General features: G+C 43.3%; 3 protein-coding genes across 6 annotated transcripts; 2 read left to right on the forward strand and 1 right to left on the reverse strand.

Moving 5' to 3' along the window:
* Positions 1-11,725: 11,725 nt before the first annotated feature.
* MTMR2 (myotubularin related protein 2) lies at positions 11,726-70,746 on the forward strand. Of its 3 annotated transcripts, XM_035328393.1 has the most exons (15): positions 11,726-11,897; positions 31,575-31,680; positions 48,124-48,199; positions 50,852-50,946; positions 51,150-51,260; positions 53,210-53,311; positions 54,132-54,215; positions 61,907-62,056; positions 62,848-63,036; positions 63,992-64,177; positions 65,057-65,263; positions 66,632-66,724; positions 67,481-67,594; positions 68,794-68,970; positions 69,835-70,746. In XM_035328393.1, the coding sequence occupies exons 1-15, from the start codon at positions 11,812-11,814 to the stop codon at positions 69,994-69,996; spliced, it is 1,938 nt and encodes a 645-aa protein (XP_035184284.1). In that variant the 5' UTR covers positions 11,726-11,811; the 3' UTR covers positions 69,997-70,746. The 3 variants fall into 3 exon arrangements, with proteins under 3 accessions (XP_035184284.1, XP_035184290.1, XP_035184301.1); XM_035328399.1 differs by lacking the exons at positions 11,726-11,897; positions 31,575-31,680 and adding an exon at positions 38,506-38,898; XM_035328410.1 differs by lacking the exons at positions 11,726-11,897; positions 31,575-31,680 and adding an exon at positions 39,825-39,991.
* A 2,125-nt stretch (positions 70,747-72,871) lies between these two features.
* Positions 72,872-89,057, reverse strand: CEP57 (centrosomal protein 57). Its single transcript, XM_035328427.1, has 11 exons — positions 88,930-89,057; positions 86,385-86,541; positions 83,253-83,432; positions 82,842-82,963; positions 81,863-81,976; positions 78,298-78,375; positions 77,159-77,263; positions 76,923-77,003; positions 76,362-76,606; positions 75,555-75,699; positions 72,872-74,110 (listed from the first exon to the last, which is right to left on the reverse strand). The coding sequence occupies exons 1-11, from the start codon at positions 89,026-89,028 to the stop codon at positions 73,874-73,876; spliced, it is 1,563 nt and encodes a 520-aa protein (XP_035184318.1). The 5' UTR covers positions 89,029-89,057; the 3' UTR covers positions 72,872-73,873.
* A 174-nt stretch (positions 89,058-89,231) lies between these two features.
* On the forward strand, positions 89,232-101,391 carry FAM76B (family with sequence similarity 76 member B). Of its 2 annotated transcripts, none has more exons than XM_035328436.1 (10): positions 89,232-89,400; positions 89,880-89,944; positions 90,057-90,111; positions 91,650-91,805; positions 92,741-92,937; positions 94,885-94,932; positions 95,132-95,212; positions 95,866-96,001; positions 98,060-98,161; positions 98,783-101,391. In XM_035328436.1, the coding sequence occupies exons 1-10, from the start codon at positions 89,296-89,298 to the stop codon at positions 98,870-98,872; spliced, it is 1,035 nt and encodes a 344-aa protein (XP_035184327.1). In that variant the 5' UTR covers positions 89,232-89,295; the 3' UTR covers positions 98,873-101,391. The 2 variants fall into 2 exon arrangements, with proteins under 2 accessions (XP_035184327.1, XP_035184334.1); XM_035328443.1 differs by having other exon boundaries at positions 95,869-96,001.
* Positions 101,392-132,474: the final 31,083 nt, after the last annotated feature.

Below are 132,474 nucleotides of genomic sequence, written 5' to 3' on the forward strand. Positions count from 1 at the left end.
ATGAACATCACGTAAGGGCAGTTATGTTGGGGTGACATGGTGAAAATAAAACAAAAATAATCAATTCAAATTGCCTTTTGTGCTGACCTGGTCTCTAAGTACAACAGGAAAATTCAACTCCAAATGTAAAACTACTCCAACAGCTAACCTTCTGCTAAATTAGTGTCCGAAGCACCCTAAGCTGAGGGTATGAGTTGACTGAGAAATCCTTATCAGGAATTATTAATTTATTGTTTGAGGATCTGGTTTGGAAAGCTCCTTCTCACAGGCATAGCCCATAGGGTTCGTTCCACGTGCTGATCTCATGACAAACGACTGGGCACACAAGGGAGTCAGGTCAATATATGAATGTAATTCATGTATGAATGTAATTTCCATCAACAAAAAGCATTTTTCTCTGGGGAAGGCATATTTGAGCAAGTTGGCTGCATCTCTTTAACTTTATTTTAGAAGGAATTCGATAAATTTTCCAATAGTGTAGTTTTTAAGAAGAGAAATGTGTCCAAATGCACCTGGCATATTATTCTGATTCATCAGACTCACCAGTAAATTTAAGGTAAATAGTGGGGAATGTCTAAGAACATGGCATTGGCCAAAACATGCCTTTATGAATCTGCATGTGAACCTTGCCAATGATGGTCTATTGCTTTTTTGAGTTCCGTTCGCTCAAAAGGACAATGATTTTTTTTTCCATGTTTTACAGTATAATTTGCTAGCTTCTTATATACAGATACCAACAGATCATCAGCCTTCTTGCAGAAAACGACTGGAGTGTTTCAAGAGGGTTACAAGGAGAAACTTTTAAATTCTGGAAAAGAAGCAAATAGTTAAAAAAAAAAAAAGTGGGGGGGGGGGGGGGAAGCGATCCTGGAGAACATTTCATTACTTTCTCAACATTGAATACAGTCTTTCTGCAAGTGACTAAAGCACACAAAACAGTACAAAAACCCAGAAATCCCCTTTTGTTATAGCACTTTTAAAAGCCTCAACACTGGCCTATTTTGGTTTTGGTTTTCATTTTTCTTTTCATTATTTTTTTTTTAATGAAACGGTGTCCTTTTAATACACTTTGCCATGCCCCTAAACCTCTTGCTATTAGATCAGACCTAGCTTGCAGTAAGTGAGAGCAAACAATAAAGGAAAAAACTCCTGACAGCCACCAACACCACGACACAGCATAGCCATGCACTTGGATGGAAGATTAGCTCCAGAAATGCTACTTTATATTAAGCTAGCCAAGCTTTCATCAGGTAATGCCTAAAGATCCGGACTAAATGTCTTCCTGGGTCCTCAGAGGAAGGCAGTAAAACCATGGAAAACAAGCAGGAAGTTTTCATGTTGAGGAAGAAGCAGAAAAGAATTAGTAAAGGTAGTTTTGTGGGGTTGAAGTCAATGAAGTCAATGAAGTCACAAATTCACATAAACATCATGCTCCAATCCTGTAGCACAGTTATTTGAACCCCTCTCTGCTCCCATATCATAAAAACACCGTAGGAGGCCTGAAAGACATTTGTCCCGATGGTCTTGCCTGCTCCATCAGTCTTTTTCTTGGGGGATGAAGTTAAGGAAATCTTCCATTTGAGCCCCTTTCCTGTGGAGAAGGGTTTTTATTCTCTGCTTGCCCTTTTGTGCTAAAGTTACCAAGGCATGCTGGCTAATCTCTGGAATGATCAGAAGGTCATCGAGATACCCCAAATCCAACCCTGAGCATGTCTAAGTTGACGTCTTTGTTCGCTTCACGAGACCAAACCGGAGGAGTTTGTGTGCGGATTAGATATCTGCAATTCAATCCAGATGATCGCTTTCTTATGGAAAACCATCCCTCTCCATACCACCCAGAAAGACAGCCACCATGGGACGAAGCATCACGGGCCTCTGTTCCGCCCCAGCAGAGGCTGCAGGCTTTAAGGGCAGAGCTAGAAGACGTACGGCTGCGAAAGGGGGCAGGCTTACAAACGTGTGAACGCCATGTGCTTGTAAGGGCATTTAAAGGATTAGGGGAGAATTAAATGTTTGTCTGCCTTTGTTGTTCAGCACGGCTTCAAGGCTGGAAGATGGTACTAAAGGAGATATTTCCCCTTTTACAATACGGGAAGGGGACTCACAAAATAATATGGAAAATGCAGGCACGATCTAACAGATTTATACACAAATACGCTGGATGATTCTGATCAGATGGGGGAAGAACACACTATTCAGCAGTATAAAATGGTGATATAAGTTAATAATTTAAAAACCAGTGAATAAGTGACACTTATTCACAAAGTGACACTTGCCGTGGGCAATCCTAGGAGCAGTTCTCTTGGGTAGGATGGGGTGGGCAGCTGGCAGTGGTCACCAGCTCAGCTGCTGCTGATAAACCTGCCTCCTATCTGGAATCAGAGCTCTTAAATCCCAACACAGTGATCAGGCACCACCACTGCTTCCTCTGCAACCTTGTAGGAAAAGAAAAGAAAAAAGTAGATATGTTTCTCAGACAGAAACGTAGGTGGTGAGGCTTGCAGGTCAGCACCTGCTGTTAAAGATTCAAGTAAATTCAGTGCCTCAGCTTGCAAAGGGAGGGATGGAGAGTGTCTAAAGGAAAACAGACATCTTTCTCAGATAGGCTATGACATCAAATCAGATTTTTACTGAACTGAGAAACTCGCAGCTCTGGGAAAAGGGCCAAAGTGGTATTAAGATACTGTGGCATGTTCCCGATCCTGAGCTATTCTGCATAGATTAGGCTGCTTTGGGGACCTGGGATAAATCGTGGCATGCAGCCATCAGGAGCTGCCCTCTGGACACCATGGCTCTGCCTGGGACAGCCCCGTGCTGCGGCTGCTCCTTGCGCTGGGCCTTTGTCTCCTCCATCATCTTCTCAAAATACCAGGGCCAGTGCTGCTGAAAACACCTCCAAAAGGCAGACTGACAGCTGAGAGAACATGAGAGAACATCTGCATGAGAGAACATCTCTTCCAGCTGAATTTGGGGCTTTTGTGGATTCTTTTTCACTGCTCTTATTCTTTTATTCATTACAGAAGGAGTGGAGCAAAGGTGGAAAGCTCGCTCATTATATCTTTCCCCTCTCCTGCTCCAGCCTATCTGTCTGAAAGGTGTTATCACTGAAATGGTTATTTTGAACTAGTAGCAATTGATAATATCCTTGGGGAATAAAGGAAAATTCTCTGCAACAGCAAATATTCATTCTGAGCAAAGGCAGGCCAGATTCCCTGAGCTGCCCATCACCTGGCATAGCTGCGTTACTTGCGGCTTCACAGGCCCAACAGTGAAGAAAATACCTTTTTTCATCTTCACTGCAGTCACAGGATAAGTTAAAAATGTGTTAGGTTTTGTGTTTGGTTTAATCAGCGTGGGAATGTGTTCTATAGAATATTACCCAAGCAACAGGCACTGAACTAGTGGAAATCCAGGTGATTGAGCAGGATATTGACACAGCCAAAGGCTTTACATCTTGGCCATGAAGAAGTGTCTGAGTGGAACAAGGGCATTTCTCTCTTCCTTCTTTTTCTTTCCGAACCTGAATGAAGCTCTCTTACAGGGGACACTGGTTCACCCTACATTGAGGTAAGTCAATGCTTTCCTTTTCAAAGGATTCTCACAAGCTTTTCTCCAGGAAGGGATCACACCTCCATCTGTTGGAAGCAGCTATTTGATATCTGGTGTGGGCAATGCCCTCAGGGCAAAGGAGTATCTTCACCCTGGGAAGTTCCCCTCGGCTTCAGCTGAGACATTTAATGCTAAACCTCTGTTCTTCCACTTTTCTCAATTTCCTCATGCTGGAAAAAATAAAATAAAAAAAAAAAAAATCTGGCAAAAATCAAGCAACTGAAGCATCTGAGGGAGCTGTGAGGCACGCTGGCAGTTCATGCTCAGGCTCATTCTGGATTCCTGCTGGTTTTGGGCACTGCCAACCCCACAAGCACCTCTGCTCTCTGCCGTTGCTTTCGTAGCAGTGCTGGCCAAAGCAAATGTGTCCCAGCCAAAGCATCAGACTCTGAGCTGTCTCAGCTCACAAACCATCAGAGCTCGTCTATCAGCACGCTGAGGATGGGCTCCATCTGTTGGCAGAGCAGCAACAGACACTGCCAAGCCACAGGAGCAACCAGAGCTGGCAGCCGGAGAGCTGTGCTTCATGTCACAGCCCAGCCACGGCACCCCGAGACCCCATGGATGGACCGAAGGGAACAGTGCAGAGACTGGAATTGCTAAGAAACATTGCCTTAGGCTTCTTTCTTCTCCCTCCCCAGTGGTGTCACCAGATCCAGCACTAAAACTGACTTCTCATCCTTCCCCTTCCCCATTGGGGGGCAGAAACTGCCCAGCTCCCAGGGCTGAGAAGTGAGGGCCACGTCTTCCCCTCATCAGCTCCCCAACAGCAGCACACATCCCTCCCAGCCTCCCAGGCAAAGTGCAGGGACACAAGGCCCTGGTCTTTCCAGGGCAGCAAAGAGGACACTGGATTGTAATCCTCCTCCTCATCCTCTGAACCAAACAGACACAGTGATCATTTTCAAACACCCCGGGCCCCAAACCCACAGACATACACAAAGAAATGAGGTGTCAGGACCATCAGTCTGTGAGCTACAGTGCTGCATGTTTGGGGCCACTCGCTGCAGAGGATACTAAGGTGACTTATTACTCCCATGTAAATAATTGATGCTTAGTTTTGGCCTTCAGAAATTACAGGAGCTTGTGTGTCAGCACTGCATTAGCATCTTGCTCTTCAGGGCACAAGCAGTTGACATCCCAATGCTGGAATACGGCCAGAAATGGCATATTTGGAGTTGCCTGTGAGACCTGAGTTCAGCCGATGCTTATGCACAGCCATTACAATGAATTTTAGTTACACAGCCTCGTCGTGCTTTTCTTCCTTTTGAATCTTCACTAAATCCAGATGGGATGTCTGCATGGCACCCATTCAGGTTATATGGGGAAATTAAAGCCAAGCGCTTCCTAACTTTTGGTACACGTGGCATCGTAGCCTAAATGTTTCTTTCATGCTTTCATTTGTTGAATGCAACACAGATTTGACTACAAAACAAGTGGCAAGATAGGCACAAGCTGGCTGCTACCCAGCTCAGCCTTGTCTTTAGCAAATGAAACAACACACGACAAGGACAAGTGAGAACACCCTACACTGGTCAGCATTTCCTGTGCTAATAGGAACAGTCTGAGACTGCTTGTAGGCTACCGCAGCACACTCATTTCTATTTTGGGGGATGCTCCAGACAAGCTGCTATAAAGGGTGACCCACCAGGCAGGTATTTTCATGGCAGGAATGGATGGATATGTCATGCACATCTGGAGGCACTGGGGTGTCTGACAAGGCACAGCTCAGCAGCACTGTGCCAGAGGCTGGGTAGGGTGCAGGGACCTGGTGCAGACCCATCCCTGGCTCACCCAGTGGTGATTCTGAAGGGACAACGTCTTTGTTGTGAAGCAGCAGGTTGAAGCAGTCTCTCCACCCCAGTCACTAAGCTCACAGTTAAGCAGTGTGATTAAACCAGGCTCCAGCACTTCAGTTTGCTCCTCGTGCTTCTTATTTGTTGGTATTGAGAGCACTGTGATCTGCCATCTCCAAATGCTGTACCACTGGAAATGGAAATAAGCCGTTCCCTTGCTGCATCCAGTGGCATAGCGTGCCCTCACTACCTTCCTGAAGGTTTTCCACAGCTCACTCAGTGCAGAGAGGTTAGCAACACAGAGCAGATATTCAAACACCTCTCAAATACTTCACTTTTATTGCGCTCGCTGTTAAGCCTGCAGCTTGCCAGCCCTTTCATCACCAGAGCTGCACACCCTATTGCTTCTAAAAGAAAGCCAGGGAACTGTACGAGCCTTCTATGTGGAAATCTGAGTCATCAAGGTAAATAAAAGGAATTAATTCCTACTTAATTTTATATTCTAGATGTGTCCTTCTTGCTTTTAGTATCATTTCCAGATCTTGCCATCATCATTTCACTGTTTTATTAAAACAGTAACACAAATGCACATTTTCCTTAATAGGAAGAGAAACGTGAATGAGATAAAATCAAGAATTCTTAACCATTTCCCTAATTGTAGCTACTAAATACACCAGTTGTAGATTAAGATCTCACTCTGAGAAATCTATGCACACATACACAACCTAGAGGCAGTACTATTTCAGATAATGCAGACATAAAATTACCAGTACTTAAAATGACTGCTTGAAAAGTGGTGTATCAGGATTATCAAATAGAGTAAAGATTTGTGATTCAATAGGTACAGAGACTCTTGCCCTGCATATAAACACCTATTACTGTTAATCTTAATGAGAATGCTGTGCAGATGCTGTGATCTCAGAAAATCACTCTCCTAATGGTTGATAATGTTAAAAAAAAATGTTGCCTAAACGTCCTTCTGTCCTGCCTGATCACCCTACAAGTTCTGGAAATACACTTATTTCCAGCAGTGGTGGTTTAACAAGTGCCAGAACTTTCAAATTTAACTCCTGTGAGTTATTCTTACTTAGCCTTTGCCAGACTGGAGACCATTACACAGATGGCAAGGAGCTGCTGAAGTGTTGCAGCCCAAACCTGTAGACAGCCAGACAGCTGCTGTGATGTATTTAGTCCTCCAGGAAGAAAGCTACAATACCACTTTATTCAAAGTGACATTAAAAATTGATCTCCTAAAACGACGCTGTGTTTCGCAGCGTGTAATGGAGGTCCCATCCCGAGAGCCCCCGGAAAGCAGCACGCAGCTGGTGAGACAGCCTCCTGCTCTCCAGAACGGGGTGTCTGCACCTCCAGGCTCCAGTCTGCGACAGCACTGAAGCACCTCCCTCGCCAGCCTCGCACTGGACCGCTGTTGCTTAGCCATAAGCAAACGCACGCTGCACTATGCAGCAATAAATCAGTGTCTGCAGATGCCATTAAAAATTAAAAGCATAAGGCAGTTAAAAGGCGGGTGAAGTGCCTGACTCCAGGCAGCGGTCCGTATGCACCGAGCACACGTTGGAATGGGTCCTGACACAGTCATTAGCCCGTCTGATATGTGATGTCTCGCTGCTCCCTGCGAGCTGCTGGTGGGAGCGAGGGCGAGAAACCGCTCCCCAGGCAGAGCAGCAAGGGGGATAAATACTCAGCCTGTCAGCGGTGTGCTGTAAACAGGTAGCAAGATACTGCGTGCAGGAGTAGGCTCCTGCACAGATCTCCACATCTGTGGCACCCTGTATATGTGCACAACTACATAAAGAAGGCATCAAGTGACAAAATAATAATAATAATGTGTCAGAGGCCCAGTGATCATTAGCTTCTGCATCTATCAGGCGTGTGGGCCGCAAGGCAAAAGCACACTCTGGGTGTCATCGCAGCCAGTAAAGAACCACACCATGGGTGAAGCAGGGTAACCACTCGGTTCAGGATAACCTCAAGAACAGTAATCCCGGAGACTTGGTGACAATTGAAGTGTGGCCATAAGTCCCTCTCTGGGTTTTGACGAGATTCCAGCTTTGACGGCACAGGCATTGTGCATCAGCAGGACCGAATCTGTGCATGTGCCCCATGACCATCTTGTAACAGATGTTCTTGCAACCACAAGCAGCTCTAACTCCAAATCACAGCCACAGCATGTTGTTCTTCATCAGCCTCTCTGTGTGTGCCAAAGCTCTCGCTGTTTCTGACCTCATACTCTATCAGCTGATGGAGCTCGACAAAAGGAACACATGCCACCTCCAACGTGCTCTGGTGACCATACATCACAGTGGGATCCAGCCAGTGACAATCTGCCCTTCCCAAGGCACTGAGAATCTTTTATCAGCTGCCCACTGCCCTTAAGCTGTACATCAAGGAGACAAGGAAACGTAATAAATCTGAGAGCCAATTTAATGAATCAAAGGGAGAGACGAGGGTGTCTCTGGTTGTGTGGTTTTCAGAACAACTATGGGATTGAGTCATGCTCCAGATCTGTTGGACCCACGGATGTGGACGACTAGAGAAGAAGGCACAGTGTGTGAAGCTGCTATTGCCATGAATTATTTAGTGTTGGTTAACAGGGCACAGGCAGGGGTACAGGAATGCATGAGTAGCATGGGGAAGATATGGGAGATTCACAGAGCTCCTTCAAGGAGAGCGAGTTTTAGATTGGATATGATTGTAATGTTGGGGTTGTAGTGAAGGAGACAAGGGCACCATTTTCAAAAGGGATTAGGGCACCCATCCCTTATTTACAGGCCTTTCAGACAACTGTGTTGGATTGTGTGACGGGGAGGAGGGGGGGGAGAAGGGAATGCCTGATGAGCTGTACCGTGCAAGGGCGGGTTATGACAAAGATTGCAGTGGGAAATGCTTTCTTAGAATTGACTCAGCACATGGTCCTGCCTCACGATGCACCCTTTGACCAGTGTAGAAGCATGACTCCTCTGCTCCGGCACCCGATGCCCCAGCTACATTCAGTCAAGGAGTCACAGACCTTGACCAAACATTCCCACAAGACCCCCACGAGCAGGGACAGACCAGGCTGTGGCAGGATACTGGGCAGCGTGACCGACCCTAGCTTTGGGGAGCGCTGTGCTCACAGTGTGAGACACGGGGCCTGTGTGTGAGACATGAGAGCCTGTGTGCTGCGCAGCAGCAAAGCCAGGGAGTTCCAGGCATGGGATGTTTGTAACATCTGGCACATTCATCTATCTTATACCAGATGTACGTGCTACACACAGAGAGAGAGCTAGAAAGGCCCATACTTAACAGACATGCAGTTTAAATACAATGGATGCAAACACTATCTCCCTTTCACACTTGAAGGACTGAGCCAAAAATTTTACTTCCTCTCACTTAATCATGTTTTACATGGTACATAAAATTATCCCCTTTCCTCTCTATTCACTAGAGCTTTGACAGCCTCTAAACACCTAAGAAAGAGGGGCTATATATTTTACACTTTTTTTTGTGTTATAATCCGAAGTTAGAACTAAGTACGATTTCAAAACGTACTGGAGGATGCCTGCTCCTCTTTTCTTGGAAAGTGTCTTTCACACCTTTGCTTCAAGAAACTTTATTGTCAGTCTTTAAGGATATTATTTACTTCAGCTGTGTCAGTGGCATGTCTTTAAAGATGAATACAGATAACTTTATTATTTAACCTTCATGTTAATTTTCCTCTACTGTTTCCCATGCTCAAATCACAAAATGATGGTGCATAAAAAAACAGCTGATGATGCTTGTAAAATAACACTAATAAAAGGGATGTGGCAAGCAAAAGTAGGCTAACATACTGAAATGTGCTTATTTTGTATCAGTTATAAAACAGTCTTGTGAATTGCCCTTAATTGGTTTTGGTTATGTCAGGGCCTTTAGTTAATTCTCCATCCCTTTTAAGAGCCTTGAGGTAACTCATTTCACAGACAGAAAATTCTGACTGACTTTGAAAACGTGGTATTGTTGAGCAAAAAGACTCGCTGAGCAGACTGGTAGTTTCTTTCAGCAGCAGGAGAGATCCAGGAGGTGATTAGCTTTGTTCTCATTTACAAAGCACCAGTGGGAATTTCTAAAGGGCTTCACAGGCCCTGGGGATAAGGCCAAGAACAAAACAGGGCAGTGAAAAGCAAATAGAGCACTTCATCAATAAACTACTTAGAGATGCCACATCAATGGCAAATTAGGAAGAAAAGAAGGCACTCTAATACTTCCACATAGCAAGGGGGGGTTATATATTGTTTTTACTCCTACTTGACTTTTTTAAACAACTGCACCACTATCAAACTACGTCGGGCAGTGGGAGTAGAGGTAATAGCAACTCGCCATAAGGCTATCAGTCTGATAAGACTTGAAAGGGAGCCCTGCACAGCTCCACACAACTTCTACAACACCGACCTCTCCAAAGGGTTACCACCTTCAGGAGCTCAGTCCTGAAAGAGGCTGGGGAGAGACTGCAGCAGTGGCAAAAGGTTTCCAGGAGCGGTGCGACTGCTTCCCACAGATGCAGATGTACCGCGGCTACAGCACCCCCTGCCAGCTCCTCGCCAGCAACACGCAGCGGCAGCTCTGAGGACACAGCCTGCTGGCCCAAACGCAGGTGGGGACGGAGAGCTGAAGCCAGAAGGAGTGGGGGGAGACAGTTTGGACACACTGGTGGACACACAGTAACGGACGCATTTCCCATTAACGAATGACAATTCTAAAAAGGTTTCTTTGCCTCAAACTAGGGGGAAAAAAAAATCAACATTTCAATATTTTTTGCAGCGAGAACAAAATCAACACAGGTCTATTAATCATTTCATTTTGATAATGCCAAAGCATTTTGTTTTGACTTTAACCCCGCAATAAAACACTTGTAATTACTTTTAAAAACAAAATTCTCACTTCTAAACAGAGAACAGTTTGCATTTTAGAAAAGTTTACAAAAACTCTGTTTTTTACGCCAAAAAGAAAGGCTAGACAAACTCATTTGCCAATTTATAAGCTTTTTTTTTTACAACTCTCAGTAAAAAAAAAAGAAGTGAAAAATTGCTTCAACAAAACTGTGCTTTCAAGTTTAAACCAGCTTGAAAACCATCCCACATCAAGCTTGCTCAACAGCAGCCGAAAGACACTGCAGGAAAAGCGAGGGAGGAAATTTCACAGCAGCTTAATGCTGTCTCAGGCGGGGCTGCTTCAACATCCTGCTCGTCTTCCCCGGCGTGCCAGTGACTCAAAGTGCTCTGGAGTTATACCCCAGTGACAGGAACAGAACGGGAATCAGGCAGAGATATATCATCTAACTCGCTCTTTGGAGAGAAAAGTGATGTTTGAGCAACCATGTTACAGCCACAGAGCGTTCGGGCTGTTTGGGTTTCAAGTGGGGACGTTCATTTGGGGTGATGTTTGGGACATTGGGTGTTCGCTTTACCAACAGGCAGCACAGACGGGCGGGGTTTAGCGGAAACCCACCTGCCTACTAACAGGTCTCCAGCGTTTTGGTTTCTTGTCTGCCCCGTAGGATTTCTGTCAAAACAGCTGTGTGTTCAGCTGGCAGCCTCGCTGTGCGCGAGGGGAGCGTCAGCTGCAATTCCCTCGTCTTTGTAAATAACGCTAAGAGCTCTTCTCTCGCTCGCCAGATTGCTTCAAGGAACTGAACGCTGCCCTTCCTGCAGAACTACCTGCATTTCGATAGCGATCTTTGACGGTAGAGCAATGGGCACGAACCATGCTATCTGTACACAAGCTGTCAGCCCAATTACTTCTCCCTCCACGTGTGCACAGCGGATCCGCTCCGGCACCTTGTGGAGCTGTGTAATTTGGGCCTGCTGTAGTGCACAGCACCGACCCCATCATCTTCAGACGGGATCCTTGAGCAGATGGGGGCGATTAAGGATTTTGGGAGCACAATTATCTTTTAGTATGTGAACAGAACTTGGCATAACGGGGGGTCTGTGCCTCCTGCAGGCTAGTGTAACAGAAATAATGCCACAGACAGAGCCTCTGAGCCTCTAGGAATGACTTTGGTGTCCAGATGCACAGGGGGAACGCACAGGGGAGAGGAAGGGGGAATGGTGACTGGATTTGGCCAGGCTACCGAGGGCGGCTCCTCGCCCATTCTGACCCACCCAGCCGACACCTCACCGCTCCCTCCCTCCTCTCCCCACCCTTCTTCCCCTGCTGCCACGCCACCCCAAACAACCGCAGACCCCTCGGCACCCCTAGCCACAAGCGGATCCCCGGGGGGGAGGCTGCGGCTGCTGGGGGCCGAGCCGAGGCGAGCCGCCCCGCCTCAGCCCGCCCTTCCCCGCGCAGCACGCCGGGCCGACATGGCCGCTTCCTGCGCCCTGGGCTGACAGCCGCCCGCCCCGGGGCCGCCCCGCCGCCCGGCATGGAGGAGAGCTCCAGCTGCGAGAGCCTCGGCGCCGGGCGGCCGGCGGCCGTGGTGAGGCCGCCCAGCGGCGATTCCCTCTCCAGGTAACGGGCAGGAGCTCCCCCCAGACCCGCCCGGGGCCGTAGCGGGGCGTGGGATGGGGGGAGAGGGTGCTCGGCGGGATGCAGGGCGCGGCGTTGGGGCGGCCGCTGGGCAGCCGAGGTGGGGTTTTTAAGGCGTTTTGGTAGGGATGGAGGTGCCCCCGCCATCAGCGGTTAGGGAAATGCTCTCTAATTAAAGATAGGTTTCTTCGGTGGGTTTGGGGAATAAGCCGTAAAGGTGGGGGGTTGCTGGGAAGGCAGAAGGGGTGCCAGGAGCCCCCCGGGGTGCTGGACACCGAGGTGTGCTCGCTGCGTGCCAGACTGCCGGAGCTGGGCCTTGTTCTGTATCAAAGTAACAAATCTGCTGGGATATGCCCAACGCTTTTAGTTTTGTCCCTTCCCAGCTTTAATTTTCAGTCTTAATGGCCTTTTAAATCTCTGTGGGTAATTTCCGAGGTCCTTAAGTCACAGAAACTGGAAAGAGGCGTCCCGTGCCTCGCACAGGTTATCAGGGAGGAAATGAGAAGTATGAAAAATAGTCATCTAATACAGCATCCATGTACTGTATTTATACCCATAAAAATCAGTTTTATCTGTTGGCATTACATGAATTTGGGATTGAATACGCAAGAATTAAATTGGTTTAAGATCAAGACTTGTGGAAATGCTTTATAATTACATTTCAGGTGGAATTCATTGTAGAAGTTGAGGGGAGACCTCATCGATGTGTATAAATATCTGAGGGGAGGGTGTCAAGAAGATGGAGCCGGTCTCTTTTCAGTTGTGCCCAGTGGCAGGATGAGAAGCAAGGAGCACAAACTGAAGCACAGGAGGTTCCAGCTCAAGATGAAGGGGCACTTCTTTTCTGTGAGGGTGACAGAGCACTGGGACAGGCTGCCCAGAAGTTGTGGTCTCCTGCTCTGGAGACATCCCAAACCCGCCTGGATGCCGTCCTGCGCTACGTGCTCTAGGTGATCCTGCTTGGCAGGGGGTTGGACTGGGGGATCTCCAGAGGTCCCTTCCCACCTCGGCCATTTTTTGACTCTGTGACACAAAAGCACGTCTTGCTGTAGGGTGTAGGAGCACGAGGCAGGGGAGGGATGGGACCTCGGAGTGCCTCAACCCTCTGTCCTAGCAGGGACAGTGCTGGGGGCAGGTCAGGCTTTTTTCCAGCCTGGTCTTGGAAACTTGTGAGGACAGAGACCATACAACCTCTCTGGGCAGTGCATCTCCTGAATACCTTCCATGTAGGAACTGGGAGTGCTCGTGGGTTCCTCCAAAGTCCCCTCTGCTCCAGCCTGGACAAGCCCAGCTCCCCCAGCTTCTTCTCAAAGGGCATGTACTCCAGCCCCCAATCCCAGTGGCCTCTCCTGAGCTCCGTCTGATTCATCGGTGTATTTTCTGTACTGGGGGAATAAAAGCAGTATGCCCAGAAGCACTACAGCGAGTGTTGAGTAGAGGGTATGATCCTATCCCTGGACCTCCAGGCTCTGCCCCTGTTCCTACAGCCTGTGGTGGGGTTGGAATATCTACCAGGTCACCCCACAGGCCCACACTTAGCTTTGTTGCCTTCCAGGAAGACACAACCCAGTTTGCATCTGGGGATCTTCCATCTTGAGCCCTTTGTGACTCCTCATCCTCATTTTTCCCTCTTTCATCAGATTGTTCTGTTCTCCCTAACAGTTTCTTTGTGCAGTTTACTTGTGCCTTGCCAGATGCCTAGCTGCCTCTTTTCACCTTTTCTTCACATCCACAGTATACACGCTTCTTTTTTCCCCTGCATCAGCTTGGACCCATCTGAAGGTCAGTCACCATAAGAGACGCTAGGGCCTGAGGCCATGGAAGGAAAGCTTAGCTTGGAAGAGCCTCTCTCAGCAGCATGCCCTGCACAGATGGAGTTGCTGGGAAATTGAGATGATAAATCTGTCTCTACTGAGCATGCACAAGACACTTCTCCAGGTCTTGAAAGGGCCTACACTGGAACAGATTTATTGGGGTATTAAAAAAGCTTATCCAAAAACTTTCAGAATTTCAAGTCTCTGCTCCAATGTCTAACTTGTAGGAGAAAGCTAGCCAAGTTTTTTGATGTGTTCCAAACAACATTTCTTTTTCTCTAGCTGGGTATCAGAAATACATCTTTTTAATTTGCTGTTATTAATTGAAAAGAGCTCATCTTGAGTATCCTGTGGTTAGCTGGAATGGTTAAGATCAAAGCAAAACTATATGGGAGTAAAATGAAGTTCTTGTAATGAGAGATGTCTGGTGATCATCAGAATGTTTATTATCAGCTACCCCTGCAAATCTGGTGATACAAGTACACAAATAATCAATTTTCATATGAACTGGACTATGATCCCTTGCTCATTTTTTTTTTTTTAGATTTTTCATTAAGTCTGCAGTGCAATCTGATTTTGCGCACCAAAACAATCTCTGAGGCTAATACATTGAAACATTTGTACGCACATACTTATTTTCATCTGTTATTGTGTTTATTTATTTATTTATTTATTTATTTATTTATTTATTTATTTTTAAAGTTCATTTTAGGGTTGATGTGAGAAACACAATGAATTGCGAGGGTGTTGTCACCAGTTTTTGTAATCTCTTTTAAATAAAAGGAACCACAACAACAAATGAGTAGAAAGGCACTCATCCCAGATTCACACTTACCTGGAAACGTGAAGAGTGAGAGTTTTGTTTTACTGAACTGTTTTATGCAAGACTCTTAATACTCAGAAAGGTGCTAGTATCAAATATATCCAGCAATACATTCTTCGGATTCTTTCAGCTCCAGCTCAGAAGCTAAGTGAGTTTCATATTTCTAGAGATATTTACGATCTAACACCTCAGCAAGGCACGTCTGATAGAGTTTACTCACACGTAAAGTTGCTCGCATAAATAACTGCCTTAAAAAACATATTAGTATGTTCATTTCTATTTCAATAGTGAAAATGAGATATTGTAACAATGGTATTTGACAGCAAAAGTTGCTTTGACGTTTTAAGAGACCCAAGTAATGTGCAATACCAGTGCTCGAGTAAGATATGAGAATAACCAAATCAATGTTATTTACTTTGCGTCCCAACTATAGATATTTAAAGTGTGTGAGGCTTACAGCATAGCTGTTTGAGTATTGTAGAAAACCCCCAGCTCCATGTGGAAATACTGAATTGGTTTCCAATGAGCAGGTCACAGCTAATTAACCCAACAGCCCTCATAATAGTGCTGATACAGCTATTCTGCTTCTCAAGCCTGAGCTGTCTAACCTCGTGCTAGCTTTGGGTGGCAAGGCACTGGGTTCTGTAGCTCCCCATGGTTTCCAAAGGACAATATTTAGGATGGGCGTTCCCCCAGGATCCTGTTCTTGTGGAAGACAGGTGAGCATGAGCCAGCTGCTTCTAAAGAGCTGCCGCAGTAGGGAACTAGCAGCTTGCAAGGAGAGCTTGCATGTGCCAAGTCAGGCCAGGAAAAACCCATGGGACAGAAAGGAGCAAGGTAAAACACTGATCCTGATGTTGTCTTTGAACTACAGCATGGCTACATGCAGAAGAGCAAGCTTTATTCAGAGGTTTGGACTTCTTGTATGTCTTTAAAATGGCCTGGGGATGCTGGCTGAGTGAGAAATACCTTTCACCTGTGGTAGGTAACCAGACTTCTTTGGAAAGACCTCTCTTGAAATGAATTTTTAGGTGGAGCTGTGGTTTTGCTTTTTAATTTGAAGCTGCACATGGGCCCTCTGACCTTTGGAATTCAAAGTAACAGCCAGCAAGATTCTGCCATGACCTTTCCTTTTGTGAAGGAAAAGCCAGATATAGCCGTGTATGACTTTAACAATGTACATGACTTTAAGGAAAAGGTGACATCAAACTTCAGATACCTAATTTACTTTTCATTAAAGGGGATTAGGTGTTTTGTTTGTGCAGCATGTGACTATGTGCCTTAGTCTCTGAATGAACATATCTCCCTGTGTTTCTATAAAGTGTTCTCTGAAAAGCATGTTACAGCCCAGTCTGAACAACGGTCAAAGAAAACAGCTGAGAGTCTTTCTTTTAGATCCACTGAAGGTAAATTTGTACTGCCTGTGCAAACGTGTGGAGGTGGTTGTACTGGAAGGAAACTGCTGCAGGAGATGTCAGTGATATTTCAACCTCGGTATGAAATGAGAGAAAGAGATAAGGCAGTGGGCAGATGTTTCCTGCCAGCATGAGTGTAGCAGTGTTTGATGTTACCACTTTCTGGTTGCTTGTTGCCACCTCTCTGCTGGTGATTATCATCCGCTGAGGTCTGCAGATAGAGTGGGTCCTGTGCTCTGCACTTCTGCTGAAGCATATGAAAATAATCACGCTCCTTGTCCTTATGTTTGCAGGGATAACGCTGAAAACATAAGCTCTGTGTAAATCAGTGCAGCAAGGCCTGCTGAAGCAATAGCTCCATTAGGTATGAACTCCCCCGTTCATCTCAAATAAGGTCCTGTCAATACCTGGTCTGATTTAAGGCTGTGTTGAAGGAATTCTTTCCCCGCAGATGAGAGTGATGCTGGAAGGAGCTGGGTCTGTAAGCTGTTGGCTGAGGAGGGCTCGCTAACACCGCATTGCTACCAGATGTGTGAGATTTGCTGATTGAGTTGTTTTGTGATGAGTCATTGAAGTTAGAGTTTGAAAAGGGAAATTTTTTGCCAGTTCTGGTGTTTGGTGAAATGTGAGTAGCTGTCTTTTTCTTCCTGGAGTTTGAGAGCATTTCTTGCATTTGATTTCTTATATGTACAAAGCAGGATTTCTGGAGAGTTATTGCCATTGAAGACAAGTACATTGCTGGCTGAGTGTTGATAATGAGCTGATTTTCTGTATCTGAGAAACTTAACACTATGCCTAGAACCAATTAGCAGCTCCAGGCAGGCTCATTATCATTAATTTTAATAAGTGAGTGATAATTTATAACACTTACTTGCAACTAGGGTCTGTTCTGAGATAGGTTTTTCACGTACTGTATATTGTGAAGATAAAGAACACTCTTGCCTGTGTGAGTTTTAAAATCAGAGAATGGTTTGGGTTGGAAGGACCTTAAAGCCCACCCAGCTCCACCCTCCTGCCATTGGCAGGGACACCTCCCACCAGACCAGGTTGCCCAAAGCCCCATCCAGCCTGGCCTTGAACACCTCCAGGGATGGGGCATCCAAAACTTAAATGGGAATCTGTTGTTAGAATCTGTGGCTTTGGGGCAGAAAATCATGAAAATAAGGATCTAATACCTGTTTGAATGGCTATTTTTTTTTGCAACGCACTTGAGAAGAGAAATTAGTACCTCTGAAGAACATGGGATTTTTTTTTTTGTAGCAGTTTTTGGCACCTGTGTTTCAGCTCCTGCCTCTCTTGGCATGTGTGACCTTCAGCCTTAGTTTTCCTGTTGGGCACATGCAAATTCCTTTGTCCAGGCTCTAAACGCTCAGTAGAAGTGCACACGTTTGTTTTTTAAGCACGTTTCCATTTGAGAGTACAAAATACAATTGACATTCACCTGTTTCTTGTATCACAATTAATGTTATATTGCTGTTTAGAGGCCTCACAGGAATTTGGGGTGTCATAGCTCTAGCTGCTGTATAAATAGAGGAAAAAAAAGCCATTTCTTTGTTGAAAAGCCAGGGACCAGCTATTGAAATATGCTGAAGCCAGCACTACTCTATTTTTACTAATGCCTGGCGGGTAACTTCACTAAGCTGTTGGACGTGCAGCAGAGTGCTGAGGTTCCTTGCTGAGATACTGGGCAAAGAGCGAGAAAGTCTGAGGATGAGATGGAAAAACTGCTGTGGAGAGATGAGGCAAGAGCTAACAGCTGGTGAGGAGTAAAGCTAGGCTCAGAACACGGCTCTCTTGGGTCCTGTCAGGCGCTGCCTTTTCTGAAGAGAGATGGTGCTGTTATGTTGACTAACGGCCTGTTTGCTAGACAGTTTTAAGTCTTACGCATGGTTCCTTAACCACGGGCTATTTACAGCAGAGACACCATCGCAGAACCCAAATGTTAAGACTTCAGCTGACCTGGTGATGCCAAATTACGCAACTCCTATTCGTTATGCGACTGTGCTCCTGCTATAACTAAAGTGACAGGTTAACACTGATCTTACTGTTTCAATATCTATTTCTGATATTTTAATGGTCACTTTTCCTTTCCTAATTATTTTATCGCTCCTGTACAAAGACAAGAACTGCATTTAAGGTCACAACACCTCTTGAACGGCTCAGCAGAGTCAGTAGTCTTCACCTTCTTTTTCATGAATGTTTTCCTGATGACCCAATTTGCTGTTACTGTTTTTTTCATGCTGAAGGTATCAGGTGATGTAAAAAGAGACCCGATCCATACCCCAAACAGCTTGTGTTACCAGAAGGGGGAGGAAGAAACCAGCAAGCATACGTTAGAAATGTGTCAGAAGTCTTCCAGAGGTCACACTGATAAGGTGCTGTATACAAGGTGTAGCTGTAAAAGGGGACGTGAGAAAAGTGATCTTGTCATTTGTCCACGGGAAGCCCATTCCAGCGTAACGAAGAGGGTGACGGGAAGGTAATGAAGTGCTGTGTTTGTAGAAGTGATCGGGATAGCCCAGTGATGGGAGAGTGCAGAAGAGATGTTTTCACAGTAATTACCCCAAGTCTTAGTTTTTAACTAAAAAACATCTGGCTGTTTTATAGCCCCAGTAACTGGGAGCTAACTGAAGAAAAAATCCGTGAAAGACAACAACAGAAATTCAGGGGAACTTTTCAAAAACAAACACTGTTTTTCCTTTTCCTACCATCTGTGGTTTCTTTTGCCAGACAATGTTCTCACTCAGTTATTTTCCAGTGATTTCAAGGTAGTTCTGTTCCTTGCTTTGCTTTTGCCTGTCTGCTCCATAAATCCTTTTCCATTGTTTTCTAAGCCCTGATGCATTTGATGAAGGGAAAGCGTTAGCAGTTTTCTCGTCCGTAACCCCTACAAAGAGATATTCTAGTCAGTTTGCTCCCCCTTGATGGATCCAGTCTTTCTGTAGTGTTCTGGCTGTGGCTCCAGTATCACTAATGTTAGATCACCTGAAGATTTGCATTTGATTTGGATCAGGTGTGGGTGTGTGATAATGTTTCTGCTGTTAGTTAGAGAATACAAGTTTATGGTGTATTTTTCTTTATTCTGGGAAGACAGGCGACACCTGGTTAGAATAAAACAACAGTTTTATCTGGATTAATTTACTGTAATATAAAGAGCCTATGCGCCAGCACGAAGTCTTGCACTCCAAGTCTTGTTCATGGACAAAAAGGCAGCTTTATATAGCAAGAATTTATTGTTAGGGCAACTGAAATCCTGAAAGTCAAATCAGTATTTGTCCAGATTAAATTGTTACAGGAAAAGAATAATAATGCAGTTAAAACTGTCGTACATACAGTTGTTAGTTTCTGTTTTCCTGGAGTTAGGCTCACCGTTCTCCTGCTCCTTTGGTTTTCAAGGCTGAGGGTTTTATTCTGGTGGTGGTGGCTCTTACGGAGAGTTGTCAGCATCCTTTGCTATGAGGAGTGAGGTTCTTGGTGGTGGTTTCTTCTTTCTTCACTGCAGGACCCACCTGGGATCATTTCAATATATTTAATAATACAACTTTACACCTTTCTTTATTGGTCTGCAGTTCCATGTTGCATCTGTTTTTTACTATATCTGGTTGTTTTTACAGATACTAGATATTCTTTCTTCTCTGTTACCCCTAAAACCAATGTTGTCTAGCTCCAGGTCAGCATTTCTTCAACTGACCATTGGTGGGTTGTTTATAGCCATGAGGTCTCCATGCCAAGCCCTTATTATCCTTTGCCTGTGCTCCCCTGTGCCACGTCCTGCATTTTCACATCTCCAAGCCTCTGCTGTCACGCTGGGCTATTATTATATTTCTCTATACAACATCATTGTGTTGTAAATATTTCACTTAGCATAACTGCTTATTACTGCTATCAATACTTAGCTGTGGTTAGACCATACATAGATAACAAAAATAAAACAAATTAGATATAAACACCCAGCCAAAGAGAGAAATTGCTGTCACAACTAAACCACGTACAACAAAGCTGCAGGCAGGGCAAGCCTAGCAAGGCGCAGCCCTGAGCCCTTGAAAGCTCACTGCAAAGCTTACAGCCTGCTACAAGGGATGGCAATACTTTATTACAGGGCTAAATGCTTAAAATGTTAACCCAACTGTATTTCTGTCTTTGTAACTTTCCTGGCACAAAAGACACTGATACCTGAATTACTGAACTCCTGAACCACAGCCTCATTCGTACCTCCTGCCTCTCCTGAGAGTGAAGCATTCCTGTTATTGTTACTGCTCTGTTAAGAAATCCCGTTGTTGGTTTTGGTTGGTACCACTGCTGTGAGATGGTGGCAGGGAAGATTGTGCAGGTAGGTGGCAGGACCAACCTCATCAGCTGTTTCAGCTGACTGCACTGAGCTGGGTGCATGTGTGACTGGAGGGGCTGTCCCGCTGCTGTGGAGAGCAGATGCTGGAGGGACTGGGGAGTGACTGCAACCTGTGCTACAGGAGAGGCACCGCTGAAAGGTGACTGTTGAAATCCATCATCAGAGCAGAACTTGGTTTAACAAGTGGCTGGGATACCTCTAATGAGGAAAAAATGATCAGCATCTCATTTGTAAGCGGAACACCTCTGGCAAAGAGATGGAAAATGGGGGATCTTCTTGCTTCCATTTTACCCAGGTTGGCTTTCAGAGCAGGCTTCTCTTGAAAATCCGGGCTAAATCCTTCAGTCTAGGAATGATCATCCCATTTCTACACTGAAAATGACCCCTTACACCTCTTGGGAGACTTTTTCCCAAACGTTTTTTCTCAAATGTTAAGGATGCTACCAGGATGGTCACTGAATGCAAGGGTGAGAGGAAGAATGGGAAGGGGCTGTTTGTGGATGTGCTCAGGGCTTGTGCCCTTCACTTGCAGACACTGCTGGGGTACCGCTCCTGGTGGCCACTGCTGCTTCTAGCACCACGGGGCTGGTAAGTCTCCTTTTTTTTTCATTTCTTCTAATAACTTCTAATTAGTTAATAACTTCCTTCTAATGACTTCTAATTCTGGACTCCACCATGTGCTTCCACCTTGCATAAAGAACAATACAGGCATGCTGGATGAGATTTGCCTGCAGACCTCTCCGATGCACATCTCTGCTAGTCTCTGGGTTTCTTTTTGTAGACAATGGGGAGGACTGAGTCATCTCAGTTTCTCCCCAGTGAATGTACGAGCCTACAGCGACGACTTCAGATGCAAACACCTCCACCCCCTCCTCATCTTGCGTCAGGGACAAAAAGTGTATTGAGTTTGGCTTGGTCTCCGCTCCAAAAAAGGAAGGAGCTATTTCTTAACTCATGTTATTCCTCTTTTTCACATGGTAGCTAAATCCCTTGGCAACTGAGAAGAGAGCAGAGATTTGTAGCCTGGTTTCCTAAGCCATGTTTCTTCATGTACGGGTGTACATCTGTCTACTTTGACCATCAATAGATTTTGTAACCTTTGAACAACTTTAACCATGCTTGACAGAGGAGTAAAAGTAATAACTTAGGACAAGTTTTGCATTTAAACAGATGGAGATGTGAAGGGTGTCCACGTCAGCTTTTCCATTAAGGAAAATGCTTGTTCCCTTTTCAACATAAGAGAATATCTAGATGAGAAAGATGTCATGAACGTGTGCAGATTCTCTTGGACAAGACTTCTTTTGAGCTGGAGAAGTATGTAATCTGTCTCTCATTTTTGCTTTTTCTTCTTTTCTTGTGCCTTCTCTGGAGTCCACAAAAGGCTGTGCTCAATTGAAAACAAAAGCAAATACAAACTTCTCTGCCACATGGCACTCATCTTGTGGAAAGCAGGGTGGGACCCAGCTCAGACTGCCGTATCTCCATGTGAGGCAGGTATCTAAAACCTCCCTACCCTCAGCAGCGTCAATACACTCCCCAGGTAATTTTGCTGAGCAAGGATGGATATCCACACCGACAGAGCAGAATTATGGTCTCAACTCCACTGGCATGATTTCCATCGACTGGGAGCATGGAAACTGCTGGTATGTGCCAGGAGGAGCTGAGCCTGTCCAGTCCTCATTCTTCCTACTCCTTATTGAGTTACGTAGATCTCAGCATGCACTGATTTCTTCTTGAGGCAAGCAGAAGTGTTGGGAGGAAGTGGCTGTGGCTAGCGGGTGATGGTGGGAGATAGGCTCACGTTCAAATGCAGGGGAACTGGTATGTACAGAAAATCTTCAGCTGAGCTCGTAAAATTTGTATGTCTCATGTCAACGTAAGGTGTAAGACCTTTGTTTTCAGCGTGTACCCAACGTACAACTGGCCAGTGAGGTGAGTGCGCAGAGCCCTTTGGCAAATTTGGGCCATAACAGGAGGAGTTGATGGCTGCTGAGCACTTTGGAAACTGGGCTTTGTATTTAGGTAATAAATGGGATTATGTTCTTGGAAAACCTGGACCCAGGTGTGAGTGGTGAACCTGGGGACGTTGAAGGACCTCAGTCTTCAGAGTTGTTGAGCAACCGATATCTTCCATCAGCTTAAGGAGAACCCAGCGTTTATGAAAACCTCCTGTGTTGTCTTGGTTTGAACTTCTGGAAATAAACCCAACAAGTTATCAAACTCTTGATAGCATTTTAGCTTTGTAACTCCTCTGGGGACCACCTCTGTGGAGGGACTGTGCTGCCAACAGAGCGTTGTTGTTCCAAATCCTTTTTTGAGCTGACTGTGGAAGAGCACACAGCTGCATGGTGCCTGTGAAAGCATATCAAGGTCCTTTTGCTAGGTGATACGTGACTCTGCAGACTGGCTGTATTTATATATTCTTTCCTCCTTCAACTGATTATTGCCAGTATGGAGCAGCTCCTGTCTTTGATGAGTAAATTGCTGGTATTTTTAATTCCTGTGGGTGTTTGGTTTATTGGGGTGAGGGGGTTGTGTGGTATGTCTGAAAGAAAAGCAGAACATCCATCTAACAATACGTGTTACTTTTTTACTCAGGTGTTTTTTAAACAGGGAAATAGAAAAGAATCTAAGGAAAAACTGAAAGAGCACAGGGACTGGGGGAAGTACACATACATTTGGATAAACCATACGTAACTGGGTCTTAGCATGTAACTAGAAACAAGAATTACCAGAATACAAGTAGTAAAAGAGAAGTTGTTATACCTGCCTATTTATCCATTTTCCTTCCTGTCCTAAGATAAGTACCTCCCAGGATAGGTAGTATTTTGATTTATTTTCTTGATCAAATTAATAGGTATCTTTAAAACAAAACAACAAGGATTTTAAAACAAGCAAACAAAGTACTTATTTTTGTTTATAGTGCTTTGTCATGAGATCGTATGTTGCTCTCCGTTCTATTTCTCCTTGCTTTGAGAGCTCTAGAGTTACTGCGACTCAGCATGGGACTGTCAAATTTGCATCAAAAACCTGATCATTTTTTTTCTTGCACGTTTTACTCTGGCTCCATATACTTTAAAGGAAGGAGGTGGAACCTTGTATAGTAAATACTTCAAGCAGCAAAGGTGGTTTTGAACAGCGTTTATGATTTCCATAATGACTTTTGCCTGTATTCAAAATACCCAAGGAGGAAGCTGGATGTTGCCAGCCCTCTGTCTCCTGGCAGGGGTAGCCAAGGTGGTAAACCTGAGGCTGTTCTGCTAGAGGAGATGACAACACCACCCAGGTCTCCTACTTCTCTGCACGAAATGTCTTGAGCCCAGGAAATGGCCTCTTGCCCAGGCAGAGCTAAGAGACACGGATGGTCTCGTAACACCAGCAAATGCTTGGGTTTGGATTCCCAAAGGTCTGTCCTGGAGATTGGAAACCCCAAAGTTTTTAAGTACAGCCCCAGACGTGCAGAAACACCTGCAGAAAGCGTGTCAAACCTCTCTAACACGAGCGGTAGGGCAGAGCCATAGCAGCTGACCTGGCTTTCCACCTCATCTCACCTAGAGATGGGTTGCTGGCCTTGCCCACTCATCCATTAGGAACTGGAATCAGACAAAAGTGTTGGATTATCAAGAGATAGTAACTAATGTTGGACTCCGAGAAGCTGGTGAAACAGAGGTAAAATGTCAGTTCCAGCAGAAGTCAAAGAACTCCTTGAAAAAATACATTTTTTGGCCTTCTGTTTCCTTCCTCGTAGCTGTGTATCATCCCACACCAGCCCCTAACGCCCCTTTTGTTCCTCTTGTGAATACAGATCGTTTCGTAATTATCTTCCACGTGCTGATCAGGATATATTGGTTCAGACTTATCATCGCTGCTGTTCTTCCTGTTTTTTTTTACCTTCTGGGTCGTTTGACTCATGAAAGCATGATCCTTGGGGCTGCTTGCTGGTATTAATTACGTGCCCCGCATTGGTTTGTCTTTGGGTGTTGGCTTTCTATTCTTGGAATCCTGCAAATATTTTAGACAATCGGCCTATTGTTTAGCAAGTGCCCTGCACACACTGTAGGCCTTTTGTGAATTTCTGGTAAGAAAAAAAAAATAATAAAAGAATGAGTAATGGGGCATGAACGGTGCTTGTGACACTGTAGCCCATTGTGTAACTGTTGAGAGCAGCATTTGCATTCCTAGAAAAGCGTGTTCACGGTCAAAATATAGGACGCTCCCTCTGTGGCTCATGGGAAAACATGCACTCTAAATTCAGCTCAGGATGCTGCTTAAAAGGACCAACTTTTACAAAATGACATTTTCTTCCCCTGGAACGTGAAGTCAGGCTGAGACCCGGGTTTGCTTGGCAACAGAAGCGAATCCTTTTCATTCAGGCAAGTGGCACGGGGGCTATTTTAGATCCGTCACGCACACACGCGACGGTTTGTTTGCTGAAACGGCTCCTTTTTATGTTGCGAGCTCTGCCATCGGCAGCCCTGGTGAATGGCGAGGGCACGTTATTTTAGTATATAAACTGGATGCCAGAGAGAGCCTGGCACTCGGCTCTCTTCCCTTCAAGAGCATGTTTGTGTGTGGCTTTCTGCCGCCTCTGAGCTTGTGGCAAGTCGAGCAGGAGTTGGAGAGGGATATTGAAATGTTCCTAAAAATTGTGAGTCCTTAAATTTAGTAGTGGTGTGTCCTGCATGGGGGGCAAGTGAGGGGCCTGTGTGGCTGGGGAGCGTAACGGTGTATTTTGTAGGTGCTGCAGGTGGTTTCTGTTGGTACCGAAGTGCCATAAGCCTGTTTCCATTTGATATTCCTCTGTGAAGAATTAAGATCTGGTCCCTGCTCGCCGGCCATGCTGCTCCTTCGTAAGCTCCTCAGGAGAGGGGCTGCCAGGTGTGGGCACGTACAGTGCCAGGCACAGCAGGATTCCCGTCCCGGGACAGGCGGGGGTGTGAGGGCTCTAAAACTGAAGTGATCCAGCTGCAGGGCTCGGAACGGCCCCGTGGCAGATGCCCACCCAGAACACCCGGCTCCTGCTGCGAGGCCTTGCTTCAGACAGACACCCGCCGAGCTGTGAGTGATTTCCTGGGGGAGGGCACGTGTGGGGGGGACTTCCCTTAGGAACATAGGCACCTAGAGGGACTGTGGGGTCCCCCTCACCTTGCTCAGCCCCACAGGGAGCTGCTGGAAGCGGGAGAGCCTGACCTCTCAGCAGCTGGGTTTCCCAGGCAGCTCCAGCTAGGACAAAGTGATATTCACGGGGAACAAGCGCTGCTTTGTCTCCTGCTGCTCTGATAGGACCCAAAAAGTTTTTTTGGTATTTCGCTTCCCTTCTGTGAAAGAAACGGGAGCCCTGAAAGTATTGAAGAGGGAGAGCTGTCGGCTTGAATATGGGAAGCGAGCAGGGAGTGCTCAGTACCTCTGCGCAATTACGCTCTTAAGAAAAGAGCCCAAGTGCTGCAGGTGCTGCTGTTCCTGGCCCTGCTGTCAATTTGAACCTGCTGGATCCTGTTCTCTTGGCATCCGAAGCTTCCAAATGAAATTGTATTTGCCACCAGTCAACATTAATTTGCTGTTTCCACCTTGATTAATTTTTAGGAATGCGCATAATGAGAAACGTTAACAAAAACAGGAAGAAAGGAAATGGCAATTTGCACTCTGCAGTGCTTTTCTCATTTATGACCTTTGCAACTCCGACTGTATCACACAGTGGTGCGTTTTATCACCTGTTTTCCATGCCGTTCCTGTGACTATTGAAACAAAACATACAGGTTGATAGAGAAGTGGTGTGAGCAGCTGATGCCAATTAGCATCTGAGTAATTGGCACACCTTTGCAGGCAAAGAAGCAGCTGCTTGTAGTTGGCAAGGAAGGAGTATTCTTAAAGAAGGCATTGGAGAGATGACTTTATCATCTGCGGCTGCATTTGGGTTGTGTTACTTATCAGAGGGACCCAGGTTAGTATTTTCAAATATCAGTTGACATAAAAACACACAAAAGATTGTCCTAAAGCCCTGTGCATATGCTGTAAATAACAATGGCTGATTTTCCAGAGGTGTGTTCCCCTCCTGCCTCAGCAGGTTTTCTGAGAGTTCAGGGTGTTAAACTCACATATACTTTCAGAGTCTGAAAAAATAAAAAGTGAGTAGTTTTACAGAGAGTTGGTACCCAGTCCCTTTCTGCACAGGACTTTACTTATCTCTAGGAAGGTGTATATTTATATATATGTATGTATGTATGTATGTATAATCTTTTTGCTGAACAGAAAGAGGCAAGCCTCCTAAGATGCTTTCTTGGAAATGGTGATTCTCAGCATTTGCAGGGAGGGGTGCTTCACCTGCATCATCTCTCACAGCAATGCCGTGACTTTTGTCTCATTTTTGGCCAGAATTTGCTGTGAAGTTTTATGTTGTAGGTGAAATCGGTCGCGTGATACGAGAAGAAAGCCATGACAACCGAAGAGAAGAGGCTGTAGAGCGTGCTTTGTGCTTTGGCCTGGCTTTCACCAAAAGCTCTTCCTGGAGATCTCCTAGGACCTGAATTCACGGGGTTGCTCCTGGAGCCTCATGCGGCCAAACTGCCACCTTCAGAAGTTGTTTGTGCTTTCTTCTTCCGTGGAAGACTGTTGCTCATATACTCTAGGAAAGCAGTAATTTCATACTCAGACTCGTTAAATAACAGTAAGCAAAGCAAACAACAGCAAGTTTATGTTCTGTGTCCTTTGCCTTTTTATACGCCCCATTATTTGAATTGAAACAAGGTTCAGAGGGCGGAGGTTGCCTCGGATGGCTCTGGCAGATGTTGTTTGATGGCAGTTTTTGAAGCGACCAAAGACTTTTCCGCTGCTTTCCCCTGCACCTTCACAGCATAACAGGATAAGTTTGCGTGCCTCGGACACTTGTTTGCAGTTTCTTTACGTCGTTGTTGACAGTTCAAGCTAAGCGTGCTGGCATTCCTGCAGTTCTGCCGCAGTCAGTAATACCTTTTGGTTGCCTGAACAAGAAGCACCAGAGGGCATCTGTCGGGGTTTGAGTTATGTTTGAAAACCACCTGGCTCGTTGTGGGATAGTCCTTAATAACAACAATGAGCACTTTATCAAGAGTTGAGTCATTATGCTTGGTTCCGTTGTACTTCTCGTATTAATTGTGTATGTATACTCCGTATAGCCCGGGGGTTAATGCTGCATGCAGGGACTGTTTGAGACTGGCAGATCTCATCTGGGCTCATTTATCATTCAAAACCCGGCCATAAAAACACATTTAAATAATAATAATAATTACTGAGATGAAAGACCTATATCAGTGTTAATGGCATCCTAAACCCGTTTTCTGCTTCTGCTTGGGGAGAGAGGAAGGAGAAAAGGGAACAGCAGTAACAGCAGCAAGGTACTTTCCCTGAACTGTTGCAGGGGTCTCTTGGCACCTCCCAGAGACATCAGGACGGATGCTGTGGAGCTGCCTGGGCGTGCAGCATGGGAAGAGCAGTGCTCCTGGAGGTCCTCAGTCTTCACAGCTCTGTTCTGGAGCATCTGCACTCTGTTTCTTCCCTGTACGAAGAGCCAAAAGTACTTGGTGAGCCTGAATAAATGCTGTGTCCTAAAACCTTGACGAGGTTCCGAGACACTGGTTATTTACGCGCTTCCCGAGCTGTATTGAACCAGACTTGCAGCCAGCAGTGGCTTGCACAGCTCCAGGGATCCTTAACCCTTTCTGAAGGCTGGCCACACATACCTGTGCTCTGAAATGTTTGTTACTGAACCCAGCAGTTACATCTGGCCGTCATGCTCCTGCTGCCACGCCGGTTTGCCCCATGTTGCCTTATTTGTGAGTCAGGTATTTGGGGTATTTCTCTGCGAAGATACAGCTTCCTCGGTGGGGCCCTCGGCATTTTAGACCAACATCAGAATTACCCCCAATGCTGCCAAAACCTCTGTAGGAGTCAGCCTTAACTTTGTGGTGGAAAAAGCTGGGTTAATGTGGAGAAACTGTGGCAGAAGCAGGATTTGCCCAGGTCTCCTCGCCCTGGGTTTGCGTGTCAGCCCCAGCACCCGTCCCGAAGACGTGTTAAGCTGCGTGGCTGGAGGATCTTTCTTCTTGTATTGGCAGCAGGGAAAAATTCCGGATTGACTAAACCACTGAAGCTAATCAACTTCTTGTGTGCCATCAGGTTAATTAGTTCTCCAAGCAGTGGATCTGAAGCCGTACAGCTGCCTGAACGTGGCAGGAGGTAGGGAGTCATGAGGCAGCGGCGGCTGGGTTCTCCGATTCATCCTGTGAGTACCTGAGGAGGACAGACACGAGCAGCACCTGCACGACATACACGGGGCTGTGCAAGTGGGATTGTTCGTGTGCACGCAGGCACTGCTTTCCAAAAGCTGTCCCTGATGCCACTGGTGGCTTCTGCAGGAGCACGGGGATGCTGGTGGATGCTGGTGCTGGGAGCCTCGGAAAAATCCCTTCTAAAATGCAAATGCTTTCCTTCATTAAAACCCACTTGAAGCCAGGCGTGATCAACAAACACAAAACACTTTCACAGCTCAGAAACGCTGTGGATTGTGGTTCTCTTTTCTTTCCTTTTTTTTTTCCCTGCACAAAGCAGTTTGCCCCTCAGCCTGCCGAAGTAAAATTAACCAAGAATTTCATTAAAAAATCTTTGGTTTATTATGATTAGATAATCACTGCTTGCATAGTAGGTAAAGGCTGGGATTGTACAGGGGCAGACAAGCTGTGTAAGCAGAAAAACTGGCGATTTTTAAATCCTTTTGTTAGTGCTTTCCCCTGGGAGCACTTAGGAGCAGGCTAGACAGAAAGCGGCAATTGCTTGGGTGTAGCTTGTCCTAGCTTGGGGGCAGAGGGAGAGACTGATACTCTCGGTGAAAGGTCTTTCCAGCTTCTTTTTCTAGGACTAAAGGATGTAAAATTCATGATGCAAATCTTTTTATTAAGAAGTTACTGCTCGGTGACTTGGCGGTGGTCACTTGGCGAGGGTGCAAACGAAAGCCAGGCACGTGGGTTAGCTGCTGGTACGTCCCTTACTTAGTTATTTCCACCTGTGCTGAACGTCTTGAAAACGCTGAGTGTTGTCGCTCACCTTAAGCATGCATTTCAGTGCGCACAAGCCTGGGCTGGTGGAGGCTCCTGCTGAAGCTCTGGCTCCCCCGGCTGGAGCTGCCAGAGGAGAAGGCACAGTGGGGACCGAGGGAGAGAGGTCAGAGCCCGCGGCACCTGCAGCATCTGCTGGGTCTTAGGGGAGAGCTCTAAGTGCCGTCTCCGTAGGGGCTGCTGTGCAGTAAGTTAGTGCTGCTTTGAGGAATGAGTAAATTGTGATTATTATTATTTTTTTTTTCCTTAACGTGCCTTAAAAAATCAAATTAATTAATTTGCGAACACCAGGGTGAGCGCTTGGAAGATGAGGTCTGAATGTGAGGAAACCGGGCTGAAATGAGTTTCGAGGGAACACATCCAAGGGGTCTGAGCTGGTTCAAGTAACGCAACGTAACAATGTGGTTTAGGGCTAAGCCCAATTTAGCATGCCTGCGGGCTGCTGCGAGCAGAAGTGCTCTCAGCCTTCCTCATCATCTCCAGATACGGATTCCCTCCTCCTCCTGTGCGCTGCCTCTGATTTATGCAGCCACGCAGTGAGTCCAACCAGCCTTGTTATCCAGCAGAAGACTTTCTTTATGTTTAGCAAGCATTTGCTGCCCCGGCAGATGAGCAAGTGGAACTGCGTGTCCCCACGATGCTTGCCCAGGTCGAGGAGAGGAGAAAGAGGTCAGCTGGGTTGTCACATGAAACCACGCACTAATTCTGTGTACACAGGAGGCCCTTGGGTCAGTGAGAACAGCAGGCTTTGCTGATTTGTTTGCCGTTACATTGGTGTGTGATTATTTTCTGTCTGGGCCAGATACGGCGGCGTTGTGTGCTCGGTGATGCTGTCCGTGGCTGGTAAACTCAAGAGTTAAGTGAGTTGGAAAGCTGAGCGATTAGCTGGTGAGCTGTGCACAATAAATGCATTCAGTGGAATCGTGCTATTCAATTGGCACAACAGTATCGTTTATTTTCATTTTTTTTGAGTGTTCCCAAAACTTCCATTTCTAAGTTTCTGTTTCATAGGATTAAAAAGTTGCCAGTACTCTTTAATCCTTGGAGGGAAAGGAGTGACTCCCAGCAAGAGCCCAATTTTAGCATAGTACCTCCTGTTTCTAACACTGCCCGTGTAATACTTTGCCAAACTTCGAAGAATAGAAATAAAACCAGAACATTTTGGCCTTTCAGTGGCTGTTTACCAGCAGTTAAGCAGCAAAACAATTTTCAGACAATTAACAGATCTCCAGGCCCTTTGGAAGCTCAGATAAAGCTGTTTGATGGTTGTCAAATGTCTAATTAATACAGCTACTAATGGTAATACTCCTGGGAATATCTTGCCTTTGCCAGGGCTCTGTTTGCAGCTCCTTAAGGCTGTCTTTACACCCAGGTAAAACCTTTCTAAGGTCACTAAGGGCGTGGGAATGAATTGCTCCAGGTATCATTTGCTGCCTTGCTGTGGCTTTGGGGGTGGGACGACACACGTTGTTCCACAGAGGGTCTTTCTTTACAGTCAAGCAGGGTTTTAAAAGCATTATTATCAAATGCTAATTTCAAGCAATTACGGTTCTACGAGAGCTTGCAGCACAAAAATGCCATAAAATAAGCTTATTTTAATTGCTTACAGCTGTCCTAGAAAAAAAGGTGATTACTGTTTTGCTTTGTTTTTTAGCAAGTCGCGCTTTGTATCGCTGCAGAGGTATGCTGGTATGCTGCAAGAGTCTTCCTAATTCTCCCCGGGGTTGTACTTATACCTGAAAGAGGAAAGCTACGTGTGATGGAAAGAGTTTTAATTCTGAATTTATTCCATGGCTGTAAAGCTGCGGTTGGAGTTGTGCTGGCGTGCGTTCAGGATCCTGTCTGTTTTCATCCAGTTGCAGCGCACTAATTTCTCCCATCTGAAGGCCTGAAATTGAGGCCCTTAGTTTCGGTGATTTAGGATTTGATCAAGTTTGCAATCGTGATAGTGTTGGCTTGCTCTGAGCTGGGATTTCGTAATGAATCGTGTGTGCTTCAGTAATCCATAGCTATGGAAGGTTAAAACAGGTTCTCCAAAACCACTGCTGGGGACAGAATGGGAAAGCTGGAAACTAGGGAAAATTGCCTGATTCCACTGCAAGTGAGTGGCCGTATCTGTAAGCTTTCGAGCAGGGGTGAGCACAGTTTGATTCTGCGGTGTTTGTCTTTACAGTGCTTCCACTTCTCACTCGGACCATTCTGTCCCTACCAAGTCTGCTTCTGCTGTCTCATCGGACTCGGTCTCTACCTCAGCAGACAACTTTTCCCCAGATTTAAGGGTAAGTATGCTCTGTCTTAACAAAGAAAAAGAAAATACGCGTGTCTCTGTGTGTATATAAATATATGCAGTGGCCTCCTTCACTGGCCGTGTCTTGCTCCTCTGAGTTTGGATACGGTGAAATGATTTCAGCTTTCAGGTTAATGCCAAATTTTATGTAGCCAAGGCATGAAAGGTCCCAAAGTCAAACAAGTGAAATAGAAATTGAACTTTAATGTCTACCATATTATTTCCCTCTTTATAAAGTTGTTTAATCTTCAAAAAGCTGTCTCTGCAACCCACATTTGGAGATGAATTTTCAAAGGAATTCCATTTTCTTTTAAGTGCCTTAAGAAAGTGAAGATCCTCAACTAGCCAGTTACATATCCTTTTCTTTCCTTTTTTGTATGTGTGTATATCTATGAGATGTTCTTTTTGAAAACTCCTGCTTGTTTGTAAACACTGAGTCCTTGGAAGTATCTTCTTTCAGAGAAAGATTGTTATCTTCAAGCTGATAAAGTAGTCTTCTGTTACAATAAACTGCTCTTGCATAAAACGTTCCCAGCAAGTCTCTTCTAGGTCTGTTACTGATTTGTTAATGTCACATCCAAAGCTTTAGTTTAGTGTCAGAAAAGTTTTGAAAACTATCTGTACGTTCCTCTTAGGAAACCGAAGGGTTTGCTGATTTTCCTTAGCTTTGCAAAAAGGTCCCCTGAGTATAGAGCTGGTGGTATCGGTGCATTCTAGTAACGACTTTTTAGCATTTCTCAACTGCAGTTGAGCAGCTCTGTACAATCTAAATACAATTGCATAAAAACTCTAAATGCAAAACTAATTCCTTCCTCTGACAACCATCCTTTTTTTTTTTTGTGAGTTGTCTCAGTAGTTCATAATTAACAGAAAGTCCTCCTGATCATAACTGATAAGAAAGCAGATGTTTCTTTCTAGAGGACTCTTATTAGCCAGTATTAAGCTGTGATTTGAAAATGAATCAGTAGTTTGTGTAAACATTATTTTGCACCTTTTACCTATGGATACCAAAAAAATAGTTTTCAGCCCGTATCTGGATAAAGTTCTATGTGATAGGTCTGATGTTTTTCCCCCGTGAAGCTGAAGTGTTCAGTTTCCCCAACATACAGAAAACAGAATCTAGGTTAAGTGATTCATTGATATAAATAAGGTTGCAAGCACTGCTATAGCTGTAACTGTGTATATAGTGTCATCAATTTTACACTGACTTCTTTTACACTTAATTTTGCGCAAGCAGGTGCACAACTTGACTGCTCTTTTGCAATTTTTGTTACATGTGGGGATTACCTTTACAGATAGAGAACCAAGCAATGTTCTTCTCGATTCAAGGCTTTCTTTGCTTCTTGGTGGTTGAGGTGGCTCAACACGTTTTCCTTGTAACTCTGGATGTGTCTTGTGTCTCCTTCCCTCCTTTTGTCACCTTGTCTGCATGACATGTGAGCCCTTTGGAGCAGAGCCTCCTTATGCCATGTATTTGCCTGGTTCCCCCTCCAGCAGGGCCCCCATAATCACTGGTAATCAAAAATGATGTTTGCAGAGGAATGTTCACTTAGCTACTTAGCTGCATGATACATTTTTCAGGCTGAAGATGCGTACGTATTGTTTGCTGGAGGTCATTAAAAACCACTGCTTCCTTGCTGTGCCACAGTTGCTGTAATTTGCAGAATGATTTCTTCACAGCCTGCCTCTTTATTTTTTAATTTTAATTATTAAACAACCTAAATTTCTGCCATGGCTGGAATAAATGCCGCTCCCCTTTCATTTTACAATAGCATTTAAGGAGAGATGGTGAAAGCTGAGAATTATTTATCTGCAACAGAGGCGCTTCAAGCCAAGCATGAGCACGTGCCTCTGCTGGCAGAATGCTTCCTGCTGTTAACGTGCATCAGCTCTGTTGGGCCCGAATTCAGCATCTCTTGCTCTGCTCCACCTCAAGCCTGCTCCCGCAGAGGTGGTGTGGGTGGCTGCAGTGCTGTCATGCGTAAGCACAACGCTGGTTCTTGTGTTTGTGCTGGAGAGAGAGCTTGTCGATGCTGGCTGCAGAAAACTGATTCCCGTGGTCCTACATGTAGTGGGGTATGGTGAGGAAAGCACAGTTTCTGTTAGGACAGGTTGCCTTTCTCTCTCCTCCAGGAATTCCAGCGATAACCAGGTCTTCATGGCTGAGAGTAGTTGGTGCTGGCAAACAAGCCTGGGAGGGTGCAATGGAGATCCGTCCCTGTCTCATGGACAGCCTCTTGTGCTGGTATCACCAGTGTGACTGCAGTCCCACAGCCTCTCCTCAAAGCAATTACTGCCAGCGCTCGTGTATTTGTGTGTTCTGGGGTTGTTCTTGCAGTGCTAGCTTCTCAGTGAGATGGCTTGGGAATGGAAGGTTTGTTCTGTGTGCTGATCAGCTAAAACTGTTTTCTTTCAGCTCTCAGAGCAAGCAGAACAGATGTAATCACACAGAATCATCTAGGTTGGAAGAGACCTCCAAGATCACCGAGTCCAACCTCTGACCTAACACTAACAAGCCCTCCACTAAACCATATCCCTAAGCTCTACATCTAAACATCTTTTAAAGACCTCCAGGGATGGTGACTCAACCACTTCCGTGGGCAGCCTATTCCAATGCCTAACAGTCCTTTCCATAAAGAAGTTCTTCCTAACATCCAACCTAAACCTTCCCTGGCACAACTTTAGCCCATTCCCCCACTCTGGGCTCCTCATTCTTCACCCAATTTTCTCTCAGTTAACATCTCTGCCATGTGACACTTCGTTTTTTTTTTAAGCCAGTTCACTGAGTTCTTCGAGGTCCTGATTGTTCTTTCTATTTTCTTTGACTTTTCTGAGATGTGGCTTTGCCTTTGAAATTACAGATAAGTTCACAGCATTAACTGCAACAGCAGCACGAGTGTGCTGGGCTGTTCCTTGCACACCTGAGCGTCTTGTGTGCACATCTTGTGCACAAAAGGCAGTGAGAACTCCCAGGTCTTAATACCTACTGAGGTTTGAGCTAAGCACCTTATTTATTCTAAGAACTAGAAGTTTGTTCCACATTGCTCCTGAAAAAATGTAAGAGAATAAGCACTGAAGTGGGAACTAACACATTTCATGGTTCCTCTGTGATACGGGAGACAAGTGCCTGGGCTCCACGACGTTCTCGCAGGAAGGGGTTGCATCAGTGAGCTTTAAGAGGCTGAAAATAAGCATTTCAAGATTTGGAAGTGGATCTGCCAGTTGTGGGGTTTATGCTCCTGATGTGTATTTAAATTTTCCCCGCTAGAATGAATTGCTGCATAGATCCATCGTCACTCCTACCTCTGCTTGATCTCTGCCTCTGTGTGTGCATCGACTCAAATTTAGGAACTAAATTTCTGTGGTGATGGAAAAACACTTTGTGATAGCTACAATTAGCACTCTTTCTTTTTTCTGTGGGGAATTTTTAGCAGGATAGTAGGCGTCCGTCACGGGGAGGGAACGAGGGGAAGGACCCACATCATTTCTTGCGGTCTGTGCCTGCGGATTTCTTTTGGAGTGCAATTAACACTCAGTGTGTGTGCATGCGTGTGTGTAATGAGGTAAATGAGACAACCACTGGGGATTCCTACTGAATGCGTGTGCAGTATTTTTCCTAAATCTTTCTCCAAAGTAGTTCATAATAGCTTTCATGATTTTTTAAAGTGTTTTGAGCATTTCAGTATCTGGAGCTAAGATTAAATTTATACGACACTACAATTTATAGAATTTTCACTTGATAAACTAACTCTAAATAACTTTTGGCTGCTTTAGTTGGCTGTATTTTTAAATAAAACAAATTAAAATGCCACCCCTCGCCCCCTTCAAAAGCCCAAAGCACTATTGGGTTCTAGTCCCCTACTGCCCCATCCCCGTCTGATCTCAAATCTGAAGCAGCCTAGGACTGATTGAGGGAATGTGCTTTTTGAGGGAATTTTTAGCAAATACACTGCCATGTGTTTTAGCATAAGTTACTGATCAAGCAAGAACAGAATTGAGTAATTAAAAGTGAAAACGAGCTGGAAATTCATAAGTAAGTTGTAATTTGGGATGGGAGTTTAAAAACACCTTGGAGCCAACGTTGCCAAAGGCGTTGCCAAAGGCGCAGAAGCATCTCTTACAGATTTGGGAACTTGGTGATTATTAAAGTACAAGATTCTGGCTCCGAAGTCCTAAAGGTGGTATCTTCTCTTATGCATTTGGGCAGACAAGGCTGTGCAGTTTATATAGCACTTCTCTTAAGCTTTGTTGCTAATGCTCTAGCTTATCAGCTGGGGCTTTCATTTTGGCTTTCAACAGTTGGCTGTTGATTTACAGGATAATGCCTGAAGTTTGCTACGCTGAAAGCTTTGGAGTAGCTCTCGGAGAAGGGCTGGATCCCTTCCATCTGCAGTTGGGAAGCAGTGCATGCAGCCAGCAGGGTTTGCAGCCACTTTCCTTAAGAACAGTACCTTTGCCTGAAAGTTAAAGGTTGGTTGTATTTAGTTTGGGGTTGTATGCAGCAACAGACTGAACCAGAGCTTGGAAATTCATAATGTTGGCTTTATGTTGCTTCTTGCTGCTGTTCTGTGGACAGAGGAAAATCTGTTAGCAAGTCTCCAGCACGGCAGACCCATATGTCACCTGCTTGGTTGTGCAGCCAAGCACTTTTTTAGGAAAAAAGTGGTCCTAATCTTTGTTTTTGCCATTGTTGTTTGTGACCACTTTGTGTCCTCCCCTTTGAGGACAACACTAAGATCCACAGTTCCTGTTACTCCTTTGAGGTCCAGCAAAATATTGTACGAGCACGTGTCCCATTCTCCATGATGGTTTGCTCCATCCTCGGTAACACTTTTTTCCTTTAATATAAGAGGAATCAGTGGATTTGTAACGGACTTATATAAAAGATACAGGAACACTTTCATGGCGTTCCCAGGACTCAAAGGTTAGGAAAGGGAGGAAACACACAGTTGGTTGCATAACCTTCGTTATCCATTGCGTGTATTGCTGAAGACTTTAGACAAGCCCATGTGGTTTGTTTTGTAAGATACCTTCTGTCATGAGTGAGTTATGTATATGAAGTAGTTTTTTCCTTCCAAGACAGTAAATGGATGCCATCCCCATCTTCGGTAGGTTTCCAGAATGAAATTCTTTTGAGCAAGTCTGCAATCAAGCTAGCCAACCACAAGTTCTCTGTAGTCAATGGAAAGAAAGACGTCATTTACAACGTGATTTATCGTGGCTTTAAGGAAATGCCACGCTAGGTGACAACATGATGTAGCTGAGCCATGGAAGCCCTTTGCAGGACGTTGTGAACGATGTTTGAGGGGCAGCAACTGGTTGTTCAGAGTGGAGCTCACCTTCAACTGTGCTACAGTAAAAATGTAGTTTTGTCTTACTGGAAAACTCTCTCTGTTTCTCTTCCAGTTATGAAGAGAGTTCAGAATAACTTGTCCAGATGTAGACCTCTAAAACTGAAGTAAATCCTGTCCCCCAGGCCGTGTTGGGTAGGATTAACCAAAATGCCAGTCACTGACTTTGCCACCTTTGTGTTACTTTACTCTAGCTGTAGTGCAGAGTGGCTTAGACTAGCTTTATGTAGAACATGTATATTGTTAGTAGGAAAACATATTGAAGAAAGATGTGATTTTTTTTCCCCCTATCCTTTGCTGTAAATCACTAAAACTAGCCTCAGTGAGCTTTTCCATAGCTATCTCTCTGCCAACGCAGGAAGTGTGTCAGGCTTTGGTTATGTGTAACACATGTTCAACGAGAGCTGGGTTGTAGAGAGAGGCATAACTTTTTAAGCTTTAAGCACTCATTTAAGCTATGTTTTTTACTTTTGCTTTTAAGGCACTTCTTGTTTAGTGAACAATGCTAGCTTAGAAGCACTAAATCATGGGGAAAACGTCTGCCTGAGCACCTCCAGCGTAGTTCAGGGCACTGTCCTGCTGCTCGGTTCCACCCCTTGCTTGGCGGAGCTCTCCTGTTTCAGCCTGGCCCGTCACTCTTCGCGTGGGGTTGCCTGCAAGAAGACTGGCTCGTAGCATATGCAGAGATTTTCTCTTGTGATGGGAGCCCTCCTTCCCAGCTCACCGGCCTGTGACTAGAGCCCATGTTGTGTAAGCCACCAGATGGGGAAGATGATTGACCTGTGGTCACAGAAGGCTTGGCGAGATGCGAACCAGTGATGCTGCAGTGGATGCAAACAAACAGTCCATCTTTTTACTGTCATCTATGAAGACCTGACTGTATGTGTTGCTCTGTGTCACCACTTTGGGCTCCGTGGTAGCCTCACACAGAGGCACACTTCACGTTTCTGCGGGTGTACTGAAGTAGAAGCTTCCAGGGCAGAAAATCCAAAGTGGCTGAACTCAGTGCCAAATCCAAGAAGGGCAGAAATTTCACACTATCACAGGGATCAAGTAGGGGGACTTAGGGTGTCAGAGGAGTAGGAAAATCTTAGGGAGATCAATTCTGACCATGCTGAAATTCTGATTTTTGGCTATGCTAGTTGCATATGTGTGTCTGTGGGAAATGGGCTTCCTTTCTCTTCTGGAGCTGACGATGAACAAAGGCACAAAAGGCTGGTTCTGGAGGATGAATGATGCTCTTGTCCATAAGCGTGGTCATTCCAGGACAGCCCAGCGAGAGACTGGAATTCAGCCCCCGCCGTTAACTTGTTTTTCTAAGACTCCGGTTTCCAGGACTGTAAATGCTGTATATTTCATGAGAATTACAAGCTTTTTAATCTGTTTTAAGAGATGGAAAATCTTGGTCCCCTCCCTCCAGGCTCTAGCCACTAAGTCCCTTTCTGTACCTCCCCCGTCAAGGAAACAGAAACACTGAGTAGCCAAACTCTGGGTTGCAAAATATTGATTTCATGCAAATTAGATGGGGGGGAAAAAGCCAGATGCAGTCGGTTTTCTGTCTCCTTTACACGGAAATAATACTCCCTAAGTGCTTCTCTAGTTAGAAGAGAGCAAAGACAGCAATTGTAGCTAATTTTTGTTATATAGAGGTACCTGAACGTTTGAATATGAAGTAATGTGAAGTGAAGGAAATCTCTGGAAGTGTTTATGATTACCATCTACTAGGAATGGAAAATTGAGGAGAAAAAGAAAATGGCCTTCAGATGTTTCTCAATAATATTTTCAGCTCCTCCTGATCAACTGCTGTGTTTCTCCTAGCTACAAAGTGCAAGAGTTCTCCTTTGGCTGATTAAAACTGGGTAAGAGGTGGTTATTTATTTTTCCTATAGTTTTAGTTTTGTAGATCGAAGCACGAGTCAGGCAGGAATGAACAAGCATGGTATTTAAAAGGAGCAGTCAGATTTGTGACTGCATGTAGTACCTGCCAAGATCGGATTTTTCCATAGATGTTTTTGCATCAAATGAAACATCTTCTTCTCCCTGTGCATGATTGTTTATTGGTTGTTACTATATAATTATTTATGTCTTGATTCCTTTTCATACATACCACTCATCTCCTGACTGAAGTTCCTGGTAACAGAGACACTTTTCTGTGGCTTATTTTGGTTGGCAGAATTTATAACTCTCGCTGGTCAGAGCCTTTTTCTGTTATTTTTTCAGACTGATGGTATGAACTTCACTGAATGAGTTTAAGGTTTTTCTTGAAAATTTTAATCTATTTTCCCTTATCTGTTTGCTAAACAAAGCACAGTAAAACCAAAAAGAGGAGAGAGTGAGGCTAGAGTGCTGTCCAAAGTTTTTGAGCAGCCAATGGAGAACAGAACTGTTGTCTTTCAAGAACCCTTGGCTCCGAGGAAGGTTCTGTATTAAAAATTGTTGGACTTGTTCAAATAGATAATATCAGCAATCTTCTGTGCCAGGGACTGTTGCTGTGTTGAGTCAATGACGACTTTCTGCTGGAGCCTAATAAGAGAATTGTCTTGAGGCACCAAGCCATGCAAACTTGAAGAGACAAGCCAGCCGTGGTTGGACGAGTGGCCCTCAACAACGTGTTCCTTTGAGCTTCTAAGCTTTGCCTTGTATTTGTGCAGCAAGGGCCCACAGGACTCACCAGAGTGGGTGAGAAGAGACTGTTCTTCACCACCAGAAGCTTGGGTCTGAGTGGAGAAGGCTCATTGTGGAAAAACAAAGCAGAAAAACAACAACAAGGAAATACTGCAAGGTGGTTACTTCTTCCTCCAGAGGAGTTCCTTTACCATCCAGCTATCTATATTACTGGTTTTTATTTGTAACACAGTAGTCTTCTGCTTCTTTTTAAAGTTTTTTTCAAGGCAGTGGGAAGGAAGCAAGTGGATTTCTCAAGCCTTTTTATACTTTCTCAAAGCATACACGGTAGGTAGAGATCACAATTTGTGATTTGTTTTTTGGACTAGGAAAGCATAACTGAAAGGCAGTTGCAGTGTGTGTTGTATGTGATTATTGTCTTCTAGAGTAGTGTAATAATCTGTTGTCAGAACATTTTATTGGTAACTTAAATGCCTCTTATGATGCCTTTTTGACCAAGCTGGGTTTTTGGTTGTGTGCTTGCTTAGGAGCTGAATAAGTGTGATGTGGTCTTGAACAGTATGTTTGATCCTCTGTGTACTGTTCTGAAATGATCCATGTGCCCATGGTGTTCTTTTTCCCCTATTCAACTTCTAATATCCCAAAAAGAATAAGACACAAAACATTTCCCTGCGATTAATATCTTGCTGGTCTGAATGTCTAACAGTTTTCCAAAGCATCTGGTCATAATCCTCAGAAAAATCCCCGTGCCTCAGACATGCAGAGATGCTGCTGTTCTTTCTGCTGTGGTATTCGTAATGGTTCAAAAATAATCAACAAAGCCCATTTACTTGCTCAATTTATGTTTTATTACATTTCCAGTAGGATGCATAGTACATAAATCTTCTCAGAGTACACTTGAAATAGCCACAAGTGGCAGCTGAAAATCTCTCCGAAGTAGCACAGCGTTTGCAGTCTAGAGGAGGATTTATCAAGTAAGCACAGCCACTGTTTTACGGCTCTCCTAATTGAGCATTAGGAAGGCAGAAGCATCTTGGCAGCAAAACGCTAGAAAAAATGTGCCCTCAAAATTTGCCCCTTCTCTGCTGTCATGAATGTTTCATTTAGAGAGGAAATCAGTGTACCAATGAAAAATTATCCAAAATAAGCATGCGGATCTTGATTCTGCACATATTAGTGTCAATTCTGCAGCTTTTGTTAACACAGGCTGGACAGAATTAGGCCTCCATGTGTTTTCTAAGGCGAATGGAGAAAGAGCTTCTGTATCTCTTTTATTTCAGAGGTTTTCACACCATCACTGGTGTAATGATGTGTCCCGATACCCCTCCGTGGCGGCACTGTCCTTTGTTGATTGACGTACATGGCAACAGATGTGAAAGAGGAAAGGGTTGTAGGGTGGCAATTCAGGGGAAGCAGCCGGTGAACATGGTCTGAGACAACCAAAAGGCAGTTAGAAGGAGAAAGGCATTGGTTACTGTGATTTACAAAGAAGGTTAAAAAATAAAAAATCAAGTATGCAAAAATAATCCTATGGTGATGTGATCTTCTGAGACAAGAGAAAGGAGCCAGCTCTAACCCTAAAGCTGTCGCTGGTAACTCAGCTAACAAGCCCTGTGCTTTGAGATTGTGCCTGTTTTAATGAAGTTGATGCAATTTTTGGATCTGAGTGTGTTTGTCTTTTGCTGCCTCTCTGCACACAGTAAGTTTGGAGCTCTCTAGAAAAGTACAGGCCGACTTCTCTGTGGGATGTCCAGGAGACTGGGCACAGTGAGACAGGAGCTGGGCTTCACCCTGCCAGGTACAGGTACCTGCATCAGAGTGAGTTACCCTAGTTCTCAGTCATCCTAAAGGTGCATCTTCCAGGTCTCCTTCTTTCCACTGGCTGTACAGAGAGCCTGTGGTGACTAGCTCGGACGTAGTCTGTGGTTTTAGGTGAGATAGATATTCCTGCAGTGTGCTGGCTGCCCTGCCTGCAGAGTGACACGAGTGCTGATTCAGGAGGGCACTTAGTCATCTGCCAGTCCTTGAGAGAAGGGCCAAAAAAAAAAAGGAAGGCTTAGATTTGATAACTACAAGCAGATTCCCAGATTGTCCATTACAATTTGAAGTATCAGACAAATGTTTTCCTGTAAGAGATAAAACGTTTCCTTGGCTATCAAGTTTCAAATCCACAGCATCTCACCCATAATTTGAAAACAACTTATTTTTACACAAAGGGAAGTAGCAGATCTTATTCTTACATACACACATACACAAATTCTTGTGTCCCCAGCACGTATCCTGCCTGCTGCTGCTGACCAGCACATGATCACGAGACAGACGTGCCAAACCTGTGAGTTCAGGGGCTGCAGATGCAAAGGCTTTTTTTGTGCGTGTGCATATAATGTTTGTCTGTATGCACAGGTTAAATATGTTTACGTCAGGGGACCAGTTAAGAGACCAGTTTCCTGCTGTAGGAAACAGAACAGGGTTGTGTATTGCTGGAACAGAAGCAGATCCAAGCCTGGAGAGGTTGGCTTTTGAATAGACAGAGCAGACGTGGTTTTGGGGGAAGGAATAATGCAGGAGCAAGGTGGTCAGTGTAGGCTTGGACGTGTCGCACCAGCGCCGTAGCTTTATACATAATTAATCTATTCACAATGTGCAAAATCATTTGGAGTGTGTAGGAGGTTAGTAAAGAGAGATTAACTCAGAAGGGGGGGGAAATTACAATAACTTTTAATTGTCGTGCATTTTAATTTTGTCTAAAACAGAAACGACTCATTGTGTTCATTCTGGTTGTGGTTCAGAATGAAGAAATCTATGTGGAACTGGAGGGAGACTGTTACACAGCGATTTGTTAACACACACCTGCAGTCTCCCCTTGAAAAAAAATGCACAAAGACAAAAAAAAAATAAGTCTGTGTTTGGGTTTCAGGACTCAAGTATTCAGGAGAAAGTAGAAGAGAATAATTAGAAAATGACTAGGAGAGGCCCCAGGTGCTCCCTTAGCTCACCTCTTTGTCCTGAGGCTGCTGGTTTGAGCTGTGAGTGTTGGTGTCAGGGCCAAAGGTACTGTCCCAGTTCATAGAATGGTTTGGGTTGGAAGGGATCTTAAAGATCATCTAACTCCATGGGCAGGGATGTCACCTACTAGATTAGGTTGGCCAAGCCTGGCCTTGAACACCTCCAGGGATGGGGCATCCACAGCTTCTCTGGACAACCTGTGCCAGGGCCTCACCAGCTTGAGTGAAGATTTTTTTCCTTGTATCTAATCTAAATCTACCCCTTCTTAGCACCTCTCCTGTGAAAACAGGCTGAGGGAGTTGGGGTTGTTCAGCCTGGAGAAGAGGAGGCTCTGGGGAGACCTTACAGCAGCCTGCCAGTGCCTAAAGGGGGCTACAGGAAAGCTGGGGAGGGACTCGTTGTCAGGGGGTGCAGTGATAGGACATGGACGGATGGCTTTAAAGTAAAAGAGGGGAGATTTAGATTGGATATAAGGAAGAAATTCTTCACTCAGAGGGTGGTGAGGCCCTGGCACAGGCTGCCCAGAGAAGCTGTGGATGCCCCATTCCTGGAGGTGTTCAAGGCCAGGCTGGATGGGGCTTTGGGCAACCTGGTGTGGTGGGAGGTGTCCCTGCCTATGGCAGGGGGCTGGAGTTAGATGATCTTAAAGGTCCTTTCCAACCTAAACCATGCTGTGATTCTATGATCTGAAAAAAAAACAACATTAACTTAGCCCAGGCATCTTGTCTGAACCAGATATGGGAACAATTACGTGAGCCGCTCTGCTGGCAGGTTTGACAAGAGGCGGTAATCCTGGCTCAGCCTCAGCCAGAGCAGGATGTGTGCTGTCATCCTGGCCGTGCAGCACAGCTGGTAGGTAAAGGCCCACAGGAAATACAGAGGAAAACATCAGTTGTTCTGTTCGCAGGCACAGGGAAACTCTGGATCCAGAGTTTCAGGCACCCTCTCATGGACCATGCCCCAGAACAGCGTCCAGAGATGCTCAGAGCTCTGAGACCTGCACGTGGGTTTCTGGAACAAGGCTCGCTCTGCACCCCCCCGAGCTGGCTGCGGCCACGCAGGATTAGCTGCCTGCATGAGTCGTGCAGGAACATGAATCGGGAGAGGGATTTTCTGGCTGCTCTCTTAGGAAGCAGTGCAAACACACGGCTGGAGAGGCTTGGCAGAACTGCACCGCCCTGAATCACAACACAAAGGTGTGAGGGATGAGGCAAGGAGCAATCTCACCCCCTTAGTAGGACCTGCAGCTCCTTGCCTGACCTCATCCACGTGAGCAAAGGAAGCGATCGCTTTGGTGCAGAGATCTGGAGGTTGTGCCCGCAACAAAGGGTTTTCCTGCCTTTGGCACCATAAGTGGGAGGGTAGGAGAGAGCTCTGCTTCCTCGGCTGGGGGTGGGTGGGATGGAGCTGACACAGGCTGGGATCCTGGAGTATGAGGAGCAGCTGTGAAATGTCGCGAGTGTGGGTTTGTTCTGCCAAGTTGCTGCTTGAGAGGAGGACAAAGGTAGGTGGTGGCATGAAGTCCTCGCACCCTCCCCGAGCTGAGGCAAGGCTGGGTTAGGTGCTGAGGTGCCCGCTCTCTGGTGCGGAGCTGATGGGTGCAATGGGTAGCTGATGTTACGTGGTAAAAGAAGGCAAATAAAGGTTACTCTGGTGTGTAACCTCATCATTCTCCTGGAGACTCAGTTACCAAGCATAATATTTTTCTGAGGAAAAAGATACTGAAGACCTCATTTAGCTTAGAGGCAAGGCTAAGTAGTCTACAGGTTTTTGGTGCTTGTGTTTGTTCATTACAGAAATCAGTGATGTCTGTGACAGACACAGCCAGTGAGTGGCTCTACATCAAAGGGGTCCCGTCCCTAAGTAACACGGTTCTGCCCAGCTCTGGCCCCAATCTTCACTGCAGATCTCAGAGCACTGTTTTTTTTTTTTTTTTTTTTTTTTTTTTTTTCCACTGAAAATTTGAAAACCTGAAGCTCAAAGAGGTGCAGCGTTTCACTTACAGATGTATAAGATTGCACCAATGATGCTGAGGCATCAGTAGCCAGCCTACCTCTCAAGGCTGCTGGACTGGTGTCCCTGAGCTCACCTACCTGCTTCCTTGCCTCTCTGTAGCCCTTCATTTTGTTTTGCAAGATGTGCAGAGAGCTAAATTTACATTCTCTTTAGGGTCCAAGAGTGTAATTTTTAGAGCCTTGAAAATAGGCTAAAGTACATAAAAAGGATTTTTCTGACAGCTGATGAACCATTATGGGGCGGGGGACACACACAGTGAGATGGGGAGGCTTTCACATCATTTCCTTGCTCATCCAAGGGACAGAGGGTCCCTCCAGGGAGCTAGTATTCTCCCAAAGCTGCACAAGGCTACTTCATCATCCCCTCCCTTTCTCTCCCCTTGATCTGTTTCCAAAAATGTTCTGTTCTTGTCCACCCATTTCTCTTCCCTCCCGTAGCAGCCTGTACTCTAGTGCTGCCCCAGATGTCTTCTCCTGTGCCCGCTGCCTGCATTGTCAGCTGCACACAGATTGCATTTCCCCAGAATCGATTTGAAGGAGCCATCGGTGGAGGCGGATTTCAGCAAAATGCCTACTGCTCGTTTCTAGGTTTCTGCCAGGATGGATTTCAAGTATTCCTGTTCCAGCTCGGAGGCTCTTTCAAGGTCTAGAGCTAGGCAGACGCTGCAAAGACCGGCACACCAGAGAAGTTTTTGGGCTGGGCTTTCTGACCATGTCTGTCACAGGTTCTAGGGAGGGGTGAATGTTTTATCCTTGGGGGATGCGCGTGTGCTGGCTTTGCAACCATCAGGAAAGCAGCCTGTGCAGCCCTGAGGTGCGTCGTGTGCCTGAGGTCAGCTGGAGGATGGTAAAAATGATGATTCGGTCCTTAACTCTGCACAAAAGAACAAAATAAAGTGTGTGGGGGGAATAGAAGGCAAAAGCCTCGACCCTTAAGTGCTGTGCTTGTAGCAGATCATCTGTCTGCTGCCTTGCGTGGAAGCGAGCGCAGATTTGGATCGCTAACCCCTTCTTCTGACCCTGGGGACTCCGTGTTTCAAAGAGTGTGAGTGAGCAGCTGGATTTTATTAGGCTTAGAAGAGCCAGTTTTTAAACCAAAAAGGCTTTCAACTTTGACAGGATGGTGTGGACACAGATCTGTCTTCCCTCCTGCTTTCCTCTTTGTTCTTCCCTCCCCTGCTTTCAGTGCAGTGTAAAGCCCACCTGAGTGCTGCCCACCTGGTGACCACAGCAGCTCTTTGCCATTCTGAATGCTTTCTCTATATCTTACCCCATACTTCTTTTGGCTTAAGATAAAGCTCCATGCTCTGAATGTTTACTGCTGGACCTGCTCCCGCCGACATCTGCGGGGGGCAGTGAGTCCAGCTGGTGGCCTGGGCCATCCTGCAGCAGCTGCTGCCCGCTTGGGCATGGACCTTCGCAGAGGAGTCGTGCATCGTGTCCTGAACAAATGTGTTCACTCACGTCCTTCCAAGATAAAAGGCAGCAAAGACGCCCACCGCTTAAGGACTAATTAGCGAGAAGCCTCCGTCTCACTTGGCATAATCGGGAGAACATCTGGATTACACCAAGTTTCAAACCGGCTGATTTCAAGGCTGCTGTTCAAGTGCAGAAATTGACGCAGAGGAGTTGGGACTGGGGCTCCATCACAGGCTTTTGCTGGGGAGGCTGTCAGTCAGGGCTTTGATGGGGTGTGTGATCTTTGGCCAACACAGCTGTGCTGACGAGAAGTCCCCAGTACAGTTACACCAGCAAAGCCCTGTTTTCACCGGTGTATTGCTTTGGGGGGGAGAGGGAAGGAGAAGCTCTCCTGCGTGTTCAGTGCTGTCAGTGCGAGCAGTGTCAGTGCTGACCTCCCTCTGTCCATCCCCTGTACCCCAGCCCTGCTGTGCTGACAGCCGCCCAGGTAAGAGCCGCTGGAAGTGCGTGTGGTGCGTTCCTGTATTGCTCTTCCTGGTAGGAAGTCAGCACCGCGCTTGCTATTTTGTCTTTTTTTTTTTATCATTGTATTTTTTTTAAGTCACTTGAATGCTTTTTTTTTTTTTTTTGAACGTACATCTTGTTCTCAAGAAGGCTTTGATCTCGGTAATCTTTTCATCTATCCATCAGTCTGTTGTGTGAAAATGCTGGAGCGTGCTTTTATTGTGGCATGGGATTTCTTTGGGTTTTCTTTTCATTTCTTTGCATAGTTTAGAGAATTTTTCCTCCCCGAGGCTCTCCCTCTGGCTTGATCCTACATGAAACTTGACCGCAGATGTGTCAGGCTGTAAGTGCCACTTTAGGCCATGTCTTTGAATTTCCTTTGTAGGGATTTCCTGATATCAAATTAAACTAATTCTTTCTCCTTCCTCACACTAAGGTAAAGGAGGCATTTTGGCCAGGTCTGCACATTTTTGTGAGCAGCCATAACCACTCTCTGCCTATCTCCACCAGGAAAGATGAACGCCAACTTTAAATCCAAACTCTTGTGGTTGCTACAGGATGAGGCAGAGGCTGGACTAGCTTACCTGCTCTTCTCTGCCTGTGTTATTAGGTTGAGCAATGTGGTTGACTGTGGTTGTTTGGCTGTTTCAGGGTGTGGGCATTGATTCAGATCCATCTATGTTTGGCCGTGTAGACTTAGCCTTAACCATGGTCACTCACATGTGCTCTTCTTGCCTACTTTTTACATGATGTCCAAACCGATGGCTATGCTTCCATAGCTAGGGATGTGCTTTCTTAAAGTGTCCGCCTCCTTGTGCCCTGCTGTCCCAGTGAAAACTCTCGTTTAAGTGCAGTTATATCTGTGAGAAGTAATGCCCTGTGGTCAACTTCCACCCCAGAGAAGGTGGAGGAGGGGTTGTTTGGCAGACACCCCCTAACCCAGACACCCCAAACCTTATAACCTTTTCTTACAAGTTATGACTACTGAGCCAGATCAAGATCTTTGCAGTTGTTGGACCCTCATCGAGGACATCGACATGATAAGGTGTCTCTTGACACTCTCCGTAGCGTAAACTACAATTTTCTCTAAGTAATAGTCGATAGCATCATGGTACTGGCTGCTCACTTTAACCGATCCCTTTGGTTCTGTGTGTAGCTGCGTGACAGAGAGTTTAGCCTGTGGTGGTGTATAGGCTGAGGAGGAGAAGGCTGGGGAGTGGAAGCCCCCTGGTAAGCCTGCTGCCAGAGCACACAGCCCGCCCCAGCAGCTTCTCCATCTCAAGCATCCTCTCTTAAACACTTCTGCATGGCCCAGTGGCATGCTCCGAGGTTGCAGGACTGTGCCGAGGTCTCTCATGTGGTCTGTGTTGACCTTCACAGAGCATAAGACACTAGGCAGTACCTCAGGATCTTTGCATATTTGTTGTTCTTGACATTGTCGGCCTGTTGCAGGTAGGTGTAAGCTTCTCACTCTATGAAAAAGTAATACTTTTTTTTTCTACTTCTTTTGTGTAGGTCCTGAGGGAGACTAATAAATTAGCTGAAATGGAAGAGCCACCCTTGCTACCAGGAGAAACCATTAAAGACATGGGTAAGTGAAGAGTAAATTTCCTATTGTTTGCCCGACCAAATAGAATATCCATAGAGCAAAATGCCTTGGTGGTCGTTGACCAACAATAGCAATTCGCTGATGTTTTGTGACCCATGATCAAGTTGTTCCATTAATCATTGTGCATCACATGGGCCAGGGTAACTGCGTGTTTCCTCTTAGCGTGGAGCAAATACAACGTTATTCAGTCTTCCCTTCCCCTGAAAGTGATATTGAAGAACATAACTTCCGTCTTAAAAAAACAAACATACTACCTTGTCCAACCCTCCCAAAAAAAGCTAACCCCCCAAACCAGAACATCTAAATGCTCAGTCCTTTTCTCTGCTGCTTTCCTAAAGGCTCTGAACTCTTCCTCTAACCACGGACTGCAGACTGACATCTAACTCACTCCACAGGCACAGTTAGCCCTGACAGCAAGGTTGTGTTCTGTTCCTGGGAATGGTTTCCAGTATCTTTCTTGCACGTGGATTCTTAAATCTAACAAAAACTGAACTTCTTAGACTTCCCAGTGGTAGCAGCACTGGTACAACCTCTCTCTCATACTTGGCATCCCTTCCCTGCACGGTGAAGGAATTTAATATTTTTTTAGAACCTTGTTCATCAGATGGACGCTGCTGGGATCATACAACCATGGTAGGTTTAAAGTCAAATAGCCAGGCGTATGTATGCATGTGTGTTGGTATGTGCAGGGTAATTAGCTAAAATTGTTTCCTTAGGAAACCAAGCTAATAAAATGTAAACATGAAGCATGGTGTGGTTTATAAATTGATAAGACCAGCTTGAGATCCTGCCTAGGCTTCCTTACCTGGAAAACATTTTTCTAGATCCTTTTTCCCCTTTACTGAGAAGTCAGATGCATGTGTATATTTCTCTTAATGGATGATGACAATGATTATTATTATTATTACTACTACTGTTATTTTAGAACACTTGGAAACTGCATTTTCAATAAAGAGAACTGTAGTGGAAAAGCCAGGCAGGGTGCCCTCACCCTTATTATGTGTTTCATGAGTCTGCTTTCAAACCTCCGTCAATCTACTCTTTGAAAAAAGTGATTAATAATCAGCCAGTAATGAAGTATTGGTTTAATTAGAGCTGAAACATTTTGTGTTTAATAGCCCTTCCAACAGAGACATTTCAATTTAAGTAAATAATGAAGTCGCTAGCATATTTATTTATTTATATTTGAAACCAGAAATTCTGCGCTGCCTGTTTTGCTCTGAACTTGTCGCTCCCCGTCCCCTTTTTCCCCTGAACTTTCTAGCTGAGGCTCTGAAAGCAACCAGAGCTGGTTCAGGCTGACGTTACCGCTGCCCTGCAGACCCTGCCTGCCTGCCTGCTGTTGATTTTTCAGGATTCCTCGGGAGTCAGCGATGACTATGTAGAAGCAGAGCTGATGTGAGGATGAAACGAGTGCCCTAGAGCCAAGGCTGTTTGCCTCCCTCCCTCCAGGCTGAATGTCGTGGGATAAAGGTGCAGGAAATTTGGGGTGTCAGGATGAAGACCCAGCAGCTTCATGCCTCTTGTGCAGGCTGTCATCTGGCTGGGAGGCAAAGCTTTCTTTACCGATTTCACGCAGCCCTTGCAGAATGAATCCCCTAGGGCTCAGAGGCTTAAGGTTATTAAAATGGCCCGGGGATTTTTGTTTTCTTTTCCAAATTTCATGGAGCTGGCAGCTATAGTCGGTGGGTCTCCTTCTGAAAGCATGCCTGTGTGTTTGAGGAGTATTGCTACTTGTCAGTAACAGCATCAACCGTGGCCACAGCACAGCCAGCCAACTGTTCAGTGACAGAAGGTGTGACATGGTGCTGGGGGGAGGGAACAACTTGAATGTTGGTGTTTTTAATTGATGTAAACCAGAAAGGCAGTTAGGAGAGGTGTTTGCTGTGGAAAACCAGCAGCACCTCTCGCCTTTTGCTGGCGCAAGTGAGAAACGTTGGAGGCTCTTTTACGAAGGGGACTGCTTTGAGTCACCGTCACTCAGGTTCAGAAGTAATTGAATTGTTGCAGAGTAACTTGAGCACCGGCTTAAGGCTTAAAATCACTGGCAATTGGGTGCTATCCAGATTTTTGGCTGCTGGAAGTCACTGTAGCTCCACTGGTTTCAATCAGGGCCATTAACAGGGACTCAACATCCCAGGGCTGCCTCTGTGTAAGGGTGTACAGGAGGACCTCAGCATCCTAAAATCCATCTGTAAGAGAGCTGCTTTCTCTTGCTCTTGATGGCACAAAACAGATTGCTGGCAATCATTAGTTTTTTATGCAGATTGTCAGCTTCAAATACATGCGTTCAGGCAGGAATTGCATCCACTTCTCACACGTGGTGTTCTCAGCTAAGTGCATTGCTTGGTAAGTATTGCACCAAAGTTTGCACCGAATAGTGACACCCGTACTGGGGTAGTGGTTCTGCACAGATGTGGGATTCCAGGGGAGGCTGCTTGCCTGGAGCTTGACTGACACCCAAACTCTTCTCAACAAAACTAAAACTTCCATCTTAGCCCTCAGCTCCCACCCCTGATTGAGCTTTTCTTCATCTCATGGTCTGGAAGGTAGAACCCCCTGAGTGCTTTTGCAGTAATAATTTTTCTCCCATAAATTAAGCATGAAATTAACGCTTTTTTCTTTTTTTTTAAGCTAAGGATGTTACATACATCTGCCCCTTCACTGGAGCAATCAGAGGAACGCTCACTGTTACCAATTACAGACTGTATTTTAAAAGCATGGAACGGGTAAGCTTTTGTAACCATCTGCTTTTGTGGGTTGCTCAGTCTGTAGACATAGGTGTGTTGTTTTCTTTGCTTTTTATTTTTATTTTTTGTGTAGCTTTGTGTGAATCACAGCTGTATGGTTGGGCGTAGAGGCATAAGGGAACAGGAGCTGGGTTTTTCACCCCCCTCCCCTTTTTAAACTCACAAATTTCAACTGTCTACAGGACCCTCCTTTTGTCCTAGATGCATCTTTAGGTGTAATCAACAGAGTGGAGAAAATAGGAGGTGCTTCCAGTCGTGGTGAGAATTCATATGGGCTGGAGATTGTATGCAAGGTAAATTTTTATGTCTGTTTTACAGTGGGGGAAGGGGAAAACATATTTTATGAGGTTTTCTTTATAGTACTGTAAGAAGTTCTGGATGAGGTACAAGCCTTTTTTCAGGCTTTATGCTAGATAATGTCTTTCTTCGTAGTAGAAACCTAGGTCTGCATCCCTGTAATGCAATCCTCAAGGCTTCCGTGTTGCTCACTAGGATATCCCAGGAAGACTCGACTCGTGCTGCATGGGATGACTTTCAGGCACTTGTATTTCAAGTGCAAGAATGGGGTGCACATTTCTCTCTAAATCATTAGCATGTGTCCACCTGCTGCTGTGCTTTGTGGTGAGGGATGGGCAAGTAGCCTTCAGTTCTCCGTGAGGCTGTACTTCCCTTCCTTTCAAGGGAGTAGACATTTGAAGTATGCTTCTCAAGACCCCTTGTAGTCTTTCAAAATGTAAGCTTTAATAAAAATCATCAATTCACTTCCCACTGTCTATTTACTGTAGACCCAAAAGTAAAACCACCACCTCCAGACCTAAATCCGTACCTCCTACCCACCTAGGGCACAGCCGCTTTGCTTTCCTGGGCGGCAGTGTGGGAAGAGCTGGATTCTGAACCTTGTAGGTCACGGGCTGCTTAGAGCTCCAGTCAGACCCCCCTGAAGGCAGAAAGAATGCTACTTTCTGGATAAAAACAGATGGAGACATGAAAACGAGCCCCAAACAGCTCTGGTCACTGCTGTGATGTGGAGGCACCGGGAAGCGAAGCAGACTTTCAAGCTGCGGGCACGCTGAGTCACAAGCCTTGATATTATCTATACCAAATCATCCAGCTGCTCCCTCAGCCTACTGCAGTCATAATCCTCTGGCTACCATGGGGTGCCTGTGCTGCCAGGGCAGTTTGTTCCCTGTTTTGGATTTGTAGTCCTCTTCTCAGCCGTTTTGCCTAGATGCAAACGTGCACACAGTCAGGTTTGGAGAGAACTGCATTGTTTCCCTGGGTGGGAAACCCAGGCACAGAGTAAATGGTAGATACCTTGGACTTATACAGTGTATTTATATATATATATTTATATGCCAGCCCACCTGGCCCAGGCAACACAGAGAAGTTTACTGCTGGTAACAGAGTTACAGATACAGCTTCTACATCCTGAAATTTTCTGTCTGAGACCTGCCACCTCATCTCAGTCTTGTAAGACAGCTACGTCTTTAGCCATTTTTCTCACTCCCTGGCTTGCTGTACTGTCTTCATATGCTTGACCTTGATGGATCATTTCCTGCTGGTGGCTTTTAAACTGTTTACTACAAGTGTTTGAGTTGTAGGCTTGGCTGAAAAATCTTGGCACCTTAGAGATGCTTTATTTAGGTTCTGAATTTGATTTTGGAGATGAGTGCAGAAAGGAGGTCCTGGCTTACCACTTGTTGTGGAAACTGTGTTGCTATGCAAAGTGGAGGAGTTGTCAGCTTCACGCAGCCTTTTGAGTGCTCTGGGATGGAGGCTTTAAAGGGCTTTAGTTACTTTGCACTAAACAAGCTGGACTTGGGCTCCCTACGTGTAGTAGCTCTATGGAAATGCTTTGTGAGGCAGTCCCTTCCAGCAGTCTTCTGGCACAGCTCAGCTTGGGAGCCCAGTAAGAGCTGGGAGGTCTGCCTCACAAAGTCCTGTCGATCAGAGAGAGCCTGTCCCTGAGCCAGGTCTCTCCCCATGGCTTTCAGCAGGTAGAGAGCTTCGTTTAGAGGCAAGGCACTGCTGATCAGTGGCGCCTCTGCACTCCCTTTGCTCTGCTGCGGTTGTGGCAGGCTTTGTTAGAGGCTTTGAGCCAAGCTGAGTTGCAGTGCAATACTAAATTGGTACTAGAAAGAACATCATGACCTGAGCCTGTGTTGAATGCTGGGTTTTGGAGTTCCTTTGGCTGCTCAAGTGAGTTAGAAATCCTATAGTTTGACTTCCTTCTTTTTCCTAGGACATTAGAAACTTACGATTTGCTCATAAGCCTGAAGGGAGAACTAGACGATCCATATTTGAGAACTTGATGAAGTATGCTTTCCCAGTTTCAAATAATCTGGTAAGTGTTTGGAGTTTTTCTACCCCCCACCCCATTACCAAGAGATGCAGAGTGGCTGTAAGCTGTTTTGTTGAGTCTCATCTATCTGATACAACATTCACATGGTGCATTTTTTGTTGAACAAATAGAAATGCTCAATTTTAAATCTGTCTGAAGATTAATTCTGTAGGAATCTAGGTTGTGTAGAAAACAGGAAAAGTCTACTATGATGGGGCTGGATTACTTTGTGAATGGAGAATGACATACTGATCATCCCCGTAAGGGATGGAAAATATTCAAAGCACAGTGACATCCATCAGAGATTTACAACTAATGGTGACTGCACTGCTTCCAGATCTGGAATTCAGTTCATCTGTTTTGTCATTTTATGACTCTGCAATTGTTGCTTCAAATACGGGCTGAATCACACAATCACTGGGTAGTTGAGGTTGAGGTCATCTGGTCCAGCCCTCCTGTTCAAGCAGGGCCACCTAGAGCAGGCTGCCTAGGATCATGATCGTGTTGAAAGGGTCTAGTTCTTAATATGTGAGAGTGTTCTTGCACAAGTAGTCTTTTCTTTCTCTCTTTTAGGATAAACTCCTTTTTGTCCATGAAGTATTGGGTCGTGGACAAGAAGGATCAGGGGTACAGAGGAAGGTACATTGTTGTACAAATTACCTACAACAGCAAGTGTGTTGATCTTTTTCACAAAACCCTAAAAGAAAAGTAGCGGGGGGGAGAGGGGGGAAAGAAGGACCAGTCAGGAGCTGTTACTGTAGATATTAAATATCCTGAAAATGGGCTCTGAGTGGGCTCTTAAGGGCAAGTCTTTTTCTTTCAGCCACTTTTCGCGTTTGAGTACAAAGAGGTTTTTCCAGAAAATGGGTGGAAGGTGTATGACCCCATTTGGGAGTACAGAAGACAGGTGAGTACTGTTCCATATCCTTCCTCATCCTCTCTACTTTTCCAAAGTGAGGCTCTGTGCAGCAATACAACTACAGGTTGCATGGAACAGAGAACGATCCTGCTGACAAATGTCTTGCAAAGTGGACTAGGACATTGTTCTCCACAGTTCAGTGACTGATGGCAGCAGTACAGCTTTAGAGGTAGCAGCACCCACTGATGGGGGATTATTCAGGCTGCAGAAGGCTGACTTCAGACTTTGGTAGAAAAGACTCTTGCTCTGGCTTAGTCGTCAGCCACTGCTGGTGGTAAGGAACTGAGGCAGGTATTTTTGCAGGTATAGGCATCTCATTGTTGAGTTTCACGCCTCTATTTGTGCTTGTATTAGTTCTAATTCCTTCTGGATTTCTATAAGATATTTCAAAAAGGAACCTGGGAGGAAACAAATAGTGTAGAATGCCTTCATTTTATTTGGAAATCAGAGTAGAGACAGTTGTAATGCATCTAGAATAGACTGGTCAAAGGTTTTAATGACTATGGAGTCACAGGCTGTCAATTAGGAATACCAGCATTAAAAAAAAAAAAAGAATGTTTCTCACTGGGAAAAGTATATATATTATTTTTTTATATAATGAAATCATTCTTGTCGTTAAATCCTCAAGTTGAGGAAACAACACGATTTGGTGGCAATTCTGCCCTGGATACAATAAACTTTTGCCTCATCCAGATCTGTCAGGATAAAATCAATTTTCCTGTGTAAAATTAAGACATTTACAGCCATGTAACTTAAAGATTTATTTGGATCTTTCCCATAAAACAGAAGAAAACAAGACCTATGTCCCAGTGTAGTTGTTCATCTGATTCCTAACATCCAAAACCTAGGGAGGGGATTCATTTTACTAGCTTTAGTCCTCTAAAATCTGGGCATGCCTTCTAAATTGCTTATCTAGGCCTGTCATTAACAGATGGGGAGAGAGCGCTTCACTGTTGGGGGTGATTTGTTCCCTCCTAAAATAGCTGCCTAAGATAGATCACTGGCTTCTAGGCTGCTATTTGCAAGTGAGATGAATTTTACCCCCTATCTTCACTGCAAAAAAAAGTATGTATTTTGCAATGAGATACCACAATGTAAAATTGTAGAGACAAACTCAAATTAGTTATGATCAGGCTGACTTTGACTAGTTACACCAGATAACGCAGAGATTATTGCTGCATTTACAATCTTACCTCCTGGTAGTATTTTAATGATCTGTTTTGTAAAGAAGGATCTGCAACCCAAGTTGTGTGGGAAGGATGTTTCTTTATAGGACTGGGAACTTTGGTGTAAAGACTAAAGGGTATGTGTTTGCTATCCAAATAATCTCTATTGAAAAGCACAGCATACACTTTGCTAAGCTTCAGTCAAAAAGATGAAGGACAGAAGACATTCTTACAATACCTGGAAAGAAGGAAGGGTGATCTTTGAGGATTTCAAGGAAAATTAGTCCAGCTTCTCAATCCTGGCATGTCTGTTTTTAGGGCTTTTGTATATTGATTGGCCATACCTTAGATTTGCCAGGAGCTTGGATATACAATGGAAGGATACAGATTTATTTATGTGCATGGGAATGAAGCTTTTCATGGCCTTTCTGGAAAGCAAAAAAGACTTAGTGTCACGGGGTCTTTGGTTCTGGTTGTGTGAGGTTTTGTGTTTAAGTATGTCACAGTTGTGACGTTGCTTCAACATGAGCTCCTTTTGTTATGACCTGCCTTTCTATGATTTTTGAATGGACAGGAAGAACTTAGCCCGACTGCTTTTACGTCAAGAAACTGAACTGGTGTCCATATGCTAACGCCCCCAGCCATTTGCATATACTGGTAACCACAAAAATGAATCCAAACCGGGATATTTGCAGCCATGGCCTATCTGAATTTTACCCGTGATGGACCACAATCATTCCCATTCCAGATCACACAATCCATCTGTCCCAACAGCTTATCTCCCGAGTGACCAACAGCAGCTGCGGAAGAAGAGGCAAACCATGCTGCGGTAGATGTTTATGTTGTAAGCTGGCCAGGAGGAGAATTTCTCCCCTTTCGTTAGAGTTGATTTAGGTCCTGCAACATGAAGTTTTATTTTCCCTCCAAAACTTTAAGATATTTCAGTCTGTTTATTTAATTTTGGCATTTATAACTATGGATGTTCAGTTTATCTGTGTGAATGTCTTAGCCTTTTTTTCTTTCTCCAGACATATTCTGTTAAAGCAATAACGACTAGTACAATAAATCAGGATTACGTCCTGAAATGGCAGCAGGGATTCGTTAACAGTGAAACAAAACTGGCATCATCAAATCAGATAATGGGATTACCTGTCTCTGCCTGTATGAATTGTGATCAGAAATAGAAAAGCAGGACGTGTGCACTATCTGCAGGACCTTTTGGAATTGGTTTAAAAGCTAATACGGAAGAGGTAGCCTAGGGCATAAGCAACCCAGCAGTACGGTCAGGCGTTAACTTGGTGCGTTTTAGGCAAGGCCAATTGGTTCCCTGCAGGAGCAGGGACACAGAGAGGGGAGCAGAAGCCAACTACAAGGCATCTAGAAAAAACTTTTAGAGGAGGATCCATGGTAGGATCTATGTCTACACTGGTAGACGTGGCAAGTTCTGCGTGTGGTAAGGATTTTTTTCAGATTAATATAAGTGTGTTGATATGATAGAGATCGTAGCAATTAGGAAAGACATTCAGTAAACCTCCAACTTTGCTGCTAGTGTTCTTGGGAAAGAAGGAAATATGTAACTTATTAAAAATCTGTGATTGTGTAAAACTACAGGGAGTAATAAACAACCTGTGGAGAACAAAAGGAACTCAGAGAGATTTGGGATTTAGTCAGTAAATGGAATCACATGTGGCAAATGAAATTTAAAACTGAAATTGCTCCCTGATTTTTATTACACACAGGCTGGCAGAGTATGAAACAGAACTGCAAAGTGAGTAAGACTCAGTTGAAACCAAGAGGCCTTGAGATGCCTTTGGAGTAACTTAAAGCTTTCATTTTCCTTAACAAGGTGGGGAGGATTTGGAAAATATTACAAGGGGTTGTGAAGTTGGAAATGTGTGATGTTTCCCTACAGAAGTTGTGCTTGTCTAATCCTATGCTATGGTCTTAAGTACCAATGAGCCACAGGACAGGGCTGTGGCTGCTGCTTTCAGAGAAAGCATGTGGAAATGAATTATTTAGAAGAGAAGCTGGAAGTGGCAAGCTTTGGTTCACAACCAGAGTGGGGGAGTTAAAGCATGAGAACAGAGACCTACAGAGAAATGGTGTGTACAATTTAGGAGAGAAAAATGATAATTTAATCGTTGAATGTCCCGTAGTTTAACTGAGATTCTGCTCATGCGAGGTGTGTCTCTTCTGCAAAACAGGTCACAGCTCTCATGACAAGTGGAGACAACCTGGGCTGAGCACATGGCAGAGGGGCCAGCTCGGCACTGGCAGCTGTAGCCTCTATTGGTGCAGGGAAGTGCCTGAGCTAATATGCTCAGCCTCCTGGGATCTCATGGCCCAAAACCAGTCTGGGAAGGGAACTGCAGGTCTGTAACTCAGGGTCCTCCTTGCCTTGTGTACTGCAGCTCAGGGTGCACCTGTGCGGCTGAGCTCAGCATCGGTCGGTTGGGTCCAGCAGAGAGATCCTGCCCGGCAAGGACATGATGTTTTTATCCTGTCAATGAAAGATTGTCATCTGCTTAAATTTAAACACATCTGTGTGCTTTGCAAGGTGCTGATTTCAGTGCTGTGCTGGTTTGTCCAGCAGTTTCAACCTGTGGACAAAGTGAATTCCAAAAGGCATGCAGCATGTAGGTCAAGTGATAACTGGGTGGCTGAAGTAAGGCAGGAGCGACTAGCCAGAGGAAAACCAAGCCTGCTTTGTGCGTGGAGATGATGCTATAGCTGTGTCTTTGTGGTTACTTGTGGTAACTGAGCACTGGGGCAACTTCTTTGTGAGTTCAGGCATAGCTTCAGTCTCTAACATGCCAACTAACATGGTTATTTGGCAGCCACGTTCCCCAGCAGCTTCTGGATCGCTGTACCCTGTTAGTGAGGCATGCTTGGGTTCCTCCTGCAGGTGCATAAATGGCTGCTCCTGGTGCTGGTCCTGAGCCTTCAGATGATTCCTGAGTTGTAACGGTTTGGGTTGACTTGATGGTAGGCTTTTGGGTGCTTACCACTTACCAAGAAGCAGTGCAATGCATCTTATATAAAGCACACTGGTATTTCCTCACATCATGTTTAGCTTATTCTATTTATTCCAGCTGGAGAAAGTGCAAATCTGAAGCAACACAAATAAATGCATTAGTTACACCGCATCATAGCAAATGTCCTGGGAAGATGTGAATTCAGCTCCTCTTCCAGCCCACTTTGCTTATTTCTGCTTGCTTCATGTCCTTAGAGAAAGTCATGATCTGAATCCAAAGTCCTCTTTGGGTGGTGCTGTGATTCAAGGCTCCTGTGCTGGGGAAAGCAGACATCCCCTGTGACTCAAAGTGACAACCTCAGTGACACACACCCTTTTCCTTCTCTGGAGGTTGTCATGGATTTTCTTGGTCTGGGATATTGTAGAGGAAGAATTTCATTTGGATTTGTCATGGTGGCAGCAAGAGTGGCAGCAGCAAGACCTGGAACTTTGGAGGTGTCAGTTCTGGACTGAGCAGCGTCTGCTGAAGCCATCCTGCCCAGTGTTGTGAAGAGGATGCTTTGCACTGCCACTGACTGCTTCATCTTCTCTGTGAGCATCAGTAGAACGAAAGGAAGCTCTTCCATGCAACTGCTTGTCAGCCCATTTCACTTGCCAAGACTGTGCCAACAGTATAGTTTTGATTTCAAATTTGGGGGTGGAGGGGGTGAAATCTCTGAGCATTGTTGATGGATGTGGCACAGTCAAGTACTGTGAGAAACATCTCAATTTTCTTCAGACAGGATCTTCTGTGAAGCTATTTTATTCGCGATTGCAATGGCGGGTGTCCTGTCAATCAGGAGCGCATTTTAGTAAGCAAATCATAACCTTTTATTCCCTATTACCCGACGCCTGATCACCTCCCCCATTTCCTCATTGGCTGAGTACTACAGGTTCACAAGCTACTCAACTCTCCTCTATACCATATATGTACAATTTTTCTTTTTTTTCAACCCTTTAATTTCTCCTTTCTTATGTTTTGAGAACTTGTGATCTTTGTTTTTCTGTTCTCACACTGCTCATCCTGTTTTTCTCAAGCTTCCACCTTATTTTGGAACAGGGAGGCCTTCTACTGTCCACTTATCTACTTAGCATTTCTCCTTATTATGACTACACAGCTACCTTGGAATACAGAAAATTAGTTATCTACTGCAAAAACACAACTTAGTTTCTCACAGTACTCATTAGGATAGGACTGAGGACAACTTAGTCATTTACTGTTAGTTCGCTTCCAGGTAGCAATCTGTTTGATCACTGCTGATGGACAGTGCCAGCTTTTCCCTGGCACAGGATCCTTGCACTGCACCATCGCCCAGGAGCAGGAGTCCTGCTGTTCCCTGGTTGGCTGTAGAGCTGGTGGACCTAGGAGGTCTCAGCCTTACTACGTACAGCACAGCACACGCTGAGCATAGAATCACAGAATCATTAGGGTTGGAAAGGGCCTTCAAGATCATCTGGTCCAACCATCACCCTACTACCAGTGTCACCCACTACACCATGTCTCTAAGCACCATGTCCAACCTTTCCTTGAACACCCCCAGGGACGGTGACTCCTTGGACAACCCATCCCAATGCCTGACTGCTCTTTCTGAGAAGAAACGTCTCCTCATTTCCAACCTGAACCTCCCCCGGCACAACTTGAGGCCATTCCCTCTAGTCCTATCACTGGCTGTGAGAAGAGGCAGACCCCCAGCTCCCCACAGCGTTCTTTCAGGTAGTTGCAGGGAGCAGTAAGGTCTCTGCTGAGCCTCCTCTTCTCCAGACCAAACACCCCCAGTTCCCTCAGCCACTCCTCACAGGACTTGTGCTCCAGGCCCTTCACTAGCTTTGTAGCCCTTCTCTGGACACACTCCAGGGCCTTGATGTCCTTGTACTGAGGGGCCCAAAGCTGAACACAGCACTTGAGGTCAACACTTTTCATGAAGTTACACTTTAAAACAAAAGCAGTTGGTCTTGCAGGGCCCATACCTATCAGTAAGTTTGGGCTGTGTGTATGTGTAGTTTATTCAAGGTTTCTGCCACTTCTTTGGTTTCAAACAGCACCAAAAACAGCTTTTCTCAGATGCTTTTGGATGCCAGTGATCCTGGCAGCTCTGCTAATTCCTTGTAGCAGCATTTCCTTCCCAGGGCGTGCCTCAGGACCAGGGTGGTTCACAGGCTGGGTGTGAGCAATGCGAGACAGGAGGTCTGTCCTCTGCCTCCTCAGTTTCCTGTCCCTGACCTGCTCTGACAGGATGACTCCCTGCTCCGGTGGGGAACTGCCTGCCGTGGGGGTGGGTCAGTCCGAATTACCACAGCTCATCTGACCTGGGTTAGATTTGTCATTTATTTCCCCTGGGAGCCTTGACGGCGGTAATCAGCCTCCCACCACCCTCCTTAAAGTGAAGCAGTGTTTATTAGAGCAAAAGCGTATATTAAGAGCTGATCTTCCTCTAAAACAGGCTCTCTGCTCAACGCCCTGGCCATACTCACTGCACAGAGGAGCTGTAGTAGGTGTGTCTTCTCCCAGAGATGCTTGGTGTCGGTGCTCACCCCCAGCATGTGTCTAAACCTCTCCGTGCAGGCATGCAGAGGGCTGTTCTTTTCTGCTGCCTCCCAGCGTTGGCCAAACGAAGTCAGAAGCTTTTCAGGATCCTGTTGTGCTTCAGGAGTTACCTGGAGGACGTTGCTTGGGAAGCTGTGAGTTGCTCCTCACCTAGGGCACGCTGAGGTCAGTGTGTGCCTCTCCCAGCCCGAGTCAGACTGACATAGCTTAGGCTGACAGGAACGCTGCAGGTACACATCCCTGTACAGATCACATACAGACACAGCTGGAAACACACAGTTATGAGGCTATTGGTGGTTTTAGGGGATTGTGCAGCTGTGCTACAAGCACTGAATAAGGCCCAAAAGAGAAGTACCCTTTGCTACTTTCCTATACAAAATGCCCCTGAGCAAATAACAGTTGATACACCCCTGTGCCATACAATAGTCCTTATTTACAAATGGAAAGTCTTTGTTGACCCAGTAGTCTCTTTATGTCCCTTGGCACTGATTTTTGAGGTGTTCTACTGCCTGTTCTCCCTTCTGACCTCCCCTCCATCCTGTCTGGGAACTCTGCTGTCTGTCTCCAGTTGCCGCTCACCACGTTTAAGCTGAGTGCTGTGGGAGAAGCGGGGCTGTCAGCCACCAGTTCTGCCCTGCTCCTGGCCCTCATGTAAGCACTGGGAGAACAGGAGTTATGTTAAAGAAGCTCTGAAGGGATCGCCTCATCTATAGTGTCCACGGTCCATTTTCCACGGATAAGCCTGCCTGCAGTCTTCTAATTTTTGTTCTCTTAAATGACCTGAGCAAAACATCTACTTCTCTGAAATGCAAGTTACCAACATAACGCAGTCTTGGGCTCCAGCCCTAAATGTCCTTCATTAACAAAAGTTGCCTTGAATTTCAAGTCTTGGGATTTGACTGTGCCGAGACCTCAGAGGAATTTGTTTGCTAACCTGCTGTTGTTTCCTCTTTAGGGAATTCCCAATGAAAGCTGGAGGTTGACCAAGATTAACGAGCGCTATGAGCTGTGTGATACCTACCCTGCCATTCTAGCTGTGCCCGTAAACATTCCTGATGAAGAATTAAAAAGAGTAGCATCTTTCAGATCAAGAGGACGGATACCAGTGAGTGCAACAAGAGAGCTGCTTTAGTGTGGCTTTGTTACATACCTTTGGGCCATAAATAATGCCAAGATCAGGCTGAGTGGATTCCAGGGAGCAAATAAATGGTCAATGGCTAATAAAAGTGACAGGAGCATGTTTGAGGAGTTAGAAACAGCATTATCTGCTGCAACTACTGTTGTGAAAGAGATGTAGACTAAACCAAAATGAGGAGATAAGATAGCTTAGCACAACCCAGACTGAATCTCAGTTCAGTTCCTGGGAAATGCAGAGTAGTCCTGTTTGGTTGTTGACATTTGTCTGGCGTGCTCTTACTTTCTGGATAGAGGAATACTTAGGGATACTCGTGGTGAAAATGCTTATTAAATCAAACCAAGACAAATGACATCACTGTGATGTTTATTTCAGCAGTAACAGAAAATGGACTGTTTTACTTCTCATCCTTACAGAAAATTAAATCTGTTCCCAAAGTGCTTACATTTTATATGGTGTAACATGGGGTAAGACATAGCCCAGAGACTGCAGAGCGAGAAGGTGTGTTTGTGACTCATACAACAGTGGGAAAACGTTCTGACTTAAGCCTGTTCAATCACCTCTTGTTTGTTTCAACTTTGGGAAGGTAACCAGAATGAATAAGTACAGTAAGTTTCGTTCAATCACAAATTAATGGATTCCAGCCTTTTGGAACCAACTAATGTATGGCAGGGTCCCAGAGCAAGCCATTGCAGGTAAAACACTTCACTGGTTTAATGAATCCATATTTTCCTTCATTTCTTTCTCATTTGTTTCCACAGGTATTGTCATGGATTCACCCAGAAAGTCAAGCAACCATCACTCGCAGTAGCCAGCCAATGGTGGGGGTGAGTGGCAAACGAAGCAAGGAAGATGAAAAGTACCTTCAAGCCATCATGGATTCTAATGCTCAGTCCCATAAAATCTTCATATTTGATGCAAGGCCTAGTGTAAATGCTGTAGCCAATAAGGTAAGGTTTTTTCTTTCCTTTGTGAAAAGCTAGGAATCTAGAGTGCACACCACACCGACATTTCAGATCATTCCTCGGGATCACAACGAGTTTTCCAGTGAGGATACACACACGCTGATCTGATTTGCTAGACAAGATTTTCTAGACAGTTTTACACCTGTACGGGTAGCAGTAGATGTCGACGTGACTGCTAAAGGTCCATTTGGATTAATCCATAAATCGAAATGAGTTTGGAAGAGGAAAAAACAAGGTGGCTTAAAAAGACACAGGCTGCTGAGGTCAGTAGTATCTGCCAGAGAGACTCTAGCATGCTGAATCATGTACATCACCATTCTTCACTCCACGTAAGTTGAAAAACTGCCTCCTCTGGCTGTACCAGACTCCGTCCTTGTTAACCCTGAAGGGAGCAGGAGATGCTCAGCACATCTGAAAATACGGCATCATGATCTTTAATTTGAGAAGGGAATGTCACTGTGTCCTTCCTGCTGTTGTCTCATGCAGTCACTGTAATCCATGTTTTAATGGTAGAACTGCTTTGCTGCACTAATGCTGAATTATTTCTTACTTTCCCACTACTTAGGAAAGGCAGTTAGTGTGTGGGATATACTCCTCTATAATAGAATGGTAAATTTGTAAATGACAGAGTAGTGAATCTAATGAGCTAGCAGCTTGAATGGGGATAAATGATAATTACTGAGAAAAAGAAAGCTTGTAATGTGATATTATTCAGTAAAAGTTATAGCATTCCTTACTATCACAGGAAAGAGAGACAAAGTGTGTCCATGTACATATTTGTTCTCAATTGTAAGATAAATCCAATGTTTTCTGCCTGCTTTAGATAGCATAGTCACAGGAGTATTTTGTCAGCTGATATCTGCTCAGGACAAACTATTGGGATCAGGTATCAAATATGCTTTCACTTAGTTAATTTTCTATGTATTTTCTTTTTCTTCAGGCTAAAGGAGGAGGCTATGAGAGCGAGGATGCCTATCAGAATGCAGAATTAGTGTTCCTGGACATTCACAATATTCATGTCATGAGAGAGTCGCTGAGAAAACTGAAAGAAATTGTGTATCCCAATATTGAGGAGACTCACTGGCTGTCTAATTTAGAATCAACTCACTGGCTCGAGCATATCAAGGTATGCATCCGCTGGATGAGGCTGAGTAGTCACAGGTTTTCCCAGTCTGTTCATTGGCAAATATTATCCAGAGCTTACTCCAGTGACAGACTTTCAATTAATAAGAAATTTCAGGATTAAAAATGTTGCTTTTAAATAGGAAATTTTAAATTTACAAAACCACAGTTTCCTGGAATGGGGAATTTTGAAGAGGTTGGAAATGAAATGAGAGGGAGGTTTTGAAATACTGAAAGGTGGTGTTTTCAAAGTGAAGTGTGTTCCTGAGTAATGTGTAATCATAAAAACCCTTGGCAGAGCACAAGAGTCCCAGAGTTTCCAGCCTCTTCACTCTGGGATTCGTGGCATCCCAGTATTACTGCCTGGTCTAGATGAGCAGGTGTTGGGAGTTCTGCCCCCTCAGCCTTTCAGGAATCCAAGCAGAATCAGAATGACCAGGGCAAAATGTTTCAGCTTCTACAAATGTTGGCTTTCAAACTAAGCTCTGTCTCTCCTAACAAACATGCAGATCACACTGTCTGCCTGTTAATGCAGAAAGGAGCCAGTCTGCTTGTTGAGCAGTTGCAAAGCAATGACCATTTGTTTTCATGTTCAAACACAGAATGCTCCTGGGCTCAAATCCTGACCTGTCCAGAGACTGAACTTAGTGCTGGGGCTCTTTTAGAGTTGTGCCTCCATTATGGTTTAGATGTGTTGTCATCTTGCTGGAACAAAAAATGTGCTCACCCATTTGCTGTCCTAGTTATGAAGTAGTTGGAACTGATTTACCGTGCTCCTTGAGGCAGACAGAGCCCTTGTTTTGCCCTGTGTTGTCACTAGCCATTTCTCATGCATAGTTTCTGTTCCAAAGATATTTTTCTCTTTTTTTTCCTCTTGTCCTAGCTCATTCTTGCTGGAGCCCTTCGGATCGCTGACAAGGTGGAGTCAGGGAAGACATCAGTGGTTGTACACTGCAGCGATGGTTGGGACCGGACAGCCCAGCTCACTTCCCTCTCTTTGCTCATGTTAGATGGCTACTACCGAACTATCAGGGGCTTTGAAGTACTAGTGGAGAAGGAGTGGCTGAGCTTCGGCCACAGGTTTCAGCTGGTGAGTTACTACCTCTTGGAAGGGACTGAACAGAAAGTTATTGCTCACCTTGAAATCATAAGGATTTCTGCTGGGAGTTGGCAGGGACCACTGGGGTATTTTGTCTGGCTTTTTCAGTTCAGTCCATTTTCTAAAGCTGCTTGGACACTGTCATCTAACAAATACCTTCGTGTTGAAGAGGCTGGGGATTTTGTTGGTGGCCTTGATCTCACATTTTCTTTGGGCACATTTTGTTTTTGGGGAGGCTTGTTAATTTTTTAGGCAAAGGACCAGCAGCTTGAGTAGTTTGTGGATGAGTGCCTAGAGTCTTCAGAGGGGCAGCTTTGTCAACCTGTGGCTTGGCTGTTCGTTACGATTTGCATTGATGGGAATTGGGAGAGCACTTCAGTAGTAACCTTTCAGCGTGTTTTCCTATCGTGTTTTGCTCATAGATGTTCTCTTGTGGTTGTTTAATTTTGGCAAGGGCCAGAACAAAGTCTGCTTACAGTGTATGCAGTGACAGTGGGTTGTGTGCACGAATGCTGTTCGCCACTTCCAAAGAAGGTAGGATAACTGAGGCAACAAGTAACTCAGGTTCTGCCTCAGCAAAACTGTTAACTGGTTTTTGAACTACGAGCATTTTAGCTTCCAAGTCTGTAAAAAGGAGATGATATCAATTTGCTCTGCTAACAGAACAGTGTTACAGGAGAGGCAGGGGATTGCTCCGTTACTTACGTGCTCTTGTTCTGTCTTGGTACAGTGCTGAGGGCTCACGGGTAACACATGCCAGCAATGTACTATCCTAGGAATAAGGAATCTTGCCTTACATGTCTTATCCAAGGCCACACAGCATGGTCGGGGTTGGAGGCCTACTTCTGGGGATCCTTTCATAATTGCCTCTCTTGAGGTGGCAGGAGATGGGCTGGGTTACTGTTTGTACAGGGCTTGGAAGCTGCGAGGTGTTGCGTGATGGTTATCACCACGCGCTGTGTCTGTAGGTAGCGGTTAGATCCAGCACGCCCTACTACTGAAGTAGCCAGGACAACAGCTGCAACCAAAGCAAAAAGCATTCTTTTTCTTTTTTCTTCCCCTCCTTCTGAACTTGAGCTATTAACTGAAATCAGTGCCAGCATAGCATCTGGAGCCTCTACTCAAACAACTCTTGTTTTAATTTAACATGAAAATATCCCCATAAAGAAATTTCACTTCAAAGACCAAGGGAGTAGCTATCATTTACTCCTTTACCCACTAATGAGGACAAAGCAAAATCCAGATTCATTTGAACCTTCTAAAAGCTGTTGATACAGGCTTGGGTGACGGAGATGAGACCCCCACCTTTTCCCCATGAAGCCCTGAGTGACTCGTGTTCTTTGTCCTGCTCTGTTTCAGAGAGTTGGCCATGGAGATAAGAATCATGCAGATGCAGATCGCTCTCCTGTCTTCCTCCAGTTCATCGATTGTGTCTGGCAAATGACAAGACAGGTAAGTTGCTGGGTGGCACACGTCTCCACAAAGTACATCTGAAGGCAAACACGTTGCTCCTCATTCATGCTTGAGTTACAGAGCCAGGAGCCGAGTTCCTCACTTGAGATCAGGCATGGCAGAGAAGGCCTCCAGCTGCCCTCTCCACCTGCCCAGCACATCTTGCACATACACGCAATGCACTGCATGCATTCCTTCTGCCCCTTCGTGGCGCGCCAGTTCTCCCTGTTACGCCTGATCGTTTCTGCATGGTACCTCAACAGCAACCACGGCCCCGTCCGCACGCCTCCGTTCGTCCTGCTGGGCGGTGTTGCGTGGTGCCTCCCCGCTCTTCCCTCTGGGAAGCGCTCTGTTGGGCACACAGGTTATTTCCTTTTGGTGCCAGGGAATTTAGGTTTCTTTTTTATGTATTATTTCACATATGCACCAGCCTTTTGTCCATGGTCTTATTGCATGGTCATTAGGGGGAAAACAAGCTTCGACTTGAAGGGGCACAGAGTGTGTGTAAACACAGCGGTCAGACCCTTCAGACCTCTGGCTTTTGCTCAAATATCCTCTCTGTACATGTAAAGCAGCTTTCCAAGAGAGACTCCTGCTCCTGGAAGGAGCAAATATGATCCCGAGTATCCAGACAGCCAGAGAACAGAGACAAATCCTGTTTTAGTAATGAGACTAGGACCACAGAGTGGGAGATTGTTTTTTGCGATTTGCTGTTCTAAAACCCCAACTCAACCTATTTTCTGTTTTTGTCCGAAGTTTCCTACAGCGTTTGAGTTCAATGAGTACTTCCTGATAACCATCCTGGATCACCTGTACAGCTGTTTGTTTGGGACATTCCTGTGCAGCAGTGAGCAGCAGAGAGTGAAGGAGGTAAGACTGCTTCTCTCCAAGGTGAAGGTAGGGTGCTTTTTTTTTTTTTTTTGCCCTCCCTTTTCCTTATTCCGATATCCTTATATCCAATCCTTATTGGATTTCCTTATAAACCTTCCCTTTAGGTTGGTTTGAGCTAACAAGTGTGCATGGTCAATGTGTACACACAGGTTACAGCAGGTGACAGGCCTCAATCTGTGTTCTTGCTGTGCTTGCATTTTGCTGCACGTACAAGGCAGGACATGCCTCTAGGTCCTTCCATCAGCCAGCTCCGCCCTGCGGGCTGCTTTAGGTTTGTTTGTGACTAGCTGCAGGGGAGTTGTGTGTAGATGTGTACATTCAGGTACATTCATTCACTGCCCTGCTCAACCCCAGCTGGGACCTGGAAGGAAAGGGAGTGATATGCATTCTCTCTCCTACCTGAGGATGAAGGATTTTATCACTGAAAGGTTGCAGCCTAACATCCCCGAGGACAGTGCTGTGTGGGCCTGCTGTGATTGCATTTGACACCACACCAGTTAAAAACTAAACTAAAATAAAATTACTACAATACCGAAGCGGTAGTGTTATAGAGAGTCGCTGTATCTCTGGAGTCCACAGTGATTGAATAATTGTGATTTCCAGAGATGAAAACCTGCCTGCTGGTTGTGGGTTTGGATTTTTGCTTTTTGTTTTTCTTGTAAGGCCTGAGCTTAGTGGAGTACTTAATTGATGAAGCCCTTCAACTCCGTTTCACTGGGACTAGTCACAGGCCTAATTACTCCACTACATCAGGGCCTGAGTCAAATGCAGTGGTTGGTTTTGTTTTTTTCCTCTTTCCCCTCCAATTAAATACTCCAGCAAGTCCTCCCGGGGCTCCTTAAAGAGGTGAAGTTTAACCAAGGCACTGAGGGTTCACGTACCAGTTCTGTGGTGTCCCCTTGCTGCACTGGTGGCAATTCCTGGGCTGTGCTAGGAGCAGGGTGTTGCCGTGCCAGGGCACATGTGTGTGTGCCTGCCTGCAGGCATCCATGTGCTATGATTACAGAAACCACATCAAAAGAAGAGTGCTTTTTTTTTTTTTTAAGCTACACGAAGGCAATCAGATCTGTATTAATGACAGGCATGTGTATATGCTGTTGTAAGTACTCACAACGCTTTGTAGATAAATGCTCGTCTTCATATGGGAAATAAATCCTCCTCTACCCCTTCTGTTGCAGGGCCTTCCAAAAAAGACTGTGTCACTTTGGTCTTACATCAACAGCCAGCTCGAGGACTTCACTAACCCCCTGTATGTGAGCTACTCCAACCACGTCCTGTACCCCGTGGCGAGCATGCGCCACCTCGAGCTGTGGGTCGGCTACTATATCCGCTGGAACCCCAGGATGAAGCCACAGGTACCAGGCTTGTTTCACTTTCTTCCAAGGATTCTGCTTTCCTCTCCCTCTGTGCTAGCAGTAACGCTGTCATGGTGGAGCTCCAGGCCTTTAAAGCAAGAAAAGTAATGTTCAAACTTAAGCTGCCACCGCTTAAATCTCAAAACAAAAGCCTAAATTCGAATGCAGGCAAATGGAAAGAGCAGCATTAAAGCTGGCTGTTGCTTGGCTGGAGATCGCCACCTTGTGCAATCTGCAGGAGCTGAAGCTGCTCAGCAATTTGTAAAATTGTTTTGAGTAGCAGCAAAAGTATCCAAGCGTCTTTTCTTTACAGAAGCCCTAAAACCCTGAGCCTTCTTTGGGTATCAGAGCTTTGGGGCTGCAATTAGAATACTGGCAGGAGGAACCTGCTGCTCATTTTGTCTGCCTCAGGCACGGGGTCTGGCTGCAACTTTGGTAAGAGCAGAACTGGCTCCCCCAAGGTAGGCACCTGAGACGAGCAGTCTGAAGATGGCTCTAAAACCACTTTTAGATAGAAGGGATACAAATTCTTCCTCAATATCTAACTGCAGTTAACAAAGTTTTGCAAATCTGGAGCCCAACAAATGCTTTTCAGTACTAACTGTTTAACAGCCAGGACTGTGAAAATACTTAGAAAATATATATATTGCTCTTTTCTCCAAAGCTCTGAAGTCCCCCAGAAATGTCAGAGATCAGAGCTCTGTAATTGCCCTCTTTCAAAATACACACTAAGTTTTGTTTAGCCACTGTTACGGTAGCTACATGTGTTGGGTAAAGGAAGAGTATCCCAAGGACACCGCTGTGTGTTTCAGATTCTTACTTCCATGCTTCCCTTCCAGCACTCAGCTAGGTGTTTCCTTGCAGGAGCCTGTCCACAATCGCTACAAGGAGCTTCTTGCCAAGCGGGCTGAGCTGCAGAAGAAAGTGGAGGAACTGCAGCGAGAAATCACCAACCGTTCCACCTCGTCCTCAGAGAGAGCTGGCTCTCCCGCACAGTGCGTCACCCCTGTACAGACTGTTGTATAATAGGGACTGTTTTTTTCGCCAACTACTTTCCCAGGACCACCAGGACAGCTTTTCTGAAACCCTCTGGATTCCCATTACAGTGTCTGGGAGACACCAACATATTTATTTATTTCTCTCCAGGGTAATTTATTAGTACTGTAGCACTAGAGGAAGCTTAAGCAAGAACAGAAGAACACCCAAGGCCCCCTATGCAATTAACCTTCTCAGTGGCTAGATGATGATACAAGCCACTTGCACTTGCCACTTAAAAGAAACCTAGAACTTTTTTTTTTTTTGCTCACTTGTGTTGGAAATCACTTCACTTTCAAAAAGGGACTGTGTGCTAGAATGAAGTACTATGTAGGAAAAATGTCTACTCAGGAGTTTGAAAAAGCTCCCCTTGGCTAAAGGTATAGAATCTGACTCTGTGTCAGAGCCTTGACTTCACCTGTGTCAAGTCATGAAACTGCAGTAATAACACATGCATAGCAGCGTGAGAGGGTTTGCCAACACACTAAAAGAGAAGTAGTGCTAGAATCCTAAACATATCAGTTATTTTTCCTTTTACTTAGATCTAGGAAGCCATGTAAACGATGCCTTACTTAAGAAAGGGCATGTTCTACCCAGAGAACACACTGGTAGAGGAGCAACCTCCATGACTCAACTTTACAGGACTGTGTTTACTTCTATCTCTGCAAGCTGATCCATGGCTGACATGGATCATGCCAGGATGTAAATTAAAGCACCTTTGTTTCTGAGGGATGGAGCAGAGCATGGATCCCTCTGTGCTTCCTGCAGCTCTTCTGTTCTCCAGTGCCTCATCCACAGCAGGAGGAAGGTAGTGGGACACCCAGGGGCACGTGTAAACTGCTGGGATCAGTCATTTCATTTTGCTTGGGTAAGCATAACTAGTGGCATTCGTGCTTCTGTGCGGGCTCATAGTGGCATACTTAACAGAAAACTGAATTACTTTAACGGAAGCAATCGTATCAACCAAAGAAGCCTTTTTGCCTACGTTGCAACTGGTACTTAACACTACTGGGGTAGACTAAACAGCTTGGCTGGTTTCTGAGCCCTGGCTCTGAAGTCTTTTTCCTCATAGCACACTTCAAGAATTAGTGTCACCTGGCTAAACTTAAATACACATTCAGTTTTAATAGAAACTTTTAGTGTAGAAGTAGTGATGAAAAATTTGGTGAAACCACACCTGCTGCATTGCTTTTCAAACACAGAAATAAGGGGTTGTAGGTGGCAGGGCTTACACTGCCGTGGTATATCCCCAAGGCTCTTCATTCACTCCAGGCTGCTTCTCACCTCTGTAAGGAAGAAAATCATATGCATGGCTTGGGCTGGGTCCCTGTGCTGCTCTCGAACAATGGGGACCCACACTGGGGTCTCTGCTTAATCTGCTCATCAGCATGCTTTTAGTCTTAGCCTTTCTCCCAAGATCAGTATTTTTTGAGAGGGTAGAGGAGTGGACAACTTCCACGTTAAGGAATTGCCTTTCAAAAGCCACATTCCATCTGAGGAAGGATGGATTTCTATCCGAGGAAGGATGGATTTCTAGCTGCAGTCTATTTCAGCCTGCTCTACTGCAATCAGTGTCTCAGTACTTACAGGGAAATCCACTGCCACCTTCTGACAGAATGATTAACAGCTTGTGTAGCATTTCCATATTTCTACAGGGTGGGCTGAGAGTTCATGGCTTAATAGTGCAAAGAACCCACACAAAATAGCTCCTGAAGGACTTGAATTTGCTTTAAGGTTGAAGGGCAGATCTGCTCTTATGTACAATCACTCTAAAAGATGGCTCATAGCATTATTGAATATTAGCTAACTGGCTGTGTGTATATGTTGCTTTTTTTTTTTTTAAATGAAGGCTGTTTGGTTTCCTTAACACTAATAAAAATAGCTAAATGGATTAAGTTCTTCTTGGGCTCATTTTCAGCTATGTGGTTAGCAAAACCAAAGAATGTGTAGGCATGTAAACAAAAATAGCACTGACCTTAGCATCTCAGAGTTGGGTTTGCAAAATGCTCTTGTTCCAACTCTGAAGTTTAGAATCGCAGGGAAACAACTTCTCTTTGGACAAGTTTATCTTACCCCGTACAGACCACTGCTAGCACAGATACAGTACATGGCTGTGTAGTAGCACAAAAACATGTCTAGAATGAAAATAACCCGTTTCTGCAATTTGCAGTGCATTGGCACAGTAACTTCTGTGAAAGAGGAATGTTCACATTGTTCCATGTAACTCATGTTAAGTCCAACATCAGTGGGATAATTTGGGATCAACACCTCAGCGCTTACTCCCTGACACTCCCAGTAAGCTTAACTCCAACCTATGCACTGCAGAGTGACTGAGATACCTATGGAGCCTACAATGCTCCTAAGCCCTGGCTCATTTATGACAGCCTGAGCTACTACTGACATCAGCCCTCCTCCAGCCATCCTTTCCAAGCAAAATCAATGATTGTAACTTCAGCTACCAATTTCAGGCCCCTCCAGGAAGAACTGCTAGCCCAGGGGTTGCTCCAGCTACCCAGAGCCCATGTCCCCAGCCCAAACAAAGTTAAGGAGGCTGGCACCAGGTGTGGTAGACAGTGCCTGACTTCTCATAGCTAAAACCTCCTCTGCCTTGGACACAAGGAAATGACCAGGGCGCATCACCCAGAGATAACTGAACTCAAATTTAAACTCAAATCCCTTTCAGCAGACTCAGTCTGACTTGCACTGACCCTACCGCAGTCTCTGCTGGTTTAGCTACACAAGCTTGGACAACTGACCTCACCTCACCTGCAGTTTGCTCACACCACCAATAAAATATACTGGGAGAGGCACAGCGCTGCAGCAAGCGCTCAGGGAGTTTAGAGGAACTGCAGCTTTCCCACACTTGATTCAACAGGCAAGCTGGCTTTATTGTTTTTCGACTGTATAAACAGATAATCTGGGTCTTCTATACATTCCATTAATAGGAAATTCTTTACATTATTAACATAATAAATAACATTCACTCAGCTGTGCAAGTCAGTACAAAACGAGTTGCACCACTACCAAGATCGATAGCTCATTAAAGCACGTATTTCAAGTTAAAAGCAAGATGCCAGGACTGAATGGCATGATTGAGGCACTTGCAATTTAAAACTTGTGGTTTATCTCACTCCTTCACTGCCCAAAGCCATGGACTAGAAGAAGGGATGTTATCCACATTTCCTATAGCCTTTTCGTAAAGTACAAGTTCTGAAGAAAAGTTTACTCTTCAGACTTAAACACAATCATTAAGCAAAATAATTTGGAAGTCACTTTGCTCCTTTTGAGTACACAAACATCCACTGCCATTAATGCTGACTAATGGAATGTGCAGAACTAGGAAAGCTTTTTGAGAACTAAAAACACTTTAAAAAAGGAGTTTACCTGTTCTCCCTTTTACACTAAAACACTGCAGTAACTGCAGCTGCACACAGATCAGAACTGACAGAAGCCCTCAAGACTTAGGGACATGGCACTTTTCAAATGGATGCATCTTGAGAAGCCTCCCAACACAAAGGAGTTCAACAGCAGTGTGAAATCACACTGGCATTTCACACGAGCCAACCCACATAAACACCGCGTTGTTTGGTGCGCTGAAAGAAAAAAGGGAAGGACTGCTGGAATCCTAACACGAGAGGGACTGGCAGGGGGAGACCTGTGCTTGGATACCTTAGAAATAGAATGCACTTTGAACTAGGCCACAGTATATACAACCAAACCCACAGGTGGGAGAATTAAGGACCCTTATTTCCAAAGTGCACTTAGCATACAGTAGTCTCTTTCACACAGAGAGAAAGGCAGCTGCTTTATATCCAGAATGTGAGCAAGCTTGACTGGGGTGGTTTCAGGAACATCTCCCGTAGGCCAGTCAGTAGTCCCAGCTGATATCGTCTTTCTGTAGCGAGGTTTGTATGCTCTGCATGTCTCTCAACAACTGAAGATTTTTCCGACTCTTCTCCCCAGGTTTCACTTTGATGGGACCAGCATCCTTCCCTTTCGTGGTTACTGTAGTTGTTACTTTAACCTCACTGACGGGGCGCCTGCTGTCTTTTATTTGTTTAGCAGGAGTCTTTTTGGACTTGTATTCTCTCTTCAGTCTCTCTAGCTGAAAGAGAAGCCCAAAGGAAAACAAACTGAAACAAGGTCATTGCTTGGAGTTCTGCAATTCCTCCAGACAGCTGGAACATCCCACCGCTCATCTCACTCAGCTAGGCAAACAGATGCTTCCATGTCACCCTAAGTGGTATTTTATTTTCCTTACACAGCATTGCTAGTCACATCTTTAGAGATGTGGCTACCAAACTGCAGAATGGGTAGCTTCCACAGGGCTCATTTTATGTAGTGGTGAGCTCCCCTCCCGGTTTATAGCAGGCAGCACTTCTCTTAAATGCTGACTCCGAGAATGTTTGTCAGTAGCTAGTCAGAAGGCTCGAGTATATGGAGAATCTTTACTACTGGGGACTACTACGCATCTGTTCCTCTGCAGATCACAGGGGAGATCAAAGGTAAAATACTTTTAACTGCTTGAAAACATATTTCACATGCATCCACTATGAATGTCATCCACAGTGCGCTCAGTACACATTTGATGTCTATGCTACACCAGATGAGGGTGAATCTTCTTGGTTCACATGAACTGAACTGGATTAGATACATCAGTATTACGCCCTTTGGAAAAATTTCATTAGAATGAATGAAGACTGGAGAAAATCAAAAAGGTTTTTATAGCTTTGAATGAACAGGTTATATTATTCAAAAAATTTTGAAAGGGGTTTGAAATGAACAGATATTTCAGTTTTTATAAAATGCAAATCAAAACATTATAAATAGGCCGTTAACACCAAAGGAGAACCATTAAGAGTTAGCTCAACAGTGAAAGCCTCTGGGAATCTTCCTCTTTTTAAATGCAGTTTAGGTTACTAGTAGCTCAGAGTTTTCTTCAATGTAAAGAACAGCATTTCATGAGGCCCTTCCTCTGCACACTACGTGCAGCTGGCTGTTATTAGGATCTTCCTGCAAAGCAAATGCTTTAGTTAGTTCCCCATTGCTGTTTCACATATGCTGGAAGCAGGAGTGGGACTGATCTGAACGGCCAGGTACCTGATGTGTCAGGAGACACGACCAGAAACACTTCCCAGACTGACTGCTGGACGCCCAGGAAGTAGGCTCACACCGTCTTGCCCTGTGTGCTGTTTGTCAGCTTGTGTGCTGTGTAGCCAGCTCCTGCTGTGTTTACAGACTTCCAACAGCTGTGGAATTTGCTATCAGGCTGTACGCTACCTTTTCCCTGTTTTGGGGAAGCAGTGTAAGAACAGATGCAAAATTCTGCCTGGGATGGGATGAAGAGTGGGCACAAGGTAACATGGCAAGAAATGCAAAGACAGAGGCATGCAGACTAACTTTGGGTCATCAAGCTAAATAAAGCTAGGCACAATAATCTATGGTAGTTGTTTCTGCTTTACTCTCTTGCTGCTACATTAGAATGTAAGGTAGAAAAACGTCTTAGGACAGCAACTTCACAGATGCATGAATGTAGGGATGTAACCCACCTGCAGCCGATGCCTCCGGACCTTGCTGATCTGGTCTGCCTTGGCCTCCATCTTTCCCACCAGTGTCTCAAGTTCCCTCTCCAGATCTTCCCTCACTGCAACGGTTGGAGCTTCCTGGACAAGCTTTGACAGCTGCTGGTGGTCACTAGCATGGGATTTAGACAGAACAAAGCTTGTGTTAGGCTCTCTCAGTTTCTAGAGCTTGTGTACATAGTTCAGAAACAACACTCCCAGGAATCCACAGCATCAGCAGCCCAACACATTCAAGGAGTCATAACAAACCAGTCTGAACAGTTTTTCTGGTGAGTAGCATCACTCAAGTAACACATCTTGGCAGCAGACTGCTGCAACATTAAAACGTCAATAACAAGCAGCTTCAAACTTCAGCACACATTTAAAATTACCCAATGACCCCTAGAGGAAGGCATCTCAGCACTTGTCTCATTACTGTTTGTACATTTCTATCTCGTATAGTTGTGCACTTAGGTAACAATTCACATCCTTTTGGCCAGGATGAACAAAACACGCTTTGGAATATGCAGTATTTGTCCACTGCATTGGGGCTGTTACCACATTTTTCCCCTACTCCTCAGGAATTTGATAGGCATGGAGCCCACACTGTTTATCAGAGCCTACCTTTAACTGCAAGGAGAAACGACAGACTATGTAGCCACTAGAAAGGATTATGTGCCAGATATTTGAGGAAAAAAAACCTTTCCCCAGAAAAACTTCCACAGCTTTAAAGCAAAAACACAAAAATATAAGGCTTTCATTCATAATCTGCAACATCAAATGTACAAAACTTACAAACTCATCTGCCCGAATTCATCCTGTAAAGTCAGCAGAACTTCTGAGAGTTCTTCGTGGGATGAGGAAGAGTCCTTTGGCAGTGATGACTTTCTGCTCTTGCTGGCAGGATGACCAGTACTGATGGATTTTGCTAGCGGGGTATCGTTGACCACACGGTTGTTACACAAAGCTTTGGTGTGCTGTTTCATCAGGTGCAGGACGTGTTGCACGTTGGCGCCAACTGAATGGCTGGGACTAGTAGACTGGAAGGAAAAGACACTTATTTTAAACGACATCGTCAACAACCTACTTGATTATAATGGAGAACACCAAAACAATATTTATTTTTGTTTGAATACGCATAACAAGAACAGCTTGACTAGCAGCATGGAGGGAGCTCATTTTAGGAAATAGCAGCTCAGCAAGTTCCTGATATGCAGCAGGCCTTCTGAAGATAAACTGAAAGAAGCTCAAAGAAAACAAGATGATCTGACCGCTGGGTGTCAGGAGTGCACCAAGCCAAAGCCACTGAAGGAGCTGCAGCTACTGAGCGTGAAGCTTTGCAATTTGGCTGCTCACCTTCCCAGCTACAAAGGGTACATCGCCCAGACACAGTCTGTAATGGGGCTGCGTAGTGAGATGGCCTGTGAGAGAGCATTTCTGCAAGGAAAGAAGAGATAAATGTTTATCAAAAGATGACACTACAGCAAACCCATTTTTTGCTTTACAATACAAGAGGCAGCTTACTTTCTGACTGCATGCACAGATCCTTATTTTACCCCTCAGTAATTGCCCTTCTCTCCCCCACTCATTACCTTCTCTGGCTGCTTAGTTTTTTTCTTGGGTTTTCTTGCTTTTGGAGAAAGCAATGGTGATGCTGCTTGAATCAACAGTCTGTTGGTTTCCAGGCCTGTCTGAAGCTGTAATTGAAGGAATGAGGGAAGTTATTGAAGTTGTATTAATAGATTATCAGAGAGGATGTGCTAAGATTTGCAACACAGCAAGTTTTTAAAATACAAGCTCCCCGAAAGTAAGGTCTGCAAGTGTGTAGGATGCCTCTGCAGTCTAATTTAAACATTAGATTTTTTCCTCAGATAACATGTCTCATCACTAATCCTAGTAAATTAAGGAAACGGTCGTACTGAATTATTCCCACATAGGCAAGTACCAAAACATCAGCTGTGTTTTACACTTGACAAAATATTCAGGAAGTCAGGTAACCAACTCTGACTGCTCAATTGATTCTGTGGCATACAGTTAGCATGACCACTATTCCTTCTATCTATTAAATTTGACAGGAAGAAGAGATCTCTTGAAAGAGCTAAGACTAGAACTGACACTGTCAATGACCTCTATACACTTTGTTTCTATCAACTAAAAGCTACAGTGTGACTTTAGATCTTGTCTCCTAAACAATCTCATCTAGAAGCATTCACAAAACAATTATACATGATTAATTTGAAGTTAGCACTCATTAGAAAGGTTAATGCCTGCCACATTTCTTACATACTTCTTAGCATACAGAAGATGAGTATGTAATGAGCATAACACTTCAGGGTTAGAAGGCCACCATCCCTACAGACCCATATCCAACAGCACAGGGCCCTTTTTTGCCTCCTTCTGCAATATATCTAGTTGCAATTACGAGAAAAGGAGTACACTTTTTGACCTTGATCTATTTAAAGCAGAGATCCTTATACGCCCCCAACTACAAATCAGTCTGAATTATTTTTCTTTTCCAACTAGTGTCTTTCATTGAAGAAATGAAGCTTCAGTGCAGATGCTGGTAGGAAGAGATTTCTCTTGAACTTCAGATGTGGGATGGAGAGGGAAGACAAGGTTTTCATTATTCTCTATGTAGGAGACACTATCAGCAAGTTTAGTTGGGAAAGTTGATGAAAAGGAAGAGCTAATTACTGTGCGTACTAGTACAAGAGAAATTTCCTGTTGTTACCTCAGCTGCTTTTTCCTGAACAAGCTTCCTTGCATGTTCTTCCTCCTGAAGCTTCTGTTCCAGCTCTTTCATTTTTTTCTAGTCAAAGGTGAATGAAAACAGTGTTATTACTGAAACAAAATATTTTTTTCCTGAAGTGTACAATACCAAGAGATTGAGCAAAACTGCACGAGTTTAACTTGCAATTTCAAACTAGGCAAAGATTTCAGAATTAAAATCACTGCTGAAGTTCTACCTATACAGGCACAAATAGCACAGTCAAAGTCTTATGCCTCAGACTGAATTGAGTTTTCTATTTTTACTTCCACAACTGGTGCATGAATTTAAGTCAGAGCCTACAGGGAGAGTAGTACGCGAGGTTATTAGACAAGAGGAATTTTTGAAGGTCTAGCCACCTCCTCAATTAAGAGCAGAGAGGAAAGTTCATGTGATGCCTCTGAGTTACCTTTAAGCAAACATGAATTGATTTAATCTTGTTATGGTAAAAATATTGTAAGAATTTTTCAAAGCCCTTTTCAGAAAGGGTTAATAGGAGAGGCACATGTATCTTTGTAGATGTTTCAACAAGATGAAAAACCTGTTTAAGCAGGATATGATTAAACTCCCAATATGAAAGTTTTTAAACAACCTTCTAATTTCATACAGCAGAGTGAAAGTGATCCAAAGTTCCAGAGAATGCACACAAAAAAACAACCTTCCCTTCTCTTCCCCCAAAGACTGCATATGATTCACAGAGCCACTAATCAAACTTCAGCCAGAGAAGCACACAGTTCAAAGCAGCAGCCAATTTTGGACACTTTAATTTGCATTGTTTATAAACCCAGTACCCTGAAAACTCCAAGAGGTGTTAAATATCTCAATTCACCTTTACTTCAGTGTGAACTGTAAGATTAATATAACCAACTGTTATACGAAGGTGTTAAAATGCAAACCCCTGAATACATATCAAGGACAAAGGCACTGTATAAAGGAACCAGCTTTTCCTGTTGAATCCTTTTTTTCTCCTTTCCATACATATCAGAAATATTCCAAGTAACTTAACAATCACGTTCCACCCTTTATGTGCAAGTTTTTGATTCCAACATGGACACTTACATGAAAAAGTTCCAAACAACTTTAACCAGAGGCAGAAAGGTATGACATCAAAGACACAGACTGCCTTGATTTCTGCAAACAGGGCTGCTGGGACAAACACCCAGTTAGGTCCATCAGAGAGGAAGTGCCTCTGGTGTGAGGACAGCTCACATCTCTGTGCTTCACAACCCTGCAAATCAGCACCTGCTTGACAGCTGAGCAGTCAAGTGTTGCACCTGGTGCAGGTGTTGCTTCTCCCCACCTGGCAAGCAGGGGAGACACGAAAAGAGGGCTGGGTGGCATACCTATAGTCACTTCTGCTGTTCACAGAATGGAGGGGTTTTGTTCTCTCTTTTTAAGTCTCAGTGTTAAGAACAGATTGATTACTACCAACCGCAGCTCTTCAAAACCCATGCATTCAGATTCTGGACATCTGACACCCAAGACCAGAACCCTAATCGCTCTTTTAGGGCACAGCCCCATCCCCTACCTCCATCCTCTGACACTGAGGCACCCAGAGCCTCTCCACCAGCTGTCCAGACACTGCACTGCAGGACTACAGTTGCAATGAATGTACACTAGAAGATGTTTTTGAGGTCAGCACTCTGATTAGGAGACTATCACATGAATGAGGACCTCCACAATTCCTTTTTATATGCTTATATGGCTAGGCAAGGTAGCAGGTCTGCAAGTCTGGGTGATTAAGTGCTCTCAGTAAGACACACACACACAGGCAAAGTCTGAAATCCTTGCTCACCCATGAGTGGTCATCTCACCAGTTTCTGTCTGCTTCAGTACACTGTGACTGGAAATAGTCCTTCTTATTTACTTCTAGCTTCAAATTAAGCTTGCAGATGTTCCTGTGGTCTTGCCACAACTAAAGCAGAGATCACCAGAATCAACAGCTGTGACTGCTTTGAGTAGAGAACGCAGCCACCCCTTCAGGACCGTAAGGTGACACTGAGCACACAGAGGGAGGTTCAACAAGCACAGAGGCAGCCTGACCTGCTGACCAGAGGGCGACTTGTGGCAGGAACATGATTGTAAGGAAAATCAGCTTTAGACAGAGCTCGGTCTGGATTTCTCTCGGTTCTGAGAACTGATTCAAAACTGTAAGTTTAATACCCAATTCCACTAAAACTGATTTAATTATGACGACTACTAATTTCTGAAGATAGTAAAGATTCAGTTTGATCCTGGAAAGGAAATCTAAATTTTATGCTGAAATTATGTGCACTAGCTAGGCACAAAAAGACAAATAACCCAGCTCCAAACTTCAGCTGCTACCAGTCAAAAACATTTTAAGAGCTTGTGAGAAAGCAATTCCTGTTGCCAAACCAGTAATTTCAAACCTGACCCTGGAAGAACCTACTGCTACTTTCAGGGAACAAGAGCCACAGGATGCTCGCTTCTTTGAAAGAGGTTTGCCCAGATAAAGAACGCAGGTTTTTTTTATTACTAAAGGGAGTCCACCACAATGGGGTATCAAGATCTTGAACAGCTTGTCAAAGATGCCTTGGATCAGAGACTTCCAGGAAGAGCTCTAGTGTCTAAAAGGTACTGTAGCAGACCAGCCCAATGAAGATTTACTATCAAACATCTTAAATACTCCTGGAAAAGCACATGGGAAGGGCTGGTAAGTGGGTGGCAAGTGTAAAATTTTGATGAAGAGGCCAGAGCTACCCCTAATACCACTAACCTAAATCTAAATCTAATAACACTAACCACTGCTGAAACGGGAGAAAAATATGTAAGTATGGGGGTGGAAGCCTCCCCCTCCTTAAGCCTACTGTAGTTCCCAGTCTTGGGAGTCTCGTGGTGTCTCTACAGCAGCAGAAACAGGTAGGATGTGGAATGGATTTCAGAGGCCAACAGCACAGACAGTATACAGAATATGAGCAAACATGGCCACGCTGAACTTTCAGAAATTCAAAATGAACCCTGAAAAAGCAGATTGGTTGAAATGCACTGACAGGCTGACAGCAGCAGCGCTGGAGACTCAGCAACAGACTCTGAAATTCTGCCAGCAAAGTAACTAGTAATAATTGTGTTTCTTAAGAGCAAGTCGCAAAAAAAAAAAAAAAAAACACCAGCAAAACAAAACCCCACCAAACCAAATCTGGGTCATAATTGACTCTAACTGCTAGCATTCAGCAGAGTACAAAGTAACTCAAAAGTGTTCAGAAACACAAAATGTGAGTGCTCAAATCTGTGCCTGTGCGCCACCAAAAAAAAAAAAAAAAAAAAGATGAACACCAACAGACCCTGTTAAGTCTCAGCTAAACTCCAACTCTTTCTTGTAGCATGCAGTGACCTACAGCCTGACTTCCAGCAGTGACTGCAAGTTTTTATACCACTTCAGTTTTAAAAAGATGTTTAGCTGCTCTTTCCCCATAGGACAAAGTTTTGCCCAGCTCTGTTATTAACATGTAACTATGCAGTGTTGATTACAACAAATAAGATAAATCTGATGCGAGTGCAAGCGACAGACCTCTGCTATGGACTGCATGGTAGTAAGCCTGGTGTACTCTTTTTCCAGCATATCCAGCTTTTCCAATTTAGACTGGACTTGGGATTGATTGAGCCGGTCTCTCTCCAATGAGCCCTGGAAGGGAGAAATGAAAAGCAAAACTATTATAAGCACAATGAAACATCTCTATAGCAAGCCTTACAGCTCCACGATAGAGAAGGACCATAAACAGACCAAAGGAACTACTTTCTCTGCACGATTTTAAGTGCTGCTACAATTAAGGAGCAACTGGGCATCACTGGGAATCTCACACCCAGCCAGTAACAGGTGAAATTCTGCAGTCTCCCCTCCCTCCCAAGCCAAAAATAGTAATAAAAACCCTTTATTACTCAGCTATTAGCAGCAGTATTCTTAATTTTATTTCTTCAGTAAATATTTAACTGACTGAAATAGGATAGCCACAGAGACTGTGGAACAGAGAGGTCTAGGTGACAGATACTCCTTTAAAACAAAATTCAAGCTTGGTTTAGATATAGGTCAAATCTCACAATCACTGATGACAGGAAATAAATTTCCTTATTATTTCTAGAGAATCAGTATGTCAGACCCCATTTATCAAGAAAAGTACCAGTAAAAAAAAAAAAAATCTCCGAAGAGTTAAAGCCTGTAAACACAAAAGGGAAGGTTTTTCCACTGGCACACAGGTATTATCCTCTGAGGGATACAGATGAGCTAAGACAAGCCAGTCACACAGAAGCAGTTAATTCTCATTAACATCAGAACCTACAGAATTGCCTTAGAGACAGATGCACAAAGGCAGAAAATACCAAGGTCCTCATAAGACTGAAAATTAGGTATGAGTAATTTCTCTAAGTATATAAAGGCCAGCTCAAAGACATCTACAGCTTAAGGTATCAAAATCATAGTAAATATGAGAAGTTGTGATGTAGTCACTTCATTATTTTTTTTATTTAATCCTGAGATAATCCTGGGAACACACCTGTTTCTCCAAGAGATGTGACTTCTCATTTTCAGCGTGCTGGATCATTTTTCTCATGTAGTCCAGCTGTTTCTCTAAGAGGCTGCACCGAGACTCAGCAGCTGCCAGCTGAGAAGCCAGCTCTGTAGGTAACAAGGCAGAAAAATGAAGTCATGCATTGCTTGTGCCTATTGTTTTCAGGACAGTTCAAAAACAACCAAGAAAAAGACCATCTAAAACTCAGATTAAGCTGAATTAACCATTCGTGTATGCAAATTCCTAAAATTAAGTATGCTTTTAAAATTTCTTCAAAATTCCACTTGTCTCTGTAAAATAGACTGAACAAAAATAATTAAAATAGCTTCGTGCATTGGTAACACTCCAGTTTTATCCACGTCAGTGTTCAGTATGTACACAAACATTGCAAGCCACCTTGATTTTTCTTTGACACCTCAGTTCTGTCCTGCTCCCTGTGCTGCATTTGCTCGCTCAGTACTTTCTTGTAGTCTGCTGTTTCTCTGCTGAGGTGTTTGACATTCTCTTCTGCCTGAAGCCGCTCCAACTCCAGCCGACGAATTTTTTCCTGGAGATTCTTCAGAGCAGAAAATATTGCTGTAATTGAGCAAGTACCTTTTGTTAGTTACACTTCAAGATCACATTGAGTTTGAAATGCGTTATGAGAAAGCCAGAGCGTTCCTCACCACCAGCCAGGATCCCTTCCATGAATTATTCCCTTAACTGCAACCAATCCTAATCCAAGTCTGAAATGAATAGATGCCTTCGGTGCATACCTTCATCTGAAACGTTTGAGAGAAGAGGCATACATTGCCCAGGACAGGTCAAATAAATATTCTGCACATGAAGCACAAACAGTGCCTCGTTTGATTTTATTATCAAAAGGAAAGTAAAGGTGACAACTGAATAGCTGAAGCAGTGGAAGTTCTTTGTATGCTTGTAACTATTCCCCTACAAGTGCACACTAGTGTGACAAATATAAAACAGTGTTCCTGTTGATGATCACTGAACAGAATAAGTGTTAGATATCAGAAGAGCTATAAAGATGTTTATTTCCCCAAGCAGCAGCTCTTCTGGTTTTGCATTTGTGATGGCCTCATGCCCACAAAATACGTGTTTCCTTTGTGCCAAGCAGCTTTCCCACTTTCCATCCATTTCCCTGCTCTAACAATGACTCGAAGCCTTTATATATCTGTCACACAAAAAAGAAAGCAGCTGTAACGTAACTCGCGTCATCTTGAGGTTAGACCATCTGCTGGCAATCTGATGTATTACATCTGCTGGCTGTATTGTTTAAACCTGCAAAGGGAACCAGAACCATCAGCCCCTTCCCCTACACAGACCTATTAAAGTAGAACGTGAGAACTACCCTACAGGCAGCTCATATAGCAGATGCATCTGCGAGGGCACATTAGCCTACTCCTCTGAGCTTAAGCACGCTCTAGAGAAAGAATGGAAACACAGGAAAAGTTGAGGCTGCGTATCTGGTTGAGCATCAGATTACAAAAAAAAAGGAAAAATAGTCATCAGAATGAGTTTTCCAGAGTGAAAATGCATCAAATCCTGAAACGCAAAATAGAACAGAGTATCAGAACTACCTACTTGGAGGTAACTTAAGTAACTAGGAAGTGGGTGACAGCAGCCACAGTTAAAGGGAAAGCTGTCGATAGCCTGGTCCTACTAGCAGGGTCACCCTCTTCCCCGAGTTTATGGCACTGTTACCAGGATTCAGTTGAAATGGGCACAACTGGAACCATAAACAGCTTTGTTACGTAATACTTGGAGCTCAAGTAAAACCTCCGCGTATTTACAGTAACTACAATCAAAACACATCAATGAAGCAATTTGAGCAGTGGGCAGATAAGGGTGAAACCCAACAGGATGCCAGGTAGCAGGCAGGACAGGAAATGTGTGTCAAAGTAACAGACACATTGTAACAGTCATTACTGGAGTAGTAAAGCATCTGTGGCTGGCTGAGACATAACACAAACCAAAGTAAGCAGAATTTACTCAATTTCTGGATTTATTTATTTATTTTTAAATAGGAGGCAGGAGCAGTAAGGGCCCCAGGAACAACCAAACCTATTTTCCCATCTGAAGATAACTCCCAAATCCTTAACCTTACTAAACTGCACACTCCTGAACATTTTCAGACTTGTAAAGCCTCTGCAAGAAAAGGCATTGGATAAACGGCCTGCTGGATTTTGTTTTCCATATGCATTGATATTTACAAAAACAGTTTTTGAAGCTAAAGGCATTTTATGACTCCTAAAAGGGATACGGCTCTCAGATTCTATCCCTCTATCTGTACTTATTTTAGAGTTAGCAGATTACCTACTTGAAAAGAGTTGCCAGATGAAAACTTGGAAGTCAAAACTTTGTCACTAATGCAGCACACAACACAATCTCCAGAAACACCCTTGTATCAATCATGTGCATCACATCCAGTTTTTATTCCATACCAGTCCTTCAGTTCTGTGTTACCCACACTGAACACTGATTGTATTGTGCATCCCAGAGCATATATCACATTTTAAATGGCACTTCAGGAACTCATTTTTCATCTACTAGATCATTAATATAGAAGTCTCCAGTAATTTCAGCATGAATTACATTAGTGGAACAGGTACTGGAGCCTACTGTGCTGTGGTTTCCCCCCCTCCGTTTTATATTTAGAGTAATTTAAGGGTTCATCCTGAATCTTTCTCACTTTTCTTTCCATAATGAAGAAAATAAAATTTTTCATAGCCTTAAGCCTCCACACAACACCAGTCTTCAGGGATTATTTTCTCAAGGACCCTGAGGCAAGCAGCTCACAAAGGATCCACCCTGCCCTAGCCTCCAATTCCCCCAGCTCCCTCCTGTACCAACCCCGAGGCAGCTCTGGGGTTCCTCTCCTTGTATGAGAGGCCAATTCATTGAACAACAAAAAACTAGCAAATAATGTTTTTGTTCATCTCAGGTCAGGCAAAATTAATGTTTAGTTCTGGTGTTCACTTCCAGTGAAAGGGGGGAAGAAAGGAGAAGGAATAAACCAGAAAAATAAAAGAGTGGGAGTACAACTTTCTTCCCCCTGTGGTAATGCACTTTGCCACAAAACACTCTTTTCTGCATGTCGTAAACACTTCACTGATTCCCAACACACCGTTTGTATGTGAGGAGCCTTCTCAGTTCATCAACACCAAACCTCTTCCTTCGCTCCAAACCATCTGGAGAACTCCCGTCTCATTTCAAACCCAGCTGTGAGCTGGGAAGTGGAATGACTGAGGGACAGGAAGACCAAAGAAGGGACAAGAGACATGTCAAGCCCGTTTCACCGAGCCAATTTTACAGCTCTCTCCTACTGAAGGGCATCCTCCTCCTCCAAGTGTAAGACAGCCTTTTTCATTAGGCATGCTACAAAACAGGTGACCTGCACATCTGGGAAGGGATAAAGGCTAAAGACACCACACCCTCCGTGGGCACACAGAGCATTTCATACGTGATGCTTTCACCCACCACACAGGTGACTTGGGAACAGGTAAAAACACAACTTAGCTGGAGCATTACCTCTGCTGTTACTCTCAGGATATGGAATTACTGGCTTCTGTGGGGAGCGCAGCAGATCTGAGTTGATGAATGGCTTGTACTTTGGGTAATCTATATACGAAGTTGCAGAGAGTCCATCTGCGGCTGATGTAGACCTAGGAGCTTTGTGTAGATCTCCCTGAAAATACAGCAAAGCTGTTATTCAGCAGGTTTGTTTCTCTGTCATAATAAAAGCAGAATCAGTTTATAAGATGTGGAGAAATACTGCTGCAGAAGACTAATAGCTCAATGGCTGTATTTCCTTTCTTGGAGTCTTAAATACATACATCAAAGTCCCCTCTGCTAAAAACAGTATCAGAACAAGTTCTTCAAGCTAGTTTCCAATTTCTGCTTTTGTTTGCAACTTATTTGTACGCTTGCTTACTGTGAGAAGGCAGTACACACCAGTCAGGGAAGACTGGAGCTCTCCCCACTGCAGCCCCAGCCCCTTTTCCACCTTTATCTTTCACATCCTTCCACGAACACATTGAGCCTCCCCAGCAGACACACCAAGATGACTTGAACCCACAGTCAATTAGCAGCATCAGCACAAGAAAAGCAGCAGAAAAATCAAAGCCAAAAGAGAAGGCACCTCTGCCTCCCAGTGTAAACAAGCTGCTAGAGCAGGTTAAGTGGTCACAAAAAAACACAGCCATGAATGCCACGGATTTTCCAGCACTCTACATCTACTTCCCAAGCATTTGCTACATTTTGCAGAATGCAATGATCAGAAGGGATCACCTTGTTGTGAACATGCTACACAGTTGGGACACCAGCAATTGGACGCTTTCCAGCCAAAGCCAAAGGGCCACAGCACTCTGCATGCTGTGTTTGACTCAAACCTACCCGGCCTGAGCTTTGTGTACACCCTTGGTGGATAAGGGTGAAATAAAAGCACGGCTGCCTGGTTTGAATGTGCTAGAGGAGTTTCTTTCAACCATGCCCATCACTGAACGCTACCGAACACAAGCTGAAGGTGCTTCCTGCAGCCTGAGGTAGAAACAGGCTGCAAGAAGACGCGATGCTCTTAGAGCTCCTCACAGAACATTTACTTCACTAACAAGGCAATTGAGCAGTCGTTCCCCTTGGCAGGGCTTTTCTAAGCTTTTGTAAATACCAATTATTGGAAGCATATTGTGACCTTAATTAGAATTCAGAACGTATTTGTGCAAATATCTTGTAGCAAATCAGACAACACTTTTCTCTTGTTACAAATACAAGAAAATTAAGACCCCAAACATTTCAGGCAGTGTTTGTTTTATCTGTAAAGCAGTACTTTGGGTTTGTTATCTCCTGCACAACATAAGTGCTTTTCTTGGAACAGCTGCATTTGCACAAGAACTTCGGCCACCACGGAAAGCTGATTAAAACACAAATGCCTAATTAAGAATATATTAACAAAAATACTTTGAGTAGATTTCTGTGCATATGGGCACTGTTTTACGCTCAGCAGCCACACAGAGCAAACTTTGCAGAACGAGTCGTGTTAAAACGGAAGGAAAGCCTGTTAGCAGAGGGCTCAGTCCTGCAGAAACGCCAGCGTTACACGGTGCCGGACTGCTGCAAGCAGAATAAGGAACAAGATCAAGTCACCAAGTACAAGTGAACGAAGCAAAGCACAGCATTTCACGCAATAGGCAACACAGCACCAGCAACATAAGCCCAAATGGCAGAACCCATTGATTCAAACACCAGTCTGCTATTTTCATCTGCTATAGATGCAAAACAAAAGCATCTGATGATCCTCCAAGCTAAAAGACGGGAATCAGTTTGAAATCAAAGCAGGGATGCCAGACATTAGAATTTTCAAAGGGTATCTTTTCACCTGGAAAACCTTGTCTATGCAGAATTAAGAATAACTACATAAAACAAACCAAAAGCAGACAAAAAACCTAACCTGCTGCATTTTTTTTTTCCTTTTTCCTTTTCAAACTGGCAAAAGTGACACTTACCTAGCGCACAACAGACTGACCCCGGAAAAAAAAAAATTATATACTTAGGCCAGAATTAGACAGAGCTAAGCAAACATGGGCTTTTTGACGAGCTGTACGTCTCCTATCACCTGGCTGCAGGACACGGGCACGAATTTCGATGGCATCCCGTCAGCGCAGCCCCTGGCTTGAAATAACCCCACAAAATTAGTGCTGAGGCTCCGCTGCGCAGGGCGAGGTGCTACCAGGTATATTTCTGTTAGCCACCTTTGCGTTCTGTTTCACGAATAACGACTGCTAAATGCTCCTGACTGAAGAAAGTGACAGAATTTAGGAAGCAGAGCCAAGGTTATGACCCATTTTTAAGATGCACTTCAGCCCCTGTCTACCGCTGGACGTCCCCACGAGGAGCACCACGGTGCGCTTACCTCAGGAAAACGCTGAAAATTAAGCAGAAAAGCCCCAAACAGGTGAGGATGAGAGAAGTTATAATTAGGTCCAGCCCCCAGCCGCCTCCCTACCCGTCTTTTTGGGCAGCCCTGCGGCTCCCTGCGACCCCCGGCCCCCCCCGGAGTTCCCCCACCCCCAGCCCTCACCGTGCGCTGCTGCCGCCGCCCGCCCGCCGCCGCCGCCATTTTGTGCGCGGGCGGCCCCCCTCCCCCCAGGGCCTGTCCCTTTAAGGCCGCCGCGGCCATGCGGCGGCCATGAGCGGGGCGCGGGTTGACTGACGGCCCAACTGGCGAATGGAAAGGGAAGACGGCGCGGTAAGCCCCGCCCCCTGCGGGGCTGGCGGGACGTCACAGAGTCACGTTTGAGTGGCGTGCCAGACGTCCAATAAAAAAGAAGGGTGGGGGCTCTCGGCCAATCGAAGGCCAATCCTCGGGGGGCGCCTCCCCTCGGGCCCCCCGCCCCCCGGTCCGGGTGCGGGTTCGGGCCCCGCGTCCCCGCCGGGAGAGGCGCGGATGGCGGCGGCGGCGCAGGCGGCGGGGCCGGCTCTGTACGCCTGCACCAAGTGCACGCAGCGCTACCCGTTCGAGGAGCTGTCGCAGGGGCAGCAGCTGTGTAAGGTGAGGGGGGGCGGGGCGGGGACGGCGGGAGGCTGGGATCCAGGGGGAGGTCGGGACAAGGGAGAGGCCGGGACCGGGGGGAGGTTGGCACCCGGGGGAGTCCGGGCAGGGGGAGGCCGGGACCCCGGGGGAGGTCGGGCAGGGGGAGGTTGGGACCGGGGGCAGGCCGGGATCCAGGGGAGGACAGCACCCGGGAGAGGTTGAGGCTGGCGGAGACCGGGACCAGGGGGAGGTTGGGACCCAAGGGAGGCTGGGCAGGGGGAGGCCGGGATCCGGGGGAGGCCAGCACCCGGCTGAGACCCCGGGGGCGTCCGGCCAGGGAGAGGTCGGGACCCGGAGGAGGCCGGGATCCAGGGGAGACCAGCGCTCGGGGAAGGTTGGGACCCAGGGGAGGCCAGGGAGGGAGAGGCTGGGACTCAAGGGAGGTCGGACGCCTGTGCCGGCAGAAGGAGCTGACCCCGGTGTTTTCTCCCCCCCAGGAGTGCCGCATCGCGCACCCCGTTGTCAAGTGCACCTACTGCCGCTCCGAGTTCCAGCAGGAGAGGTACTGGGGTTGGGGGGTGTTGGGGCACCTGGTCCATGCCGTCAGCACCCATGGACAGAGCGTGAGTGAGTAACCAGGGGCTGGTTCAATATCTGTACGTTTGTGTCTCTAGCAAAACCAACACCATATGCAAGAAGTGTGCCCAGAACGTCAAGCAGTTCGGAACGGTGAGTAGGCTCTTGTTTCTCAAAGTTCACATTAGGTCCAGCCGTCTCATAGCTCTAAAAGTTCAGGTTAGATCCATCCATCTCTCAGTTCTAAAAGTTCAGATTAGATCCATCCATCTCTCAGCTCTAAAAGCTCAACTTAGATCCATTAACCTCCTAAAATTAAAAAGCTTTCAGAGCTAAAAAATAAAACCTTTTGGAAAGGTGATGAAAACGACAGGCAGCTCTTCGTTTCCTTTACGGCTCACAGTTTCTGTTTTTTCAGACTTAAAGCCGTTGTGGTTATGTGTGGTTTAACAGTTATGAATAACTGCAATGTAGTTATTCACAGCAAAAACAATGTTAATTCACTTTACGCATGTAAAGTAGTTCTTTGCATATGCTCATGAATGCACGCTTGACAGCAGGAAGACTATTAGCTGCCTGTGTTCTTAATGAGTGGTAAATGGGAAAATCTAATCATACCACATCGCTTATATTATGTAAGTCTTCAATTTTTAGAGGCGCATTAATCATCTTAAGCTGCTAAGTAGAAAAGATTGACTTTATTCATGTTACTTTGCATTTGCCCATCTTGAATCTCAGCGTCGGTTCCGTTAGAGAAATTAACCTTTTTAATATATGAACGCAGGCGTTGTAGCAGAGTGCCCTGCAGACACTTGTTTAGAGAAGGTATCAAGATAATCTTGTTTGGGAAACAAAAGCCCGTAACTTCTTCATACTTACCATCAAGCACACTAGATGAATTTCAGCTTACAGGAGAAACGTAACAGCTGTTGGTATGTAGTCAGGCATTTTGTGAATGTAAATGATGTAAACTAAACAAAGAACATCCTTTGAAAAGCTGAAAATGTAGCGCAATTAAGAACAGGGCAGATCCAGCTATGTTTTATTGGTATTTCATCAAAAAAAGGGAACTGCAGGGAAGATAATCAGCTATTTCTGACCTCTGAAAACTGTCAGGAGTTTTATTTTCTACCAGTATATAACTCTAGCTTACTGGCTGATCAGAAACTTGATTATCTGTCCCAGTGGTGCCTGAAGGGTGTTTTTTGTTGCTTCCTTTTTTTTTGAGTTTCTTACAGAATTGCAGAGATGAAGATACACATCCTGGAGGTGCAGGGCTATCAAATCCCTGAGTAGTTGAGTGGAGAGGGATGTTTTCGGAACCTCCGAAGTCTAAAAATGGCTTGATTACTCTTCTTTTAAATTTACGTAATTTGTTTAGTAATGTAGTAAAACAGAGAGATAAATATCATCCTTTTTTTTAAAAAAAAAAAAGACGGGTATAGCAATCAAAAAGTATTTCTTTCACTGATTTTGTATGTGAGCTTTCATGGAAAGTGCAGTGTTTTTTGATCTTTGAAGGACTATTACTGTCATTACTAAAGACACAAAAGGCAGGAAAAAAGTTTTTTTTAAGGCATACCATATGAACCCATAGTAGTTTAGAAGCATCGTGTGATTTGAATGAACTGTGTTAATGCTTTCCGGTTTCTGGAGTGAACTAACCTCAGTTCAACTTACCTCTTTTCCAGCCCAAGCCTTGTCAGTATTGTAATATTATTGCAGCGTTTATTGGCACAAAATGTCAGCGTTGCACCAACTCAGAAAAGAAGTATGGCCCACCTCAGACGTGTGAACAGTGCAAACAGCAGTGTGCTTTTGATCGAAAAGAAGAGGGAAGAAGGAAGGTAGGCTTTGTTCCAGAGCTGTAATGGCTTAGGTTGACAAAAGAAGATGTTCCTGCTTCATAAAAGACAGATGAACAGGAGTGTTCAAGTTCACTAATATTAGATTAAAGATGCTGTGCTTTGCAGTATCTGAATTACGTTCATTAACTTGCAGTTTTTAGATTCACTACTGGGCTATTTTATTTTAAATTAAATCACTCTTTTTTAAGTAGGCTTAAGAATACTCTTGCAGTGGTCGCTGGGAGCAGAGCAGCTGAATAGTTCTTGGTGCTTTGATTTTTTTTTTGTATTTCCCTATCCATTGCCTCTTACGTATGTCCTTAACTTGATTCTGTCACTTTACCTCTTCCAATTTGCCTGCCTTGCCTTAAAATACAGCACCAGAGAGGCAGAGTCCTTTTAACCTCCCCGTGTTTTCTTAAATAGCTTTGGTGAGTGCCACTTTCTCATTCCAGAAGGTGCTGAGGAAATGACCTCAAAAGCCTCTTGCCCGAACCCAAGACTAGTGCTGTTTTTACAGAAGAATTTACTTGGTACAAGTAACACGTTGGCTGGACATCTTGATTCTGCCTGGAGTACCATGGGTTGAGAGAGGTTACACGGTGTCTAAGCTAAAAATGACTTGCCCCTTATAAAAGTTATTGTCTTTTCTGTGATACAGAGTAAATCCAATATTTGCTAAGAATGCCTTCTGCCGTAATTTCCAATGACAAAAGGAAAAGGAGTAAGCTTCACTTTATTAAAGAATAACACGTGTATGTTGGAGATACAGTAGTGCTGTTTTGTACCAAAAGGATGTCTGGATTTTTCCTAAAGATATCAGACTAATTGAAGCAATTGCAAATAATAACAATAATGATAGTAAATATTGAAATGCATCATTTTAGTGCAAGTATATGTGGGGAAAAAAACCCGTATGATTTATTTCCCAACAGGTTGATGGAAAGTTGTTGTGTTGGCTCTGCACCCTGTCCTACAAGCGAGTGCTACAGAAGACGAAAGAACAGAGGAAGAGTTTAGGATCTTCACATTCTAACTCCTCATCTTCATCTCTTACTGAGAAAGACCAGCATCATTCGAAACACCACCACCAGCACCACCACCACCATCGTCACAGCAGTAGTCATCATAAGTAAGTATTTCAAAAATTGAAGTAGCTTTAGGTACCTCTTCTTATTCAGTGTGCTGTTAGTACTGAGATCAAAGTAAAGGAAATAAGAAATGTGGTTTAAAATACGGCATCAAACTCAGGAGCAGAAGGTCTGTCAAAGTCTGTCAAAACCTTTGTATTCTCAACATTTGGTTGAAGAGAAGCCAGCCAAGTGCAGAAATTCGTGGTGGCCATCAAACCTGTTGATTTTACGATCGGTAGCAGGTCTAGAAAAGATACCTGCAGGATGGCTGCAAAAAAACAAGTTACTTGGGGATAAACTTGGACTTCCAAGCAGCAACTGCTGTGCGGTACCTGCTATGTGGCACGCAGTTACCATGTATGTACTAGCTCCCGAACTTACTTCACTGTGCCTTGTTTATGTGCACATCCTGGTTAAATGGAGAAGCAGGAAAGGCAGGGGATCACCGTTGATCTGTGAGCAGTTTGCGTCTCTTTGCTAGTTTTAATCACATCCTCCTGGAAGAGGCAGTTTGTGAGTGGCTGTCCTAGGAAGACGCAGGAAGATAACGCTGTCAGTTCATTTACTGTCACCGATAACATTTCACGTAGATCTGTCCAATCTCCTGCAAGTTTTCTCAGCGTGTCATCTCTGCCTGTGGTATAAGCAGCATATCAGCTTTAATTTAGATACCCAGCTTATCAAATCACGCCTCCCAGGATTGATTTGTTTCTTATACTAGTACAATAGCTGTCATTATTTTTATTTCCATTGACAGGCTTATGGCAGTGTAACTTTAGAACTTCTTTTGGTTTTTGTATTTTGTTGGATAGTGAATACTACAGCTGCAGTGATAATGACCCCTGTCATGAAAAGACACGCAAACTTTTTCATTCCTCAAGCTTAACTTTTCCAGTGCTTTTTTGTTTTTGACTGAAACTTGTCCGACTAAGCGCAGCATAAAGATAGGAGCAAAATAAGCTACAGTAATATTGAGGATGAGGAGAAGAGAAATGTAAATGCTCACAATTAAAAACCAACAACAACAACAAAAAACTTTTTAGGCACTTGAGGAAGAAAATTATTCTTGGCATACAGACAATTATTGTACTGTTTCTGTTCTCTATTCCACTGACAATTGAGTTACAAATTACAACATCTAATTTAATGCATGTGACAGGTGTGGTGAGGATTAAATTTAAAAAGTTCTCTCTTTACTACAATACAGAGCTTCCAATATATTCCAGAGTTACAAAAAAATATGACCTGTATAGAGATATGCTTAATGTTCCTTGCTTAGCAACGTTTTCTATATCCTGCCCCGGGTCCATTGCTTGTAGTTCAGTAAGTAAGAATCTCTTTCCCTCTCCATTTCAGTTATTGTTGAGGTGAGAGAATAATACAAGATACAAAATACAAAATCATTGAACTGTTTGATTCAGTGCAGTCTTCTAAATTTTACTGTTCCTATGTCAATGCTGTTCAGCAAAGTTACTTTTTAAATTATTGTAAACATGTCTTTAGAGTTGAAAAAGTTCTTTTCAGGGATCCAAAAGTTAACGTTGCTTATATGCCACCACATAAGCACCATTTTAGGCAATGTTCATATTACAGTATGGGAATCCCAAGAATGCTGTTTTAGGTCAGCTTGCTGAGCACGCGATTAGCAATATGAAGTACACAAAAATTGGGAAAATATCAGAAGAAGCTTTAACTGTCACTTTTGAAATCTACCCCTTGCATCTTGCGGTAGTGTGAATATTTAGTTAAAATATAGTTTTTAGTGTGCAGACTATTATGTCAAGAGTGCAGACTATTATGTCAAGAGTGGTCATGAGTATGATCACAGGCAATACGACTGCCCAACTGAAAATCCAAAATTGGTAGTTTTCTTTATTTACAAAATTCTCAGTAGCTTAGAAATAATGGTGTTTGGTCAGTTACCAAGTACATTTCACATATTTCAGAATCAGCAGTCTGAGTCCAGAACAAGATCAGGGACTATGGAAACAGAGGTAAATATGATATTATTTGTTAACTTCTTGTTAATTTATCTTGCAATTTTTATTTAAAGGACTTTCTTTTTCTTGCATTTCTGTCTAGTCTCTAGCATTCCAGCTAGGAGCATGAGTTAGTTATTTTACATGTACCAAATGGTGATAATAGAGAGTTACATAGTACAAGGCTTTAGGTTTACATTTTGTTTGATTTCAGCCATAAATCCTCTGCAGCTATTCAGAATGAAACTCCAAAGAAAAAACCCAAACTGGAATCCAAGCCATCAAATGGAGATAGGTAAAGTTATATTTTTGTAAAGCTGAACCATTTCAACCAAACAGAGCACTATTTTGGCCAGGTCCTTCCTTTTCCTTTATGTTTGAAGAATGAGGGAGGTGAAACTGTTGTCTGGCCAAACATTATTGGGTGGCATCTGAGTGCTGTCGGTCAACTAAATTACTTTATTAGCAGAAACCTGGCACTGCATTCCTTCTTTAAGGCTCTTTGGGGCAACATTAAAGGTTAAATAACAAGGCAACAGTTAATGAAATAGTATTCCCTAATATCACTGTTTTTTTAGATTACATGCAGGGTTGAACCGGCTATTTAATGTTAACCTAGTATCTAAAGAAGTCTTTTGGGCCTTTAAGTGTGAGACTGAATCTTTATTCTGTCTCTGACCAAACAGTTGGAATAAATGTAAGAGTGGCTGCTTCAGTCAAAAGCTATTTGTCCCCCTCAAAGCTAATAATTATATTTCTGCAGGTGTATGTAATGTGTGCCATTAGTAAGGTAATTTGCCAGTTGCATCCATTTCTGTCAGGTACATACTTTTTTGCGTTAGTCCGTAAGGATGTTTGTGGAATTATTAATTATACAATACGAACTTTGAAAAAATGAACTGTTTTTTACTATTGATGTTGCAAGTAATTATTGTTTTCTATTTTTAGTAGCTCTATAAATCAATCAGCAGACAGTGGGGGAACTGACAACTTTGTTCTCATAAGTCAGCTGAAAGAAGAAGTAATGTCGCTTAAACGTCTTCTGCAGCAAAGAGATCAGACTATTTTAGAAAAAGATAAAAAGGTAAACATTTCATCTGCTCAAGGAGAACTTTGTAATTTTATTGTCTATTTTGTGGATTGTTAGCAACGTCAAAATGGTGAGATTAAAAAAACTGCATCTGATTTTTATTTTTATTGTAACTAATCAGATCTTAACCTTTTAAAGGATAAGTATATATATATCGTATATATCATATATATTCATGAAACTGTATCTTGAATTTATTCTTGCTCTAAGTCAAAGAGGAATTCACCTTGCCTTACCTCAGCCATCTAGAAATTCACCATCTGATCCGCTGTTACTCAGGCAGCATGTGCCACAGGTGGCAGATAAAATACTGGACAGTAGTTTTTGTGTTTTAGATATTTTAAATTGAATCACAGCAAAGGTCCCAAATTACCTCTCTAGGCTGATGGGCACCCGAGATAAGAGGAGGAATACGAGTAGTAAGCATTTCAAGTTTTGCATAGTTTTTGCTTAGTTTTAAATTTAAGCTACTGTAGCCATAATTCATGAGACGGTGTACAAATGTACATGTACAATGCATGAAAATTGTTTAGTTTTTAAAAAATATTGTTAGTATACGTGTACTGTAGGTTACCAAGTCTTGGTCAGCGACTGGAAGAGAAGCTTGAATTAGCTGCCTGGCAGTCAACAAAAATGAAGCAAAATATAGTTAGGCCCAAATGGCTGCAGTGAAACTCACACAAGAGGTTCAGCTTTCAAAAAACCTAATGGCTGGCAAGAAAAGAGAAATAGCAACAAATGCGTGCTTCATTTAGCCTTTATTAGAGTGTAGTTCTTTGCCATCTATTTAATTAGATGTTTTTAAGACACCATCCGTAATGGTGGCTCTAGAGTCTGTTCAGGATTGAGTAAGTTATATTAGTAATTACATTTATAATGTTTTCAATTAAAAATTTGATTATAGATATGCATGGTGGTATATATTAAAATTTAGTGGTTAGGAATGTTGATCACAAAAGGAAATTAGGAAATTGCTTCCACTTTGAAGCTATAGATCAGAATCTGAACTTCTGTGCTTCAGTCTCTTGTGTGAAGGGTATTGAACCTTTTTAGTTAGTATCACTCTTATAATATACTTGCTAAGTTTCAGAACTGCTTGCTATTTCAAACCTTTAAGTGGTTAACGTGAAAGAGATGGGTAGTCTGTCATGGATACTGTTTAGGTTGTTTCTTCAAAGGACAGGCATTAAGGCCCTGATCTCTCTCTTATAAAGCCTGTAGAAGGTCATAAGTCAGTAGGAAATTCACTTGCCTATTTTTAATTTCATCTGCTGGGTAAAGCTAACAATGGGTTAGGTAAGGAAGTGTCACCTACTTCTGCGTAGTAACTTGTTTTATGCTGTTCCCATAGGGAGAGCATTTAATAATTTTAATATCCCCACTGTTAAAACTATTTGTTCAAACCTCAGAGATTTTTGAACCTAAAAGTTCCTGAGGCATGAGCTATTCAGTTTCTTCAGCTACTAGGGCAGGGGAAGAAGAGCTGAGCACACAATACAGTGTTTGCGTATGTGAGAAGTTTACAACAAATTGATGCATTGTGGGGGTTTTGTTTCTTTTTTTTACTGTGAAATAGTAAATATAAAGATGCTTGCTTAGATAAAAGTCTGCAAATACCAGTCTTGAGCCGTATTTGCGGGAGATTCTTGTCCTAAGGTTTCTGTAAGGACAGTGCCTCAACAGTTCGGAGTGCTCCAAAAGGAAAATCTTTCAAATGTGTAACTTGGGGCAAAACCAGCCACTCAGCACACCAGCTCTGTAGTACTGTGCAACACTCATTTTTCTTTTATTTTAGTCAAGATCTCAGCCATGTCACTGCCAGTGCTTACCAACTGCAGTACTGGTGTTGTTTGACTTTCTGGATAAAATGCGCGGCACCGAGACATTTCCATAGGTTCTGGAGATTTGACCCTCAGGAAGGAGGCACAATTTCCTGAAAGTTCTGGTTGCATACTTTACTCTAAATAATCCATAATCCATAAAGATTCTGTAGACTGATTAGAAGGCATACCGCAGCAGTCCAAGGAATCCTCACAGAATTTGTGCTTTTAGTTGACAGAGCTGAAGGCAGACTTCCAGTACCAGGAGTCCAACTTGAGGACAAAAATGAACAGTATGGAGAAAGCTCACAAGGAAACTGTGGAACAGTTGCAGGTAAGTAGCTGCTTCTTAATAGCTGAGCAATATTTCATATGGAATTATGTATCAGGCTGTTCACTCACTGAAGTGAAATAGTACAAGTCTGGAATGATCATTCCTATCTTTAAGTTTGTATGCATTGTACAGCAGTCAAAAATCTCCATACAAATTAAACTTACCATAAGAATTGCTTTCTAACTTGAAGAGATAGAGGCTTACATCAAGAGCTTTCTAAAAGGTTTTTGGTTTTTGTCTGTCCTCTGATACTTCATCAATTGTCAGTGTGCTGTTGATCTGATTTTTTGTCTTAGCATAATGCAATCAACAGTTAAATATTTCATGTTAAACTATGTGTCTACTTTGACAGGAAGAAAACCTGAATTAATTGCCTTATAAATCACTGAATGAACAGATGTTCAGTGCAATACCTCAGACACTGAATTTTGCTATGCAAGAAATGTGTTTGCTTGTTCTGTTAAACCTGGAATACACATACCAAGTCTTTGAATATTCTCAGCATGTACGTTTTGAAAATTTGTTTCATAAATGCAATGAGAAATTAGTGCATGGCAGTACTATGTGAGGCTTTACAGTAATTCATAAAACTTTTTTTTTTTTTTTTTACCTGTATTGCAGGCCAAAAACAGAGAACTGCTGAAGCAGGTTGCAGCATTATCAAAGGGTAAAAAGTTTGATAAGAGTGGGAGTATATTAACGTCTCCTTGAGGAACTGGTTATCCATGGGGTCTACTACTCAACGTAAATTTGAGTAATTCTGTGAAGCCCTTAAAATCCTGTGTAGTCGAAAAAATATTTTTGCACACCAGATTAGTTGGCGTGTTTCCTACACATTTTTATAATTAATAAGCAGCTTTTTTTAGTTACTGTTCAGATAAAATACTTCAACTGGCTTGAAGAATGTTTTTTATTTTTTTTATATTGGAAACTTTTTGCCAGCAATAGTATTAAAAATGGCATAGAGAACATAGCAGTGCTCTCTCTAAAAGGACAACATGCAATAACAAACTAGGTGTACTTTTTACAAAACAGCAACTGAGTCTTTTAAACTGTATGGATGTCAGCCAAAAGTTTATGAATCCGCAGTGATGCTGAACACTGGTTTCTGGCAACTGTTCTTTTACTTTGTATCAAAATACAAATTTAGAATGGAAAACATGGTGCTCAAGTGAAACTTAAAAAAAAAAAGACCTATATGTATTTGTAAATACAACTGTAACGGTTATATTCTTAGTTATAACAAGTAATTAGTGTTTTACATTCTTGTGATAGGGATTTACTGAAAGATTATCTATTGTACAGTAACAGAGGCAGCGTGTTTTTTGTAAGATTTACTGTAGATTTTTCTTGCAAGTGCCTTTCTCCAACTGTTTATTTATAGGAATGTTGGTATTTTGTACATAAGGTTTTTATGTTTTAAAATGATGTTTAATAAATGTTTTATGTAAATATAAATGTGTGTACAGAGGAATCTGAATCACAGATCAAAGTGGCTAGTGCAGTGCTTGAAGCAGCATCAAGAGCTAGCTAATTCATGGACAGTGAGTACTGGCTTTAGATAACCTTTGTAGCTTGTCTGTGAGGTGTAGAGTTTTGTTAGTGCTGCTCATGCCAAACACGTCCTGAACAAAAACAGAAATGTTTTTTGTTGTTTTTTTTTTTTTTGTGACACTAAAGTTTAGCAGATTGTTTATATTTCTCTCTATTTGGCACCGTGCTATAATTTTAAGTCCATGGCAGGCATTGTACCCCCAATGTAACATTTTTAATTAGCAATATACACTCAAATTTAAATATATATTCCCCACTGTCTGATTTAATTACTTAGTTCTAAATTATGGTTACTCTTCTTAATGAACTGCAAGGTTCTCACCCCCTGGTAAAGACAGACAACATGAAAAGAGTAGCCAGAACTAATGATCTTGAAATGGAGAGTGGGTATGCTGTCAGAGGGAGGGTGTTTTAATGTTTTGGGGTAGATTTTGATTCTAAATTACATCAGTTTAGGTTTAACTCTGCTCCTTATGGACATCAGTCATATTTAGAAATTTCTGTTAACCATAACCTAGTATATACCCCAAGGTCTCTGTTCAGGAAGGTGAGTTACAACTCAGCATAAAGCAAAGTAGACATACATGAGTAAAGGTTTAGTTCAGCTCTGGGTACTGGCTGATAACAGGGTAACTGTATTTCAGTAAGTTTAACTGTGTAGAATAAGCTACTCACCTTTTAATAAAAGAACTGTACCTAAAGTTACAAGTAACTAAAGTTACTTGGCTGTCCACCTATGTACTCAGCTGTGAATGCCTTTTCAGCAGTTCAAACAAGTTCCAGCAGTGACAGGCTAGTGAATGATTTGAAAAATCATGCTAGCTTGTTTTGTATGGTTTACGTGTATATTTATACACTACAGTCAACTTCGTATGTTTATAAATTCTCCTTCTTTAAAATTCCTAAACTAGGCTAGAGAATGCTGCTATCCTTTTGGGATGCTAGTCTTTTTTGGTTTTTAATATACAAATTTATGACTTTCGTTAATTCAGAGTAGTATTTTGATACTATTTTTTTCCATTTGAATGGAAACCCACGTTTGGTGAAATTGGTTTTAAAACATGAAACTGCATAGCAAATTGAAATATTTAAATTAGAATCACTTACTGATACCTGTTCAAGCTGCAGTAAGGACATTTTAAAGGATCAAACTGAAGTTCTGTATAAGAAGTAATTCATTTTATATAATCCCAGACAAAAACAAAAACTTTTAGGGGCTTCACAGTATTTAGTTCTAATTAAATACCTGCTCTTTTTGTTCCATAACCTCATTTTTTAACTTGATTTTTTTAAAGTTCTAAACAAGCCAACTGAATCCCGATCTTGAAAATAGTGTCCTGGAGCTGTAGGTTATTGACATAATAAACTGATGTTCTTTAAACGTGGATCTGCAAGGAGATTGTTGTAATGTATTGTGCTTTTTAGCCTGTTTCCAGATGTTGATTAGCGTTGACCAGTAATGGCCATTTTGGCTCAAGTTATTTATGTATTTTAAGCCCGTGAATATTGCGGCCCCCTTTTAGCTAGGATGTCTAAATATGCGTTCTGCAGTGAGGCTCTTCAGCTGTCCACATGTATAGACTATTGAAATACTGTACTGGCACACATCTGACTGTTGACATTTTGTACCTTTTCTAAATCCAATGTTTCACAATAAAATCTTGTCAAAACATTAATGTGTCCTTCTAAAATTATTCATAAATTCATATTTCATGTTAGTCCTTCAGGGTATGTCAATAATTAAGACTGTGGCACAAAAAAGACAGAATTTAACATTTGCATTTGATACTTAGATTTCTGGGAAGATTAGGTACCTTGGGTTGTCTACAAATTGTTGCAAATTAGGATTTCAGATTAATTTCTTAAGAAAAGATTCTGTTTTTCTACAGCACGATTGTAATACATAGAAATCTGTTGTTGAGAAGAAGGAAAAAACTTCAGTTTAGAAAAAAAGCTCTAACTGAAATCTAGTGAAATTTAATAGTCTTTATCAGGCTTTTTATATTCTTTAAACAAGGAGGGAAGACAAGCATCAGCACTTGTATTTAAAAGTACACGAATTTCTCTCTTGGTCAGTTACCTACAAGATGGTTCTTCCTTTACATATGTTGTGTACAAGGAGGTAATTGAGACTGGAAGTGAAGCTGACAATTTCTGGGTCCATTTTCTTTGTTTAAGAAGCTGGGCGCCCATACACCATGCTCTAATTCACTGTAGCTCCTAGTGTTTAAAGCTTTTGTGCTGCAATTCATAGAGGATTTTTTTTTGTATTTTTCTCAGACATCAGTTCCTCTTCCCAAAATTAGCAGAATGCTTCTCCTTTAAGAATTAAAGTGCAGAACGGGGAAAAAAAGTCAAAACAAGAAAGTAAGAATCTGTAGCTTTCTGATCAACACGGTTATCTACAAGGGGGGAATGTCTGCATTTCAGAGCCCTGCTCTTACAGCAGTGTGTATTTTATATTGGATGTAATAATAAGTAATACCTATTATAATATTGAATTGTTTTTAGCCACATCTTAATGCAAATTTGCAGTGGATTTGGTGAAGCCATTTATTTTTAAAGCTGACAACAAAGCAAAGCCATGTGTGGTATCTAGTTTAGATGTAGTTTCCACCTAACCCATGCTAAACTTGTATAACTGGCTATGCAAGAGATTGCCTCCCCAGAAGAGATTTGCATCATTAGAAGCAAATTTCTTTAAAGAAGTTTTATTTAAAGCTGATACAGCCTGTGTATAAGCACTTAAACTGTTTCTGATGGTCTTCAGTAGATCTAGAAGCTCTAAATCCACACAGATCTTTTGAAAACACTTAAGTTCATGGTTGCAAGCTGTAATGTTAACAAACTTTTAAAAATGGAGTAAAAGCTGTTCATGTAATGTTTTGTGGCTTCAGATGAGTTGCTAATCTTGTTTCAGCTGAAAATATTGCAATAGAAAATATGTTTTCTCATGTTACGTGCAATTCCTGTTGCTTCCTCATGAAAGAGGTATTGATAAATAAAATGACGTATGCTGAATCACACAGAAGTGGTAGGGGGAAGCGGGCCAAGGGGACTATTGGAGTAGAAGACAGATGTTTGACATGTTCCTGGGGAATGAAGCAGGATGATAAAGGCTAACAGAAAGAAATCTCTGAGCTGTGCTACTTATTCAAGTTATGTGCTGAATCACAAGGAAGTTTTCTTCCAGCCACAGATTATCTATGTAGGCAAAGATGGCAATTCTTTAAGGTAAAACACTTAAATGCATTGTTTAAGGGAGGGTTTGGGGTTTGTTTTTCGTTTCATGATAGTAGAGTACAAATTCAAGAAATAATCAGAGTAAAGAGCTTGATATAAAGATGTGCAATGTAAAATACATGTGAGAAGTTAGTCATACTGTTCAGGCCTAGAAAAAAAATAGGTAAAACTGTAAGAGAAGTGTACACCTTTGCAATGGTAGAAGATACAACTTGAATTCATTTTGTCTGTCTGATCTTACACATTAGACAGAAATCATCCTTGAACATAAACAACAAATGAATCATTGATGTTTTCCCTTGCTTTAACCCAAACAGAAAGCAAGTTTGGATTTGCAGGTTTCCCTGTAAAGAAAAAAAAATTCATTTCAGTATGCTGGCACTATTGTAACTGACCTTCTTACTCTGGGAATTTCTCATCTGTATTTCTCCTGCTGAGTAAAGGGAATTTTGCTTTTGACTAAATGGAGTTTAAGTACCATGGACACTGATGTACTGAACAAGCCAGGTGACAGTAGGGCTTTCTTATTTTTTTAATTTTTATTTTTTAAGTGTAGATTTTCCTTCTCTTAAGGTTTTCTGATTTTTAGAGTACTTATCTAAGTTCCTATATTTTTCATTTGCAATTGGAAAAGAAGCCTTCCAGCTTCTGAAGAATACCAATGGCTGAAGGTAATGCAAACCTGCAACATCTTTGCCTCTAAAACCAACCTTTAACATGCATAAGCAGAGGACTGCCTTTATAGTGATATGTTTTGATTACAGAAGGCTTGTGGACAAACAAAATCAATTGGACCAGCAAAGAGGTCAGAGCTGCTTTGGGCCATGGTGATTGTACCTTGGGTTGGGTCACGGGAATTTGTTATGTTCCTGCTGTGGCTTTTACAGGTATTACAATTTGCAGCCTAAATTTATTTTTTAGTTCCAGATGTAACCCCTCGTTCAGTAGTAACTCATAGCACATTATTTCAGGCTGTATGCTGAAAACCTGGAAATATTTTCCCCTATTTGAATCAACAGATACATGTTTTGCCTTATTTCAACAAAAGATAAGTACATTCACAATTTGTCCTTCATCACGCACATCCATTCATTTTCTTTCCCTTTTAGGGAAATCTTGAGAGCAAGTTGTATTTACAAATGCTTCTTGAGAAACTTTTTAAACTTTCTTAGACAGCTTTTTGCATACTGCTGCATATTTTGCAGAACCGTCTGTGTTAATTTCCCCTTATATTTGTATGCTCAAAATTCCACTGCAACATAAATGATAAAATTATTTCCTGGAATGTGTTTGTCCAGGCATGGTCTGCTCTTGAAAATATTATATGCCTATACTGATTAGAATTCAACTTATGAAAATATACTATCAACAAAACAAAAAAAGTGTTTGAAACAGATTTACTGCCAGAAAAATGTCTTTTTCAGGTGAAGATTATTCCGCTTGCTGGATGTGAAGGTAAAAGTGTGGCATTTTCTTTCACTGCTGAGTCTGATGTGTTAACCCAGCTGAGTGCACTGAAGCAGTCTAATAGCTCTCGTACAACCTGGACAGTGCCATAGTTGCACAACACGTTACCAAATGCAGCTGGGAACAGTAATTTCAGTAATTCCTTCGGGATCTGCAAGAAGTTGCTTGCTAGTGACTTGTCTGACTCAGGCTGTGCATCATTCATCAAAGTTATCTTGGTGCAAGATGCCTTTATATCATACAAAAACAACATCCACCAAAGGTTGTGAGTACTCGTTCTTACTCTTCCTGGAAAAGCATGAAGTCATCTTGATTTAAATATAAAATAAAATAAATTGCCTTGCAAGATTCAGCTGAAATTTAATTCCAGTGCTCCTGAGTTAAAGATCCTTCAATCTTTCTTCCTGTAATGCCTCTGCTCCAGTTTCTTAGGGTGTGATGAATAGTCTTTTTCCTCGTGTTTTACATTAAAAGTAATTATATTTGAGGATTTTAATTTTAAAACAAACCCAACTTTGGATCTTATTTATCAAAAGTCTGTCGGCATGAAACCCTTTCTTCCTACATTCTAAGTCTTCTGACTGAAGCTAGAGCTAAATAGGAATGACTGCCTACATCAGATTAACCACTAGATGCTGCTTAAACCACACAGTTTCTCAGAAGTGTTCAGCTGTAAATGCTTTTTGCACACAATCTGGCACTCACAGTGGATAGCTCTTCCAGTTCAAGTACAACGCTAATGCTAAAATGAGAATATCCTAACTATTGTTTGGAAAATATATTAGAAAAAATGAAATATTTTGGAAACATAAACAGTGATATTAAGTTTATTTAACATATAGATGTATACATATGATACTATATAGTGATTTCTCAGATTGATTTACCTTAAGAAAGAAGCACCCCCATTTTATAAGTCAGGAGGAATATGTTGAAGTCTTACTTAGTCAATACAGATGTGTAATAAATCCGTAGCATTAGTCAGCTGACTTAGCATCTGAACCATAGATTAATAATGTAAATGATTTACTCATCGTGCAGTAAGCAGTACAAGGTGAAAAGAATATACTTTTGACTTGGAAAAATAGGTTTAAAGCACACTGTTTTCCTTTTTCTTTGAGTCTGATATACACTCCTGATACGTGTTTTCCCCAGTTCAGTTCAGTAGGTATATGTACTTAAAATCTTGTAGCTTTCTAGTGAAAGAGAGAGGTCTGCACATCATTTAAAGGCAAGATGTCTTGGGTTCGCAAAGACCTAACTGTAGCACAGGAATACATTTTTTAATTTGTACGCTTTATAGGCATCCTTTGCATTGTAATTATATTTTCTACAAGCAGTAATGCCACATCTTAAGGAAGAAGATTAAGGGATCTGTGTCTGCAGATGACACAAAACTTGAAAAAGTGGCTGATGTGTCACAGGGTTGTGCTGCCATCCAGAGGGACCTCGAGAGGTGGGCTGACAAGAATCGTGTGAAGTTTGGCAAGGAGAAGTGCAGGGTCCTGCCCCTGGGGAGGAACAACCCCAGGCACCAGGACGTGCTGGGGCCACCCAAATGGAAAGCAGCTCTGCAGAAATGGACCTGGGGGTCCTGGTGTACATCAGGTTGAACATGAGTCAGCAGTGCCTGAGCCCTGGCACAGGTTGCCCAGAGAGGCTGTGGGGTCTCCTCCTTGGAGATCTTCAAAAGCCACCTGGACATGGTCCTGGTCAGCCTGCTCTGGGTGTCCCTGCTTGAGCAGGGGCTGGCCCAGATGGACCCAGAGGTCCCTTCCAACCCCAACCATTCTGTGATTCTGTAATCTTTAAACTTAAGTGGATAAACGTATTTTCATTCATTTGAACTCTTAAAATACATGACTCTGTTATGAGAAAAAAAAAGGCTAAACAATGTTTTGATGTTTTCAGCTTTTTATTCACGGGGTTCCGTTTAATAGAACTAAAAAAATAAAATTCACCTGCTAAGCAGTGTTGCATAGTGAAGTACTGTAACTGAAAGTAGATAATTTTTACATAACCACCAAGATAATTTGCTGAGCTTGGAAAATAAATTGTTTTGCTTGAAGAAGCATTTTTATAAGCTATTTTTGGAAACAAATTTTAAGTAAACAGAGCAGGGAGCTGTAACTTCCCATCTATTTGTTTCCTGTTAATCTGTTGCCAGCATGATATCATTCTTTTACAGCATGGCATAATTTCTTTTATGATCAGAATAAGTCTGTCTGAAAATAGGGAAGTACCAAAGAATGCTTATCTCACTATCCAAAACCTTGAAGTCCTTTCCATTACTTTTTTATGGTTAGTAACAGCATTCTAAATAAGTTTGATGTGAAGGCTGTATGATGCTAAGACTACATATAGTTTTTGTGGTATTTTCCCTTTATCCTAAGTCATATATCTTTTATTAAATATGTATGTTTTAAGTAGTGTCATATGTGAAATGTCAGTAGGTAACATGACATTGTATGCTCTTTGGACACTGGTTTTGACAACAGAGCATTTAGTATATATATCATCTTTCTTTTTTTTTTTTTTTTAAAAAAAAAGGTCCTAAGTACTGTATTTTTAGAGGAATTTGTGTTTTTTGTTGTGTTTGATCTGGTTTTGTTTTTAGCTTGCTGTCTGATCAGGGCTCGTGTTAATTTAAACTTTGCTTATTCATCAAAATCACAGGGCATGCAATCAGAAAGGCAGTATTTTGGAACTGATGGATTTTGTTATGTGTTTTCAGTTTATGCATTTATTGCAATCTATATGTCTAGCCTATGCATTCTATGAAAGAGCTAACTTGAAGTACAGAGTAGTTCCTCACTTCTTTCTTCGTGGCAGGAGCCCAGAGTCCTGCAGGTCAGTGACGGATGTAATTTCCCTTTAGATTGTTGTTTTGATATGAACTGATGCTTTTTTTTTCTGAAAAAGTATCTTTCCAACAACACGCAGAACATTATTCTAGTGAAAACACAGGGAAATAGAAGTCACAGCAAAAATCAGATAATATCTTAATCCATTTATAATACTGTCATACTTTCCATTAAATCGAGTAAACTAGGTGATAGTGGAAAAAAAAAATAATCCAGATCATTTTGAAAAGCAGTAAATAGAAATTTTATGGTGATTCAGAGTACACTCATAAACTTCGTTCTGCTGTCAAGATTGCTATCAGGCTGATAAACAAACATTTGATCTCTAAAAAGAAAAAAGTATGTTTTACAAAACAGCAAAACAACATGTTTCCCATACTTGGATTATAGTTAGGAACATAGATGTTGATATATTATTTACTGGAATAGTATCAAAGCTTATAAAAACAGTAATTTATCTAGTCTAGAAATATCACTGCTACTTCAGTAGGAAGTGAAAGAGATTTTGGGTAATTGATACAAAATAATCTCTTGGCAGATAAGTTTTCTTTTTAACCCATATTGAAATTTTTTCTGTACCCTAATTTGTTTATTAAATCTTGTGCTGTAATTTCAGCTTTATATTGTGAGGAAAAGGTCCACAAAACGTAACCTACCTGCTCTTGTGCAAAGCATTTTTTGACACTGTCCCCTGTGATATCCTTGTCTCTAAAATGCAGAGACGTGGATTTGATGAATGGACCACAAGGTGGGTAAGGGATTGGCTGGATGGTGGCACTCAAAGAGTTGTGGTGAACAGCTCAATGTCCAGGTGGAGATCAGTAACGAGTGGTGCTCCTCAAGGGTCAGTATTGTGACTATTACTTAACATACTCATCGGTGACGTGGGCAATTAAAATTGAGTGCACCCTCAGCAGTTTGCCAATGACACCAAGTTGTGTGGTGAGGTTGACGTGCTAAAGGGAAGGGATGCCAGCCAGAGGCACCTGGACAGGCCTGAGAGGTGGGTCTGTGCAAACCTCATGAGGTTCAACAAGGCCAAGTGCAAGGTCCTGCACGTGGGCTGGGGCAATCCCAAGCACAAACACAGGCTGGGCGGAGAATGGATTGAGAGCAGCATATTCAGAGATTCTCCTAGCATTTTTATTCAGTTAAATGACTTAGTCTGTTGCTACTCAGCACCAATGACTTTTTCTCTTTGCAAGATTTGTTCTTCCAGAAGTAAATATGTTAGTCACAGTGCACATAAAAGAAAAAGGACCATCAGCTCCTCAACATAAAATGCATTTCCTTCTTCTTGACTCTTGTTCTAATGCTATTTTTTGCCAACAGTAAAAATTCATGGGTTTGGGTGCCGGAGCTAGTGAAAGAGTTGTTCTGGCTTTCTGTGAAGTGACTCTGCTCTCCAGTTCCCCACCTCCCCCATTGAGCTGACCGAGGTCATAGAACCATGGATGGTCCATCCCGTGTCCACCCATGTTAATTCTCCGACCACCACTGTGTGTTAGTGCATGATGGAGCATGAGAGAGGTGAGGGAGGGTGAATAGGGATCCTACTGTAGGGATGGTAACAAATTAGTGTCCCCATGCTCATCTGGTGGTGAGAATATGCTCTACAGCAGTGGTTCCCAATGTCAGATCTGGAGCCCCATGGTAATCATTAAGTAGTTTGGAGCTCGTCTGCGAAAGCATGGTGCCTTTGCAATGTGTCCAGTTACACATCTGTTAGTGAGTGTAGTGCAGTGCACATGGTCTTAATGACTCACAGCAAGACACAGTTACAGAAAAATTGGAACTATTCCTTCAGAAAAAGAGTTCCACTTTCTTAAGCATGGGATAGGGTGTTGCCGGGCAGTAAGCCTGGGCTGGATTTTCTCTCTCAATCCTTTTGTCCCTGGAAAGGGTGTTAAATGAAAGGGTGTTAGAAGGTGTACAGTTAAGCTAACAACACTTACTGGGGTACAGTCAGATGGTGGAAACTCTGGGGTGACCAAATATATGAAGCTTATTTGAGAAGGAAGGGGCAATACAGGTGGTAGACCCCTGAAGGAGAGAGCAGACTGTTCAAGTTGTGTCTTTATTAGCTAGCTCAAGATCAAGCTGAGATATTTCAATGTCCAGTTCCACCAGAGGGGACTGATCAGGCCCAGCACATTCTTAAGGCCATTTGTGCTGCCCGCATGAGGAGGACAGTCAGTCCAGGCTTCCCATCAAGTTACCAGGTTCTTCTAGTCAGCAATGTAGAGTAAAACATGAACTCTCAAATTTGTCCTCTGGATGAGCCTATTTGCATCAGTGTGTATGTGTCACAATTCCCTAACACAGGAAGTGTGAATACTCACAGGGTAACTTTTCCAAAAGAGGTCTCAGATGGACTTATTTATTAAAGCAGAGTGCACATGTAAATTCTAGCCAGAATATGCTAATGTATATTACCTCCTGCATTCCTGCAGGAAATCCTTCTTTCTTTTCACTTTTCCAGTCTTTTTAAACACAATTGCACTTGATGCAATTTCCAGGCAGAGTTCTGTGCCCTGTTGACCATACAATAAGGCTGTTGAACAGACCTTAAAAAAAAGAAAAAAAAAAAGAAAAAAAAAAAGAAAAAAAAAAAGAAAAAAAGAAAAAAAAGATAAAAGAAAAGTATCTGAGAAGCTCTAATTTATGGATATATTAAGAATGTCTGGTTACCTGCCTTTGCTTTCGCCCAATGCAAAGCTAGCTAACAACTTCTGGAAACAGTAGGTTGGGCCCTAGTCATGCTTTCTCTTGTTTGTAGACTTGTTTTCTTTTAAAATCAGGGAGGCTCTTTCCACTCAGCTGACCTCTGATCAGTCTGCAGATATCAGTAGGATTCTTCTTTGGTTTGAAACCTAAATGGGTGGAATAGGGAGTGAAGAGTGGTTTTGAAGTTTTTGGTTTTGTTTTGTTTTGTTTTGTGTGTGTGTTTTTCTTTTCAAGTATCTCTTTCCCAAGTACATCTGGTCATCCAGTGAAAGGTCTCAGTTCCCCCGCAGGGAGGGACTGGGATCTGTTGTTGTCTCCAACAAATAACATGTTAATGACAGTTCCCACTCAACATTTCCAAAGCAATCGCCTTGATAAGCCTCCTGCAGGACACCTCCCAAGTTAAGGTGCAAATGGGTGAGTACTGTAAGGGCTAATCTCTCAATGGACAGGCAACAGCTTCGATAAAAGTGAAAAATACACACATAAATCATACCTAAAAGAATTAGCACACCTCTGATTAATATTTTACACTCAGCAGCAGTATTTAGTAAGCCCAAACCAATCTCAGAGCTGTAGTGCAGCAAAAAACCTGATAAGGTAACCCCAAAATGAGCAGGAGTACAGGCTAGCCGCTCTGCTGAATGTAGGTAAGAGATTTCATTTCCTGTATGCCCCAAGCGTACTGTCTCATAGTTAGCTCATACTTTGGTTTTCAGTCAAGCTCCTACTGGATGTAAATTACTAAACTGTTTTCCACTTTGTGCCTTCCTCTTATCTCTGCAAATTCTCCATGATCACATTCTTAACTTCTTTTCAATAATAATAATAAAAAAAAAAGTGAGCAACCTTTTGTTGCTGATCTGCAGCTGCTGAGTGTGATGCTATGGTCCCAAATAACACAAATTCAGCATCACTGTATCAGCTAGTAGTCGAGCTTGTGTACTTTAGAGCATTTCTGCTTTCTGCTCTGGGATACTAAACATCATATGTGTTTTGCAGTAGTAGCATATTTCCAGCCATCTGTAATTGCCTCCTACTTGCATATGCTTAGTCACTGCATACAAACATACACCTTCTGCTGAACTTTAGAATTATTCTCCCCTCTAGTAAAGCTCATTATGTTTTTAGCCGTATGGTATTCTACAAAGCCTCTTTTGACAATGTTAGAGCCAAGTAATCCAGATTTACCGCCAAGGAGGCCAGAGGAGATAATTTAACCAAACCATTATTGTAAGTACTTACTTTTTCATGTGATCTGGTGACATTTTGATAGAACTTTTGTTTTTGTCATCAGTTTTGCCAAGTAAATGAAAACATGCTAATATGAAAAAAGTAATGAATTTAATAGTGGTAGAGCCAAAATAACATCATAGGAATACTCAAAAACAGTCAATTTAATAACAATTTTACTTGCCCCATGTTTTTTGTTATAGGTCTTATATTATCCTTAATGCTTTTGCCAGCTGAATACTTCTCAAATTCATGGAGTACTCAGAGGTGCATTTCTCTCTCCCTTCCAGCTACTGGCCTGTAACTCAATAGTTGTCTCTTATTATCTCGTCTATGAGTCTGTTTTTTCCAAAATGGATTTTTGGGGTGGGAGGTTTGCCTACCTCTGAAGTCTTGAGGTTCATGACTACCCAGATTTCTTCTGATTGTCATTTTTTGAATTTATTAGCAAGTCTACTGTACAAAGTCTGCCTCCTCCTACCCCACCATTTGAGCATTTAGCCAGAACACAACTCTCTTTGGAAGTTCCTGTTAACTTCAGGAGAGGTTATTTGGGTCAGTGATCTCCAGGGTCTAGAAGCCGAGGAAGCACACTGCCCTTGTTCTCCTCCCTCTGCAAATATCAGTCTGCAGGACATTGTGGAGTGAAGCTAAATGCCAGGTTAATGCACTTTGGGAAGCCTATGTCTTCCAAACAGATGGCTTCCTGGGATCTGGACCAACACTCACAAGTGGGTCTTTTCATCCTGAAGAGAGGAGAAATCTAACAATAATTAGTTGTATTTGGGGGAGGGAGAACATGTCTTGGAAACTTGACTCCCTTCTGGCCAAAGACAGGATCCTGAAAGAGGAACCAGATACTGATAGCAAAGATATTCTTTCCATGATAACAGATATTTGAGAATTCCAAAATAGGGAAGACTGTCAGGCTCTACCCTGTCTTAAGGATTTAAGGATCCTTTCTCCCTCGGAGTTTGATAGCGCACAGAGATTTTTAGAAAAACTCCTTTTCCATAAATTTCATAAATTAATGTCAGGAAAGACTTAAGCACACTGGACATTCACAAGTCCATGGGCACTGATGTGATGCACATGAGTGCTGAGGTTGCCAGCACATGCAATTTTGAGGCCACTCTGTCTTTGATCATCACAACTGTGAGAGATGAGTGAAGACCAGAGGAAAGCAAACATCTCCCTTATCTTCAAGAAGAGCAAGAAGGAGGACCCAGGGAACTACAGGTTGGTCAGCCTCACCTGAATCCCTGGAAAGGTAACAAAATGACTAAATCTAGAAAACATTCTGAGGCACATGAAGAAGAGGAAAATCATGAGGAGTAGTCAGCACGAATTCACCAGGGGGAAGTCCTGCCTGACCAACCTGATAAGCTTCTTTAATAAATGACTAGCCTGATGGATGAGGGGAGGGTAGTGATAGTCTATCTGGACAGCCTTCAGTAAGGCCTTTGACACTGTCCTCCATAAGACCCTTGTAAAGAATATGTTGACGTATGGTCTGGATGAGCAGACAGTGAGGTGGATAAAATCTTTCTGAACAGCCAGATCCAGAGGGCAGTGGTTGGTGGCACAATGTCTAGTTGGAGGCCAGTAACAAGCAGGGTACCCCAGGGATCAATACTGGGTCCAGTCCTCTTTAACACCTTCATTAATGATCTGGATGATGGGATAGAGTGCACCCTCAGAAAATTCATGAGTGACACAAAGCTGGGAGGAGTGGCTGATTCACCAGAGGGCCATGCTGCCACCCAGAGGGACCTCGGCAGGCTGGAGAGGTGGGCTGACAAGAATCTCATGAAGTTTAACAAGTACAAAGTTCTGCACCTGGGGAGGAACAGCCCCAGGCATGCTGGGGGCCACCCAGCTGGGAAGCAGCTCTGCAGGAAAGGAGCTGGGTGTTCTGGTGGACACCAAGTTAAACATGAGTCAGTCAGCAATGTTCCCTTGCTGCTAAGAAAGATTATACAGTATTCTTGGCTGCACTGGGCTAGTATTGCTAGAAGGCTGAGGGAGGTGATCCTTCCTGCCTACTCAGCATTGGTGAGGTTGAACCTGGAGTCCTGTGTCCAGTTCTGGGCTCCCCAGTGTGACAGAAATATGTACATACTGGAGAGAGTCCAACATAGAGCAATAAAGAGGATGAAGGGACTGGAGCACCTCTCCTGTGAGGAGAGGCTGAGAAAGCTGGGACTGAGAAAGGTGAGCATGGAGAAGAGGAGTCTCAGGGGGATCTCATCAGTGTCTTTAAATACCTGAAGGGAGGGTGCACAGAAGAAAGAGACAGGCTCTTGTCAGCAGTGCCAAATGTCAAGACGAGGCAATGAGCACAAACTGGAACACAAGAGGTTCTGTCTGAACATCAGGAAGCACTGGCACAGATTACCCAGAGAGGTTGTAGAGTCTGCCTCCTTGGAGATTAAAAAAAACATCTGGAAGTGGCCCTCAGCAACTTTCTTTGTGTGTCTGACCTCCAGAGGTCCTTTCCAACCTCAACTATTCTGTGATGTTCTTCCAATCTATGCCATTTTATAGAGGTCTAAGAAAATCCTTTGGAAATGTGTCTAGTCGAACTATTATTGGCATTTCAGTCTATGCTGCTGCATAAGCTCTTCCAGTCAATCCCATTCCTGTAGGATTCAATTTGGAGGGCTGATGTGTCAGCTACACAGGTACAGCAGCTATCCTGGGGTGTCCTGAGAGAACTGAATGAAGTCACTCTGTAATCCTACCCTTCTTTCCCACTTCTGGCCAAAGAAAAAGAAATAATGAGCTCTGCAAACACTTATGCCAAATAGTGCAAAGGATTTAGTAGCTTGATTAAGGATTTGTGGTACCTGCTCACGAAAATGAGGGAATCATCTCTTGCTGCTCACTGTTCTGTTTGATCTGAGTCCTGGCTTTGTGAGAGAGGTTCAGCATATTGCTAATAGCAAAAAGAGTTGGCAGGTTTATTCTGGAGCACTGTACAGACCTTTAGAAAAGGGATATTACTGTGCTACATCCTGTAGGTTGAATTAAATAATGTGAGGAAAAAAAAATAAAAATAAAAAATTATTCCCTGTCAAATTACATCCAGTTCATAAGAGTATTTTAGAAGCTGTTTCATGCAACAAAATGTTTTATCAGAGAGAAATATGTGGTCCTGATGCTCAGAGGCAAAGCAACTGTGCAGTTCCGTGGCTGGTGGGCCCAGCTGGCTGCACCCCGGTGCCCGAGCTGGTGCCCTGCACAAGGGGACCTGTGAGCATGGCACAAGGGGAAGACACACTCAGCTTCTCCATCAGCACTGCGAGCCTACATCTGTTCATGCTTTTGATGAAACCATGCTCACAAGCTCTCCCTTTTTGCTTTAGTTCTCGATCCAGGCATATGGGGATAATAGCTCAGGTCTATAAAAATACATTAAGTAAAGTGAGATGGTTGAACACCAAAGTAATGGGGAGTGCAGAAGTACTTTAATGGATAAATAGAGAAGGTTGTAGTTAAGATCTAGATTTTATGTTGTTGTTTATGTGGAGTGTTGTAATTGTGTTGTGATTTGATTAAAATACAAGCCTTTCAGAAAGAACAAGAACAAAACACATTGTCTCTGCCTTGAGATTGTAGAAATAATTCTTAAGATGATGAAGAATAAGCACTCTTTATAAGGCAACATTATAATCAGCTAGTTAAAATAATGAGCTGTTTGGAGAAATTATCAAGGGATAAAGCAATTCTAAGGGAATAAGAGGCATTACGGGAAGAATAAATGCCATGCAAGACAACACCAGGAGTTTTTAGTTATCCTTTTCTAGGTTTGTATTTATAAATTGCACCACTATTTACTTTGTCTATGGACACAATGTTTTCTTTTTGTTTTCACATAGTAAGACCAGAAAAGCATATGAATAAGGTAAAGAGAATAGAAGATGTTAGAAAATATCAGTAAATACAGTTACTTTAGTAAAACACAGGTCCCTAGATTTGATAGATATGTGGACTGAGAAGCATAGGAAGGAAAACAAATAGATCTCAGTAAACATGTGATATTGCTCTCTCTTCATTATAATGGGGAAAAACATTCAAAACAAGTATGAGGCAGATCTATAACTTTGACATTTAACATCTGCAACGTGCAATGTTTTGAAGAAAAGAAAAAAAAAAGATTTTCAAAGCTCAGATTAAATCAGATGAGTGTGCTGATTAGGCTTAATTGCTGCTCATAATGGTAGGAAATTAGAGGGGATTAAAGACATTTTTACTACTTTAAAACCTAGCTGAGCTACTTGCTGGATGCTAGATATTTAGACACATATTGAGTCTTCGATGTATTACAATTAAGATAATGGAAGGAAGATTTGAGCTTGACACTGCAACAGTTTTAGGAAAGTGGATTGCTTTTCTGGTTTCTCTGCTAACCTCCTCTGGACTTCAACTCGCCTTTTAGGTTCCCTTCTTTAGATGGAATTCAGGTTACTTTCTCCGATGGTCCATTTGTCTTCCTTGTGCATTTTGACTGGAGTTGCTCATACTTCTTTCATGTTCTTTGCCTTTCTGTTTGCTCCTATTCATTTTGCAGAAGAGGAGGATGTCTGTCCCCCCTTTCCCCTGCAAAGGTAAGATCTGCATGTGTAGAAGATCCTCCCTGTTCTTAATATCTATGTACGCGGAAATGTTGGTATCACTTGAAATTTGTCACCCTCTGTTGGTGAAGCAAGGAATCTTGTTTCAGGAATCTTGCTTGTGTCCCGCTGGAGAAGTGTATGCCCACTTCCATTTCAAGGAAGACACACGTTCTTTGTGCCAGTCCTCTGTGGTCTTGTTGAATTGCCTGGTGTGTAAGCTTCATTTGCTTATCACCGTTGCACAACTGAACAGCTGTCATCCTTGATCTCCCGATTCCAAAGCACTGGCATTACTTAAGTTAATACAACTGTATATTAAAAGGGGGTAAGCTGTGCTTTTGTGTCTTACAATGGTACATTGTAAGAAGATGTAGAAGGCTGATAATAGGGTGAGAAGAAAATGGAGGTATCAGCTGGTTCATCTCATACCTTTTCTTCCCCTTAAAGAGCCTAACAATTGCTTATATCCTTTTCACCATTTCTTGCCATTCTCTGCAAAGCAGTTGCTTGATACTTCTTTGCACATACAAGTGTGCAGAGTTGATTCTTCTTGGGTATTGATGTTTTGAGCCTATGCTATCATCTTACATTATCTGTATCTACTCCAACACCATTAATGGCTCATAGTTTCCAGCATTTCAGTGACTACTCTTGGGACATTTATGTCTGAGATAAGCCAAGGATTTGTATGTTTCCATGCCTCCTGGGCACTTGAAGCTGTTATATACAATCTAGAAAATTGAATGTTATTTTCATTTTCAGAGACCGAGATAAAAGAGAAAATAAACTGAAACCCACCAAAATATGCATGAAACCTCCAGCCCAGAAACTTATTAGAAAAATTCATAACAACTCTTGACAATCTTGGCCCTGTTTTTCTTGCCCCCAATATATTCTTTCTCCTTGTAGTCATTAAGGTAAGCACAGTATGCTAAATGAGCCCTTCAAGAGGAGCCATCCTAAGGCTTTTGCATTATTTATGTCCCACTTGAGTCTTCAGAACTGGCCTTTTCTACAGAGGTGAATTTTACCCAGTGAGAGCTAGTGTTTTGTCTGTGTAGCCATCAGCCTCTCATACAGCCAGGTCCCTGTAACAATATTTATAAGCTCTTTCACATCTACCTTTCAAATAACATAATAGTTTGTTCTCCTGGGTTGTTGTTCCCCCTGCTTGATTAGCTGTATACTGCTGAATAAATTGCCTTAGACATTTCAATGCCTCAGACACTTTGTTCAACTGGCAATTATGCTGCTTGGCCTTTCAAGAGTGTTAAGCCTTGTCCAGATGTTGCTGTCTTGCCTGGTAAGCATTACTGCTTTGGCCTCGCGGTCGTTTGCTGTTCAGTTTCGGCAAAGGCAAGGCTCATGCTTTTGTCGTTCCTTTTCATTTTGAATGGTTCTCTGTAAGTTTCTAATTCACATTCGATACAGAGCTCAACTTTTCCCTCATATCTTATAATTGGTTTTAATCCTGTTAATGTGTATGGAAGCTTATAGCAGTTTCTATTGCAGGACTTTGAGTCATCCATGCTTTTTCCAGTATTTAGTTGATTGTTCTTTTTTGTTTCCTGTTTTTCTTGAACTTGAAATCTGATCTTAAATATTCCAAAATCTTTTCATCTCGAAGGTAATAGATTTTGCAATTAGTCATTAAATTACTAGCGTAATGCACTTACTGGAACTGTCTGGAAATTGTTTTGCCATTTGAGTATTTTGCTCATTAAGTATCTGAAAAGGTATCATATGCTGATCTCATTCATACTTGCTTAAATCCAGAAAGACTATGCTGAAAGCAGAGGAGACACCTTCCTGTTAAGTTCATGTGTTTAGGATAAGAATCTGGGTCCACCTTATTTTTACTTTAGTTTTCATTTTGTGGAGTGGAAGAATTCACTTCCCTATACAACGATGTTTAATAAGTTATGCATCCCAAACCAGACAACACATTTTAACAAAAGCAAATAGCTCTTGCTATTAAACTTTTTAGAAGTGATAATTTGTCTCAAATTCATTTATTTATCATAACACATCCCTTTCAAGGGAGCCATAATAGCAGAAACTTTGTTACTGTAGCATGATGAGATGCTGATATTTACTTAGCACTTTGTTTGCATGTTAATAAACAGTTGTTTATTAACTTGCACTACAAACCTGCACACCCTGAGCTTTGTTTGGAAGAAGATACATTTCCTTCCTAGGAAAAATGCACTAAAAAAAAAAAAAAAAAAAAAAAAAGCCGATTTCTTTCTTTTTGCAGCACCTTATCAGAAAGTGCAGAAGAATATTCCCACCGGTTCCTTGTCACTCCGTAATCCTGACTCTTCAATGTTCATGGAACTACAGTCTTTACAGTGGTTTGAGATGTCCGTGCCTATTTTTTGTATGGAATATACTGCAAGAATGTTTTGTTAACAGCATTTCAGACTAGGCTGGTTGTCTAAAGAATCAGCTTCAAACAATGGATAGAAGATCACAATTTAAAAATGCACACATGCATGGAAATAGAGCAAAATGCTTATCCACAGATGTCCACAATTGGTGTAGAGATGGCACCTAGTACATTACGTGAGCTGTGAAATGAGCTAGAGACAGATTTCCCTCATTCACTGGTAGTGTAACAGCGTATGTATGTCAAACCATACTTACAGCAGGTTAAATCAGAAGTGTTACATATGGTTAGTTATTCTTAGTTGTTTACTATTTCATCCTCTATCACTTAAAGCTTCTCAGTCTTCCAGTGTTGTCCTTCTGCTTCATACATGCCTCACATCTTCCCTCTGCAACAATACCCTCCAGTTTGCCAATGGCATCAGCTTTGACGTGTCTTTTGTCATCATCTCCCACATATCACCTTTGCTTTGCCCTACACTCTTCCTATCCATGTGGCCCCTGTCTGCTTTTCAAGGATGTTCCTCCATGCTTATGGGCTGATAATGACAAGGGTGTAGGTAAGCCATGACTGCTAAAATAATTTTATTTTTTATTTAAATTCACACTTCATTATGTCACAAGACGGGGCATCATCTGGAGCAGAGGCAGTCATCATATAATTTCACGTTTGCTTTTCCTTTTCTCAGCCCTGCACTTCCTTGTCTGTCTGTCTGCACTTTCAAGTGTGCCAGATCTCTAGAAGCAGCCACAGTGCAACACACGGGTTCCAGTCTAGCAAAGTACTTGACCATATGACTAACTTAAAGCATCTATTAAGACATATGCTTATGTGCTTTGATGAATGCTTTGCCAAGCAACTTCTGTGTCTTGCTGGGAAAAAAATATAATGATAATATGCCAAGAATTTGAAATGACTACGAGACAATCATTAACGAATATGCCGACATGGAATATTTGCTTTTCCAAATAGGCTTTCACTTTGCATTCACTTTTGTGCGTGGAATTTCAGAGCAAGGATTGAGTTATTTGCAGCGTAGTTTTGCTAGCTAGTAATCATATGAAAGATCTCTTTATTATTGCAAGGGGATAGACTGGAGGGAGAAGAAAAATCAAATATGGAGCAATAACGTAGTGAGTGAGATAACTTTTCCTCTTTAATGGCCATCAGTACACCCAGTGGAGTTATGCCAGTGCCAAACCAGTGTAACTGAGGAGAATCCAAGTAATATTATTTAGAAGGTTGCAGTCCAAGTGGATTAAGGTGCAGATGTTCTTCCAGCAATTATTGTTGCTCAGGTTGCCAGTATTTCAGCAAGAAGAAAGCCTGTGAGACTGCAGAGAAAGAAAGAAATGAAGTTTAGCTACTCATTTTCAGAGGCAAAGAAACTGAGATAAGGTTACTTTTTTCCCTCTATCTGGGTTACCTCTGGGGTTGTGTTATGGGACTGTGGTGCTCTCTGACAGCTGCTGCTGGTGATGTGCTATGTCCTGACTTCAGCCCGGCTCCTGGTATGTTCACTCCTGTGTGAGAAGACTTGGCGGTGCTTCCTCCCTTGCTCTGTGAATCAGCCACAGAACAAAGCTATGATAATGAATGGGTCTCTAATTGCTTTCAGTCTGGACCAGTTGCAACTTGCTACCATCGTGGGACAGAGGAGAGGCAAGAATTAACTGTGGCCCTGTGAGGAATCTTGTGCCATGGCTACTCCCAGGACTACTCCCGAGTTGGAGCAGCCAAAGCTAAATATTTTGTCCCCCTGCAGAGACATGTGGTTGTTTCTATCCATCACTGATCTTCTCTCCAACAACACTCTAAGAAGTGGCATATGCAAAATGCTCATCCTAGGATTACATGCTCCCCAGCAAGAAATTAATAGAAGGCTAGTAGTGTAGTGGCACTGAGAATATTCAACTCCACTAGAACAATAGATCGAAAGGAGGTTACTGTGAGCACACAAATTGAGGCAAGAAAATGCAAACCTTAAATGAAGGAGGAAAAGGAAGAAACTGTGGCATCATGACATAGTTAGGCTCCAGTTCCCAGTAGCTAGTTTTTCAGGAAGAATTTTCCATGGTGGTAGTTACCTGGTGGTAGTTACCTCTTTGTTTAGATGTTAGGAAGAAATTCTTCAGGGTGGTGAGGCCCTGGCACAGGCTGCCCAGGGAAGCTGTGGATGCCCCATCCCTGGAGGTGTTCAAGGCCAGGCTGGATGGGGCTTTGGGCAACCTGGTCTGGTGGGAGGTGTCCCTGCCCATGGCAGGGGGTTGGAGCTGGGTGGGCTTTAAAGTCCCTTCCAACCCAAACCATTCTATGGTTCTACCTAGAGCCATAGGTGGTGCTGGGGCAGTAGTGGTGGCCATACTTGGTAAGCAATTCCTGAAAGGCAGTGCAATGAGTCTCTTCGTGTTAAGTACCTGTAGACCCTAAAGAGAATCTGTGGGCAAAAAGTAAACCACTGAATTTTTGTATTATGTTACCTAGAATGCATCGCTTTCCCCTAAAGTTCTTTAAATCACATTTTTGTAGAAAATGAGAGTGAGCTTGTTCTTCTGCACTTAAGTAGATGTATTTACCAAGTCTTTTTAAAAACTCAGAACAAGAACACTGCACTTTCTGGGGCTTTTTTTTTTTTTTTTTTTTTTTTTTTTTTTAATTCAGCTGCATAGTTTTTGCTCACAACAAACTCCCTTTCTTTCTCAATTTGTCTGCTTGCACTATAGGTTAATATTTTATTTCAGAGATGCTAAACGCCCAACAGTACCCCACTGAAAACATTTTTCACTGCACCTTCGTACAGTGAAGTTGGAAGTCTTCAATTTTCATGGCACACTAAGTACCCATTAGCACTGAGTGAAGTCCATACCGTTAAGTGATGCCTTCACAGACATGTCTACACAGCCTGTCCTTCGGTTTGATCAGAGGTGTATTTGACCAGTCCCAACAATTCATGTATACCCTCTACTTCAGCATTTGCAGGATCAAGGAGAATATTTTCACTCTTATATTACAAAAGGTGACTGCAGTAAGAGGAGGGAGCAATTTTCCCCCTTTCTTGTTGGCTGGTGATGGTTCGGTGCAGTGTTTCAGTGTGGGTATTTTGCTGTATGTCAGCTGCCTGGTTTTGCTTGTTTTGCTAATTGCTGAAGATGTGATTTGGGATCACGAGTTTTCTCCTACACCAGATTGACAATATCTGGGAAAGTTGCTTTCCTCTACAATATGGGACATGGTTCACTTTGAAAGGCTGGCCTGATTTTCATATAACTAGTCTCCTTCTTTTGTAAGGGATGACCTGGAGCATTGGCCATGCCATTTGTTTCTCCTGCTGTCTCCCTATGGACACTGTATTGACTACTTTTGGTCTTCCACTAGGATTTATGTCCATTAGAGGTGCAGGAAGACAGCAGCCTTGCACACTTGGTACAATCTCTTCAGTACCTGAGGCTCACCTGGAAAACCTGAGTGAACAAAAAAAGGTTTCCTAGGAAGGAGATTTCTGAAGGAGAAAGGTGAAGCCTTGGAGTTACGCCTTTCCTGAAAAACAGTCTTGCCTGGTGATAGTAACTGTGGAATGAGAGAACAGTGAGAGAAGGATCTTTATTTCCCTCTTTCATAACAGAATACTTAGGCACAAAACCCCATAATTTCCAAATGAGTCATTAGAAAAGGGTAGGTTTCAAAGGAACCACCGTGAAGTTTGCAGCAGGTGAAACCAGCCAAAAAATGAGATAAGGGTGAGGCATTTCGTGTTCATAGCTCAGTCAGCAACTTAATTCCAGTCAGCTCATGCACATATTGCGTTCATGTGGGAGACCATAAAACATGGTGGGTTTTTATGGAATGAAAAAACAAGAGCTTTCAGAACTACACATGGACTCTAAGTCTCTCAGCTCATCATTTAATCTTGCCTTCAAAGATAGTTCTTCTTAAAAGCCTACAGTTGTTAACTGGATTAGCCAAAATATACACTGCAAGTCTGCACAAATTTAAGCAAAAAATAAGCTGCCTTCTTTTTCATCAGTTTAGGTCACAAACTGAATGTGAAGAAGTGCAGCAGATCCTTCATCCTTGTGTTTTTGCATCAGAATTGGATATGTCCTTAAAAGAAATTATCTAAATACTCCAATGAAGATTTATATGACAATACATAGATAAAGCCCTTTGGCATGTGCTAGTCTGCAGCTCAGACTTGGTGGCTTTACTTTGCCTTTTAAAACCTGTGTTCTGGGCAAGACTTCTCTTTTTTCTACAGCAGGGTAAGATTTCTCAGCATGCCTTGAATTGTCAAGCTACGTGAGGCTTGATCCAAATGTCATTGAAATCAGCATGAGCAGTGTCAATACCTCCAGAGTGCTAGGGAAGAGACCCTTAAAGTATAAATTTCTCAGGCTAGTTCATCTTCTATGTCTCCATGGAGAAAAAGGCACAATGAGCTGCAAGGAATATGACTCGTCCTAGCCATGGTACTAGCTACACGAGTGCCTTGATAAAGTCACAGCCTCAGCACCTACCTGTGAAAAGGAACAAGGGCTCCGGGAAGCACTGCAGAGCCCTCTGCAAGGGGCCAATTCAACCTGTGGGTCCCGCCCCAAATCCACTGGGTTTTCTTGAGTTAGTCCTCTACTAGTTTGCTGAACTGAATTAGCACGTAGAGGTTTTGCATGAATGCTCACAAGAGATGGGCCTGTAAGGTTATGCACCCAAGTTTTTGGGGTGTATCAGTCCCCCTTCAGAGATGGGAGAAAGTGCTCATGCTTGAAGCTTCTCTTTTTCTTCCTGTATTGATGAGTCTAATATAAGCTCTTACCTCTTCCTATAAACTTGCTTGCTTTATCCTTAGACCATCACAGCTCCAATATTACTATTCAATAATGCATACAGTGATCCCTGTAGGCATTAAAGGAAATCCCCAGGAGACATCCTGGGTTGAACAACCTCTGTGAAGACCTTCGCAAAGGCTAGTTATTACGTGGAGTGGACAATAAAGGGAAATGAGGTTTACGTTTGCTTATCCAAAAGGCCAGAGAGAGTTCATAGATTATTCTTTGCACAGATAAGCTAGACCTAATGTAAACACTCCTCACTGGAAAGTATCTGCTGTTTGTTTTCCTAACTTTAACCATGTGGCTAGCACAAGCAGAATAAATGAAATAAAAGACAGGCATTTCAATAATAAAAAAACAGTGTCTTTGAAAACTCATGTTACTGCCCCCTGAAAAAACCTTAAAATGATCTTTGCTACTCGCTGCATGAAACACATGCTGATGTGGCTACAAAGCTTTCTTGTACAAAAAAATTGCTAGGATTTCATACCCATGCCATCAGGTATCCTTCATCATTACATTAGAGCAGAGTGGTCTGCTCATTTTACTTAAACAAACCACGGCTCCGATACCCTTTATTCGGGCAACTGATGTTATGTCAGGTTTGCAATGAAATTAATGGGATATTTGTCCAAGTGAGGTCTGGAGGATTAGAAGGGAAGGTTCTAAAGCTTTCCAATTCTTCTATAGAAAACTCCAAACAAAATCCTTGGATGAATATAAATTAGTTTAGTATGGCTTTTTAAAATCTCACCCACTACCCATCTGTATCTTCAGGTTCATAAATATTTGAGGCAAAAAAAAAAAAAAAAAAAAAAAAAACTAACTTATCTGCCAAAGCTGTTTACAGATTATTTCAAAACAACCTGTGATTAATTTGTTTGCTCTTCACTGCCTTTTTCAAATGTGACTAAACTTAACAATTTATCTCATCGAAGTCTCCACTCTCCATAGTAAGTTGTCCTACTGTGCCTGGATATTTAGGAGCTAACAAAACAAGCACAGCTTTACAATGAATCCTTTTGGATAAAACTTTCCACTCAGATGAATAATACTGTCTTTTTTTTTTTTTTTTCTTTTTTTTTTTTTTTTCTCTTTTTGCATGAAAAAATCACAGTGTGTTGTAAAAGAGTTGGAAACATGGGGTTGGGTCAGGGAAAGGAGGACTGGCCCCAGAATCAAAACAGAAGACCTGCCAGTTTGAGCTGGTCCAACGCCACGATGTAGTGGTGTTTGTGATAGCTTCAGTTCCTATGGCAACGTGACAGCATGATTTACTGCAATAACAGAGGGAGCAAATGTGAAGCTTTTGTTTAACTTCAATGCCATGAGCTATGTGTTGATACCGGAGGGGGGAAGTTCTTTAGCTTCTAGTTAAGCACATTACTAATGTGTCTTATGTATAAAGACAAGTCAATAAAGGAGATTGTGGTGTTCAAATCTCCCTTGCTTTCTCATGGAGCTTGCATACACATGCATACTGTGCATTTGGCTTCCCCATGATGCAGCCTGCAATACCTGTACGTGATGGAGAGCTCAGGAGAGCAGCACAGCTGAGGGCACCGAAGAGGCAGTGGTGGAGCTGCTGGCTTAGGTCTTCTGGCTGGTGGCACTGCAGTTGGAAGGCTAGGTGAGTTACTGGGCTAGGATGGCTGGGGACATTCATTTCTGGGATATTTCAGCAGGGGAGGGTAAAGGTATGGCATCAGCAAGCTGAACAGGTAGGTCTGTTGGAGTCTGTGAAGGCTGCAGGATCCTGCTGAGGAATGATGGTGTTGTCACTGATGCTAGGAAAAGAGCATAGGTTTCAGAGAAGATCCATGTTTATCATGGGATTTCCCAAGTTTTGGAGGGCTAAGGTGGAGCTTGTGCTGGTAAAAAAAACTGCTTATAGTTGTATAAACTGTTTACAGTTGTGACTGAGGTCTGGTTCTTTCTACTGGGTTAGGGTGAAAGTTTGGGACAAAGAGGCAAAAAAAAAGTGTGTTTACTACCTGCTCCTACAATATCCACAAGGAAAAAATAGAGGCCAGTAGGTTTGGAAGCTAATTAAGATTGACTGTAATGAAAAATGGAGATGACACAGGGAGAAAAGGAGAGGATCTGAGACGGTATGGGGCTCCACATTCAGCTTTATCGTGGAACCATGCAATAGCACAGCACTGAATTAAAGGCTGGTGCCAGGCATGGAAACCATCCTTTGTTTAACTGTGGGTAGATGTATCTGGCTAGGACTAGGTGGCTGGACACTGGGGCTGGGCGACTTGACTCTGCCATCACCTTATGTCAACAGTCTCTTCCCTTTCTATCTTTCCGTTGCAGATTTGCCAAGCCATGAGCATGAAGTAGTGGGAACATCCAGGACATGGATGGATATGGATGTTCCATCCTGACATGGAACTGAAATCCCCCCACATTATGCCACTGGCTGCCCATGTGAGTGGCTCTGTGGGGGCTGCTCAACACCAAAACAGATCAAGAAAGATTTTCCAGTTTTCAACAGTGCATCCTTGCCTAAAGTTTTTGCCGTATTTATTTTGTGACACTCTCCCATCTGAGAAAGCAGAATAACCCTGGGTCTTTCATGCCATGGCAGTGCCTGGTTTGGGTGCCAGTCATGGCCAGGCCTCCAAAGAACCTCCTCTGTTCCTTCTGTGTCTTATGTTCACCTATCACTGTTGGCTACTGAGCACTTTAAAGGACAGAAAGCTCAACTAGGTAGCTCCCATCTACTATAAGACTCTTTGAGAATATGTCTTTATTACTGTATAAAGCACCATCTAATGCCAGTCAGCACAGAGCCACTGGGGACCCTACCAGCAGGTTCCCCAGTCTTTTGTCTGGGCTCACTCCTGAACCCTGCCATGCAGCTCCACTCCTCTAAATGGAGGTGTTGCTGCTCTGAAGCAGTGCTGGTGAGATACATATCAGCCTTTGCTGTCCTCTGTAAAATATATCTGATGTCATATAATGATATTTTTTTTTCCCGTGTAAATAACGCAATATCATACATCAACAGTAAATACCATCGTTGAAATGGCACAAAGCTTCGGGGATAATTATAGGAAAGATCTTGCCCATTTGCTTTCCTTATACCTTGCAATTATAGACGGGTGTTTGTTTATTCTTTGTTTAATCTGCACCAGTTCTTATTCAGGAAGATCCTTCTGTGGTGTGTGCTGCTGGAGTGCATTTGTAAAACCAAATGAGCAAAGAGGACACAGATGTTGCTCTGCATTCTCTTTTTAGCCATACAAATTATAAACAATGTCTCTTTATATTAAGATACACTTTTCTGTCCCATATTGGTTTTAGAGCTGATTCTTTCAGTATGTTTTCTGTTTATAGCAGCCGGTTCTTGTTTAAATATCCCCACTACTGTAATTCATGTGAAGCAGTATTGCTATCACATTGGCTGTGCATACCTGAAATCCATCTGCATATTACAGAACTGATGTAAGGACAAAAGAATTAATAACATGTTAGAGAGCCACATGAATAATGCATCTCTTGCAGAAGTCTACACTGACAAATCAACAAGTGTACATTTAACAAGGTAACAGGTAGCAGATCCCAGAGCAAAGGTTCCTTCATCACCAGTGCCTGGTCTGAGCATGTCAACAGGGAGTCCAAGAGGTGATGATGGTGGAGGCTGAGTTATCTTTCATCAAGATGGGTTTTTCTGAAAATAAAATAAAATAAAATAAAATAAAATAAAATAAAAAACACCTTTCTGCTGGAATACATGGAATCCAAGGACTCTAACGCAGAGCATTTCATAGCATAGATTTTTCTTTTTCTTTTTTTTTTTTTTTTTCTGTTCAAAGTAAAAAGAAATTATCCATATTTCTGCCATTGTTTTCTTTTCATAACTGTGATGTTGAAGTCATTCAGACTTTTGTCAAATGTTGATTTGATTGACTTGTTATTGATGTGCTCATAAAAAAATGCGTTTAAAGCGCGTGCCCTTTTTTTCCCCCAAATCAATAATTAGGTCATATGGTTTTTAGTTTGATACATGGTTGCACCAAAATATATTTTCAAAACCAAGTGTGTTAACATCACTGCTCTCAGATTCTGAGTAAACAGCAACAGATAACAGCAAAACAATGTGTGCATGTCAAGGGAAGGAGAGTTATAATTGCCCCAAACTGGAAGAGTTTATCATGAAACTGCGAACAGCTGTTATTAGGAGTCACTCTGAGCAGAAGAATGCACCTCCTGATGTTTCTGCTCATTCGAGACATTTCTGTGCCACATGTTGTCCATCATGCTGAATGCTTTTCCTATGGGCTGGGTAGCTAATAAGACAGAGCAAGCTTTATGTTGAACAGTGAGATGCCTTGACTCAGCATGTCATATGTAATAAAAAACTGTGGACTTGTGTGGTAAAAATGAATTCAGGATACTACAGATCTGCTGACAAAATATTTTGTCCAGCAGCGAGCATCATATGAAAAAATGAAATAGTACTACTTGGTTGTATTTTTTGTTTGTTTTAGTTTCGGTAACAGGATATTATCTGGGGCTTTGACTTGCTCTTCTGCAGGACTTGACCTGGATTTTAAAGACTTTTTAGAATTGCATCGCTGTTTGTGTTTTTAGTTATACTTGAACATGTTGCTGCAACTGCTGGCATCATTCAGAGCTTTATTAAACTAGAAACTTGCACGAGGTAGGGTATTGGTCTGTGAGGGATCTTAAAATTGGAAGTCTTGCCTTGTATTTGGGAAACTGAAGAGATTGTGTGAGAATGGCCCTATCCAAGGTAAAGAATAATCTAGTTTATGAACTGTGATGGATTTATGTGTATTAACTCACCACTTAGCTTCAGTGTTGAAACCAATGCAACTGAAAAATAAGCAACTGTGAATCACCAAAGAGAAATTTTCACTTTTACCTCTCCACTCGTAACTAGCATACCTGCACTGTGAAGTTTGAGAATACATGCTTTGAAGGAGATTATACAGTGCAAGAGCTTTCCACTTGACTGTTCAAAGCATGAGATTGTTTTCCCTGCGTGCCCCTCAATTTCTTGCTCACTAAGTTTGGCAAGGTGAAGCAGTCCCAGACCTAAGGCAGCCATTTTGCAACCAACAGCTGCCTCTTCCTACTCCAGCTGGCAATCACCCTCACTTCTGTTTTCTCTCTCTTTTTTCTCTCATTATATCTTCTGAAAACACTTCGCCTTCGAATGGCAGTCCTTTCAGGCTGCATTGGAGCTGAGCTCTGGTGAAAGGTCGGACCGTTTCCTGTCATCCTCTCTCACATGCGGGCTTCCTTCAAAACAGCCCTCAAAAATAACCCAAATGCATGCAAGAAATCCACAGCTGGCTTATATGAAGAATCATTCGTTAAGTGTGCACGGAAGAGTTTATATAGCTCTCTTCATAAAGAGGAGAACAGGAGCTGGATGGATTCCTGTTGGTGCCTTGTGCATCTTGTCATGGCTTAGCCGAGTCCTTCCCCTTCAGCCTCAGCCTGCCCCTCCTTTTCTTCTACTTCATCTCAAACCGTCAGCCCAACGTTCTTCTTCCTGTTTGCTGTTGTGCAATCGCTTTGCTTTAGCTGTCAACCTCAGGGTGAGATGAACTGTGCTTCAGAAGTGCCTATCATCGTGCATTAACTGAAAAGGAAGCTGAAATGACTAACTCGTATGCAAACATCCATCCTGCAGCCATCTAGAGACAGGCGAGAGATTGCGCCAGCCTCAGCACTCTGAAAGTGACGGATTAATAGAAAAGGGCACTGAAAGCAGAGGAAGAGCACAGGGCTTGCAAACATTTCATCACAGCACAGCATGAGGTACTGCTCTCCTTCATGAAGACCAGGCATCACTCACTTGTTCCAAGCAGTTTGTCAAAGAACCAGCAACTGAGCTGCTTTTTCCCCCTTATATTTTTTATCATTGGTAATTCATAACTGAAAGGTGCCCAGGGAACCTCAGTCTTGGGGGTTTAAGACATAAATGTGGGATCTGGGAAACAAGTTTGCTGTCTGCCAATGTGCAGACCTCCTTTTTTTTTTTTTTTTTTTTTTTTTTTTTTTAAGGAGGCAACTTTAAAGCTCTGTAAGATTTTTTATTTATTTTTTTATTTTATTTTAAGCAACTGGGATAAAAGCCCCAGTCCTACTGAGGCTCTGTCATGGACTTCAGCACAGCTAGGATTTCACTTTCTGTGTATCTAAAGCACAGCTGATCATCTGGAAAACAGAGGACCTTTCCTTTCATTTCTGTTTTGTCTCTTTAGGTTGTCAGCTGCTCAAGGCTGGGTTCATTTTCTTACAAACTAATATAGCAGAAGCCTGTGCTCAGCTCAGACCACAAGGCATCAGATTATTGTTAGTGTTATTCCTGATGTCCTGGCCAGGAGAACTTGTAACACTTCCTATAATGAGCAGGTGAGAACAGGTAGGTATTTTGGCTTCATGTTTCCTTTGTATATCCAGGATAAAATTAAAGGGAAAAAATTAAAAAAAAATAATAATAATAAAAAAATAGAAGCTTTGTCCTCTAAACACTCTTTTTTTTTTTTTTTTTTCAAGCATATCAGAAGGATAAAAGCAGGATTTGCTCCCTGTGTGTGGGCATGCAGGCTTGCATGCACGCACACAAACACGCGCATGCCTTGGGAGCTGCTTGCAATACTACCATGAAGCAACCTCCTGGAGCTGTGCTCTAGGACTCTGCTCTTTTCCATTTGCTGAGAAGAAACATTTCATTTTTGAGTCTGACGCAGTGAAAAGCCTGATAGCCTTGCTGTGAAGCCTGCCTTCTGAATAAACACTGACTCGCTTATCCAAAAGGCAGTAAAATCACCCTTGGTTTGATGGCTTCAGCTGCAGTGTTGAGTAATGAGTTGAAAAATAACATTGCACAGACCTGTCAAGGCACCTCTGCGTGATCAGATTCAGCTTTACGTGAGCTGACAACAGCCTGTGGTTGGAAGTTACCCAGTGACAAGCTTTTTCAAACCAAGCTAACTCCTGATCTGTACCACACAAGTCACAGTTGTCTCCACAAGTCCTCTCAGAATGGCTTCCCTTTAACCACTGGAAGCTCTCCTGGAGCCTTTTCATCTTTATCTCCACAGGCAATGACAACTGTGAGCTGTGGCCTATAGGGGACATCCCTCCATCCTGGTTGGGAAGATGCTGGATTGAGGCTGCTGCATGCATTCTGGGCAGTGTGCTCGGCTCCACACTGTGGTAACACTCAGTTTGGGCTGAGGGCATTCTGAGCACACCACCTGCACAGTGATGGAGCTGGAGGGGACACACTGAAAAAGTCCTTGATGCTTATTTTGGACTTGTCCTTTCTCTCTGGGGTGGCAAATAGCCTTCTGTGCTGCAAGGAACAGCAAACCCAGAAGAGGAACAGCATTCCCAAGGTCCACTGCAGACCACATATTTTCATACACCTAACACTTCTGTCAGTGCGTTGTAACTGAGATTTTCACATGAGCCACTCATTCCTGCCATGTGGCGGAATAATGTCAACACAAGGACCTGCTCTTGGGCTTAGGGCAATGCCAGACAGTGTCTGGATGATGCTAGTGTGTGCTGAGCCTGCTGCCTGGGCACCAAGGACAGGAGTCCTGGCTGTGTTTTAGTCAAGACCATTTCCACAAGAAAATGGTCTCAAGTTGTGGCGGGGAAGGTTTAGATGGGATATCACAAAAAATTTCTTCAAAAAGGGGGTGATCAAGCATTGGAACAGGCTGCCCAGGGAAGTGGTGGAGTTCCCATCCCTGCAGGTACTTAAGAGATGTGGATGTAGCACTAAGAAACATGATTTTGTGGTGGGACTTAGAAGGTGTGGTCGTTTTACCTTGCTGGACAGCTGAACTCCACCACAACCATTTTCCACTCCCACTCCTCAAAGGGAAAAGGGGGGAAAATGCAATCAAAAGTTCTCAGAGGTTGAGATAGGGACAAGGAGATTATCCACCAATTATCGTCACAGGCAAAACAGACTCAGCATAGGGAGATTAATATAATTTATTGCCTGTCACCAGTTGACTTGAACAGTGAGAAATGAAAAGCAAACTAAAAACGCCTTCCCCTCATCCACCCTCTTCCACCTCCTCCTCTCAAGAGGCACAGGGGAACGTGGAATGGGGGCTGCGGTCAGTCCCTGACACTTCATCGCCGCCGCTCCTTCAGGGTCCCGCTGTGCCCCTGCTCCCCGTGGGGTCCCTCCCATGGGATGCCGTCCTTCCCCAGCTGAGCCTGCGGGGGCTGCCCACAGGCTGCAGTTCTTCAGGAACTGCTCCCACACGGCTCCGTCCCATGGGGTCCATCCCCCAGGAGCAAACTGCTCCAGCACGGGTCCCCCACGGGCGGCAGCTCCCCCCAGACCCCCTGCTCCTGCGTGGGCTCCTCTCCACGGGCTGCAGCTCCGGCCCGGGGCCTGCTCCTGCGGGGGCTCTCCATGGGCCGCAGCCTCCTCCAGGCCACCTCCACCTGCTCCCCCGGGGGCTCCTCCACGGGCTGCAGCGTGGAGATCTGCTCCATGGTGGACCCATGGGCTGCAGGGGGACAGCCTGCTCCACCAGGGGCCTCTCCACGGGCCGCAGGGGAACTTGTGCTGCGTGCCTGGAGCACCTCCTGCCCTCCTGCTGCACTGCCCTTGGGGGCTGCAGGGCTGCTTCTCACTCCTCATTCTCCCAGCTGCTGTTGTGTAGCACTGTTTTTGTTTTGTTTTGTTTTACTTAAATCTGCTCTCACAGAAGTGCAAACATTGCTTATTGGCTCAGCTCTGGCCAGCAGTGGGTCTCTTTTGGAGCCCAGGGCAGTTCAGCCTGAAGAAGAGAAGGCTCTGGGGTGATCTTATGACAACTTTTCAATACTTAAAGGAGGCCTATAATAAAGATGGACAGCAATTTTTTGCTCAGGCAGACAATGATAGAACAAGGGATAATGGCTTTAAACTAAAAGAGGGGAGATTTAGATTAGAAGTTAGAAGGAAATTCTTCACTCAGAGGGTGGTGAAGCCCTGGCACAGGCTGCCCAGAGAAGCTGTGGATGCCCCATCCCTGGAGGTGTTCAAGGCCAAGTTGCATGAGGTGTGCACACCTGTCAGTATATCCTGGCACATGGCTTGCACTGGAGACACCATACAAATAGTGACCTGAAGAAACGCTTGTGTGCCTGCAAACTTATCCGCTTTTCCAACTGCAGAAGTTGTAAAGGCTGGGAAGCTGACCTAACAAAACATGCTCCTTCTGCCTATAAGGTTTGTATTGTCTATGTCCTTAAACTATCAAGGCTACAACAACATTATCAATAAATGCACCTGTATTTCACTGCATAGCCATTTTGTAAAAGCCTGGTTTCCTTTGTGTGAGATCATTCCTACAGCACAAGAAAGGTAATTCAAAACAGACTC

The sequence above is a fragment of the Oxyura jamaicensis genome, chromosome 1, assembly GCF_011077185.1.
Source record: "Oxyura jamaicensis isolate SHBP4307 breed ruddy duck chromosome 1, BPBGC_Ojam_1.0, whole genome shotgun sequence".
NCBI classification, from domain to species: Eukaryota; Metazoa; Chordata; class Aves; order Anseriformes; family Anatidae; genus Oxyura; species Oxyura jamaicensis.

Coding starts and splice junctions, on each gene's coding strand:
- MTMR2 (XM_035328393.1), top strand. CDS start 11,812: ATGGAGGAGAGCTCCAGCTGCGAGAGCCTCGGCGCCGGGCGGCCGGCG. Junction 53,312..54,131: donor TCCCAGTTTCAAATAATCTG/GTAAGTGTTTGG, acceptor TTTTTCTTTCAG/CCACTTTTCGCGTTTGAGTA. Junction 54,216..61,906: donor TTTGGGAGTACAGAAGACAG/GTGAGTACTGTT, acceptor TTTCCTCTTTAG/GGAATTCCCAATGAAAGCTG.
- CEP57 (XM_035328427.1), bottom strand. CDS start 89,028: ATGGCCGCGGCGGCCTTAAAGGGACAGGCCCTGGGGGGAGGGGGGCCG. Junction 86,542..88,929: donor GGCGGCGGCAGCAGCGCACG/GTGAGGGCTGGG, acceptor CTGTATTTTCAG/GGAGATCTACACAAAGCTCC. Junction 75,700..76,361: donor GAATTCGGGCAGATGAGTTT/GTAAGTTTTGTA, acceptor ATCCCATGCTAG/TGACCACCAGCAGCTGTCAA.
- FAM76B (XM_035328436.1), top strand. CDS start 89,296: ATGGCGGCGGCGGCGCAGGCGGCGGGGCCGGCTCTGTACGCCTGCACC. Junction 90,112..91,649: donor ACGTCAAGCAGTTCGGAACG/GTGAGTAGGCTC, acceptor CCTCTTTTCCAG/CCCAAGCCTTGTCAGTATTG. Junction 96,002..98,059: donor TTTTAGAAAAAGATAAAAAG/GTAAACATTTCA, acceptor TTGTGCTTTTAG/TTGACAGAGCTGAAGGCAGA.